This window comes from Chrysemys picta, unplaced genomic scaffold, assembly GCF_011386835.1.
Source record: "Chrysemys picta bellii isolate R12L10 unplaced genomic scaffold, ASM1138683v2 scaf7, whole genome shotgun sequence".
Lineage (NCBI taxonomy): Eukaryota > Metazoa > Chordata > Testudines > Emydidae > Chrysemys > Chrysemys picta.
In genome coordinates, this window is record NW_027052714.1 from 434,863 (window position 1) to 577,875 (window position 143,013).

The 143,013-nt window shown below is 51.3% G+C and overlaps 1 long non-coding RNA gene across 3 annotated transcripts; it reads left to right on the top strand.

Moving 5' to 3' along the window:
• Positions 1 to 28,965: 28,965 nt before the first annotated feature.
• On the top strand, positions 28,966 to 97,878 carry LOC135977656 (uncharacterized). 3 transcript variants are annotated; one of them, XR_010595094.1, is made up of 6 exons: positions 28,966 to 33,324; positions 47,901 to 48,166; positions 70,952 to 71,433; positions 74,080 to 74,100; positions 74,487 to 74,519; positions 97,168 to 97,878. It is a non-coding gene; the product is annotated as an uncharacterized LOC135977656 (long non-coding RNA). The 3 variants fall into 3 exon arrangements; XR_010595096.1 differs by lacking the exons at positions 28,966 to 33,324; positions 47,901 to 48,166 and adding an exon at positions 69,149 to 70,048; XR_010595095.1 differs by lacking the exons at positions 70,952 to 71,433; positions 74,080 to 74,100; positions 74,487 to 74,519; positions 97,168 to 97,878 and adding an exon at positions 56,150 to 56,310 and having other exon boundaries at positions 31,736 to 33,324.
• The last annotated feature ends 45,135 nt before the right edge of the window (positions 97,879 to 143,013 follow it).

Here is a 143,013-nt window from a genome sequence, read left to right on the forward strand (position 1 = left end):
GTGTGTGTGTGTTGCTGGCCAAACTAAAAGCAGAAGAAAATGAAAGAAAACATCAGAGACTGCATCAATTAACAAAACTCAAGACACAGCAGAGAAAAAGAGAAGAAAAAGCCATCCTCCAGATCATTAATAAAGATATTAAACAAAACCGGCCCCAGGACCGACCCTTGGGGCACTACTCCGCTTGAAACCGGCTGTCAACTAGACATGGAGCCATTGATCACTACCCGTTGAGCCCGACGATCCAGCCAGCTTTCTATCCACCTTACAGTCCATTCATCCATCCCATACTTCTTTAACTTGGTGGCAAGAATACTGTGGGAGAGCGTATCAAAAGCTTTGCTAAAGTCAAGGAATAACACATCCACTGCTTTCCCCTCATCCACAGAGCCAGTTATCTCATCATAGAAGGCAATTAGGTTAGTCAGGCACGACTTCCCCTTCGTGAATCCATGCTGACTGTTCCTGATCACTTTCCTCTCCTCTAAGTGTTTCATAATTGATTCCTTGAGGACCTGCTCCATGATTTTTCCAGGGACTGAGGTGAGGCTGACTGGCCTGTAGTTCCCTGGATCCTCCTCCTTCCCTTTTTTAAAGATGGGCACGACATTAGCCTTTTTCCAGTCATCCGGGACCTCCCTCGATCGCCATGAGTTTTCAAAAATAATGGCTAATGGCTGTGCAATCTCATCCGCCAAGTCCTTTAGCACCCTTGGATGCAGCGCATCCAGCCCCATGGAGTTGTGCACGTCCAGTTTTTCTAAATAGTCCCGAACCACTTCTTTCTCCACAGAGGGCTGGTCACCTTCTCCCCATATTGTGCTGCCCAGTGCAGCAGTCTGGGAGCTGACCTTGTTCGTGAAGACAGAGGCAAAAAAAGCATTGAGTACATTAGCTTTTTCCACATCCTCGGTCACTAGGTTGCCTCCCTCATTCAGTAAGGGGCCCACACTTTCCTTGACTTTCTTCTTGTTGCTAACATACCTGAAGAAACCCTTCTTGTTACTCTTAACATCTCTTGCTAGCTGCAACTCCAAGTGTGATTTGGCCTTCCTGATTTCACTCCTGCATGCCTGAGCAATATTTTTATACTCCTCCCTGGTCATTTGTCCAATCTTCCACTTCTTGTAAGCTTCTTTTTTGCGTTTAAGATCAGCAAGGATTTCACTGTCTAGCCAAGCTGGTCGCCTGCCATATTTACTATTCTTTCTACACATCGGGATGGTTTGTTCCTGCAACCGCAATAAGGATTCTTTAAAATACAGCCAGCTCTCCTGGACCCCTTTGCCCTTCATGTTATTCTCCCAGGGGATCCTGCCCATCTGTTCCCTGAGGGAGTCAAAGTCTGCTTTTCTGAAGTCCAGGGTCCGTATTCTGCTGCTCTCCTTTCTTCCTTGTGTCAGGATCCTGAACTCGACCATCTCATGGTCACTGCCTCCCAGATTCCCATCCACTTTTGCTTCCCCTACTAATTCTTCCCTGTTTGTGAGCAGCAGGTCAAGAAAAGCTCTGCCCCTAGTTGGTTCCTCCAGCACTTGCACCAGGAAATTGTGCCCTACACGTTCCAAAAACTTCCTGGATTGTCTGTGCACCGCTGTATTGCTCTCCTAGCAGATATCAGGGTGATTAAAGTCTCCCATGAGAACCAGGGCCTGCGATCTAGCAACTTCTGCTAGTTGCCAGAAGAAAGCCTCGTCCACCTCATCCCCCTGGTCTGGTGGTCTATAGCAGACTCCAACCATGACATCCCCCTTGTTGCTCACACTTCTCAACTTTATCCAGAGACTGTCAGGTTTTTCTGCAGTTTCATACCAGAGCTCTGAGCAGTCATACTCCTCTCTTACATACAACGCAACTCCCCCACCTTTTCTGCCCTGCCTGTCCTTCCTGAACAGTTTATATCCATCCATGACAGTACTCCAGTCATGTGAGTTATCCCACCAAGTCTCTGTTATTCCAATCACATCATAGTTCCCTGACTGTGCCAGGACTTCCAGTTCTCCCAGCTTGTTTCCCAGGCTTCTTGCATTTGTGTATAGGCACTTAAGATAACTCATCGATCGTCCCTCATTCTCAGCATGAGACAGGAGTCCTCCCCCCTTGCGCTCTCCTGCTTGTGCTTCCTCCCAGGATCCCATTTCCCCACTTACCTCAGGGCTTTGGTCTCCTTCCCCCGGTGAACCTAGTTTAAAGCCCTCCTCACTAGGTTAGCCAGCCTGCTGGCGAAGATGCTCTTCTCTCTCTTCGTTAGGTGGAGCCCGTCTCTGCCTAGCACTCCTCCTTCTTGGAACACCATCCCATGGTTGAAGAATCCAAAGCCTTCTCTCCAACACCACCTGTGTAGCCATTCGTTGACTTCCACGATTCGACGGTCTCTACCCCGGCCTTTTCCTTGCACAGGGAGGATGGACGAGAACACCACTTGCGCCTCAAACTCCTTTATCCTTCTTCCCAGAGCCACATAGTCTGCAGTGATCCGCTCAAGGTCATCTCTGATCGCTCACCTTCCACATCACCGTCTTCTTAAGAACTTCCTCAACTGTTGCAGGAACTACTCAGAGAAACCTGCAGATGTAAGCCTCAGTGAGCTCTCCCCAAGCGAACTCCCAGTCAAACTCCCGCTCTTAGCCTCTGCTGTTCGCCGCTCCTTCTCCAAGTCTCTCTTTGAGGACTGAGAGAGTATTAGGGTTCACGTATTTGAGTGCGAGCAGGAGCCTCTTTCGAGTTTTTTCCTTTCCTTTTACTGATTTTACTAGAAAACAGACGTCCCTGTTGAGAAGGTAAGAGCCTCCAAGAGGTTTTGGAACCTGCTCAGTCTGATCCATCTGGTGCCAGCTGAATTCTAGGCATGGAAAACACTAGTTTAATGTGTCAGAATTTTATTCCCTCCCTGGGATTTTGTCCCGTAGAATCACTGGGGACATTAGGGTTTGTCCTTTTCGTTTTACCTTTTCCTCCATCCCTCCTTCCTTTCTCTTCATCTCTTACTTCTTTTGTCCTTTCTCCTGTTCCCCTCCCACCACCTATTAGAGGGGCGGATTATACCCATCAGTAGTATGTCCTGGATCTCCCTTTGTATAGCAGTTTTGTCATGAGGTGACTCCTGGTAGGGTGGGGTTCTAATTGGGTGAGCATTACCTGTGTTAATGGAGTGGTATGCCCGTTCGGTCCGTTTTGGAGTGGCTGAGAAAATTGGTGCAAAGCTTGTGCACAGCTCCTTGATCTGCTGTCGCTGCAGACGTCCAAGGGTCGTGGAGAGGTTCACCTCTTCTACGCCACCATCCTTTTTTTCTTCGTAATAGACACCTTTAGGCCACTTTGCGTTATTTGTTTTCTGGGCTGTAAACTGGCAAACGTTTAATTTTTTGGAATAAAAGGGCTTAAGAGAATTAACATGGTATACCTTGGGCTTTATGTTGGAGGTGGGGGAGGCTATGAGATAATTAACAGCTCCTAGGCGCTCCTGGACCGCGAATGGTCCTTTCCACGACGCTTCCATTTTATGGGCCTGGAGCGCCTTTAAGACCATGACTTGGTTTCCTACTTTGAAGGACCGTTCTCTGGAATGTTTATCATACCAGGCCTTTTGCTCTTTCTGAGCATTTTTTAGGTTTTCTTTAGCAAGGGCTAAAGAGTGTCGGAGGGTGCTTTGTAGGTTGCTTACAAAGTTTAGAATGTTAGTTCCTGGAGAAGGCGTAAGCCCCTCCCATTGCTGTTTCACCAACTGTAATGGCCCCTTAACCTCGCGGCCATACACAAGTTCAAATGGTGAAAACCCTAAAGTGGGATGTGGTACAGCCCTGTAGGCGAAAAGCAACTGCTGCAACACTAGGTCCCAATTATTGGAGTGTTCATTTATGAATTTACATATTATGGCCCCCAAAGTTTTATTAAACCTCTCCACCAGGCCATTGGTTTTATGGTTGTAAGGGGTGGCAACCAAGTGATTCACCCCATGAGCTTCCCACAGGTTTTTCATGGTCCCTGCCAGGAAATTAGTTCCCGAATCTGCAAGGATGTTGGAGGGCCAATCTACCCCGGCAAAAATGTCTGTTAATGCCTGGCACACACTTTTAGCCCTGGTGTTGCTTAAGGGTACTGCTTCCGGCCATCGGGTAACAAAATCCATGAAAGTCAGTACGTACTGCTTTCCTTTGGGTGTCTTTTTGGGAAAAGGACCCAGAATATTCACAGCTACGTGCTGAAATGGGACCTTAATTATGGGTAGTGGCTGGAGAGGGGCTTTAACCTGGTCTTGGGGCTTTTCCACTCGTTGGTACACCTCACAAGACCGGACATAATTAGCAACGTCCTTGCCCATTCCCTCCCAGTGGAAGGACTTCCCCAACCGGTCCTTGGTTCTGTTCACCCCAGAATGGCCACTGGGATGATCGTGGGCTAAGCTCAAGAGCTTTACCCGATACTTAGTGGGAACTACCAACTGTCTTTGAGGATGCCAGTTTTTCTGGTGCCCACCAGAAAGAGTCTCCTTGTATAAAAGTCCTTGTTCTATAACAAACCGGGATCGGTTAGAAGAGCTGAGAGGCGGTGGGGTGCTCCACGCCGCCGCCCAAACTTTCTGAAGGCTGTTATCTGCTTCCTGCTCGGCCTGGAACTGTTTCCTTGATGCTGGAGACATCAGTTCCTCCTTGGATTGTGGACTGGGGCTTGGTCCCTCTGGAAGTGATGCAGGTGCTGGGGCTGTTTCCATTGACTGTGATCCGCTGTCCACTGGTGCACTATGTGGTATCTCAGGCTCTGGCTGAGCCTCTTGGGTAGGGTTATCTGCTGCTTCCGCCAGGTCAGGCTCGCTGGTGCCCTCTGGCGTTGGAGTTGTAGACGGGTTTGCAAGCGCTGGACTCAGTGCTGGCAATGGTCCTGGTGCTGGTTGCGTTGCCAGTTCCGGTTCTGGGACTGGCTTTGGCTGGGTCTCTGGGATTGGATTCACTACGGCTGTTGCAGTCGTTGGCAGGGGATCCGGTTCCACCACCTTTGTCTGGGTCTCTGGTAACACAGCCGGGGCCCTGGTGGACGGCTCAGGAACAGGGATGGGGGTGAAAGCTTGCTTAGCCTTTGCTACTTCCAGTTCATGCTTCCTTTCTTTTTCTCTCTCCTCCATCTCTTTTTTTTTTCAGCTCCATTTCTTTTTCTTTCAACTTCATCTCTCTCTTGTGGGCCTCCTCTTTGGCTTTTTCTTCTCTTTTTCTCTGCTGTGTCTTGAGTTTTGTTAATTGAAGCAGTCTCTGATGTTTTCTTTCATTTTCTTCTGCTTTTAGTTTGGCCAGTTCTATTTTTTTAGCTACTTCTTTGGTAGTCATTTTCCTGTTTTCTTGTGCTGGGTCACCCCCTCTGCAGTTGACTGAAACTGGGAAGCTCTCAGCTCTGGCTGCTGCTGAGTTAAGAGAGACTTTCTAACTAGCTACTCCCGAGGATGTAAAAAGAAAAAAAAACCAATTCAGCTTGTAAATTCCTTTTACCCTGTCGTTTGCTCATTTGAACACTTCTCTTAACAAAGGACCTTGTTAAAAAAACTTAACACCTCTGCCTTCAGGCAAGGAGAGAGAAGATATGCATCTATCTCCAGCTCTGCTTTTCAAGCAGCTAGAAAGAAAAAAAAATCTCACTGGCTTTGGGTTTAAAATGATCCCACCGCTACCACCATGTCAAGGCTGTATCCCCACTTTGAACTTTAGGGTACAAATGTAGGGGCCTGCATGAAAACTTCTAAGCTTAACTACCAGCTTAGCTCTGGTCCGCTGCCACCATCCCAAGGCTAATTTCCTTCCCTGGGTAGCCTTGAGAGACCTTCACCAATTCCCTGGTGAATACAGATCCAAACCCCTTGGATCTTAAAACAAGGAGAAATTAACCATTCCCACTTCTTTCTCCCACCAACTCCTGGTGAATACAGATCCAACCCCCTTGGATCTAAAACAAGGAAAAAATCGATCAGGTTCTTAAAAAGAAGGTTTTTAATTAAAGAAAAAGGTAAAAATCATCTCTGTAAAATCAGTATGGAAATAACCATACAGGGTAATCAAACTTAAGGAGCTCAGAGGACTCCCCTCTAGTTTTAGGTTCAAAGTACAGCAAACAAAGATAAACACTCTAGTAAAAGGTACATTTACATGTTGAGAAAACAAAGGAAAACTAACACGCCTTGCCTGGCTATTTACTTAGAAGTTAGAAATAGGAGAGACTTGTTTAGAAAGATGTGGAGAACCTGGATTGATGTCTGGTCCCCCTCAGTCCCGAGAGCGAACGCACAACCAAAACAAAGAACACAAACAAAAGCCTCCCCCCCCCCCACGGCCAAAGTGATGCACCAGCTCCGCATCATCTGGCACTTGTGCCAGGTGCCTGAGACACTGCAGGGGCTGTTCCTCTGAGGCCTTAGCAACTCCCACTCCCTGCTGCAGGTACTGCTCTGGCTCCCTGTAAATGGCGAGCTAGTGGAAGGGGAAATGGAGCCCCCTGGCACTCACTAAAAGGGAAAGTGGTGGATTCTCCATCTCTTGATGTCATTTAATCAAGACAAGATGCCTTTCTGGAATGTGTGTGCCCAAAAAGTAACTATTGTACTATACAGGAAGCCTATGATATGCAGGGGCTTAGATTAGATGCTCTAAAGGTCTCTTCTGCCCATCAAGTCTACTAATTTTGGAAACACTGAGTGTAGCATTGGGAGCAGCCTCTGATGTTTTACTGTTTGGCCGGCTTGCTTCGTAGAATGAAGACGCATGGAGTGGGGTGATCCCCAGAGAGTAGTTCAAACCTTCATAGTGTCAGGCCAGCAGCAGGACATTAGCACTTCAGGGGATGGTTGGGTGTGACAGTGACATCACAAAGGACTTTTGCAGGAGCTCAGCCTATTGGTCAAAGTTGTTAGGGAGGTGGTGACCTCAGAGAGAGATGCTGACATCAGCCAGGCATGACAGGAGCACAGGGCCAGGGAAACCTCAGAGACACCTGTGGCTTTGCTTCAGCAAGTCTCCTTCTCGAGGTCTCTCTTTGAGGACTGAGAGAGTATTAGGGCTGACGTACGTGAGTGCGAGCAGGAGCCTCTTTCGAGATTTCTCCTTTCTCTTTACTGATTTTACTAGAAAACAGACGTCCCTGTTAAGAAGGTAAGAGCTTCGGAGAGGTTTGTAACCTTTTCAGTCTGATCCACCTGGTGCCAGCTGAATTCTAGGCATGGAAAACACTAGCTCAAGGTGGCAGAATTTTATTCCCTCCCTGGGATTTTGTCCCGTGGAATCACTGGGGACATTAGGTTTTGTCCTTTTCGTTTTACCTTTTCCTCCATCCCTCCTTCCTTTCTCTTCAACTCTTACTTCTTTTGTCCTTTCTCCTGTTCCCCTCCCACCACCAGGAGTGGGGTGTGTGTGTGTTGCTGGGGGTGCGCTTCACCTCCCCTTGTGGAAAGTTGATCCAATACTGTGAGGTTGAAATAGTGCTTGGACTCCACTGACACTAGATGCTCCCATCCTGTGGCTTAACATTACTGTCTGGGATGACTTCGGGCAAGGTCTCAACCTCCCCGCAACGCACTTTTCTGCTTTCAGAATCCCTGCTGCCCCCCCTCCTAGATCCGCCTCCCTGCCCAACCTGGGTGGGGGTGGAGAAGAGGGTTCTGATAACTTGAGCTGTGGTTTGGAGGTGGAACAGCTGTCAAGGGCACTGAGCGGGAGGTAGCAGGAGCTCATCCTACAAGGAGTGGGGTTGGCACTGGAGGTTACTAGAAAGGTCAAGAAGATTCCATTCTGGGGTTGAGGAGGTGAATTGCTCAAAGGTGTTAGGGAGGTGGTGACCTCAGAGAGAGATGCTGACATGAGCCAAGCAGGACAGGGGGGCAGGGCCAGGGAAACCTCAGAGACCCCTGTGATTTTGCTTCAGCAAGTCTCCTTCTCGAGGTCTCTCTTTGAGGACTGACAGAGTATTAGGGTTCACGTATGTGAGTGGGAGCAGGAGCCTCTTTCGAGTTTTCTCCTTTCCTTTTACTGATTTTACTAGAAATCAGTTAGAAGCAACAAAGCACATTTGGTGATTTTTTGATGGTTGGGGTCTCTGGTGATTGGTTCCATATAAGATGGGGAAAAAAATGGAGTCTCCTTCCTTGGAGGTTTTTAAGGCCCGGCTTGACAAAGCCCTGACTGGGATGATTTAGCTGGGAATTGGTCCTGCTCTGAGCAGGGGGTTGGACTAGATGACCTCTTGAGGTCCCTTCCAACTCTGATATTGTATGATTTTATGATTCTATGAAAACAGACTTCCCTGTTGAGAAGGTAAGAGCCTCCAATAGGTTTTGCAACCTCCACAGTCTGATCCATCTGGTGCCAGCTGAATTCTAGGCATGGAAAACACTAGTTCAAGGTGGCAGAATTTTATTCCGTCCCTGGGATTTTATCCCGTAGAATCACTAGGGATATTAGCGTTTGTCCTTTTCATTTTACCTTTTCCTCCATCCCTCCTTCCTTTCTCTTCATCTCTTACTTCTTTTGTCCTTTCTCTTGTTCCCCTCCCACCACCAGGAGTGGTGTGTGTGTGTGTCTGTGTGTGTATTGCTGGGGGTTCTCTTCACCTCTCCCTGTGGGAAGTTCCTCTAAAACTGTGGGGTTGAAATAGTGCTTGGACTCCACTGACACAAGATGCTGCCATCCTGTGGCTTAGCATTAGTGTCTGGGATGACTTGGGGCAAGATCTCAACCTCCCCTCAACCCACTTCACTTCTGGCAGAATCCCTCTTGCCCCCCCGCTAGAGCCGCCTCCATGCCCAACCTGGTTGCGGGTGCAGAAGAGGGTTCTGATAACTTGAGGTTTGGTTTGGAGGTGGAACAGCTGTCAAGAACACTGAGTGGGAGGAAGCAGGAGCTCACCCTAGAAGGAGGGGGGTTGGCACTGGAGGTTACTAGAAAGGACAAGAAGACTCCATTCTGGGGTTCAGGAGGTGAATTTATCCCTCAGTGGTGGGCAGGTGATGGGTGGAAGTAGTGCTGGTTCCAGGTGCCCTTAATTCCCGCTGATTCCTCGGGGCGTTTGAGTCTCTGACAGGTTCTCGTTCCCTTGCAGCAGGAGGACGTCACGGCCAAAGTGATGCACCAGCTCCGCATCATCCGGCACTTGTGCCAGGTGCCTGAGACACTGCAGGGGCTGTGCCTCTGAGGCCATCAGCAACTCCCGCTCCCTGCTGCAGGTACTGCTCTGGCTCACTGTAAATGGGGAGCTAGTGGAAGGGGAAATGGAACCCCCTGGCACTCACTAAAAGGGAAAGTGGTGGATTCTCCATCTCTTGATGTCATTGAATGAAGACTAGATGCCTTTCTGGAATGTGTGTGCCCAAAGAGTAACTATTGTACTATACAGGAAGCCTATGACATGCAGGGGCTTAGATTAGATGCTCTAAAGGTCTCTTGTGGCCATAAAGTCTACTAATTTTGGAAACACTGAGTGTAGCATTGGGAGCAGCCTCTGATGTTTTACTGTCTAGCCCACTTGCTTCCTAGAATGAAGACGCATTGAGTGGGGTGATCCACAGAGAGTAGCCCAAACCTTCATAGTGTCAGGCCAGCAGCAGGACATTAGCACTTAAGGGTTTGATTGGTGGCAGTGATATCACAAAGGTCTTTTGCAGGACCTCAGCATATTGGTCAAAGGTGTTAGGGAGGTGGTAACCTCAGAGAGAGATGCTGCCATCAGCGAGGCAGGACAGGGGCGCATGGCCAGGGAAACCTCCGAGACCCCTGTGGCTTTGCTTCAGCAAGTCTCCTTCTCGAGGTTTCTCTTGAGGACTGAGAGAGTGTTAGGATTCACGTATTTGAGTGAGAGCAGGAGCCTCTTTCGAGTTGTCTCCTTTCCTTTTACTGATTTTACTAGAAAACAGACATCCCTGTTTAGAAAGTAAGAGCCTCCTAGAGGTTTTGGAACCTGCTCAGTCTGATCCATCTGGTGCCAGCTGAATTCTAGGCATGGAAAACACTAGTTCAAGGTGGCAGAATTTTAATCCCTCCCTGTGATTTTGTCTGGTAGAATCACTGGGGACATTAGGGTTTGTCCTTTTCGTTTTACCTTTTCCTCCATCCCTCCTTCCTTTCTCTTTATCTCTTACTTCTTTTGTCCTTTCTCTTGTTCCCCTCCCACCACCAGGAGTGGTATATGTGTGTGTGTGTGTGTGTGTGTGTGTGTGTGTGTGTGTGTGTTGCTGGGGGTGCTCTTCACCTCCCCTTGTTGGGAGTTGATCCAAAACTGTATGGTTGAAATAGTGCTTGGACTCCACTGACACTAGATGCTGCCATCGTGTGGTTTAGCATTAGTGTCTGGGATGACTTGGGGCAAGATCTCAACCTCCCCGCAACCCACTTCACTGCTGCCAGAATCCCACCTGCCCCCCCTGCTAGAGCCGCCTCCCTGCCCAACCTGGGTCGGGGTGGAGAAGAGGGTTCTGATAACTTGAGCTGTGGTTTGGAGGTGGAACAGCTGTCAAGGGCACTGAGGGGGAGGTAGCAGGAGCTCACCCTACAAGGACGGGGGTTGGCACTGGAAATTACTAGAAAGGAGAAGACGACTCCATTCTGGGGTTCAGGAGGTGAATTCCTCCCTCAGTGGTGGGCAGGTGCTGGGTGTAAATACTGCTGGTTCCAGGTGTCCTTAATTGCCCCTGATTCCTCGGGGCATTTGAGTCTCTGACAGGTTCCTCTTCCCTTGCAGGAGGAGGACGTCTCGGCCAAAGGGATGCACCAGCTCCGCATCATCCGGCACTTACGCCATGTGCCTGAGACACTTCAGGGGCTGTTCCTCTGAGGCCTTAGCAACTCCCTCTCCCTGCTGCAGGTACTGCTCTGGCTCACTGTAAATGGGGAGGTAGTGGAAGGGGAAATGGAGCCCCCTGGCACTCACTAAAAGGGAAAGTGGTGGATTCTCCAACTCTTGGTGTCATTGATTGAAGACTAGATGCCTTTCTGGAACGTGTGTGCCCAAAAAGTAACTATTGTACTATACTGGAAGCCTATGATATGGAGGGGGTTAGATGAGATGCTGTAAAGGTCTCTTCTGGCCAGAAAGTCTCCTACTTTTGGAAACACTGAGTGTAGTATTGGGAGCAGCTTCTGATGTTTTACTGTCTAGCTAGCTTGCTTCCTAGAATGAAGACGAATTTTGTGGTGTGATCCACAGAGGGTAGCTCAAACCTTCAAAGTGTCAGGCCAGCAGCAGGACATGAGCACTTTAGGGTTTGGTTGGGTGTGGCAGTGATATCACAAAGGCTTTTTCAAGGACCTCAGCGTACTGGTCAAAGGTGTTAGGGAGGTGGTGACCTCAGAAAGAGATGCTGTCTTCAGCCAGGGAGGACAGGGGCTTACGACCAGGGAAACCTCAGAGACCCTTGTGGCTTTGCTTCAGCAAGTCTCCTTCTCGAAGTTTCTTTTTGAGGACTGAGAGAGTGTTAGGGTTGACGTATGTGAGTGCGAGCAGGAGCCTCTTTCGAGTTTTCTCCTTTCCTTTTACTGATTTTACTTGAAAATTAGAAGGTAAGAGCCTCCAAGAGGTTTTGGAACCTGCTCAGTCTGATCCATCTGGTGCCAGCTGAATTCTCGGCATGGAAAACAGTAGTTTAAGGTGGCAGAATTTTATTCCCTCCCTGGAATTTTGTCCCGTAGAATCACTGGGGACACTAGGGTTTGTCCGTTTCATTTTACCTTTTCCTCCATCCCTCCTTCCTTTCTCTTCATCTCTTACTTCTTTTGTCCTTTCTCTTGTTCCCCTCCCACCACCAGGAGTGGTGTGTGTGTTGCTGGGGGTGCTCTTCACCTCCCCTTGTGGGAAATTGATCCAAAACTGTCGGGTTCAAATAGTGCTTGGACTCCACTGACACTAGATGCTGCCATCCTGTGGCTTAGCATTAGTGTCTGGGATAACTTGGGGCAAGATCTCAACTTCCCCGCAACCCACTTCACTGCTGGCAGAATCCCTCCTGCCCCCCCTGCTAGGGCCGCCTCCCTGCGCAACCTGGGTTGGGGTGGAGAAGAGGGTTCTGATAACTTGAGCTGTGGTTTGGAGGTAGAACAGCTGTCAAGGGTACTGAGGGGGAGGTAGCAGGAGCTCACCCTACAAGGTGGTGGGTTGGCACTGGAGGTTACTAGAAAGGACAAGAAGACTCCATTCTGGGGTTCAGGAGGTGAATTCATCCCTCAGTGGTGGGCAGGTAGTCAGTTTAAATACTGCTGGTTCCAGGTGCCCTTAATTCCCCCTGATTCCTCGGGGCGTTTGAGTCTCTGACAGGTTCTCGTTCCTTTGCAGGAGGAGGACGTCACGGCCAAAGTGATGCACCCGCATCATCCGCCACTTGCGCCAGGTGCCTGAGACACTGCAGGGGCTGCGCCTCTGAGGCCTTCAGCAACTCCCGCTCCCTGCTGCAGGTACTGCTCTGTCTCCCTGTAAATGGCGAGCTAGTGGAAGGGGAAATGGAGCCCCCTGGCACTCACTAAAAGGGAAAGTGGTGGATTCTCCATCTCTTGATGTCATTGAATGAAGACTAGATGCCTTTCTGGAATGTGTGTGCCCAAAAAGTAACTATTGTACTATACAGGAGGCCTATGATATGCAGCGGGTTAGATTAGATGCTCTAAAGGTCTCTTGTGGCCATAAAGTCTACAAATTTTGGAAACACTGAGTGTAGTATTGGGAGCAGCCTGTGATGTTTTACTGTCTAGCCGGCTTGCTTCCTAGAATGAGGACGCATTGAGTGGGGTGATCCACAGAGAGTACCTGTGTCAAGGCTGTATCCCCACTTTGAAGTTTAGGGTACAAATGTAGGGGCCTGCATGAAAACTTCTAAGCTTAACCACCATCCCAAGGCTAATTTCCTCCCCTGGGTAGCCTTGAGAAACCTTTCACCAATTCCCTGGTGAATACAGATCCAAACCCCTTGGATCTTAAAACAAGGAGAAATAAACCATCCCCCCTCCTTCCTCCCACCAACTTCTGGTGAATACAGATCCAACCCCCTTGGATCTAAAAGAAGGAGAAATTAACCATTCCCCTCCTTCCTCCCACCAACTCCTGGTGAATCAAGATTCAAACTCCTTGGATCTTAAAACAAGGAAAAATCAATCAGGTTCTTAAAAATAAGGCTTTTAATTAAAGAAAAAGGTAAAAATCATCTCTGTAAAATCAGTATGGAAATTAACCTTACAGGGTAATCAAACTTAAAGAGCTCAGAGGACTCCCCTCTAGTCTTAGGTTCAAAGTACAGCAAACAAAGATAAACACTCTAGGAAAAGGTACATTTACAAGTTGAGAAAACAAAGGAAAACTAACACGCCTTGTTTGAAATAGGAGAGACTTGTTTAGAAAGATGTGGAGAACCTGGATTGATGTCTGGTCCCTCTCAGTCCCGAGGGCGAACACCCACACAAACAAAGAACACAAACAAAAGCCTTCCCCTCCCCAAGATTTGAAAGTATCTTGTCCCCTTATTGGTCCTTTAGGTCAGATGCCAGCCAGGTTACCTGAGCTTCTTAACCCTTTACAGGGAAAAGGATTTTGGAGTCTCTGGCCAGGAGGATTTTATAGTACTGTGCACAGGACAGCTGTTACCCTTCCCTTTATAGTTATGACAACCTCAAACCTTCAAAGTGTCAGGCCAGCAGCAGGACATTAGCACTTCAGGGTTTGGTTGGGTGTGGCAGTGACATCACAAAGGCCTTTTGCAGGATGTCAGCTTATTGGTCAAATGTGTTAGGGAGGTGGTGACCTCAGAGAGAGATGCTGACATCAGCCTGGCAGGACAGGAGCACAGGGCCAGGGAAACCTCAGAGACCCGGTGGCTTTGCTTCAGCAAGTCTCCTTCTCGAGGTCTTTCTTTGAGGACTGAGAGAGTATTAGGGTTCACGTACGTGAGTGCGTGCAGGAGCCTCTTTCGAGTTTTCTCCTTTCCTTTTACTGATTTTACTAGAAAACAGACGTCCCTGTTTAGAAGGTAAGAGCCTCCAAGAGGTTTTGGCAGCTGCTCAGTCTGATCCACGTGGTGCCAGCTGAATTCTAGGCATGGAAAACAGTAGTTTAAGATGGCAGAATTTTATTCCATCCCTTGGATTTTGTGCCGTAGAATCACTGGGGACATTAGGGTTTGTCCTTTTTGTTTTACCTTTTCCTCCATCCCTCCTTCCTTTCTCTTCATCTCTTACTTCTTTTGTCCTTTCTCCTGTTCCCCTCCCACCACCAGGAGTGGTGTGTGTGTGTGTGTTGCTGGGGGTGCTCATCACCTCCCCTTGTGGGAAGTTCATCGAAAACTGTGGGGTTGAAATAGTGTTCGGACTCCACTGACACTAGATGCTGCCATCCTGTGGCTTGGCATTAGTGTCTGGGATGACTTGGGGCAAGATCTCAACTTCCCCGCAACCCACTTCACTGGGTTGCGGGGCCATCAGCAACTCCCGCTCCCTGCTGCAGGTACTGCTCTGGCTCACTGTAAATGGGGAGCTAGTGGAAGTGGAAATGGAGCCCCCTGGCACTCACTAAATGGGAAAGTGGTGGATTCTCCATCTCTTGATGTCATTGATTGAAGACTAGATGCCTTTCTGGAATGTGTGTGCCCAAAAAGTAACTATTGTACTATACAGGAAGCCCATGATATGCAGGGGGTTAGATGCGATGCTCTAAAGGTCTTTTCTGGCCATAAAGTCTACTAATTTTGGAAACACTGAGTGTAGCATTGAGAGCAGCCTCTGATGTTTTACCGTCTAGCCGGCTTGCTTCCTAGAATGAAGACGCATTGAGTGGGGTGATCTGTAGAGAGTAGCTCAAACCTTCAAAGTGTCTGTTCAGCAGCAGGTGATTAGCACTTCACGGGATGGGTGGGTGTGGCAGTGACATCACAAAGGCCTTTTGCAGGACCTCAGCCTATTGGTCAAAGGTGTTAGGGAGGTGGTGACCTCAGAGAGAGATGCTGACATCAGCCAGGCAGGACAGGCGCGCAGGACCAGGGAAACCTCAGAGACCCCTGTGGCTTTGCTTCAGCAAGTCTCCTTCTCGAGGTCTCTCTTTGAGGCCTAAGAGAATATTAGGGTTCACGTATTTGAGTGCGAGCAGGAGCCTCTTTCGAGTTTTCTCCTTTCCTTTTACTGATTTTACTAGAAAACAGATGTCCCAGTTTACAAGGTAAGAGCCTCCAAGAGGTTTTGGAACCTACTCAGTCTGATCCATCTGGTTGGGGAGGGCGTTGGGGGGACAAGGAGAAGGATAGGTCAGGGATTCTGAGGGGGCAGTTGGGGGGCAGGAAGTGGGTGGGGGTCAGATAGGGGGCAGGGCCAGGCTGTTTGGGGAGGCACAGCCTTCCCTACCCTAAAGCTCATTCAGCAGTTGGAGGCTTGCAGACAGCTATTTAACACAATGAGTCAAGCTGTTTTTTTTCCCTTAGGGCTACCATCCCTTTCACTTCTCAAATGGTGTCCCTAGCCTCTGTTTGTCAGAGGGTGGAGATGGATGGCAGGAGAGAGATCACTTGATCATTACGTGTTAGGTTCACTTCCTCTGTGGCACTTGGCATTGGCCACTGTCGGTAGACAGGATACTGGGCTGGACGGACCTTTGGTCTGACCCAGTACGGCCTTTCTTATGTTCTAATCTAAATGAACCCAAAGTTCTGGAGACAGATATGAGTCAAGGAAGCCAGCAGAGTATCAGAAACCTGGAAGAATCTCTGACTGGATGGGCTCAGGCGTTTGGTCACAAGCTGAGGTGGTTCAAAAGTTTTAGATTTTTTTTAAGCAGAATTTTTTATTGTTTCTTTAAACAATCAAACACAGCAAGCAGCAAATATTTGGCCACACATTTCTGAAACCCCAAACCATGTTCAGGTTTTGGCAGACTAATTTCAGCTTTTCAATTAAAAAAAAACCACAACAAATTTTGAAGGAAAGCAGACATTGTCCGTGATTTTTTCTGCTTTTTAAAAACCCCTAAGTTTTCGATCCAAAAAAAGTTTTGACGGAAAATATTTTCCCAACCTTTTAGTGCCTTTTAGCACTAGCTGATGCTGAGAACCAGTGATACCTTGTAAAGGTGACTTGAAAAGAAGTTTTCTCAAAACTGAGTTTGTGCTGAGATGTGGAAGGTTTTTAAATGTTTATTTTTCCCAGGGCCACCCGGGGGGTGGGGGGAGGCAAATGGGGCAATTTGCCCCATGGCCACAGGGGTCCCCACGAGAATATAGTATTCTATAGTATTGCAACTTTTTTTTATGGAAGGGGCCCCCAAAATTGCTTTGCCCCAGGCCCCCTGAATCCTCTGGGCGGCCCTGAACTTACCTTGGTGTCTTGTGGCTCTGCTCCTCCCTGAAACAAGGAGAAAGTGAGCGATGAGAACTCCCCTGAACATAGACACTCTGAATAGTATGCACTTTCAGTCTATATTAGGAATTAATGAGATTTACAAAATTTGGGCAGGATCGCGGTACAAACAAACAAGCAGAAATGAATAGACAGTAAATAACCTGGGAGCTTCTACTCTAACACTCAAATAAAGTCCTTAAAATATGTTTCAGTCAATCTCTATTCAGAGCCTTCTCAAATTTAAATAGTGGGAGTTGGGTACCGAAGTGTCCCTTGTTCCCATGAAAATCCTTCCCTTCAAAGCATCTCAAACTGACAACTCTGTTAACTTTGTGTCAGGTTTAATATTAGAAAAAACACACACTAGACGAATGTGTTATATAAATATTAAACCAAACCAAACCACTAAATATCTGAAATTTCAACTAAATTTCCAATCCTATCCTTCCCCCAGCTGGTACATTCCTGACCCCTAATATGAACACGTATGGGTATGTTATAAATATTACAAGTCAAGAACATTCTCACAGTATGTAACACACACAGCTGCTTTCGACAGAACCCCCAACCTCAACACCTAACAAGAGGCAAGATAAATAAAAAATCAGATAAACTGTATGGGTTTTATCTTGACCTGCATTCTGATTACCAAGAATCTTCACTCCCCAGGAATGAAGATTATTTAGATAGAATCAATAATACAGAATACGCCATATAAAGCAATTCAGAATCACCATTTACCCTGACTCAATACTTTAAGGAGAAGAACACTCTGATGGCTTGGATACCATCTGCCAAGACATTGTATCTTATCGGATTCAGTGTTGTTGAAAGCTATGACACTGATAGAAATAGAGCAGACATTTGTCTGACACTTCATCGAGAGGCCTTCGGGAGCCACTGAAGGAAGATCAGTCAATAGGCAGACAAATGTAACTGGGGCCGAGCTGTGCACCCAGCAGGCCAAACATGGTTCCCCACACACCTGGAAATGTGAGTTACGGGGAGGCAATGCGGGGTAATCACGATGGACAAGGAAGCTTTCCTCACCAAGTGAATGATGGACATCGTACTGGAAAAGGGGGAGGGAGGGATGCTGATGCTCTGTGTAATTCAAAACTGAGTAGGCTAATGTACATTCATGCCTGGCAATAACTGAGGGAACATTGTTAGGGGGCTTATTCCTTCACCCTCTCACTTCCCTGGTCCTTCTCGCATGAACAGAGAGTAACAATACCCAAAGTCCGAAGGTGCAAACAATTCGATGAACTTCCAGGAAGCATGATTCCAGTTTCCTTCTCAATCCAAGATACGCAACTTCAGCTACGTGAATAGCATAGCTGAAGTCGAAGTATCTTGGATCGAATTACCTGGGGTCCAGACAGCACGGGATCGGTGGCCGTCGCTCCCCCGTCAACTGCACTACCGCCGCTCACTCTGGTGGAGTTCCGGAGTCGACGGTGTGCACGTTCGGGGATCGATATATCGATCCCAGATAAATCGATTGCTACCTGCCGATACGGCGCGTAGTGAAGACGTACCCTAGTGTCCCCCTTCCCAGCTCTGACACCACAGAGCCTTGCCTGTGTCCCTGTTCCTGTTCCCATTCCCTGTTCCCATTCCTGCCCTTAGCAAAACATGATCCCAATTCCCCCACCCACAGTCTCTGTTCCCATTCCCCCCTACTTCCTGATTGACTGCAGACTATATAGTAAAACTTGAGTTCTGCTTAGCTAGGGTTACCATATTTCAGCAAGCAAAACAGAGGACGGGAGGAGCCCCGCCCCTGCCCCTCCCACCCCCCACCCCCCAGAACCCTCAACCCTCCCCCCGTTCCTTGTCCCCTGACTGCCCCCTCCTGGGACCCCTGCCCCTAACTGCCCCCCAGGACTCCACCCCCTATCTAAGCCTCCCTGCCTCTTGTCCCCTGACTGCCCCAACCCTTATCCACACCCCCACCCCCAGACAGACCCCTGGGACTCCCACGCCCCATCCAACCACTCCCCACCCCCTGACAGCCCCCCCCCAGAACTCCCAACCCATCTAAACCCCTCTGCTCCCTGTCCCCTGACTGCTCCGATCCCTCTCCCCACTCCTGCTCCCTGACAGCTCCCCCCCAGAACTCCCAACCCCCCACCCCTCCCGCTCCTTGTCCCCTGACTGCCCCCTCCTGGGACCCCTGCTCCTAACTGCCCTCCAGAACCCCACCTCCTACCTAAGCCTCCCTGTTCCTTATCCCCTAACTGCTCCTTCCTAAGACCCCCCCCCAACTGCCCCCCAGGACCCTACCCCCTACCTGTACCCTGACTGCCCAAAACTTTCTCCACTCCCCCCAAAAAGCCCCCCCCGAACTCCCGACCCCCCCCCCCGTTTCTTGACTGCCCCCTCCAGAACCTCCCTGCCCCTTCTCCTGCCCCCCTGGCCCCCTTACCCTGCTGCTCAGAACAGGGTGTTGGGCTCTGCGCGAGCCGGAGATGTGGCTGCGCTCCCCAGCACAACACACAACACGGTCCCTGGCCCTGCACAGTGCTGCTGGAGCCGGGCGCGGGGCTGCCGGGGAGGAGCTGCCGGCTCAGAATGCAGGGAGGGAGGGAGGAGGAGGAGCTCTTCTACAGCTGCTCCGGAGTCCAGCCCGTGACTTTCCTGCAGCCCTCCCAGCCGCTCGCTCTGCTCTGCCGGGGGGGGAGAGGGGGGGCGGAAATCCCGGACATTTTGAGTGATTTACAAATTCCCCCCGGACGCTATTTTTAGCACAAAAAGGAGGACATGTCCGGGTAAATCCGGACGAATGGTAACCCTAGCCGACCCAGGCTGGAGACGCGCCTCCTCCCCCCACACCCTCCTTACCTGCTTCAGGCTTCCCGTGAATCAAATATTCGTGGGAAGCAGGGGAGGGGGCGGAGTTGGGGCGGGGACTTTGGGGAAGGGGCAGAGTTGGGGCGGGGGGGCATGGGCGGGGCCCCGTGGAGTGTCCTCCTTTTGGAGGCTCAAAATATGGTAACCCTAGGGTCGGCCCGCCCAGCACTGCCAGTCCCCGGCCCGGCCCCCAGCCGAGCACCTCCGGCCCGCCCAGCACTGCCGGCCCCCGGCCGAGCACCCCCGGCCCAGCCTCGCCGACCGCCGTCCCCCGAGCCCCCGGCCCGGCCCGGCCGACCTCCGTCCCCCAAGCCCCCGGCCCGGCCTGGCCGACCTCCGTCCCCCGAGCCGCCGGCCCCCGAGCCCCCGGCCCGGCACCGCTGGCTCCCGAGCCCCCGGCCCGGCACCGCTGACCGCCGGCCGCCGGCCCGCATGTCCCGATTTTCCCGGACATGTCCGGCTTTTGGGAATTTCCCCCCGGACGGGGATTTGGAGCCCAAAAAGCCGGACATGTCCGGGAAAATCCAGACGTATGGTAACCCTACTCTATGCACGGTAAGAGAAGGGACAAAGGAAGCAGCCATTAAACAGAAGACTAGATCCTGGATGAAATTTGGCCAGTAAGACTGTTGAGAGCTTTGCTTTGAATGTAACACAATTTGTTAAGTTAGGCGCCAATTGTGTTTTATCGTCATTTTTCTTCTAACCATTTTGGACGTTTATGCCTCCTTACTTGTATTCACTTAAAATCACTCTCTTTGTAGTTAATAAACTTGTTTAATTGTTATATCTAATCGAGTGTGATTAAATTGAAGTGTCTGGGAAACTCAATTTGGTGTAACAAATTGTGCATATTATTTCTTTTAAAGAAATATGGACTTTTTATGAATTTGTCTTGTGCAGAGAGGGCTTGGCATTACAGGACAGATATTGCTGGGGGAACACCCTGAAATATAACCAAGGTGTGGCTGGCTGGTAGGATTGCCAAATTTCTAATCACACAAAACAGAACACCTCTGCCCTGTCCTCTCTCTTCTTCGAGGCCCCGCCTATGCCCTGCTCCTTCTCCGAGGCCCCGCCTCTGCTTGCTTCATGCCCCTCTCCAATCGTTGCTCACTCTTCTTCACCCTCATTCACTTTCACCGGGCTGGGGCAGAGGATTGGAGGGGGAGGCGAGGACTCTGGCCTGGGGGGTGCAGGCTCTGGGGTGGGGCCAGGGATGAGGGGTGCGGGGTTCCAGCTGCAGTTACTGCAGCTGCGAGGAAGCAGCTGCCAAGACCCTGCAGCCTCTGGGCACATGGGTGGTCCTGCAGCTCTACACATTGGTCACTGTACCCTCTACACATTGGAGCACTTAGGGGCCACAGGGACTTAGTGGCCACTTCTAGGAGCCACGTGGCGGTGGGGCAGGCAAGGAGCCTGCCTTAGTCCCAAGCCCCTGCTGCACCGCCGACTGGACTTTTAACAGTCCACCAGAGCCACCAGGGGCCCTTTTCGACCAGGCGTTCTGGTGGAAAACTGGATGCCTGGCAACCCTACTGGCTGGCTGCTGCACACACACAGACGTAGCTGGGAGGGACTTGCATGCTGGAGGCTGTTTGTGAGCAGTCCTGACTGGTGCGTACAGCAGCAAAGCAGTGAAAAGGGAACCCCAGGTTAGGGGGAAAGGGTGACACAGCTACGCACTAGTCTAGATTGTCCCCTGGGTATGTCACACCTGCCTTCTGCAGGGTTTTGTGACTCACAGTCTAAGGCGTCAGTCTCTCCCCCATTTGTTGTGCAGGAGCTCAGGCGCCTAACTCAGGCTTTGTGAATCCCAGTGATTTTTCTAGGTGCCTAGAAGTGAAGTGTTGTGACGCTCAGCATCACTGTGCCTAACTCCTGTTGTGTATTCAGACCGTCGGGCCAACGTCCCTTTGTGGAGCTGGGCCTAATCTCATTTTGTAATGGCAGCACAATATCATAATCTTGTGCTTAGAGTTTAGACATGGAGCCCTGGGTGAACTTGATTTTCTCTGTGAACTGCTGCATGTGAATCAGATTAAAGCAAAGTGGCAGCACATCACAAGTCAAATCAGCTTTAAGGAAACCCACGAAACCAAAAGAAGGGGTTACTCTCCTGTGCAGTAACTGTAGTTCTTCTAGAGGGTGTGTCCCTAGGGGTGCACCACACTGGGCCTGCGTGTGCCCCTTGTGCCCTGCATCTAGGCCAGTGGCTCTCAAACTTTTGTACTGGTGACCCCTTTCACATAGCAAGCTTCTGAGTGCGACCCCCTCCCCTATAAATTAAAATTTATTTTTTTTAAATTAACCATTATAAATGCTGGAGGCAAACCGGGATTTGGGGTGGAGGTTGACAGCTCACGACCTCCCATGTAATAACCTCGCGACTCCCTGAGGGGTCCTGACCCCAGTTTGAGAACCCCTGGTCTAGGCCATATCAGGCTGCATGGCCAAACAGTCCGCTGAGTTTCTTCTGCACCACCAAGTCTGAGCAGAAACTCTGAAGCAGAGGGGAGGCGGACGGGTAGTGGGGCATCCAGAGGGGGACACATCTCAAAGAACTACAGTTACTACACAGGGGGAGTAACCCCTTTTTCTTCTTCAAGTCCTATCCCTACTACCGCTCAGGGTGATTTCTGAGCAGTATCCCCAGTAGGAGGAAGAAGCTTTGGAATGGAGTCCAGAACAGAAGAGAAAATTGCGTTGCTGACTGCAGCATCAGACCTGGAGACATCGACTAATGCATAGTGTCTAGCGAAAATATCTACTGAAGACCACATATCGGTCCTGCAGCTGTCTGAAATGGGCACATTTTAAAGTAGATCTATAGATGTAGACTGTGATCTGGTTGAATGTGCCAAAATACTGATAGGGAGTGTAATGGCGACAGCTTGGTATCAAGTTGTGATTCAAAAGTCTCTGGATGGAAATGACAAATCCCTTAAATCTATCTGCAATCAAAATGAATAGTCTATTGGATTTGTGAAATGGTTTAGTTCTGTCAAGGTAGAAGGCTTCTGCCCTCCTGACATCTGGAGTGTGGAGAACTGTCTCCTGGTGGGAAGTATGTGGTTTTGGGAAGAAAACTGGCAGCTATATGGTCTGATTCAGGTGAAAATTGGAAGTCACGTTAGGGAGAAAGCTGGGATGCAGTCGGAAGGAGACCTTCTCCTTGTGAAACATTGAAAGGGGGTGTGGGGAGGGGCTGCCATGAATGCACCAATCTCGCTGACTCTGTGAGCTGAGGTATAAGTATGAAAGGGATTTTTGAGCCATTGGTGATCCACTGAATCTCTGTTTGTTTGCAGGAGTGTAGATGCCCAAAGTGCATAATATGGTCCTGGAATCTTTAAGGGGATTTAATGACTTGTCAGTGTTCTCTGCAAACAACTTTCATCTGCCAAATTGAAGAGCCTCAACTGTATTCTGAATTTCCCTGGGGAAGCCAGACAATATCAGCCAGGAAGCCCGGCACAGAACTGCCGCCACAGAGATGCAGTGTCTGTATCATCAAGAGCTGCCTGCAAAGACATTCTTGCCAACAACTGACCCTCAGCAACAATTGCCTGGAATTGTTCTCTTTGATCCGAGTGAAGGCATTCAATAAATGACTCAAATTATGTATAGTTGGTAAAGTATTTGGCCATAAATGCTGGGTAATTTGCATAGAGGAATTGCAGCATAGCTGATGAATAGGCCTTCCAGCCTAGTGGGGTCCAGATGCTTTTGGTCTCTGTCATATGGGGTGGATTTGTAATGGTGTTCACCACATCAACAAAGAGAGGTTGGAAAACAGCAATTCAGAGTCCTTGGAGGGGACATAGTATTATTTGTTAGCCCTCCTACAAGTGGGTGTCACCGTAGCTGGGATTTGCCAGATGGTTCTAGTGGGTTCCCATAGAGCCTCATTAATGGGAAAGGTGACTCCTGATGGCGTCACAGAGTGCAGAATATCCAGCAGCTTGTGTTGGAGTTCTCCAAGTTCTTCCAGTGGTATCTGCAGATTCTGGCACTGGCTTAATGTGGTCCTGGAACTGGCAAAAATCATGAACTAGCAGAAAGGCATCAGGGACTCATCTGGGAAGGAGGTCTGAGATGTGGCTTCTTTGTCTGCCCTGGACTGCTGTTCCTGAAATGTTTCCTCTTGCTGCTGGGGAGGGGAAGTTTGGGTCTCCCTGTCATCCCAATGGGATGGGGCTGGGACCTAGAGAACTGCTGACAATAGGCAGTATAGGGATTCCAATATGTCCCTTGAGGCCATTACTGGGAAGGGGGTAGCATCCGGAGCTGCTCCCACCAGGATCGATGAGGTCCCAAAACATCTCCCCTGCCCCTTTGGGAAAGGGGTGTGTGTGTGTGAGGATGCTTTGGAGAACCTTGCACAAAAAGAGAGGAGGTAGACGGAAGGTCATCTGGAGCAGCTCCCAGAGAATGGGACTGGCGGGACAATGGCACCGGGGAGGCAAAGGGATCTGGAGATGGGGGATTCTCGATACCGAAAGGTGCTCTGTGGCTGCTACCAACAGAGACTGAGGTTCAGCACTCATCACCAATTCCTTTTGTAGTCTGACGTCCTGAGGTACCGAGAGCTTTTGTGGTACCGAGAGGTGTCTGTCCTTTTCTGATGGCAATGGAGTCCTGGGGTGCCACGGGGCTGGTGCAGATGAGGTTGAAGGCTTTCATGGTACCTCAGCAGTTGGTAAGGATATTGAGAGTGGAGTCTGAGATGACAGTACTGCTCCTTCTTGTTTGGTGCTACCAGGGTCTTCCCAGAGCTCTGGTTGGACTTAGAATCGTGGCATTTTCCCATGTCCACCATATTGGAGGAGCCTCTTCCACCTTGAGGAAAACCTCTCAGAGGCTGTAGATCTGGCTGGAGTGAATTCTTTTTGTGGAGGAACCCCTGGGAAGGGCACTAGATTTGCTCTTCTGGGAGACTTCAGAGGAAGGCTCTGAGAATTTCTCCTTCCCAGAAGAATGCTGAGCTGAGGTGGAAGGGCCCTATTTGCCCCTGGTAACTGACGTCCAGGGGTTTCCTGACCTGACTCAGGAGCAGGCTGGAGGGAATTCTCCATCATAAGGTGTCAAAGTTTGACTGCCTGGTTCTTCCCAGCCCTATAGTTCAGGCCTAGGCATACATTGCACTTCTGCAGCATGTATGATTCACCCAGGCATCTTTACAAGAGAGGCAGCATTTGAGCTGAATGAAGCGGACATGCCCCTTACAGGGGAGTCTGTGATGGATCCCGCACTTTCTCTTCTTGTGAGGGTGTTCAGGGCGCCATTTCTCACCCCGATCTGGGGTATTAACTGTCCCACTAGTATCCCAGAAAAGGGAGTGGAGAGGGAGGGACCCCAGCCCGACCTCTACTCCGGGTCCCAGCCCAGGGGCCCTTGGTATAGTGGCAAACCACTTGAACTAGTGATTCCTTCCCCTGGGCTACTTTCCTCTCTGGCCCTTCAGCTTGTGGAGCTTCCTGCCCTCTCTCTGCTTGGGCTAAGTTTCTCCCAACCCCTTGTGTCTGTGGAGTTCCTCTGCTCGGTACAAGCTGGGTTTCCCTTTACCAAGGGTCTTGGGCTTCTGGCCCGCCACTGCACTTTTCCAAACTCTCCTCTGCTTCCCTCCAAACTGCTCTCCTTCAAACTGCTCTCTGCTCCAACAACAAAGCACTCTGCTTCAGTTCCTCCAACTGTCTGATTGAAGCAGGGGGGGTTTTATCAGGTGACTGGCTTCAGGTGCTCTAATTGGTCTAATTGGCTTCAGGTGCACTAATTAAACTGTAGCAGCGTCTCTTCCCTCTACAGGAAATATGGTTCTCAACATCCTGGGGCTTCCATATAGCCCATCTATCACTCTCCTGCTGCCATCTGGCCATGCTGTATCACAATATATATACCTTTATTTTCTATCAAATGGAGAACAAATACCTAACAAACTGACTAATAAAAAGATACAAGCTACTGTGGTAGATCAGAAGCAGATATACTTGGGGGATGGTTTGCACGCGCAACCTGATATTGCCTTGTCAAGGCTGATTCCCCATTCCGGCACTTTGAGTGCAGAGGGTGGGGGCCCGCAAGGATTTTAAAAGTTAATACTGGCCACTCCAGGCTTCTAAACTCCCAAGGTTACAGTTTCTCTCTGACCTTGGCTTGGTAAACACTGCCATCAACCAAATGCAAAACCCTTTTTGGAACCCAAGAAGACACCCTTGGGAATTCCTTCTGGTGAGGTACCCTCAAGCCCTTTCACCTCCGCCCCCTTTGGGGAAGAGCTGAGAAAGAAAACAAAGGAAATTAGCTGTTGCCACCAGTTAATTAAACATGTGCACAAATCTCTTAGGACACCAAAAATCCAATCATGTGCTATACAACAGCGCTTCTGGGATTATCCGTTTCAGTCTAACATCTCTTTCTACCTTCTTCAGACTCACTCTTTTCAGCCGCCTCTATGAATTTCTCTTTTCTAAAGTCTTTGTAGTCTTCTTTGATCTTCACACAAATTCCTTTGCACAGTGTTCTGTATTCTTTGCCCATTTTTCCTTCTAATTTCATGCGCACCGTCCTTGCCATCAGATTCACAATTTCCTCACTGATCCTCTGCTTGCATCCCAACATTTTCAATGCTTTTCCCTTCTTAGCTGCTGAGATTAGCTGTGAGATAAACTATTCAGAGGCCTCATCGATGTCCTTGTTGACCTTTATACTCAAGGTTCATTTCACTCACTTCCTGTACAAATGCCTCTTCGTTGAAGTGCCATTTTTGCTTCAGTTTCTGGCTATCTCTCAACTTCATAGACATTGTCAACACATATTTTGAGCGGAACATATTTTGAGCGGGCTGATCCTGTGAAAATGATTCGTTCTCGTATTGTCGCTACATCATTAAAGATTCTTCTGGTATCCGTCTTTATATAATCAATCTGATTCTGTGCGACTCCATCCAGATGTTTCCTTGTCCACTGCCGACAAGGTTCTTTTTCAAATATTGTGTTCATTATGTGGAGATGGTTTGCCTCTCCGAATGCAACCAGACAATCATTTCTTACACCTTTACTGAATTTTCTCACATACTTTTCTTTTTCAATCTTTTTTCCACTTACTATTGCATTGAAGTCCCCTTGGATAATTGTGTAGGTGGATCTTTTCTGCATTACCTCCTCCAGCTCTTCGTAGATATGGTCCATTTCTTCATCTTCCTCTTGCTGCGTGGGAGCATACACCTGAATAATTTGAATCGTTCTCCTTCATTTTATCTGAAGCGTGAGACCTGCTATTTGGGGTGACACGATGTTGCCGCTAACTATCCTTGGAACTGTTTCTTTCCTGACAATGACTCCTACACCGCCAATCCTTGCTCTATTGTCAAGTGATCTTCCTAGGAATACTTGCTCTCAGCTTTTCCATTGTGCAATGAGGTCTTTTATTCTTGTGTCAGAGGGGTAGCCGTGTTAGTCTGGATCTGTAAAAAGCAACAAAGAGTCCTGTGGCACCTTAAAGACTAACAGATGTAGTGGAGCATAAGCTTTTGTGGGTGAATGCCCACTTCATCAGATGCATGTCTTTTATTCTTGTTTCACATAACCCTATGACCTCGGCTTTTATTGATTTTCTGACTTCAATGTAAATGTCGATATATGAATCGGATGACAGTGTTCTTGTGTTGTGACTTGCAACAAATAGTTAGACTAGCCTCTGTTTTTCGTCCTGTGTTATCCCAGGTCAGGCTGACGCATGAGTCTGAGCTGTTTTCCAGTTTATTCTGCATTGTGTGGCTTGTTTGGCAGGAGAATCTTGCAGCAGTGCATTCGGGGTGCCAACCCTTGTGTCCTGTAGCTGCGGTACCCCCTCCACTTTGGCCAGGTTGCCCTAGCTTAATAGAGGTATGGTCAGACTACCTACTACCTTGGAGGCTAGCTCAACACCATCTCAGCTTGGTAAGACCTGCCACAGCATATGCTCTGCCGTACTTCAAACCCCTTTCACCCTCACACCAATGCTGAAGTAGGGAGGCAGGATTTTGGGGGGGGGGGCCCTCATGCCCTTCCCAAATGGGAGAGTTTAATTCTCAGCACTCTACATTCAGCATTTTCTGCTTTGCTGTCAAGAGGACCCCTGCCCCCAACACAGACAGACAAACTTAACGGTGCCCCCTTCAATCCCTGCCCTCAGTGGTCCCTCAGGGAGATTGCATTACTTTACCCTCCCTCCACCTCTGCCAACCAGCATCAAGTATCTCCCAGCTCAATGGTGCTACTCAGGCACCGCCAGGGTCCATGGGATGTTATGAATGGGAGCACTGATCTGGAGCTCAGTAAGGCACAGAGACAAGGGCAGTTAGGTGGAGGAGCTGTGAGGTGCTGCCATATTCCCAGTTCCTATTGCCATCCTCACAGGGGCAGAATCGCTACTGGTCCCCCAGAATAGCTGTGTCTCATTTATGATGATAAACAGATATCTGCCTACACTATCCGCAAATCCTGAACCAGCAATCACAGTCCTCGGTAAACACCCACATCAGGAATGTGACAGAGCAATGAATATATGAGAGCAGGTGAGGGACTGAGATGTGGCACATTGAACAAACGGGAAATTGATGGAGAATACTTAGAAAATCGTGACAGTGACGCCACCTGCCAGTCCCAACCTTTTCCCAGCTGGTACAATCCTGTCCCAGCTGGGGACACATGTGGGTATGTTATAAATACTGCAGTAAGGAACATCCTCACAGTATGTAAGACACACGCCGCTGCTTTCACCAAACGCCAACCTCCTCCCCTGAGAAGAACCGACGTTCATCCAGAGCCAAAGGAATAAACTTGAAGGATGTTTTGCCCCTACCACAAAAGGAGATTGGATCTGACCTGGGTTTGGTGGTGTTGAAAACTGTTAGACAAGTGGGGAAATGCTTGGCCTAGACTGGGAGAGACTGGCCAGTTGTCTCACAGTTCATGGAAAGGCCTTCAAGGGCCCTAGTGCAGAGAGCCTTTAACAGGCAATAAATGTCATTGGGGCCCAGGGTGCGTATCATTCCTGGATCCCCACACGGGATGACAGACACCTGGAAATGTGAGTTACAGGAGATGGACTGGGAACAGTCACAGTCTAGACAGGGGAGTGCTCTGAAACAGACTGAACGATGGACCACCCCTTCATATGGGAAGAGGGAGGGATTCATTCTCTTCTGAACAGAGTGTAGCTGTGCAAATATTGTCTGGATGCCTTGAGTAACTCCATGGTCAATAGGCTAATGCAGATTCACTCCTGGCCAGAACTCAGAGGCATCCCAAACAAAGAGTGTAGAGACAGGGCCCTAGCCCAGAGAACTGGCTCAACTGCCAGTCCCTCAGAGAACTGACACAAGCTACTGAATCTCTTGGAGGCTAACGCTGAAGGCGCGAAGCTCTGAGATGAGGGCAGCTGTAATCCAGTATCTCCAAAGATGGGCTTTTATTCTTCAGCTTTCACCTCATTATCTAGTCCTCCTGGCCTCATTAGGCTGCTGTAGTGACTCTCCAGACTGAAGGTGTGTGAAGCACTTGGAGCTTCCTGTAATAATCTATGAATACTTAAGGCCCTTCGGTTTTAGTTTTTCAAATTTTTTTTAATTGCCTGGGTTTTACAAAAGCTGTTATTCAGTTTTTACTATTTTCATCCAATTTTTGGACCTCTCCAGTATATGAAAATACAGATTATGTTAAGAACAGCCAATACATTATATTAGATAAATGTGTTTATGTCAATAACAAATTAGCCTAAATGGAAAGGTGATGCTGTCTGTTAAAATAAGGCAATGTAGTGGAAGATCTACACACACACACGCATCCACATATGTAAGCAGGGTCTGAATGAATTCCCGACAGCTAGCTGGGAGTGGGAGAGAGTTCAGGAAAAAACTGTTTACATGAACACACCTAGGCTATGGCTACACTGGCGCTTTACAGCGCTGCAACTTTCTCGCTCAGGGGTGTGAAAAAACACCCCCCTGAGTGCAGCAAGTTACAGCGCTGTAAAATGCCAGTGTAAACAGTGCCCCATCACTGGGAGCCGCGCTCCCAGCGCTGTAAGCTAATCCCCTTGGGGAGGTGGAGTACCTGCAGCGGTGGGAGAGCTCTCTCCCAGTGCTGGCGCCGCGACCACACTCGCACCTCAAAGCGCTGCCGTGGGAGCGCTCCTGCAGCGGCGCCTTGGAGTTTCGAGTGTAGCCATGCCCCTACTCTGCCTAGATATACAGCAGATGGAGCTGTGTTGCTCAAATAAATCAACTTTGGCTGGTGCTGGGTTACAAATCACTCTAGTACTGAATGAAGGAGTAGTGAAATATTGTTTCAATGATGTCATTATTGTAGGAACAACGGGGAGCAGAACTGTGCTTAACCTGTCCCAAATGAGGGGGGTCACCATCAGCTGACCAGCTTGTTAAGCCAGGGCCTGGAATGCCAGAGGCCTATGAAAGTAAGGGGGGACAGATGTACCAATCAGGAAGTGTGGAGTCTTCTTAAGGGTCTCTGGTCTGGTTTAACCTGTTCCTCCCCACTGTTCAAAGAGAGAGCTAAATAGACTTCATTAGGAGCCCCTTCGTTATTTTAAAATCTCAGTTGGAGCTGAAATCAATTGTGGTTGGGCAGTGTCTCTGCCCACCCTGCTAAGAGCTAAAAATCACTGAGAGCTAAAATTGCTTGTGGTGGGACCGTGTTTGTGCCCAGAGCTGAAAATCACTAAGAGACTGACCTGCAGACGTCACAGCATGAGAGGCAGGTGGCAGTAGAAGGTGACTGACAGTCAGCTGGCGAGGTGGCAATTGGCAGAGCCCGGAGGTGAGGCGCAGTGACGAAGAAGAGCGGGGCACCAATCGGCTGTCAATGCAGCTGGCAAAGAGGAGCGGCACGCAAGTGCTCGGGCAACAGAGCGAGTAATGTGCCTCTTTTACCCGCGCCCTCCACCCAGGGTGGGAGGTGAATTCTGCAGATGCACCTCTGGACTCTGGGTCTGCACTGTAAGGCCTGGTCCACATTGGGGGACGGGGGGTCGATCTAAGATACGGAACTTCAGCTACGAGAATAGTGTAGCTGAAGTCGACATATCCTAGATCAACTTAGAATTACTTCGCGTCCTTGCGGCGCGGGATCGATGGCCGCGGCTCCCCCGTCGACTTTGCTTCCGCCTCTCGCCAAGCTGGAGTTCAGCAGTCGACGGGAGAACAATCAGGGATCAATTTATCATGTCTATACTACACACGATAAATCAATCCCCGATACATCGATTGCTACCCGCTGAGCCGGCGGGTAGTGTGGTGTGCAGAAAAGGGACGGACACGTGAAAGGGACTTTTGGGTTGCTGGACTTAAGAACCTGAGGGAGAAGGACACAGCCCAACTTATTTGTAGGTGGGTCTTTTGCTCATGGTTTATGTTATGAACCCTCCATTTTCCCAAATTAATGCTGAGTTACTTCCCTCCTTTCATTAAAAGTTTGTCTGCTACACTCAGACTCTGTTTGTGAGAGGGGCAGTATTTCCTCTAGAGGTGCCCAGGTCACTGGGTGGAGGCTCAAACCAGTTTTGTGTTGTATTGACTGGCAGAAGGGTTCCACTTGCATACTTGTACATACTAGTTGCTTTAAGACTGAGCCGATCACAACACATCTTCTAATCTTCTCTTGCTCTGGCCATCCTTCGCCATGTTTGTCCATAGGTCCTTGTTAAGAAATCATCCCACCGGAGGCCAATCGCATGGCTGTTTCAGTTCTCGCGGATGCCACTCAGATATAGCTGCAGTCCATCTGTTGTCACTGAGTCAGGCCACATGTCCCGCCCACCGCATTTTGTGGAGCTTGCTTTTGACAACATCTCAGACTCCAGACTGCTGCCTAATTATTTCATTGGGGATGCGATTGCGGAGCGAAATGCCCAAAAATGTTCATTCCATTGCCCTCTGTGTGACAGACAGTTGATATTTTTCAGTCTTCATCAGCGACCGTGTTTCGCTGCCATATAGCATCGCTGGAAGCACGGTCAAGTTAAAAAGATTTGCACGAGTTGTTTTGCTGATCTTTCCTTGGAAGATGTCCCTGATGTCGTTGAATGTGCACCATCCAGCTTTTTTTCCTGCGCGACAGTTTGCCTTTCTGATCGTGGCGCATCTTGACTTCCTGGCCCAAATAAACGTATTTGTCAGCCTCTTGGATCTGCTCTTCTCCCTGAGTAATTTGGGTTCTTGGCAGAACATCTGATCTCATATATTTTGTTTTCGACTGGTTCATTTTTAATCCTATTTGACTACTTTTCGCAGTCAGTTCTTTAAGCATTCTCTCAAGCTGGACTGTATTTTCAGCTATCAGCTAAATACAGTTATTAAATACATTAAAGCATTAAACTGTTTTTACTTTCAATACTCTGACTTTTCTTCTGTCCTCCCGGCCCCCATTATTGTCCCAGGAAACTGTGAAGTTATTTTTTTTGCACCAATTTTCACCCACTTTTACATTAAATAAATTCCCAGGACATTTTAAAATAAAAACTGATAATGAGAGGCCTTGTGAATACTGTGTTTTGGCCAGTGTACTGTGATTTTTACTGTGTGATGATATCGATTTAGTGTAAGAAGAAATTACTCATCTTGTGCAGTAACGATGGTTCTTCGAGATGTGTGTCCCTGTGGGTGCTCCACTCTAGGTGTCGGTGCGTCTGTGCGCTGGAGATCAGAGATTTCTCGCAGCAGTACTGGGTAGGGGGAAGGGCAGCCACTGGCACCTCCTATAGCGTGCGCCCCCCTGACTGTCCCCTCAGTTCCTTCTCTACTGGAAGTAGATGAGAGGAGAGTGGGTAGTGGAATACCCACAGGGACACACAACTCAAAGAACCATAGTTATTGCACATGGTGAGTAACTTCTTCTTCTTCATCGAGTGGTGTCCCTGTGGGTGCGCCACTCAAGGTGCTTGTAAAGCAGTACCCCTCCAGGGTGGTAGGGGTTAGGAGTTATGTATAAGTGTGTTATGAGAGCATTGTAAGGCCAACAATAGAGTCTGAGACTAGGCCTTGGGTGATAGCGTAATGCTTTACAAAAGTGAGCTCCGATGTCCAGGTTGCAGCTCTACAAACATCTATTAAGGGGACATTGTTCAAGAGTGCAATCGATGTCACCGTGGCTCGCGTTGAGTGGGATCTGATGCCCACGGTGGGTTCTTTGTGATGCAGGTGGTAGCAAGTTTGAATACAGGTAGAGACCCATTTTAGACAGTCTCTGCGTCGATATTGTAGAGCCCTTGGAGCACTCTGCTGTAGAGACGAATAGTCTTGGTGACTTGCGAAATGGTTTAGTTCTGTCCAAGTAGAAGGCTACAGCCAGTCTGACATCCAGCATGTGCAATGTTGCTTCTCGGGAGTCATTATGTGGCTTGGGCTGGAAGGCAGGTAAGTGTATGGTTTGGGTAATATGAACATTTGTAGCCACTTTGGGCAAGAATTTTGGGTGAGGACATGACATGATTTTGTCTTTGGTAAATACAGTGTACAGTCATTCAGTCATCAATGCTCCTATTTTGCTGACACGTCTGGCAGACGTGATTGCCACTAGTAATACGACCTTCAGTGACACGTGAAGGAGCGAGTAGGTTGTTAGAGGCTCAAAGGGTGGTCTTGTGAAACATTTGAACACAAGATTGAGAGCCCATGGTGGTGCAGGTTGGTGTACTTCTGGGTACATGTTCTGTATACCTGCTAGAAAGCACCGTGTAATCGGGTGAATGAATATTGAAGCCCCTTCTCTCTGTTCATGGAGGGCCGTAATGGCAGCGAGGTGTACTTTAATAGAGCTTATGGCTAACCCCGTTTCCTTCATTTCTAGTAGGTAGCCTAGGATCATCGATAGAAGCGCCTTGGTTGCATCCAGCTGTCATTGGTGACACCAAAGGGAGAATCTTCTTCACTTGTGGCAGTAAGTATTGTTAGTGGTGAGGCAACTTTTTTTTACCTATTTTACTTTCTCCGAACAGTTCAATTCCCCATGTTGGAACCAAAGAGGAGCCACGCTTTGAGATGGAGTTTCGCTGGGTCTGGATGGAGCGTCAGGCCCTTGTTCTGGGACAGGAAGTCCATCTGGAAAGGCAGCAGTTGTGGGGCACAGACTGCTAGACGTGAGAGGTACGGAAACCAAGTCTGTCTGGGCCATGTGGGGACAATGAGAATGATGTATGCGGTGTCGAGTCGTATCTTGCGGATGACCCATGGGATCAGTGGTAACGGCGGGAAGACATACATGAGTGACACATTCCATGGGATGAGGAAGGCATTCCATGCCCTGGAGCAAAATAGTGGACATTTGTGATTTGTTGCTGAGGCGAAAAGGTCGATTACTGGGTGACCCCATTTTCGGAATAGTGTGTTGAGAACCCTGTTGTGGATTTCCCACTCGTGTTCCTGTGAGAAGTGCCTGCTGAGGTTGTCGGCTGTAGTGTTTTGGCACCTTGGTAGGTATGATGCTGTGATGTTTATATTGTTGCGGATGCAGAAGCTCCATAAATTCATGGCTTTTACACATAGCGAGTGAGACCTGGCTCCTCCTTGGCGATTGATATAAAACATGCACTCCACATTGTCGGTGAGAATAGAGATTGAGGGTTCATGTGTGAGTGGAAGGAAGTGTCGGCATCCATTGTGTACCGTCCAGAGTTCCAGGAGATTGAAATGTAGGTGATTTTCCATCGCAGACAACTTGCCTTGTACATTGTGATGACCCAAGTGGGTACCCCAACCCATCAGGTAGGTGTGACAGATTGGATCACAGAAAACTCCCTTAGGACTTGCCAACCAATGTGCCAAGACTTTCCTGCCCTGACAGCTTAGGACTCCAGCACCCTGTCTTGTTGAGCCAGACATGCCAGTCTGCTCCAACACAGACCCAGGGTCTGAATTACTTGCCCCAGAGCTGCAGACTTAACTGAAAGAAACTTACAGAAGTGCTCCTGTCTTTACCACTCAGATGCCAAAGTGCCAATGCGGTCCAAACCCCAAATAAATCCATTTTACCCTGTATAAAATGTATACAGGGTAAACTCATAAATTGTTCGCCTCTATAACACTGATAGAGAGATATGCACAGCTGTTTGCCCCCCAGGTATTAATACATACTCTGAGTTAATTAATAAGTACAAAGTGATTTTATTAAATACAGAAAGTAGGATTTAAGTGGTTCCAAGTAGTAACAGAGAGAACAAAGTCAATTTCCAAGCAAAATAAAATAGAACACGCAAGTCTATGTCTAAGAAATCTGAATACAGATGAAACCTCACCAGTTTCAATAAGCTTCCTTTTACAGACTAGTCTCCTTCTAGTCTGGGTCCAACAATCATTCTCACCCCCTGTAGTTACTGTCCTTTGTTCCAATTTCTTTCAGGTATCCTTGGGAGTAGAGAGGCTCTCTCTTTAGCCAGCTGAAGACAAAATTGAGGGGTCTCCCAAAGGCTTAACTAGACTTTCCCTTGTGGGGGGAGACCCCCTTCCTCTCTCCTATGCAAAATCCAGCTCCAAGATGGAGTTTTGGAGTCACATGGGCAAGTCACATGTGCATTCATGACTGAATTTCTTACCAGACAAGCCACATTCCTGGGAAAGCTTCAATGTGGATTGGCATCTTCGAGTTCGTTGTTGGCTTAAGTGGTTCTTGATTGGGCATTTAATTTGCACATTCCCTTCTCAATAGAAATCAAGCAAGTATACCGCCAATATTCCTAACTTCAAGTACAAAAATGATACATGCATACAAATAGGATTAATAGATTGTGTCGATCATAACCTTTACAGAGATATGTTACATGACATATGTAGCATAAAACATATTCTAGTTATGTCATATATACATTCATAAGCATATTCCATAAAGCCTTATAGGGGGCACTGTCACGGGAGGCATCTGTTGTAATAGTCACTGATGCGGGGGGTGTCTTGTTGAAAGGGAATCCCGGAGCATACATTCCCTGGCTGTGTCCACCATTGTAGGGTGAGGATAATATTTGGTGGTAGTGTCACACATCTGTTGAGATAGTGTTTGCTGGGTGCATAGACCATGTTCAACCAGTGCTGCAGACAGCGTATATGGAGTCTGGCATACTTTACTACGAAAGTTGTAGCTGACATATGTCCCAGAATCTGAAGGCATGTCCTCACTGAAGTTTGTGGTCTGATGATCACCGTGTAAATAAGATTGGTCAATGCAGTGAAACTGTGGTTTGGCAATATTGCCTTGGCTTGTATGGAGTCTAGGTCGGCTACAATAAACTCCAATTGCTGGGTTGGTTCCAGGGTGGATTTCTTTTCGTTCATCTGTAGATCTAGTTGGTGAACCGGGTCTATTGTGGTCTTCAGCATGCCTGCCGTTTCTTCTCGGTTTGCACCTCTGAGAAGACAATCATCCAAATAGGGAAAGATTATGACTCCATTGTGTCATAAATGTGCTGCTACTACCAGAGCGTTTTTGAGACTACGCAGGGAACAGTGGACAGTCCGAAGGGAAAGACCCTGTATTGGTAGTGATTGGGTCCGCCTGTGAACCTCAGGAACCATCTGTGGGCAGGATGTATTGTAATATGGAAGTATGCATCTTGGAGGTTAAGGGCTGCAAACCATCTAGCGCTGGGATTATTGTGGCCAGAGTGATCATTTTTGTACCTGTGGTTGCATACGAACCTGTTGAGTTTTCGGAGATCTAAGATTGGTCTCCATCCCCTCCTTTCTTCTCTGTCAGGAAATATTTGGAATAAGAACCCCTCCCTTGGTATTGATGTGGTGCTGGTTCTACAGCACCCAGCAGTAGGAGGTAGTCTACTTCCTGTTGTAGAAGGTGATCGTGATAGGGGTCCCTGAAGAAGGATGGGATACGAGGGAGGGTAGGGGGAATGGCTGTGAAAGGACTGGTGTAGCCGGATTGTATGATCTCCAAAACCCATTGATCTGTGGTTATCGCAGCTGAGGCATGGTAAAATGGGCATAGGCGGTGACCAAAACTGTGGAATGGGGTATCTGTTGGCACTAGAGATATGGGAGGTGGTGCATACCCTCGACCAAGACCTCAAAATTGTGGCTTAGATGTAAATGGACGGGTGGACGAGGTCTGGTTCTGTGTAGCTCGTCATCTCTGAGCCCGTTGTTTGGGTCTGTTCTGAGTGAAGTATCGTGGTTGTTGACGGTTAAATGAGGTGTCTCGTGACCTGGTTTGGTGTAAAGTGAGGGCGTTTGTCAGGCGGTGGGTGTTTGCCTAGTGTATGCAGCATTGTTCAGAAGGCCTTCATGGTATGGAGACGAGAATAGTTTATCCCTATCGAAGGGGAGGTCCTCCACTTTTAGCTGTAGTTCTTTTGGAATTCCCAAAGTCTGCAACCATGATGTTCTTCTCATAACCACAGCTGTTGTGGTTCTTTAGGCAGCTATGTCCGCTACATCCATTGATCCATTGATATTAACTGACCCTCGTTGATAATGGCGTTGAGTTGAGGACGTTTATGCTTGGGGAGGTCTTCCACGAGCTCTTGTATTTTACCATAGTTAGAGTAGTCGTAATTTGCTAGTAGAGCAGAATAGTTAGCAACTCTAAGCAGAAGAGTGGCTGACGAGTAAACTTTCCGCCCAAAGAGGTTCAATCTCTTGTGTTCTTTATCTGGCAGTGAGGAGCGTAAATGAGGCTGTTTGCTACACTGATTAGCAGCCTCTACTACTAGAAAGCAGGCTTGATGGTGTGAAAACAAAAATTCCATGTCTTTGGCTGGAACGAAGTATTTTCTGTCAGATCTTTTGTTAGTCGGGGATACCGATGCCACTGTTTGCCATATTACCTCCGCAGGCTCTATTATAGCCTCTTCAATGGGGAGGGCAATCTTGGTCAATGATGCTGGTTGTAAGTTTTTTAACAACCTATGTTGTTTCTTCTGCACCTCATGTAAGGAAATTTCTTGGCTATTTGCTACTCTTTTGAAGAGTTCTTGGAACTGTTTCAGGTCATCTGGTGTCGTAGGGATAGACGGCGTCACCGCTTTGTCTGGTGCAGAAGATGAGTAAGGGGCAGGTGGTGAATCATCCGGGTCTGCCTGAGATAGTATTTCTTCTCTTCTATCTCTGTCTCAGGAGGGTAAGAGGTTTCTCTGTGTGGTAATGATGGATGTACTCTGGAACCTCCTGTTGCTGGGGAAGGATAGGGGATCTGGTATGTGGGCCAAGGACCCCATTGTGGCCATTGCATGGGGTAAGGTGGTAATGGGTAAGGCTACTGCTGTGCATACCAGGGCAGTGAATGCTCGGAGGAATGAGGCTTAGGCTTTCCATTCCATGTAGGTCTCATCTCTGATGGGGATGAGCGTTGTCCTGAACATATCCTTCCTCACCACTATGCATGGTGCAGGAGATAAAGGATGGTACCATGCTATGTAGCTCGGGGTGTGTTCGGTGTCGAGCAGTGGCGACTGTGGTGCCGAAGAAACTGCTATGTGAGCAGGACACAGGAGTTGCGCTGGTCCCGCCTTGGGGTTGCAGTCAACTGTTGGAGCACTGACCGGTGCTGGATTCAGCTTGTTAGGCGGTAGCAAGTCTTGTATCGGTGCCGGTGGCAGCAGAATTGATCGCAGTGCCGCTGCCTGTGCCGCGCTCTGCCCCGGGGTGGCTTCCTGTTGTTTGTCCTTCGAGTTTGGAGATGACCATGACATCACTGGTTGGTTTGGTTTCTGGGAACACGTGAGTGGCTGATCAGGTCAATTAGAGCTTTGAACTGTCTATGGCAAACTGAACAAGAAATGCCACTGTGAGTAACTAGATTAACAATGGACATGCTGCTCTTACGAGAGTTACCTTGCTGGCACTTCTGCTCCGCCTCAGCAGTTCTCCTCTGCTCATAGACGGTAGCTCCAGAATGCATGAGACTTCACCAGGTAGAACGAGCATGAGCGAGATCTTCCCAAAACTCTGGGTCAATGTTGAAACACCTCAAGGATAATTTGAGGGAATCTTTGAAACTTTTATTCTGGCCTCCCTGAGAGCACTTTCTCTCCTTTAACTCACCATAAAAGATCTTCTCTGACAATGACTCATCTGACAGTCTGGTGACATGGCCTGCCCATCTCCCCTGTGATTTCATGCTTGGAGTGCCTACCCATCTGAGAACCTCAATATCTGGAACGTTGTCTTACCATCTTATCCTCATCAGTTTCCTCAGACAGCCCATGTGAAAGTAATTCAGGTACACTGTCCAGGTTTTGCATGGATACCTCAGAGTTGGCAACATGATGACTTTGTAGATGTTCAGTTTTGTTTGTTGGCTAATGTCTCTGTGCTCCCAAAGGCTACACTTGCTTTGTCAATTCTGGTGTTGGTTTAATTATCCATGTGAACTTCACACAACAGTGCACTGCCCAGATAGCTGAACTTGTCCACTGCCCGGAGGGCTTGGCCATTCACTGTAATAGCAGGCCCTATATCAGGCTTTCCTGGTGCAGCAGGCTGGACATCACTTTTCTCTTCTTGATGTTGATTGTGAGACCAAAAGTGTCACAGGCTGAAGAGAACTAGTCCACACTTTGCTACACGTCAGACTCAAATCTGGCATTCAGGGAACAGTCATCAGCAAACAGATCATGAACAGCCACTTCCTGTACCTTTGGCTTTGCCTGTAGTTTCCTCAGATTGAAGAGTTTCCCATCAGTCCGGTATCTGATGCCAATCCAGACGTCACAGTCACCAAACGCATCTGTAATATGCCAGAAAACATCATACTGAAGAGCGCTGGTGCCAGCACACAGCCCTGCTTGACTCCCTTGGTGACTGGGAATGGTTCAGATGACTCACCATCTTCCACAGCACGAGCCATCATGAAATTGATGAACCACTGCAATGAATTTCTCTGGGAAACTGAATTTTGCCATGATTTTCCAAAGGCCCTCCCGACTGACTGCATCCAATGCTTTGTCAGGTCAATGAAAGTGTAGCGGGGTGGTTACCTCGCTCCTGCCCTGAAGGGCTTAAAACAGCCCAAGGGGAAGGGTTGTGGCTGGGAGGTGCTAAGCTGGGCTGATTGGGAAGCAGCTGCAGCTGGGCCACACCCCAATCAGGCCTCATCTGGCCCTATATAAAAAGGCTATGAGCCAGAGGCCAAGCAATCTCTCTCTGCCTTCAGAGGGAGAAGGGCCTGGCTGCAGTGAGCTAGAGACAGAGTACCTGAGTGGAGCAGGGCTGGGGACAGGCTGAGGAGCTGGGGATCTCCAGCCTGGAAAGCCCCAGGCTGCGGCCTAGTAGGAGGCCAAGGAGTACTGGGGGTTGCAGAGGGCAGCCCAGGGGTAGGCCCAGGCAGCAGGTCCAAACCTAACCTTGCCTGAGATGAGTGGCCTATACTGCAGTCTGCCCCAGGGAGCGGGGGCTAGTTGGTGACTGGCAGTGGCCTTATTCGGAGGCAAGGTAAGGCTAGTGGGTGGGCGTTCCCCGGGGAGGGGAGACCCTAGTACTGAGGGGTGTACTGCCAGGGGGCAGCACCCCAGATAAAAGGGCACCAGTGTCCGGGAAGGACACGGGGGCCAAAGGACAGGCGGATCACCGGCCTGCAGAGGGTGCTCTGGGCTGGAAATCGAGCTAATTCCCAGAAGAGACCAGCAGGAGGCGCCGCAGGGGTGAGTCCGCCCCTCTACAGAAAGTCATATACAGGTTGGAGTTCTGTTCCTGACATTTCTCCTGAAGTTGAGACGCAGCAGACACCATATCTGTGGTTCCGCACCTTTTTCTGAAGCCACACTGACACGCAGGCAGGAGCCCTTGTTCAAGGCAATTCTGGCAAGAATTTTGCTGGATCTTGATAAGGAGATGCCCTAACAGTTGTTGCAGGTCTGTCTGTTATCTTTCCACTTGTACAAGTGGACAATAGATGCAGCCTTTTGTTCCTGGGGTATAGTTTTAGAGCCCACATTGACTGGAAAAATTCAGTCAGTTTCAGAGCCATGTGCAAGCCTCTGACCTTGTAGACTTCTGCTGGTATCACTTCTGCTCCAGGTTCTTTACCATTTGACAGCAGGTCAATTGCTTTCGCAGTTTCAGTCAGTAAGAGATATGGTGATATCAAACTGGGGCAGTCGATCAATTGCCTCCTCACTTACAGATTGTTGATTGAAAAAAAATCACTGGTCTGTTGGTATAAGGAGGCACCATTATCCCTATTTGGTGTATGGTGTGTAATTCCCCTGCGAATCTAGCGCCAAAACTGATCTTTCAATTTGCAAATCTCAAAATGAATGTTTTAATATTCCCCCCAAAAAGGCTTTTTTTTGTTCTCCACTGAAACAATGATAAAAAACAACATGAAGTCATGAAATGTTTTGGTTGACCCAAATATGCATTTTCATACAAAAAATATTTCAAGGGAAAAATGAAACAATGGCAGAAAAGTGCATTCCAAAACCAGAAAACCAACAAACAAAGAAACATATGACAATTACTAGTGTTTGACTTTGCAAAAATTTGAAAATCGTACAGAGTGAGAGGGCAGGGAACGGACCACTATACTACAACTTCATAACAGCTAACAGACATTAGTAATTTTTTTTCTCTTTTAGAGGAAATTCTTGCTGAAATTTTTAAGTTCCATTTTCCCTCTTCCTTCTTCCATAGTCCCCTGAAACACCTCCCACTAAGGGACGGGGCTTCCCTCGCCCATGACCCTCCCACCCAACAAAGACTCCTACTGTGACTCCCTTTCCTATGCTTCCCTCTCCCAACTCCCCCAGCCCATCACACCTCTCTGCCTCCAAGTTCTATCGTCATCCCCACAGCCAATGACTTCTCCCTGCCTCCCCTGGATCCCACCGGATCACACGGCATATTGAAGACAGGTGTGTTTTAAACCACTGATTGTAAATCTGTCCCTCTCTTTCACAAGCCCAGCACATTGTGTTCAACAGTTGGACTATCGCCATGAACATGGCAGAATGAAAGCTCATAATTTGCCTTTTTTTCTTCCTCTGTGTGATCTGAAATGAAGACAAAGGTAATTTCTGGGACCAAAGGGGTGTGTTCAAGGGAGAAGCAAAGGCTACTGCTGGAGAATCCTTCTGGCTGCAGGGGCTTGGAAAGTTTTCCTGCTTTCATCTTCCTCATGCCCATGTGGTAGGCAAGGAGGTTACATGGGTTGTTTCCCCTGTGGCCAGGGGCACTCTGCTTGAGTCTCACCCCTTGCACCATCTTCTTTTGTTGCTTCTCAAGATCGCCTCTCCCACCAGAACAATGAAGAGCCTGATCAAACATTGTGACAACAAAATCAGCTGCCTCAATTGTGCTCCAACCATGTCATCCCCTCCCTACTCAAATCCCTCCCCTGGCTCCTTCTCTACTTCTGCAAAAATTATAGCTTTTCCTCAACTTCAAGGCTCAACACCCAGGAACTGCATACTTTGTCAGAGGGGCTGCTCTACTGCCCTGGGGTTTGTGGGCTGTTCCACAACCTCAGCCAGAGGGGAATTAATTCAAACTGGAAAGGTGCAGAGATGGGCTCCCAGGATGATCAGAGACATGGAGTGACTGTCTAAGGGCTGGTCTACATTGTGGGGGGGATCGATCCAAGATACGCAACTTCAGCTACGCGAATATCTTGGATCGAAGTATCTTGGATCAAATTACCTGGAGTCCAGACAGCGCGGGATCGACGGCCGCGGCTCCCCCGTCGACTGCGCTATCGCCGCTCGCTCTGGTGGAGTTCCGGAGTCGACGGTGAGCGCGTTTGGGGATCGATATATCGCGTCTTAACGAGACGCGATATATCGATCCCGGATAAATCAATTGCTACCCACCAATACGGCGGGTAGTGAAGACGTACCTTTAGGAGAGGAGACTAAAAGAACTGAGCTTGATTTACCTAGCAAAGGAAGGGCTGAGAGGGGATGTGCTAGCTCTGTGTAAATGTACTGGGGAAGAGAACACCAGAGAGGGAGAGGAGGAACTGGAGTTAATGAACAAATTTGTCAAAAGAATAAATGGAGTATAACTGGCCCTGAATGAAATTCAGGCTGGAAACTGAAGCTTTGTGCCCATCTAGAAAGCTGGCTAGATCGTCGGGCTCAACAGGTAGTGATCAACGGCTCCATGTCGGTCCTGGGGCAGGTTTTGTTCAATATCTTCATTAATGGTCTGGAGGATGGCATGGACTGCACTCTCAGCAAGTTTGCAGATGACACTAAACTGGGAGGAGTGGTAGATAAGCTGGAGGGTAGGGATAGGATACAGAGGGACCTAGACAAATTAGAGGATTGGGCCAAAAGAAACCTGATGAGGTTCAACAAGGACAAGTGCAGAGTCCTGCACTTAGGACGGAAGAATCCCATGCACTGCTACAGACTAGGAACTGAGTGGCTAGGCAGCAGTTCTGCAGAAAAGGACCTAAGGGTTACAGTGGACAAAAAGCTGGATATGAGTCAACAGTGTGCCCTTGTTGCCAAGAAGGCTAACGGCATTTTGGGCTGTATAAGTAGGGGCATTGCCAGCAGATCGAGGAACGTGATCGTTCCCCTCTATTCGACATTGGTGAGGCCTCATCTCGAGTACTGTGTCCAGTTTTGGGCCCCACACTACAAGAAGGATGTGGAAAAATTGGAAAGAGTCCAGCGGAGGGCAACAAAAATGATTAGGGGGCTGGAGCACATGACTTATGAGGAAAGGCTGAGGGAACTGGGATTGCTTAGTCTGCAGAAGAGAAGAATGAGGGGGGATTTGATAGCAGCCTTCAACTACCTGAAGGGGGGTTCCAAAGAGGATGGAGCTCGGCTGTTCTCAGTGGTGGCAGATGACAGAACAAGGAGCAATGGTCTCAAGTTGCAGTTGGGGAGGTTTAGGTTGGATATTAGGAAACACTATTTCACTAGGAGGGTGGTGAAGCACTGGAATGGGTTACCTAGGGAGGTGGTGGAATCTCCTTCATTAGAGGTTTTTAAGGTTAGGCTTGACAAAGCCCTGGCTGGGATGATTTAGTTGGGAATTGGTCCTGCTTTGAGCAAGGGGTTGGACTAGATGACCTTCTGAGGTCCCTTCCAACCCTGATATTCTAGGATTCTATGATCAGAGGAGGGAGATTCTGGAGCAGCGTCCCCGCAGGAGTTGTGGGGTAAGCAACAGAATGAGTTGGAAAATGGAATTTGATAAGTTTCTGAGCATGGTTATCATAGAATCATAGAAGATTAGGGTTGGAAGAAACCTCAGGAGGTCATCTAGTCCAACTCCCTGCTCAAAGCAGGACCAACACTAACTAAATCATCCCAGCCAGGGCTTTGTCAAGGCGGAACTTAAAAACCTCTAAGGAAGCAGATTCCACCACCTCCCTTGGTAATCCATTCCAGTGCTTCACCACCTTCCTAGTGAAACAGTGTTTCCTAATATCCAACCTAAACCTCCTCCACTGCAACTTGAGACCATTGCTCCTTGTTCTGTCATCTACCACCCCTGAAAATAGCCTAGTTCCATCCTCTTTGGAACCCCCCCTTCAGATAGTTGAAGGCTGCTATCAAATCCCCCTCACTCTTCTCTTCTGCAGATTAAACAAGCCCAGGTCCCTTAGCCTCTCCTCGTAAGTCATGTGCCCCAGCTCTCTGATTCTTTTTGTTGCCCTCTCCAGGACTCTTTCCAATTTGTCCACATCCTTCTTGTGGTGTGGGGCTGAAAACTGGACACAGTATTCCAGATGAGGCCTCATCAATGCTGAATAGAGGGGAATGATCGCATCCCTCAATCTGCTGGCAATGCTCCTAGTTATACAGCCCAAAATGCTGTTAGCCTTCTTGGCAACAAGGGCACATTGTGGACTCAATTCCAGTTTCTCGTCCACTGTAACCCCTAGGTCCTTTTCTGCTGAACTGCTGTCTAGCCATTTGGTCCCTAGTCTGTAGCAGTGCTTGGTATTCTTCCGTCCTAAGTGCAGGACTCTGCACTTGTCATTGTTGAACCTCATCAGATTTCTTTTGGTCCAATCCTCCAATATCTCTAGGTCCTTCTGTATCCTATCCCTACCCTCCAGAGTATCTACCTATCCCCCCAGCTTAGTGTCATCCATGAACTTGCTGAGTGTGCAATCCAGACCATCATCCATATCATTAATGAGGATACTAAACAAAACCTGCCCCAGGACCAACCCCTGGGGCACTCCACATTTGCTACCGGCTGCCAAATAGACACTACCTGTTAAGCCCGACAATCCAGCCAGCTTTCTATCCACCTTATTGTCCATATATCCAATCCATACTTTTTTAACTTGCTGGCAAGACTACTGTGGGAGACTGTATCAAAAGCTTTGCTAAAGTCAAGCTATATCACGTCCACTGATTTCCCCATATCCACAGAGCCATTTATCTTATCATAGAAGGCAATCAGGTTGACTTGCCTTTGGTGAATCTATGTTGACTGTTCCTGATAACCTTCCTCTCCTCCAAGTGCTTCAAAATTGATTCCTTCAGGACCTACTCCATGATTTTTCCAGGTAGTGAGGTGAGACTGACCACCTGTAGTTCCCCGGGTTCTCCTTCTTCCCTTTTTTAAAGATGGGCACTATAGTTGCCTTTTTCCAATCATTCTAATCACTGAGGAGGAGGCGGTGCCCCTCTGATCACTGATAGCCCAGTTAATAAGTCACTCAGAAGAACTGCAGGCAGCCCAGCTTTGAATCCCTCCTCTCCCCTTTCCTAGGCAAGTGACCTAACTGCAGGGCTGCTGGCTCTTCTAAGGGGGTGCTTTGCAATCTCTCCTGTCGAAGCTATCCTTGTATAAATAATTAAATAGCCATATGCACAGAGTCTGAGACCCAGATGTGCAGCCCTCCCTGGTGAGCATCCTAGTCCCTGGCCTACAGAGCCATTTGCACTTGCTTTCTGGCCCAATTAGTATTAAATATTAGGGTTTTCGGTATTTTTGTAAGTCTTCTCTAAAATATATTAAGTATTTAAGTATACAAGTGTGATATCCATGCTATAGTTAAGGTTCAGGTTTCAGTTACCTGCTGAACCCTGAAAAACTGTTTTGAGCAGTTTCAGAGACTCTGAGGGGCTCTCAGTTCTCTAATAGTCCATTACTTAAGGAGAGTCTGTTTTCAGTTGACAGTTTTAACTTCTGTATCCAGCTTCACTTTCTGAAGCTGTCTCATCGCATAGCAGTAGATCTTGATATTAAACTGTCCATAAGTTGTTTTCTTTTTTAATTTAATGCATTTAACTGAACTGAAATATCCTCCCTTGTGCTGCTTTCACCTATTCCTGGAATGAGAGCAGAAGAATACTGGAGAGTTATACTAATGTAAATCCATACCAAGTGCTGACTACAGGGCGGAGATCAAAATCCCCTTAAAGAATAATAAACACACAGTGTTGTTAAAAAGGCAGCATTAGTGCTAACAGACTCAGTTCTTCAGGTCTGATAGGCTGGCAGTGAACAGTTTCAAGTTTGAAGACTCTTGGACCTGATTCTCATCTTCTCATATACAGCTCTGATAATGGGAATTAGGTGCCCAGGTTCTTTTGAAAATCTTGCTATGCACCGAGCTGCATGTTTAGGCACCTAAATATATTTGAAAATCTGGCTCTTAGGCACTTTTGAAAACTTTACTCAATGTTGAAGACGTTTTTTTCTAGCAATAAAAACACAAGTATTTGCTTTGGTTGTTATAAGAATGGAAGGATTTATTAATCAGCTATAGTTATATGATTGTTCAAAGGGCAAGCAAACAGGTACTGCAGTGACTCTGAAAAGGATTCAGCTGGTGACAGTGGCCAAATAACTTAACATGATCTCCCACTGTAATGCTGTTTCAAAAAGAGCTAATGTGACCCTGGGGTGTAAAACAGGGGGGTAGTGATTTTTACCTCTGTATCCAGCATTGGAGAGACTGATATTGAAATACTGCATCCAATTCTGGGGTCCACATTTTAAAAAGGATTATGAAAAATTGGAGAGGGCACAGAAAAGAGCTGGAACTATAATTCAAGGGCAGGAGAAAATGACTGAAAAGGACACATTTAAAGAGCTGAATCTGTTGCGCTTATCAAAAAGAAGATTGAGAGGTGATGTGAATACAGTGTGAATACACTGCACAAGAACATTTGTGGGGAGAAAATACTGCGTATTAAAGAGCTCTTTAATCTAGCAGAGAAAGTCCTAACAACGACCAATGACTAGAAGTAAAAGCCAGAACAATTCAGATTAGAAATAGTAGCTCACATTTTTAACAGTGAGGGTGATTAACCATTGGAACAAACTACTAAAGGAAGTGGTGGTTTTTCAATCTCTTGATGTCGTCAAATCAAGCCTAGATTCCTTTCTGAAAGACGCTTTAGTCAAACACAAATTATTGGGTTCCATACAGAGCTAACTTGGTGAAATTTAATGGTATGGGATTGATAGAAGGGAGGTCAGAATAGATGATGTAATGTTCTGTTGGGACCTTAACATCTATGAATAGCTCACAGACTGATATATTTTATCACAAGTATAGAAACCACACAATTCAATTACCACACGATAATTATGAAAACACAGTGCTTTTCCCAGCCATCCAACATTAATGTCCGTGAATTTGCTCCAGTGATCCAATGAGGCCTGCAAAACCATGGAGAATTACCCCATCTTGTTCATGGACAAATGCTTGATGAGATAGGCAAAGAATGGGCAAAGTGATCACAACGCTAGCCTCACCGCAGCTGGAAAACCTGAGCTACTTGGTTTGAATATTACCTAGCCTGATCACCTTATGCAACAGCATATATGGAGGGAAGAGCTTTGCACACCTCCATCAACTTCCCTCACTGTGGATTTCCCCACACCAAACTGGTTCACCACCAAGTGGCAGCAATCTGAAGAGATAAGCTCCACACTGCAATTGCCACGCATGTCTCCATGCTAATTGGTGTTCTAGCACTGCAGGTCAAGACAATGTTTGGCTCACAGCTCCAGGAAGGTGACTTTCTGCATCCTAAAGTTTTAGGACCATTGCTGGTCATGCCAAGACTTAAGAGCTATTTGATCCCATGACTGTGCTCACTGGTTAGGCCCAGAAGTGTCACTCCATCGAGAGAAGCTGCTCTAGGAATATATGACAGAGACAGAAAGGCCAGTGCAAATTCAAAGGATGGTTCTTCTTCTACCAATTTAATTTAAAAATCCAATTGCTATCTAAAATTAACCGACAGCTAAGCACAATATTTTATTATTTTTTTATTATATATATTATATATTTATTATATAATGGGGCCTAACTGGTATATAAGGGCAGTCAGCAGCAAACCAGCTGAGCGGCGAACAGCAGAGGCTAACAGAGGAAGTTTGCCTGGGAGCTGTCCGAGAGGAGGTACGCTAAGTGCTGCATTAGGGGGGCTGTGTTGGTGAGTATCTGAGTGTCTGCTGCTGGGACAGTTGGTCAGTTTGACCGTGTGCTTGATTGCTTGCTTGGTTGTTTGAAAAGTGTGAATTGGGAGTGCTTTGTTCCAGGTGGGCCTTGAGGGGGCCTGACTGGTATATAAGGCCAGTCAGCAGCGAACCAGCTGAGCGGCGAACAGCAGAGGCTAAAAGCGGGAGTTTGCCTGGGCAGAGCCCACTGAGGCTTTCATCTATGGGTTTCTCTGAGTAGTTCCTGCAACAGTTGAGGAAGCTCTTAAGAGGACGGTGATATGGAAGGTGAGCGATCAGCTGTTGTCACCTGCACAGGTTGTGCCATGTTTGTCTTTCTTCCACAGGACAGAAGCGACTTTGTCTGTACGAAGGGCAAGCTGGTCTCCATATTGGAAGAGAAGGTTCGAGGCCTGGAGAAACGAGTATCGACTCTGCGTTGCATAAGGGAAAATGAAGATTTCCTGGACAGACGTCAGGAGATGCTTCTACGGCCACAATGTTCTGAAGATTCAGAACAGGCGCAGCAGGGACAGAAGGATTGTGAAGAGGTTTGGCAGCATGTGACCTCCAGAAGAAGAGGAGCGTCCATGCACCAGCAATGGAGATACAGGTGAGCAATCGTTTCCATATTCTCTCTACAGGTACTAATGCGGAGAGTGGACTAGATGACCCATCTGAGGGAAGGGAGCAGAAGGAGACTCCACCGATTGGAAGGCAAAAGATGCACTGTCCTAGGGATGGGGGTTCCACGACCACCACTCCCAAGAGGAGGAGGAGGGTGGTGGTGGTCGGGGACTCCCTCCTCAGGGGGACTGAGTCATCTATCTGCCGCCCCGACCGGGAAAACCGAGAGGTCTGCTGCTTGCCAGGAGCTAGGATACACGATGTGACGGAGAGACTGCCGAGACTCATCAAACCTTCGGATCGCTACCCCTTCCTGCTTCTCCACGTGGGCACCAATGATACTGCCAAGAATGACCTTGAGCGGATCACTGCAGACTACGTGGCTCTGGGAAGAAGGATAAAGGAGTTTGAGGCGCAAGTGGCGTTCTCGTCCATCCTCCCTGTGCAAGGAAAAGGCCTGGGTAGAGACCGTCGAATCATGGAACTCAACGAATGGCTACGCAGGTGGTGTTGGAGAGAAGGCTTTGGATTCTTTGACCATGGGATGGTGTTCCAAGAACGAGGAGTGCTAGGCAGAGACGGGCTCCACCTAACGACGAGAGGGAAGAGCATCTTCGCCAGCAGGCTGGCTAACCTAGTGAGGAGGGCTTTAAACTAGGTTCACCGGGGGAAGGAGACCAAAGCCCTGAGGTAAGTGGGGAAATGGGATCCTGGGAGGAAGCACGAGTAGGAGAGCGCAAGAGGGGAGGACTCCTGTCTCATGCTGAGAAAGAGGGACGGTCGATGAGTTATCTTAAGTGCCTATACACAAATGCAAGAAGCCTGGGAAACAAGCAGGGAGAACTGGAAGTCCTGGCACAGTCAGGGAACTATGATGCGATTGGAATAACAGAGACTTGGTGGGATAACTCACATGACTGGAGTACTGTCATGGATGGATATAAACTGTTCAGGAAGGACAGGCAGGGCAGAAAAGGTGGGGGAGTTGCGTTGTATGTAAGAGAGGAGTATGACTGCTCAGAGCTCCTGTATGAAACTGCAGAAAAACCTGAGAGTCTCTGGATAAAGTTGAGAAGTGTGAGTAACAAGGGTGATGTCATGGTTGGAGTCTGCTATAGACCACCAGACCAGGGGGATGAGGTGGACGAGGCTTTCTTCTGGCAACTAGCAGAAGTTGCTAGATCGCAGGCCCTGGTTCTCATGGGAGACTTTAATCACCCTGATATCTGCTGGGAGAGCAATACAGCGGTGCACAGACAATCCAGGAAATTTTTGGAAAGTGTAGGGGACAATTTCCTGGTGCAAGTGCTGGAGGAACCAACTAGGGGCAGAGCTTTTCTTGACCTGCTGCTCACAAACAGGGAAGAATTAGTAGGGGAAGCAAAAGTGGATGGGAACCTGGGAGGCAGTGACCATGAGATGGTCGAGTTCAGGATCCTGACACAAGGAAGAAAGGAGATCAGCACAATACGGACCCTGGACTTCAGAAAAGCAGACTTTGACTCCCTCAGGGAACAGATGGGCAGGATCCCCTGGGAGAATAACATGAAGGGCAAAGGGGTCCAGGAGAGCTGGCTGTATTTTAAAGAATCCTTATTGCGGTCGCAGGAACAAACCATCCCGATGTGTAGAAAGAATAGTAAATATGGCAGGCGACCAGCTTGGCTAAACAGTGAAATCCTTGCTGATCTTAAACGCAAAAAAGAAGCTTACAAGAAGTGGAAGATTGGACAAGTGACCAGGGAGGAGTATAAAAATATTGCTCAGGCATGCAGGAGTGAAATCAGGAAGGCCAAATCACTCTTGGAGTTGCAGTTAGCAAGAGATGTTATGAGTAACAAGAAGGGTTTCTACAGGTATGTTAGCAACAAGAAGAAAGTCAAGGAAAGTGTGGGCCCCTTACTGAATGAGGGAGGCAACCTAGTGACCGAGGATGTGGAAAAAGCTAATGTACTCAATGATTTTTTTGCCTCTGTCTTCACGAACTAGGTCAGCTCCCAGACTGCTGCACTGGGCAGCACAATATGGGGAGAAGGTGACCAGCCCTCTGTGGAGAAAGAAGTGGTTCAGGACTATTTAGAAAAACTGGACGTGCACAAGTCCATGGGGCCGGATCCGAGGGTGCTAAAGGAGTAGGCGGGTGAGATTGCAGAGCCATTAGCCATTATTTTTGAAAACTCATGGCGATCGGGGGAGGTCCCGGATGACTGGAAAAAGGCTAATGTCATGCCCATCTTTAAAAAAGGGAAGGAGGAGGATCCGGGGAACTACAGGCCAGTCAGCCTCACCTCCGTCCCTGGAAAAATCATGGAGCAGGTCCTCAAGGAATCAATTATGAAACATTTAGAGGAGAGGAAAGTGATCAGGAACAGTCAGCAGGGATTCACGAAGGGGAAGTCGTGCCTGACTAACCTAATTGCCTTCTATGATGAGATAACTGGCTCTGTGGATGAGGGGAAAGCAGTGGATGTGTTATTCCTTGACTTTAGCAAAGCTTTTGATACGGACTCCCACAATATTCTTGCCGCCAAGTATGGGCTGGATGAATGGACTGTAAGGTGGATAGAAAGCTGGCTAGATCGTCGGGCTCAACGGGAAGTGATCAATGACTCCATGTCTAGCTGGCAGCCGGTTTCAAGCGGAGTGCCCCAAGGGTCGGTCCTGGGGCCGGTTTTGTTTGATATCTTTATTAATGATCTGGAGGATGGTGTGGACTGCACTCTCAGCAAGTTTGCAGATGACACTAAACTAGGAGGCGTGGTAGATACATTAGAGGGTAGGGATCGGATACAGAGGGACCTAGACAAATTAGAGGATTGGGCCAAAAAAAACCTGATGAGGTTCAACAAGGACAAGAGCAGAGTCCTGCACTTAGGACGGAAGAATCCCACGCACTGCTACAGACTAGGGACCAAATGGCTAGGTAGCAGTTCTGCAGAAAAGGACCTAGGGGTCACAGTGGACAAGAACCTGGATATGAGTCAACAGTGTGCTCTTGTTGCCAAGAAGGCTAACGGCATTTTGGGATGTATAAGTAGGGGCATTGCCAGCAGATCGAGGAACGTGATCGTTCCCCTTTATTCGACATTGGTGAGGCCTCATCTGGAATACTGTGTCCAGTTTTGGGCCCCACATTACAAGAAGGATGTGGAAAAATTGGAAAGAGTCCAACGGAGGGCAACAAAAATGATTAGGGATCTGGAGCACATGACTTATGAGGAAAGGCTGAGGGAACTGGGATTGTTTAGTCTGCAGAAGAGAAGAATGAGGAGGGATTTGATAGCAGCCTTCAACTACCTGAAGGGGGGTTCCAAAGAGGATGGAGTTCGGCTGTTCTCAGTGGTGGCAGATGACAGAACAAGGAGCAATGGTCTCAAGTTGCAGTGGGGGAGGTCCAGGTTGGATATTAGGAAACACTATTTCACTAGAAGGGTGGTGAAGCACTGGAATGCGTTACCTAGGGAGGTGGTGGAGTCTCCTTTCTTGGAGGTTTTTAAGGCCCGGCTTGACAAAGCCCTGGCTGGGATGATTTAGCTGGGAATTGGTCCTGCTTTGAGCAGGAGGTAGGACTAGATGACCTCTTGAGGTCCCTTCCAACCCTGATATTCTAGGATTCTATATTCATTTTAATATCATAATTAATATGAGAACTTCTAGTACTAATATTCATATTGTAATTTCTTATTCCAAAAATATTGTTCTAGACTTTCAATGGGACTTAGACACTGAAATCACTTAGATACTTTTGAAAATGTTACTCTTAGTGTCTAAAATTAGGCACCTAAATCTTTACTTAGGTATCAAAGTAAGTGGCTTTATTCTCAGAGGTGCTGAGAACCTACAGTCCCCATTGATTTCAGAAGTAATTATGGGAGCTTGGCATCTCCGAAAATCAGCCCACTCATTTAGCCATCACATCTTGAAAGACGTCCTGACCAGACAAGAGGAAGCAACCAGACAAGATCACTGTGACAAACGTGAGACCTTGCAAGCATGGAAACTTCAAAGACTGTTCTACTGAGATGTGATAGCCACTATGGGCACAGGGGATGTTCACAGACTGCTGTATCAATAATCGGTATATGCAGCTGTGTGTTTCTGGCTCGCTGAGTGAGTTTTCAGCAGAATCTGGACTCACTGCAGGGTGGGGAGGGTAATGAATGCAAGTCCCAATGCCAGTTACTCAGACACCCACCACCTTTGAAGCTTTGGTCCTGGGGAGAAGTAGCACTGATTGGTTTTACCTGGTCCTGGAGGCCTGACGACAAAGGCCCCAAATAGTATAACGATTCAGCCTGATCTGACTTAGGTCAGACTCACTCTGGACCAGTGTATGGACCTACCAGGACTCCCTGTGGATGATGGGTGACACTGGCTAAGGTTAATATCTGTGCTGTCTATTGTTTTAGGATAGGTTTTCTTTGACATACACTTGTACTAAATCAAGATACTGTGTTCTGTGAAAGCTGGCTAGTCACTGGTAACCCTGTCATTATCCCTGGGGGAGAGCAGAACTGCAGGTGCTAACCTAAAGTCAGACCTGCTAGGGTAGTCACAGGGAATTGCCGGGGGACTGCAGCCCTAAAATTGTGGTCTGGAGGGAGAGGGACAGGGGTTATAGAATCATAGAATATCAGGATTGGAAGGACCTCAGGAGGTCATCTAGTCCAACCCCCTGCTCAAAGCAGGACCAACCCCAACTAAATCATCCTGCTCATAGTGGGATGATGGCTGGAGGCCAGGAAGGGGGAACAGGTGCAGTTAACCCCAAAACTGGGACAATCTCCATTGGGTTCAGCTGAATCCTGGGCAATGCCTGGGATGATGAGAACCTGAAGTTCCTAATATCACCCATGCTCTAGCACATCATTTTTCCTTCCCACACAGGAGCACTCCACATTACGCTTCCTCTTTTTCTTGTTTTGCCTTCCGTCTCATGAGAGTCTAGCTTAGGCAGCCAGAAAAACTCCACCTTTGCAACTCTGCTGTACTGAAAGAGACAACCTGAGAGCCATGCTTTCACCCCAGCCAGTAACAGCTAAATCTCAGGTTAATAAGTAGAGCTGCGTGAAACCTTTTGTCTGAACCTCTTTTTCCAGTAAAAAATGCAGATTTAGGCTGACTAAAACATTTTGCGAATTCATGTTAATTTTGCAGAATTATTTTGGTGAAAAACAAACCAACAAACATGCAGAAAAAAGGAAATTGTTTTGTTTTGACATTGTTGAATGGAAACATTTGATTTCTCAATTCAAAATGACTTTTTTTTTAAATTTTCTTCAATTTTATTTAAAATATATAAAAACATTTTAAAAGCTCCAAAACAAAATGAAATGTTACATTTCATGTCAAACACTTCATGTCACTGAAAAAAAATTTTTATAGGCCAAAATTTTGAATTTTTTTTCATTCAGGGTTACCTAAAACATTCCCCCCCGCCAAATTTTTTGGAACTGCCAGCAAAATTAAAAGTCAGTTCTTTGCACTGCTCTACTAATAAAACTCTTGGAATTTGCAGCTGCTAAATGGCAAATAATAGGGACAGAAGCTGGGCCTTCTTATATTTCTTCTCCTGTGTGTGTCTGCTTTGTTTTGTCTTGTCTTTAAAAGAAACAGGACTGGAATTCAACACCCCCAAAGCAACCATCTTACTGTATCTACCTCATGTCCCCAACAAGGTCATTCAATCCTTCTTCAGCACCAGAGCCCAAGGATAGTCCAGCCAGGAACAAACATTTCTAGAGTGTCTAGATGACCATTTACACCCCTGCTATAGCTGGCAAACAAGTCACTTGTCTGATATGGCCAAGATCTCTAGTTTAGACAAAGGTGAGGAGATTTTCCACTAAAGAAAATGCTGTACAGAGAAAGGGAGTATGGGAAGCAGCCACAATGAAAGTCTTATTTAGTTCTTTCAGTTGTAAATGCTTTAAGAGTTTTCCTTTCCCTTCTCCTTCCCCTGTGTTTTTAATAGAAGGTTAAAAGGATTTATGTTCTCTCCCCGCCCTTTAATGGAAAAGGGGCAGTGATCAGTAATAATTCTGACACAAACCCGCTTACCATAAGTAAGTGTTTAGTGCTGCAACTATATACAAGAGCCTTCAATCTCCTCAACCATTGCTGGCCCCAACATACGCCCTCTATCAATGCAACAGGGAAAATGAATCTCACAGCTTTGTTGACAAAGATTTTTTATATGAGCTACATTTTCCTCACCGGGAATCATAGGTAGTGTTTCAAATAATGGCAATTTCAGCATCCTTTTAATATTCTGATCATTAAAACCAGCCACCTGCTTGAGCCAGTGCTAAAACTGTCCAATTTCATGGCATAACGTGATTTTTTTTCTGGAGCAGAGGGAGGGAAATAACCATTAGATACTTTTCAGTTTCTTAGATGAGCCATTTTAAAGGCTTTTAATCTGTAAATTGATGATAATTACTCCCTGACCTCCTTTGTAGGACACTTTGAGTATGTCTACACTGCAATAAATAATTCCCGGCACCAAGTCTGAGAGCCATGGTCAATTGACTAGGGCTCGGACTGTGGAGCTAAATACTGCTGTGTAAACATTTGGGATCAGACTAGACCCCAGGCTCTGAGACCCTCCCTCCTTGTGGGCTTTCACAGCCTGGATTCCAGACCAAGCCAAAATGTCTGCCCTGCAATTTGTAATCCTGGAGATAGAGCCCTGTGAGCTGATTTGTGCCTCCTGCTGCCCTGCCGTGGGTCTTTTGTTGCAGTGTAAATGTTCCCTTTGAGATCTAGTGATGGGAATTGCTATATAAGAACTATTTCCTCTTTTGTGTAGGTGTGACACTCTGTATCTCGGGGGAACACCCTGCAACCCCATGTTCATCCTTGTAATATAATTGCGTGGTATCCAATGCAAAGTTTGTCATGTCGGGTGTCTTCAGAAGGTTTATGATGCACTGAGCATTGTTGTTACAATAATGTTATAGGTAGTAATTTCATCTATATAGTTGTGAGGCTGAAAATGTGTCCTCATGGCTTAAAACAAGCCCAGGCAAAACTCTCCAGGAACAGAGGGGCAGTTCACACCTCATCGAGGCATATATGGGATGAACCCAGCCCAGCCTCACAGGAACAAAGGACACTGGCCTAGGCAGCAACAAAGGATCTGTTGGACTCTCAAGTGAGTCACCCCCTTTCCCTTCCTTTGGTCAGTTTGGGACTACGATGAGGTAATGCTCACCTGACACTGAAGGGGGGGTGGGGGCAAAGCCAAGGGCTGGTCTACACTGGGGGGGGATCGATCCAAGATACGGAACTTCAGCTACGCGAATAGCATAGCTGAAGTCGAAGTATCTTGGATCGAATTACCTGGGGTCCAGACGGCGCGGGATCGACGGCCGCGGCTCCCCCGTCGACTGCGCTACCGCCGCTCGCTCTGGTGGAGTTCCGGAGTCCACGGTGAGCGCGTTCGGGGATCGATATATCGCGTCTTAACGAGATGTGATATGTCGATCCCAGATAAATCGATTGCTACCCACCAATACAGCGGGTAGTGAAGACGTACCCCCAGAGGGAAGAAAGAACATGATAATGAGGTGCTTTTGCATCAGTACCCTGCTACAATTCCTTACAGAAATAGAACTGTTAAATAACAAGTCGAAGTTATTGATAAATATATTCAAGACCACCAAGATCATGAAATTCTTAACATTTGACAGATTTCCCCCCTTAACTATAATGATCTTGTCAGGATTTTTACCTTGAAATTAATTATATTTATTCTCACTTTTGCCTTCAACATAGAGGTTTTTTTTTTGCCTGTGTACTATGAAGACATAGCAAAATAGATTTAAAAAATAGAATTATGACTAGAAATAGATATAACAACAGTGAACATATTAAAGTCAGTAAACATCAACAGCCTTCGAGTTGAATTCAATACATTACCTTGACGCTGAATGATTGCAGATCAGTGTTTCTCCCTTTCTTTCAGTCCATGGATCACTTCACCAGAGAATCCCTCATGGACCAGCGTCTCTCTAAAGCTACTGGTCCCAAGTGCTTGGGTCATCAACTGTTTTATTCTTGGATTCTGGAGAATCACTAGTGTATTGGAATATAAAAATGAAACTAAGTTATGACTTACATAACTAAGGTCTGACTCTTTGCCTAATTGTACTGCCACTAGTTCTCACATTTTTTTCATAGTGTTTACAGCAATGAAGCCCATTTCTGCTGGGTTCATTCAGTGTCTGAAGTAGCATGTTACCATCAATGTGCAGCAATTCCTGCTTACTAATTAATCATTGAATAATTGAATAACCAATACTTCAGTGATTAATAGGGGTCATGAGCTATACTGGTGAATGAATAGTATCTTTGCTATAAAACGTCAGTGTTCGGCATTCAGATTTTGTTTTATATCTTTCATGCAAACATTTGTAAATAAAAATACAATTTTATATATTTTAAATAAATGGGATGGAGGACTCACCACATTCACAAATTAAAGAGGGAAGCAAATATTCTTTTTTTCATACAAAAAGCCATTTTTGGGGATAAACAGTATCAATTCCTGATTTTCTGTTCCTCCTTTGCACTTTGGTGCACCCAGTGAGCATTGTGCTATGGCTGATGTTTATGTTTAAGAATCGTTGGCAGACTGGTCATTTGAAATGAAAAGGTGCCTGGGCTCAAGCAATTTTTTTAATTTCATAACTGATGCGGCCAGCCTAGAGGTGCTGGGGCTCAATCCTGGCAAGCCCTGGCACAAATGAAGCCCTGGGAGAGACCCCACTGCACCTGGGTCCCACAGCCCACTGGCAACATGAGCTGGAGGCTCCTTCATGGAGCCCTGAGGTGTTCACAGACAGCAGTGGCCTGCCTCTCACACATCCCTGCCCCTTCTGCAGCTGGGGTTCAGCACCTCGACCATCCCCTTCAGATCTGGCTTCTCTTCTCCCCTCCCCTGGTTATTTATGGTCACCCTGCCCAAAGCCTCAGGAAGCCCAGGGACCTCTTCATAAGCTTGGCCTGGCATTGGCCCAGCTCAGCCTATGCAGCTCTCTCCTTTTCCTCATTCCCTCACAAGTCCAGGCAGAGCTCCCCAGGCAGCATCCAGTCACTCCCCAGACATCTCCTCAGAGCAGCAGGCATAATTCATGGTTCTCTGCCTGATGACCCCACTGGCACTCTCTGGCTTAGCCCTGTCCTTCTTGTGTTCTCCCCAGTAATTAGTTGATCTCTGTTCCTTTTTTCTCACCCTTCCCTTCCTCTGGGGAGGGGGGGAGTGGGCACTGCTGTCTGGCAGGCTCAGGCCAAGGGAGGGGAAGAATGAAGGCCCCAGGAAGAGACCTAGCCTGGGAGGGATTTTTCAATCTGTGCTGCATCATTTTTCCTTCAGAGTCCAGCTCCTGCCCCTCAGCAAGTGAGCCAGGGCAGCCATGGGCAAGGGGAGCCCTGGCAGTGCGGCTCCAATGGACTGATGCTGCTATGGAGCTAGGATGGGCATCAGGGAGCAGAGTCAGTGTAGAACATACGAACGTAAGAACGGCCGTACTGGGTCAGACCAAGGGTCCATCCAGCCCAGCATCCTGCCTGCTGATAGTGGCCAATGCCAGGTGCCCCAGAGGGAGTGAACCTAATAGGCAATGATCAAGTGATCAAGCCCAGGGGCTCTGCACAGATGGCTAGGATCAGTGCAGGTGCCTGAGGCTGTCACTGGTTTGTGGATAGGTCCTGCAGCCTTTTCACAAAGGGCCAACCCTGCCCACTCCCCCCATGCGATGATGTGGGGAAAGGTCTAGGAGGGGCCCAAACAGACCTGCTCTGCGCCACAAAGTGAACAACAGAGCGAGCTAACACAATGTCACCGGCTCCTGCGATTTTATTGTGAGTCTCGTGATACTTGGTGTTTGACAGAGAACCCCAGCTCCTGGAGTCAGGTGACTAGGTGAGAGACTCAGTTTTTATTTAAACAAAAAAAGTCAGTTTTTAAGCCCTCCTGGTTGCAGACAGAAGCTTGAAAGTGAGTGCGGCCAGAAGTCTTGGGAGAAAATGTGTTTTGTTTCGGTTTTTTTAAATAAATTTCATGGTGTTTTGGGGGCCAGGTTCATGACTTTCTAACATTTGGGGTCAGCAATCCTGGTAACATGATGCCAACCATAACTGATCCTGGTCCAAATAGCCAGTCCACCATATCATCTATTTACCAGCTGGCTTGCCTGGTTTCTCCTGCCAGGGGGCAAATGCAAGGGGTCTCCTCAGGGGATGGATGTGGCTGGGAACATCAGGGGCTGGATAGGGGACGGAGTGGAGGAGTAGGAGTTCAAAAATCCCCAAGCAGACCAGAAGGCATGTTTTATTTTTTATCTTTTGGGGGCCAGGCTCATGATTTTCTGTGCTCCTATGCTTGTGGTTGGCTATACTGGTATTTCAAATCCCTCTTCTACAACCAGAATGCTGCTGAGTATCTTCCTATGGGGGTAGACAGGGTGGTAGGAGGATTTGGGGCTGTCAGCCGGACAGAGGGGAGGGGAGTGGAGGGGAGGAGACTGCAAAGCAGAGGGAAATTGTCCTTTTGAGAAATTGCTGATTTCTGCCTGTCTGTCTTGTTAGTGATTGCAAGGGGCGCAGTATGGCAGTGAGGCCGTTTCATTACAATAGCTAGAATGACTAGACCAACTCACCACAGGCTGCTTGCCCCACACAGCATCCCGCATGGGCACGTACAATTTATGGCTTCAACTTTGTTTTTAATTGTATAAAATGGCAGCAAAATTTCAGACTGTCCTAGTGGAGCAGACCTAGGTGCCCTCATTTTAGTGTCTCCCCCACAGCCTCCCAGAGCCTCCCAGCAGGGTCAGCTGTAAGCTAGGTTTGAAGAGATTCCCAGGTCACCTCAGGGCCATTAACTGCCTGATCTGACTCCCAAAAGAAGCCAGTCCCAACGCCTCGGCATTTACTGTCCTAGGGACTCTGTGCCCATGGCAAGGAGTGAAACGGCACAGGAGGCAGGTGTGAGAGCACCAGGCTCTGCTGCAAGGGCTGCTCTGTGCTGCAGACTCAGCCTTGTGAGAGGAGCTGGTCTCAGTGTGATGGAGGGGTAGGGTTACCATACGTCCGGATTTTCCCGGACACGTCCGGCTTTTTGGGCTCCAAATTCCCGTCTGGGGGGAAATCCCCAAAAGCCGGACATGTCTGGGAAAATCGGGACATGCGGGCCGGCGGTCAGCGGTGCCGGGCCGGGGGCTCGGGGGCTCGGGAGCCAGCGGTGCCGGGCCGGGGACTCGGGGGCTCGGGGGACGGAGGTCGGCCGGGCCGGGCCGGGGGCTCGGGGGCCGGCGGTGCCGGGCCGGGGGCTCGGGGGCCGGCGGTCGGCGAGGCTGGGCCGCGGGTGCTCGGCCGGGGACTGGCAGTGCTGGGCGGGCCGACCCGGTCTAGGGTTACCATATTTTGAGCCTCCAAAAGGAGGACACTCCACGGGGCCCCGCCCATGCTCCCCCGCCCCAACTCCGCCCCTTCTCCAAAGTCCCCGCCCCAACTCCGCCCCCTCCCCTGCTTCCCACGAATATTTGATTCACGGAAAGCCTGAAGCAGGTAAGGAGGGTGTGGGGGGAGGAGGCGCGTCTCCAGCCTGGGTCGGCTAGGGTTACCATTCGTCCGGATTTACCCGGACATGTCCTCCTTTTTGTGCTAAAAATAGCGTCCGGGGGGAATTTGTAAATCACTCAAAATGTCCGGGATTTCCCCCCCCCCCCCGGCAGAGCAGAGCGAGCGGCTGGGAGGGCTGCAGGAAAGTCACGGGCTGGACTCCGGAGCAGCTGTAGAGGAGCTCCTCCTCCTCCCTCCCTCCCTGCATTCTGAGCCGGCAGCTCCTCCCCGGCAGCCCTGCGCCCGGTTCCAGCAGCACTGTGCAGGGCCAGGGACCGTGTTGTGTGTTGTGCTGGGGAGCGCAGCCACATGTCTGGCTCGCGCAGAGCCCAACACCCTGTTCTGAGCAGCAGGGTAAGGGGGCCAGGGGGGCAGGAGAAGGGGCAGGGAGGTTCTGGAGGGGGCAGTCAAGAAACGGGGGGGGGGTCAGGAGTTCGGGGGGGGCTTTTTGGGGGGAGTGGAGAAAGTTTTGGGCAGTCAGGGTACAGGTAGGGGGTAGGGTCCTGGGGGGCAGTTGGGGGGGTCTTAGGAAGGAGCAGTTAGGGGATAAGGAACAGGGAGGCTTAGGTAGGAGGTGGGGTTCTGGAGGGCAGTTAGGAGCAGGGGTCCCAGGAGGGGGCAGTCAGGGGACAAGGAGCGGGAGGGGTGGGGGGTTGGGAGTTCTGGGGGGGAGCTGTCAGGGAGCAGGAGTGGGGAGAGGGATCGGAGCAGTCAGGGGACAGGGAGCAGAGGGGTTTAGATGGGTTGGGAGTTCTGGGGGGGCTGTCAGGGGGTGGGGAGTGGTTGGATGGGGCGTGGGAGTCCCAGGGGTCTGTCTGGGGGTGGGGGTGTGGATAAGGGTTGGGGCAGTCAGGGGACAAGAGGCAGGGAGGCTTAGATAGGGGGTGGAGTCCTGGGGTGCAGTTAGGGGCAGAGGTCCCAGGAGGGGGCAGTCAGGGGACAAGGAACGGGGGGAGGGTTGAGGGTTCTGGGGGGGTGGGAAGTGGGAGGGGCAGGGGCGGGGCTCCTCCCGTCCTCTTTTTTGCTTGCTGAAATATGGTAACCCTATGGAGGGGGAATGGGGAGAGCTGGGGAAGGGGATCTGGTAGCTGGGCCAGGGGAAGGGGAGTGAGACCCCTGCCCCAGGACTGTGTGAGCAATAGGCCCTGGCTGGGTGAAGGAAACCCACTCACAGGAAGGAGCCATGCAGCTTTTTGCCCCTCTCCATGTTAGCTCCACCCCAGCCTCTTGCCTACCCCTTCTATCTTTGCACCTTCCTCCATGCCTGGAACACCCACCCTGACCTACTGCCCCAGGCCTGCAGACTTCTCCTCCTCCTCCTTGCTTACACCCATTAGTGAGCCCCTAAACCCAGCCCAGCCTGGAAGCTCCCAGGACAGGGACCATACGACATGCCCAGGGCACTGAGGGGGCTACAGAAATAACATGGGAGTAACCCCAGTAATTCTTCAGACAGAGCAAAGGGGTAAATAAACCAAGACCCAGAGAGTGTGGGGGTGGGGGAGAGACAGAAGGGCTGAAAGCGGAGCTGGGGGAAATAATGTACTGCATGTGTTGTATCCAGTGAGCTCAGCTTCTGTTCCAGTTTCTCAGCTGCCCACAAACTGACCACAATTTTTTCAGATTTATTTGTTATTCAAAAATATTTGCTAAATACGTTTGTCAAATACATTGATCTGCATGGGTTAGTTCTGATTGGACACACAGGTCACATGGGATTGTTTCTGAGTCCTGAATGGATGAATTTAATTCTTATAAACAGGATTTTGGTGCAAATATTTGTGATTCAGGCTTTGGTGGGTTTCCTTGCATTGTGAGAGTTATGCATATGCTTGTTAGATTAGGGCCTTAATTTTCAAACATTGCTTCCCATGAATATTTTATAACATTCAGCAGAAATCCCTGGTTTGCATGGCCATTCCTACCAGGAAGCGCCTTCGACTGATTATACCTGGGGCGAATAGAGAAGGGGCAGGATCACAGCTGAAGGGAGTTCATGGGAGCCAGGCACCTCACTCACACAGGCACTCTTGAAAATACCACTCGGCTTCTGTCTGAATCTTTAAGTGCCTAAATAGCTTTACAAACCTGGGACAGAGACTAAGGGCAGAGTTTGGAAGGTCTGTGGGCACCTAAAGATGCAGTTGGGTGTCTAGTGGGATTTTCAACAGCATCGAGGTGCCTAACTCCCATTGGAAGCTCAGTGCCCAGACACCTTTGAAAATCCCACTAGATACCTATCTGCATCTTTAGACATCAAAACACCTTTGAAACTTTGGGCCCAAGTGACTTGCCTAAGGCCACCCAGGGCGTCTGTAGCAGGGCAAGGAATTGTGCAGCCTGACACTGGAACTTCTTTCAGAGCTGCACCTGAAGCATCTCAGAGCCCCTGAGCTCTGTCAGCACAGGCAGTGGAGTGTTTAATTATCATTTCCTATCAGTGTTTTCTGGAGCACATGGGCTCAGCCTTGCTATTACCCCAACTCAGGGCCTCTCTGTCAGATAAGAGTTCAATGATGTGCAATAAAAAAGGAGACTCTGACCCCCAGAGGCTCCCACTGGACATCGCTCCCCTCTGCAGCTCAATCAACTGATGCTTATTGTTACCCTTTGTCCCTGATGCTCGTCACTTGCCCCTTTCTGCTGCTGTTATCCAAGGTCATCATCTCAGCTGGATTGTAAATGATGGGGGAGGGGAGAATGCCCTGAGTAATGATCGGGAACAGTTGGACAGTAACTAGGGTGTCTTGATAGCTTTTCCCCTTAATTTTTAAATAGGATTTTTCTCTCCCATTCTCACCTCTTTCCTTGGAAACAATAATATGGCCACATAAAAGAACAGCTGATAAAATCACATTGTTAGTTTCTCTTTGCTCCTTCCTCTTCAGGAACTTGGGGTTTGCCACATTCAAAGTGAAAGCTGCACCTGAGTCTTATCTGAGCCTGGATTGGGCTGGGCTGTGAACGTCAGACTCTGGACCACCGTGTCCCTGCAGAATCACTCGGGTCAGCGCAAGGGCTGTTGTTACTTTCTGACATTTTCATTTTCAGGGACAGGGTGGCGGAAACCCAGAGGAGATTTCACAGAGGAGACAGAACTTTGTGAGCTCAGCTCAGTGCCCCCCTGTAACAATAGCCCAGGGGTTGCTAGGACCCTAACAATGCACATAGCAATACACAGGTGATGAGCTGTGCGCTAGGGTCAGTTCCAAGGCCCAGAGAGTCTCAGATACGTCAGAGCCCACTGATAAGAAATGTCATAAGAACATAAAACTGGCCACTTTGGGTCAGACCGGTGGTCCATCTAGCCCAGTATCCTGTCTTCCAACAGTGGCCAATGCCAGGTGTCCCAGAGCGAATGAACAGAACAGGTAATCATCAAGTGATCCATCCCCTGTTGCCCATTCCCAGCCTCTGGCAAACAGAGGCTAGGGACACTTCAAGAGCATGGTTTTGTATCCCTGCCCACCCTGGCTAATAGCCATTGATGGATCTATCCTCCATTAACTTATCTAGTTCTTTTCTGAACCCTGTTATAGTCTTGGCCTTTACAATATCCTCTGGCAAGGAGTTCCACAGGTTGATTGTGCATTGTGTGAAGAAATACTTCCTTATATTAGTTTTAAAGCTGCTGCCTATTAATTTCATTTGGTGACCACTAGTTCCAAATGTGGGATTGGAAGGGCCCTGGAGATGTCAACAAGTCCCAGGGCCGCCCAGAGGATTCAGGGAGCCTTGGGCAAAGCGGGGGAGCTGCAGCACTTGTACTCACCCGGCGGCGGTCCGGGTCTTCAGTGGCATTTCGGCGGCGGGGGGCCCTTCAGTCGCTCCGCGTCTTCGGCAGCACTGAAGGACCCCCCACCGCCGAAATGCCACCAAAGACCTGGACCACCACCGGGCCAGGGCTCGCGGGGCCCTTGCAGGGCCTGGGGCAAATTGCCCCACTTCTCCCCCACCCCGGGTGGCCCTGCCAAGTCCAGCCCCCTGCACTGAGGCAAGGTCCAATAAACTGACAGGGGTTCACCCTTGTCTCTGGGTGCAGTGGGGGAGGGGCATCCTCAGACAAGGCTTTGTGCAGACCTCATTTTGCTGCTCACAGGAGGCAATGCTGGGTAAGCCGAGGGCAGCAGAGAACAGCAGGAGGGAAGGGAGAGGGACTCAGCAGGGAGCCCAGCAGGGACATGGGGTGCTGGGCACACAGGTACTATTGCTGAGATGTAACGTGTTTGTCTATAATGCAGCTGCCACATTCAATAGGAGCAAGGCAGAGTATAGCACAGGGGAAGAGGGGTATGTGTGTGTGTGGTGGGGGGGGAGGGGGCAGCCAGAGTTGGTGTGCCAGGCTGGGCTGTCACCATGTGCATTTTCGGTGAGACCTTGCTAGAAAGGGATTAGGCAGAGGCAGCAGGCCCAGTAGTTAGAGCAGGAGATCTCTGGGAAGGATCCACTGCTGCAGGGAATCTGTGGGGGCGTGGGGGTGGCTGAAGGCAGAAGCCAGCAGAGCCATGTGCCAGGAATCTGCCCAGGCAATAACTCCAGGCCTGCCTGGCTCTGGGGCATGTCTACACTGGCTGTACTGCCGAGTTTGGCCAGCCAGGCTGGGGGGAAGCAGCCAGGCCTACGGCCCTTCTCTGGGTGGGGAGGAGAGGGGGCAGTGGCTGCAGGCAGGAGAGGGGGTGGCTGAAGAATCCACATGTGACACAAAGGTATTATATCTCTCCCCTCCCCGAAATCCCACTGCCTCCTGCTTCTCATTCAGGTGTTGGCCCTCACTCATTTGCTGGCCCCAAATGCAGTGTGTGTGTGTGGTGTGTGTATGTCATGTGAGGAGGGCAAGGGTTGTACTGGTACCGCGGGGCTGTATGGGACCCCAATGTCTCTGGGCCCCCTAGAGCACACACTGGTCAGTAACCCTGGCCCAGATCAGCAGCCTCTTGTATCGCCTCTTGTGTCACCCTCTTGTAATGTCAGAGGCGGCAGCTCCCCTCCCGTGAGAACGGCTTCGGGATGCTGGGGGAGGGGAAGGGGAGCTCTTCCTGTGGCAGCCCTGATCAACTGTTCAGCCCCAGGATGTGGGAAGAGCAGCGTGGTGGAGGGATGGAGCTTCCTGTATTATCAAGGGACAGGTTCCAGACTGTCCAGAATCACATCACCGTGAGAACATCGTGTGCTAGTTGCTGACACGGCCTGGCTGTGGATTGGAGCTGCGCAGGGAGCCCCATGTACCTGTATGCAAGGGAGCGCCTGTGGGGGGCAGCTGCTGCAATGGGTAGGCTGGGAGGCTGTGGGCTGAGGAGATGGTTCAGCCTCGTCTATGCAGCAAGATGAGCAGCAGCCCCTCCTGCCAAGTGGAGATGCAGCGGATAGTAGCAGAGAATGCTTTCCCCAGGAGAGATGACACCAGCTCCCTGACGGGAACAAATTGTACCAACAAAAGGGCCACAGGGCGGCTTTTTCTGGCATACCTATGTGGGCTGGGGGTGAGGCGGGTTCAAACTCCTAAGCAAGCTAGCTTTGCCAACACAACATTTATCTGTAGACCAAGCCACAATCTCTCGGGGCCTCCATAACACTGACACTGTCCATTGTAAGGGACTCGGTACAGTGGTGAGGCCCTTTCAGAACAAGAACGACTAGGCCAGCTCAACGCAGGCTGCCCCCCCACACACACACTCACAGAGTCCCACATGGGCACTTGCAATTTTTGTCCTCAATTTTTTTTTAAATCGTATAAAATTCAGAGAATTGCAGCAGGATTTCAGAATGTCCTGGGGCCTAGGGCCCCTCATTTTAGCACCTCCCACACAATCTCCAAGAGCATCCCAGTGGCATCAGCTCCAAGTCAGGGGGATTCCCAGATTCCCTCAGGGCCACTCCCAAAGGAAGCCAGTCCCGGGGGCCCAGTGAGTGCGACGTGGCCAGTGAGTGTTAGGGAACGTCCTGCCATTTACCGCCCTAGGGACTCTTTGCTCATGAGGAGGAGTGAAACAGCCACAGGGAGCAGGACTGAGACCACCAAAGCGTTGCTGTACCCATCATGGAATCATAGAATATCAGGGTTGGAAGAGACCTCAGGAAGTCATCTAGTCCAACCCCCTGCTCAAAATAGGACCAACACCAAATAAATCATCCCAGCCAAGGCTTTGTCAAGCTGGGCCTTAAAAGGATGGTGTCATGAATATAAAGGGAAGGGTGACCACCTTTCTGTATACAGTGCTATGGGGTCCCTCCTGGCCAGAGGCACAAAATCCTCTTACCTGTAAAGGGTTAAGAAGCTCAAGCTGGCACCTGACCAAAAGGATCAATAAAGGGACAAGATACTTTCAAATCTGGGTGGGGGGGAAGGCTTTGTCTGTCTGTTCTGTGTGCTTGCTGGAGTCAGATCAAGGAAGCAAGCAATCCAACTCCTATAGAGTTAGTAAGTATTTAGCAAGGAAATGTGTTAGTTTACTTTTATTTTGGCTTGTGTTTTCCTTTGTGTAAGAGGAGGTTTATGCCTGGTTTTGCATCTGAAGAAGTGAGGTTCTTACCCACGAAAGCTTATGCTCCCAATACTTCTGTTAGTCTCAAAGGTGCCACAGGACCCTCTGTTGCTTTTTACAGATTCAGACTAACACGGCTACCCCTCTGATACTATGCCTGGTTTTGTAACTTTAAGGTTTTGCTTAGAGGGGAGATCCTCTGTGTTCTTGAGTCTTTTGTTATTCTGTAAAGTACTTACCATCCTGATTTTACAGAGGTAATTCTTTTACCTTTTCTTTAATTAAAATCCTTCTTTTAAGAACCTGATTGATTTTTCATTGTTTTAAGATCCTAGGGTTTGGGTCTGTGTTCACCTGTACCAATTGGTGAGGATATATTCTCAAGCCTGCCCAGGAAAAGGGGTGTAGGGGCTTGGGGAGATATTTGGGGAAGGTAGGTCTCCAAGTGGCCCTCCCTAAATCTTTGTTTAAATCACTTGGTGGTGGCAGCGTTACCTAATCCAAGGTACAAGGAAGGATTTGTGCCTTGGGGAGTTTTTAACCTAAGCTGGTAGAAATAAGCTTAGGGGGTCTTCATGCGGGTCCCCATGTCTGTCCCCTAGAGTTCAGCGTGGGGAGGGAACCCTGACAGATGGAGATTCCACCATCTCCCTAGATAACCCAGTCCAGTGCTTCACCACCCTCCTAGTGAAATAGTGTTTCCTAATATCCAACCCAGACCTCCCCCACTGCAACTTGAGACCATTGCTTCTTGTTCTGTCATCTGCCACCATTGAGAACAGCCTAGCTCCATTCTCTATGGAACCCCCCTTCAGATAGTTGAAGGCTGCTATCAAATCCCCCCTCACTCTTCTCTTCTGCAGACTAAACAAGCCCAGTTCCCTCAGCCTCTCCTCATAAGTCATGTGCACTAGCACCCTAATCATTTTCATTGCCCTCCGCTGGACTGTCTCCAATTTGTCCACATCTCTTCTGTAGTGGAGGGACCAAAACTGGACACAATACTCCAGGTGCGGCGTCACCAGTGTCGAATAGATGGTCTGCTCTGTGCTGCAGACTCAGCCGTGTGAGGGGAGTTGGTCCCAGCACAATAGAGAGGGGATGGGGAATGGGGAGAGCTGGGGAAGGGAATCTGGTAGCTGGGCCAGGGGAAGGGGATAGAGGAAAGAACCCAGGAAGCTTTTTGCCCCTCACCCTATGTGTTAGTCCATGCCAGCCTCTTGCCTGCCCCTGCCCAATGTCCTTCTATCTTTGCATCTTCCTCCATGCCTGGAACACCCACCCTGACCTACTGCCCTGGGCCTGCAGATGTCTCCTCCTCCTCCCTGCTTACACCCATTAGTGAGCCCCTAAACCCAGCCCAGCCTGGAAGCTCCCAGGGCAGGAACCATAGAACATGCCCAGGGCACTGAGGGGGCTACAGAAATAACATGGGAGTAACCCTAGTAATTCCTCAGGCAGAGCTAAGGGGTAAATACAAGTCAGGAGACCAAGACCCAGAGAGTGTATGTGTGTGTGGGGGGGGGCAGGGGGGATTGTGGGGGAGGGACAGAAGGGCTGAAAAGCAGAGCTGGGGGAATAATGTGCAGCATGTGATGTGTCCAGTGAGCTCAACCTCCATTCTGGTTTGTCAGCTGCCCAAGAACTGATCATAAATAGTTGCTAAATACGTTTGTCAAATACATTGATCTATGTTGTTACTTTCTGACAATTTCATTTTCAGGGGCAGGATAGCAAAACCCAGAGGAGATGTCACAGAGGAGACAGAACTCTGTGAGCTCAGCTCAGTGGCCCCCATAACAATAACCCAGGGGTCTCTAGGACCCTAACAACACACACTGCAATACACAGGGTGATGAGATGTGCCCTAGGGACAAACCCAGCAGCCAATGGGAATCTCACCATTGATTGCAATTGGTCAGGCTCCAAGTCCCAGAGCGTCTCAAACAGAGCAGAGCTCATGGATAGAAATGTCAGGCTGGATAGGCCCTGGAGAAGTCACCAAGTCCAGCCCCCTGCGCTAAAGCAGGGTCCAGTAAACCTGACTGGCAGGGCTTCACCCTGGTCTCTGGGTGGGGCAGAGGCATACTCAGACCATGCTTCATGCAGACCTCGTTTTGCTTCTAACCCGAGGCGATGCTGGGCAAGCCAAGGGCAGCAGAGAACAGTGGAAGGGAAGGGAGAGGGGCTGAGTGGGGAGCCCAGCAGGGACACGTGGTGCTGGGCACACAGGCGATATTGCTAAGCTGTAACGTGTGTCTATAACGCAACTGCCACATTCAATAGGAGCGAGGCCGAGCAGTGTGTGGGGGAAGGGGTGGCAGCCAGAGTGGGTGTGCCAGGCTGGGCTGTCACCATGTGTGTTGTCTGTGTAACTTTGCTAGAAAGGATTAGGCAGAGGCAGCAGGCCCAGTGGTAACAGCAGGAGATCTCTGGCCCTATTTACAGCTGAGCTAATGGCTCCCTGCCCTTTACTGGTCCCCCCGATATGCTGAGCTGGATGGGCCTGTCTCCAGTAATTCCCTCTAATACCTTCCCTCTGCCCAACCCCGCTCCCTTGTCCACATCTGTACTGGTGGCCCCTCTCTGGGAAGTTCAGGAGGGGTGGGTGGTGCTGTATTACTCTGAGGTGGGTTAGTGATGAAGGAGCGATGAAGGCCACAGTATAGTCAGCACATTTGTTTATTCCCCTGTTCGCTGTTAATGGTTATCAGTATCAGTGATGGTGTGTTAGTGCCTAGGAACCCCAGTCACAGATGTGTAACAAGAGACTCCCTGGCCCAGAGAGCTCACAATCTACACAACAGACACAACAGGAGTGAGGCCTGGTCTACACTATGAGTTTAGGTCGAATTTAGTAGCGTTAAATTGAATTAAGCCTGGACACGTTCACACGGCTAAGTCCCTTTTTTCGACTTAAAGGGCCCTTTAAACCGATTTCTTTACTCCACCTCCAACGAGGGGATTAGCAATAAAATCGGCCTTAGCAGGTCGGAATTGGGGTAGTGTGAACGGAATTCGACGTTATTGGCCTCCAGGAGCTATCCCACAGTGCTTCATTGTGACTGCTCTGGACAGCACTCTCAACTCAGATGCACTGACCAGGTAGATAGGAAAAGCCCCGCGAATGTTTGAATTTCATTTCCTGTTTGCCCAGTGTGGAGAGCACAGGTGACCACGCAGAGCTCATCAGCACAGGTAACCATGGATGGAGTCCTAGGATCGCAAAAGAGCTCCATCATGGACCAAACGGGAGGTACGGGATCTGCTCGCCATATGGGGAGATGAATCAGTGCTAGCTGAACTCCGTAGCAGTAAACGAAATGGCAAAATATTAGAAAAGGTCTCCAAGGCCATGAAGGACAGAGGCCATAACAGGGATGCACAGCAGTGCCGCGTGAAAATTAAGGAGCTAAGACAAGCCTACCACAAAGCCAGAGAGGCAAACAGAAGGTCCGGGGCAGAGCCGCAAACATGCCGCTTCTACGCAGAGCTGCATGCCATGCTAGGGGGTGCAGCCACCACTACCCCAACCATGTGCTTTGACTCCTTCAATGGAGAAACACACAGGTAAGCAGGTTCGGGCTATGAGGAAGATGAGGATGAAGATAATGTAGATAGCTCACAGCAGCAAGGAAGCGGAGAAACCGGTTTCCCCAACAGCCAGGATATGTTTATCACCCTGGACCTGGAACCAGTAACCCCCGAACTCACCCAAGGCGTGGTCCCAGACCCTGAGGGCACACAGGGGACCTCTGGTGAGTGTACCTTTGTAAATATTACACATGGTTTAAAAGCAAGCGTGTTTAATGATTAATGATTAATTTGCCCTGGCAATCGCGGCCAGTACAGCTACTGGAAAAGTCTGTTAACGTGTATGAGGATGGAGCGGAAATCCTCCAGGGACATCTCCAGAAAGCTCTCCTTCATGTACTCCCAAAGCCTTTGCAAAAGGTTTTTTGGGGAGGGCTGCCTTATCCCGTCCGCCATGGTAGGACACTTTACCACGCCAGGCCAGTAGCACATAGTCTGGAATCATTGCATAACAAAGCATGGCAGCATATGTTCTCGGTGTTTGCTGGCATGCAGACAACATCCATTCCTTATCGCTCTTTGTTATCCACAGGAGAGTGATATCATTCACGGTCACCTGGTTGAAATGGGGCGATTTTATTAAGGGGACATTCAGAGGTGCCCGTTCCTGCTCTGCTGAACAGAAATGTTCCCCACTGTTAGCCACGCCGTGGGGGGGAGGGGTGAAGTGATCATCCCAGAGATCTGGGGGGGGGGTGTTAGTTGGGTTTGTGCTGCATGTTAACCCGGAAACCGCAGCCCCTTTTAAATGGCCAACCCAACGGGTGCTTGGTATGGGAAAGGAGGGTGCCACTGTTTGAAACCATTCCCACATGTTAAGAAGGTTAAAAAAGCCAAAAGACTGTGGCTTACCATGGCTGCCTGCAAGCCGAAATCTGTTGCCTGGCACTGCGTGAGTGATCTCTCACACCAAACCGGCAGGCCCTCAATATAAGAGGAAAAATGTGACCTTGTAACGAAAGTACATGTGCTGTGTAATGTGAACAGCAAAATTTAACGTGAAAGAGTGTACCCATTGTTCTCTAAAATGTGTCTTTTTTAACCATCTCTCCCTTCTCCTCCACCAGCTGCAAATGTTTCTCCTTCACAGAGGCTAGTGAAGATTAGAAGGAGAAAACGGCAGACTCGGGCTGATATGTTCTCGGAGCTCCAGATGTCCTCCCACGCTGACAGAGCACAGCAGAACGCATGGAGGCAGTCAATGTCAGAGTGCAGAAAAGCACAATATGAACGAGAGGAGAGGTGGCGGGCTGAATCGCGGGATGAACAGAGCAAGTGGCGGGCTGAAGATGATAGGTGGCGTCAGCTTGCAGACAGAAGGCAAGAGTCAATGCTCTGTCTACTGGAGCATCAAACTGATGTGCTCCAGCGTATGGTTGAGCTGCAGGAAAGGCAGCAGGAGCAGAGACCGCCGCTACAGCCCCTGTGTAAGCAACAGCCCACCTCCCCAAGTTCCATAGCCTCCTCAACCAGACGCCCAAGAACACGGTGGGGGGGGCCTCCGGCCACCCAGTCACTCCACCCCAGATGATTGCCCGAGCATCAGAAGGTTGGCCTTCAATAAGAGTTAAAGTTTTAAACTGTAGTGTGTCCTTTTCCTTCCCTACTCCCCCACCCATCCCGGGCTACCTTGGCAATTATCCCCCTAGTTGTGTGATGAATTCATAAAGAATGCATGAATGTGAAGTAACCATGACTTTATTGCCTCTGCATGTGCTGCTCGAGGGTGGGAGGGGAGGGTGGGGTGGTTGGTTTACAGGGAAGTAGAGTGAACCGGGTGGGGTGGGGGCGGACGGTTCATCAAGGAGAAACAAACAGAAGTTTCACTCCGTAGCCTGGCCAGTCACAAAACTCATTTTCAAAGTTTCTCTGATGCGCACCGCGCCCTGCTGTGCTCTTCTAACCATCCTGGTGTCTGGCTGCACGTAATCAGCAGCCAGGCGATTTGCCTCAATCTCTCACTCCGACATAAATGTCTCCCCCTTACACTCACAGATATTGTGGAGTGCACAGCAAGCAGCAATAACAATGGGGATATTCTTTTCGCTGAGGTCTGAGCGAGTCAGTAAGCTGCGCCAGCGCGCTTTTAAACATCCAAATGCACATTCTGGAAAAGACCTTTCCAACACTCAGCTGGACAGCATAGCAGAGTTCATCAAACAACTGGGGTTAAAATCAGGAAAAAGGGGAAGGGAAGGGAATGTCTGTGGGGAACATGGCAAGGAGCTCACATGGTTCTGTAAGGAGATTGCCAAAGCTCTTTGTGAAGATTGCAAAGGATCCCCGACTCACCGCTCTCACGCTGTGATTCCCATGGCAAAGGCTGCTCATGGGTCCAAGGTAGGGGTGTTTTGCTAGCTAATTAAATCACTTCAAGGCCCTGTGTCACCCCCTCTCTGGACTGACGCCAGTCTGCTGTGGGTGGGCCTAACCCCAGGATCCCATGTGCTTCTGGGCCTCTCAGACACACTCCCAGCTGCAGACCCCATGTCTGCCACCCTGCTTTGTGGAGTGCTCCTGCACAGCCCAGCTGCCTTAACCCCACGAACCAGTGCTGCTGCCCTGCCAAGCTCCAAGTCACATACACACGCTCCACACACTGTGCAGATTTCCAGCTTGCTGTGCGCACGCTGAGTTCTCAACTGACCCTTTCAGGGACAATGTGTCAGCCGAGTCGAGAACACTGGCCTAGGAAAGGGATTTCTGAACCATGGGCCTTTGTACCAAAAAAAAAAAAAAAAAAAAGCCGCAATCGCGATCTGCGGCGGCAATTCGGCGGGAGGTCCTTCACTCCCAGGCGGAGTGACGGACCCTCCACCGAATTGCTGCCGAATACCTGGAACTGCCGCCCCTGTCCGGAACGGCCGCCCCAAGCACCTGCTTGAGAAGCTGGTGCCTGGAGCCGGCCCTGATTCAGATGTACCAATAGTCAAAAAGGCTATTAGCTGTAATCTGTGCAATTTAAATGAACAAGTCTACAATCCATGATCCCATGGTCCTACACCACTCCGAGCCTAAGACGGGTTGACATATTTTAAGGACAATGAAGCCATCAAAGCCAGATGGAAGGAGCATTTTGAGTCACTCCTGAATCGTGAGTCAACCGTCTCTAATGCCACCATCGAATCTATACCTCAGTGACATGAAAGAGAATCTCTTGCTGATCCTCCTGCCCTTGAAGAAGTAACATGATCCATCATGCAAATGAAGAACAGCAAGGCAGCAGGGCCAGATGCTGATGACATCCTCGTGCACACTAAGACTGACCTTCAGTTCACACTGGATTTTTTTGCACAAGCTCATCGAAGCCTAGGACTCTGACTCAATATTCGGAAGACTAAAGTGCTCCATCAGCCCGCCTCAGGCCTTTTACATAACCCATAAGACAAATATGACTCCTACACTCCTTTAGGGATGCAAACCCAACTGTCTGGAGAGGTACCACCGACAATGCTTCTGGAAGATCCTTCGCATCAAATGGGAAGATTGCTACGCTAACGCCAGCATCCTCACTGAAGCCAATGTCACCAGCACTAAGCAATGATTCTCATGAACCAGCTTCATTGGGCTGAACATTGTGTGCGGATGCCATACTCTCGCCTCCCAAAACAAGCCATCTACTCTCAGATCACCCATGGTCAGAGATCCCGTGGTGGTCAGAGGAAACGCTACAAATAGACACTGAAAATGTATCTCAAGAAAACTGATGTGGACATCACAAGCTGGGGGTAGCAAGCCACCAACTGACCTCAGTGGTCAGCCTCCATCAGGTAGTGGCCCGCTTCGAGGAGAAGCGCCTTTCCCTCAAAGCTGAAGGAAGGAAAAAGAACTTTCTCACAATGGGGAGCTGACCCGCTAGGAAATGTCTGTACCTACTGCGGGCAGATCTGTGGTTCCAGGATTGGACTCCTGAGATATCTCAGGACCCATAAGTAAATCTGTGGTAGAGATCATCCGCGAACCAAGGAACTGCCGATGATGATGATTTCAGCTGAAAAATGTTGCCCAACTCTAGTGATAAAAAACATCACAAGAGAGCATGCCCAAAACAGGAAACAAACAAACAAAAACTGCCTGTGTTTGACTTTGCAAACATAACAAAATGGATGAAGGTAGCAGGGGTGGGGAGAGAACCACTGTACTAAAATTTTTAACAGCTATTACACATTATTAATTCCTCTTTTTTGTCTTTTAGAAGAAATTCTTGCTGAACTTGGTAAGTTCAATTTTTCCTATTCCTTGTTTCTGGAGTCCCCTGAAACCTCTCCCACTAAGGGATGAGGCTTTCCTGACCTGTGCATCCCCCCAAAAAAACAACAGTCCTACATCTCCTTCCTTTCCTCATCTTTCCCCTCCCAATTCTGCCAGATCATCACACCTCTCTGCCCCCAAGTTCTATCCTCATCCCACATAGCCGACTCCTCCCTGCCTTCACTTGACCCCACTTGATCACACGGTGCATTTGAGACAGGTGTGTTTTAAACCACTAACTGTAAATCTGTCCCTCTCTTTCACAAGCACAACACATTGTGTTCAACCGTTGGAATATCACCATAACCATGGCAGAACGAAAGCTCATAATTTGCCTTTTTCTCCTTCTAGCAACCTTGCGATCTGAAATGAAGAAAGACAAAGGTAATTTCTGGGACCAGTGGGGTGTATTCAAAAGACTAGCAAAGGGGAAATAAACACAGCTTCTGCTCTTCCTTTAAGATGAAAGAAGAAGGGCTGAAACACTGTTTTTTAGAATGTGATTGTTCAATATATTAGCAATTCAGGTCCTGCCTAGGACCATGGAGGGCAGAGGGAGGCAGGGAACGGAGCAGAGCAAAGAGGAAACCAGCAAACTGAAAAGGCCAGAGGCTGTCTGGGCAGCAGGCTATTGCTGCTTTGCCGGCTACTGCTGGAGGAATCCTTCTGGCTGCAGGGGCTTGGAACACCTCTAAGTTTTCCTGCTGTCATTTCCCCCATCGCCATGTGGCTGGGCAAGGAGGTTACATGGGGCTGGTTCCCCTGTGGTCAGGGGGACTCTGGTTGGGTCTCAGCCCTGGCACCAGGTGCTTTTGTTGCTTCTCAAGCTCTTCTCTCCCACCAGAGAAATGAAGAGCCTGATCGAACATTGTGCCAGCAAAATCAGCTGCCTCAATTGTTCTCCAACCATGTCGTCCGCTCCCTACTCAAATCCCTCCCCTGGCTCCTCTTCTACTTCTGCAGCAAATTGTAGCTTCTCCTCAATGCCAAGGATCAGCACCCAGGAGCTGGATATTTTGTAAGAGGGGCTGCTCTCCTGTCCTGGCATCTGTGGGGTGTCCCACAACCTCAGCCAGAGGTGGATGAATTTCAGGTTCAGAGATGGGCTCCCAGGATGATCAGGGTCATGGAGGGCCTGCCGTAAGAGAGGAGACTAAAAAAACTGAGCTTGTTTTGGGTAGCAAAGGGAAGGCTGAGAGGGGATGTGATTGCTCTTTGCGAATGCATCAGGGGAGTAAACAACGTGGAGAGAGATGAACTGTTGAAGCTAACAATCAAATCGATCAAGAAGAAATGGGGATTATCTGGCCTTGAATTCAATTCAGGCTGGGAACTAAAGGTTTCTACCCATCAGAGGAGTGAGGTTCTGGAGCAGACTGCCAGGAAGTGTTGTGAGAGAAAACAACAGGTATTTAAAGGTATTTTCAGGTATTTAAAAGGGTGTCATAAGGAGGAGGGAGAAAACTTGTTCACCTTAGACTCTAAGGATAGAACAAGAAGCAATGGGTTTAAACTGCAGCAAGGGAGGTCTAGGTTGGACACGAGGAAAAAGTTCCTAACGGTCAGGGTGGTTAAACACTGGAATAAATTGCCGAGGGAGGTTGTGGAATCTCCATCTCTGGAGATATTTAAGAGTAGGTTAGATAAATGTCTATCAGGGATGGTCTAGACAGTATTTGGTCCTGCCATGCGGGCAGGGGACTGGACTCGATGACCTCTCGAGGTCCCTTCCAGTCCTAGAATCTATGAATCTATGAAACAGAACTAATGTTAAAATGGAACTTGCTAAGTTTTTTAATAGGATTTTATGAAGGGGCTGTGATGGGGATCCCAGGATGTCACCTGGACTGGGGGACTGCTGAGCCCTCTGTCCCACCACTGGGTGGTTGTTGGCAAGCTACAGACCTCTGGCAGGTTCTGCATTTACACGGATATCCACAGGAAGGGACACACCTAGCTGAGTTACATGAATGCTTCTCCCAGCCACTCATGAATCGTCAGCAGAGAGGCTCCAGCCAATCCTCACAGCTCCCCAGCCTAGGACCCCAGAGCTGAAGTGTCTTGCGCTGGTCAGAAGCCTGAGCAATGTAAGTTCATTACCCAGTCTGCCCCTCCCTCAATGTGGAGAGGACACACACTAACCTTTGTATCCTGAGCTGAGATTTTCCAAGCACTTCAACTATTTTATGTAAAATATAAAACAGATTTAATAACTACAGAAAGATAGATTTTAAGTTATTATAAGTAGCAGACATAGAGATCAAAGTTGGTTACCTAAGAAAGAAAAGTAAATTTGCAATCTGAGTTCTATAAACTAAACAGGATTTGAATCAAGCAGTGTCTCACCCTGACAGATGGTACAAACAGGTCACAGATCTTCAATACAGTGGCTGGGTCTCTCCTCCAGCACCGGACCACCCTCCACAGTTCAAAGTCTTTGTCCGCTAGATGTTTCTTCCAGGTGTTGAGTTGTGGCAGGAGTGAAGCCAATCACGATGTCACATCCCTTCTTTTATAGTTTCTTCCAGTTTGCTGCAAAGATCTATGCTTGCAAGGTGGGGGTCTGCCTCCATTGGTCAAGTAATCTCCATTGTCTACGTGACCTCTCTGAGAAATCTTCTGGGATGGCTGCTGGGAAAGTGAATTCCCTTTAATGGCCCATCAGCACATCTGGCTACTCCATTGTTGCACCTGAAAGGCTGGTTGTGGATGTTTCCAACCTCACAACATATTTCAGTAACACACACCTAGCAAAACTTCATAACTTCACATACAATCATAGCACATACAATCCAACAGGATATTAATGTTAAACAGATCAAGAATTTTAAAATGATACTTTACAATGGATACTTTGTAGGAAACATATCATAATTATATGATGGGGTGAATATAGGGATTTCAGGGGGCTGCTTTGAGGTACAAAGTGCCACAGGAGCTGTCTGTGAGAGCAGGGGACTGGAGTAAGTGCAGGCTTCACTAGGGAAAAGGTCCAGGTGTATATCAAGGTAGGCTGCATGGATGTAGCTAACAGTGAAGTCTGATAATGGAGCAGCAACTCTGCTGTAGTTAGGATTGAGACTCGCAGTTTAAAAGATAACTTTTCTCACTGAGCTAAAACTGATTGAAAACTGCTCTGCCTGATGGGAATGGTATGTTGTGGACATGGTGGGACACAGCTTAAAAGGGGCAGAACTAAGGATGCTTTGAACAGGTGGCATGTAACTTAACTTTGTATTTCCTGGATTTCAGAGGTGTTAGCGCAGTGTACAGTCCAGCCCAAGGTGTGCACCATCATCTCTGACACAGCTGTCATTTCAAATAGCAGCAAAGCAGGGTACAATGGATTTACTGAGTACATGTTGTCGTTTTCAGTCAGACAGTGGAAGAGATAAAATTTTCCATCGAATGGAGGAAATCTGTTTCCCTGCTGTATATTCAAAGCAACGTGCTGTAATTTCAGACAAGAAAGTTTACTTCACACCTTTTGAAATTCAGGAGAATAGCAATGGTTGAGCATCAGAGAGCACAGTTATTTTATAACAGTGCAAAGAGCTGAGGTATTCAGATGTAACAAAGGTCAAAAAGTCTATCAGCTACAACCTCTCCAACTTAACGCCTCTGCTCCCTGGTCTGTGCAGGCAGACTGGTTGGTGAATGACAGGGTCAGAGAAAGAGCTGTTGAAATAATTGATTTTTTGTTTGTCTGGTAGTTATAAAAACTTCAAAACTATTTCATTGTGATTTGGGGCTTTTGAAAACATTGTTTAAATTAAAAGCTAAGTCAGTTTGGAAATGAAGGGCTAGATTTAAAGAGGTGGTCAGTGATAGCAGGGGACTGGCTCAATGATTCAGGTGGTTCCTTCCAGTCCTATGTTGTTAGGTTTCACAAGGTGCCTTAGGCCAGATCTACACCACAAACATCTCGGTATAACTACGTCACTCAGGGATGTGAAAAATTATACCGACCTAACCCTGGTGTAGACAGCGCTTTGTTGACGAGAGAGCTTCTTCATCTCTGCAGTGCTGTACATGTAGACAAGCCATGACGCGTCATTCTAAAAACTAAGGAGCACCTCCTTAGTTTTTCGAATGATGCGTCATGGCTTGTCTACATGTACAGCACTGCAGAGATGATGTCCCTCTGATCACCGATAGCCCAGTTATTAAGTCACTCAGACGAACTGCGGCGGCCCAGCTTTGAATCCCTGCTCTCCCCTTTCCTAGGCGAGTGCCCTAACTGCAGGGCTGCTGGCTATTCTAAGTGGGTCTCTCTCAATCTCTCTGTCGAAGCTGTTCTAGGTGGTATAAATCATTAAATAGTCTTAGGCACAGAGACTGAAACCCAGGAGCTCACCCCTCCCCAGTGACCATCCTAATCCCTACCCTACAGAGCCTACACTTGCTTTCTGGGCCAATGAGTATTAAATATTAAGGTACATAAGTATTTTCATAAATATTCTCTAAGGTATATTAAGTATTAAACATATAAAGGTGACAGCCCTGCCAGAGTTAAGGTTTAGATCAGGCCTGTGTTTGAAGCTGGTCTTTCCTAACTGCTCTAAAATCAGCGTGGTTCCTTGGATTGCCCTGACATATGATGTGGCTCCTGGGAACACAGGTTTCTATTACTGATCCATATTTGACCATTTGACTTTGCAAAAATACAAAAAAGGACAGGGGAGAAAAAATACCTCTATTATGAAACATCTTAACAACTATCATCATTTTCATACATTATTTATTTTTCTTTATTTGTCTTTTAGAGGAAATTCTTGCTAAATCTGGTAAGTTCCATTTTCCCTCTTCCTTCTACCTGGAGTACAGAGAAACACCTCCCACTAAGGGATGGGAGTTGTATGATCTTTTGAAAATTGTTTTTAATGTGGAACCTTAACATTTTATTTCTACACATTTAAGAATCTGATTAAAAAACTAGAAATAAATAAGTTAAAAGGTCTTGTTAGAAATGTTTGCTGACACCTCTTCTTGCTGACACCTCCACAAGCTGTTTTGTTTTCAAATATAGCAATATTTGAAATGTATTCATTGTTATGTTTTTTAAATGTGTGAGAGATTGAAGAGATGAATGAAAAGCATAGTTCCACTTTTTCTACAATGAACTGGAAAAAGTATAGCTATATATATAGCACCACTTAAGAGCTTAAAATAAGAGTCTAGCTAAGGCTTGGTCTACACATGAAAATTCTATCAGTGTAGCTACATTGGTCAGGGGTATGAAAGTCTTCCAGGCCAGTGGAAGAGTGCTTCCATCACCTTAGCTAACATCATTCCCCCTTGTGCTCCGGGGGGAAAGGGGGCTGCACACTCCGGCAGATCAAAGCAAGTTCGATATAACGCGGTTTCACCTATAACGCGGTAAGATTTTTTTCGCTCCCGAGGACAGCATTATATCGAGGTAGAGGTGTATCTGACTGATTTGCAGAATATTGGCTAAATCAGCTAGGGAGAGAAACCTTTCTCTAGACATTGCCCTTCCAGAGATCTGCTTTGTTGGTGGAAGAAACTGTTGTTCTGAGATTATTTATTATTATACCCAGGGATTTCAAAGGAGTTTGAATCCTCCTTTTATCTCTGGCACTAAGTTCACTTTGAAGCTCAGAAGCAAACTCTGAGTGCACCTCAGACTGCTGTAGGAAACAAACAGGATGGTGGGAAAAAGGTCTGGGATAAGTTTAAAGAATTATCATTAGTGCAGCCCTGTGGGTTTGGGTGAAATATAACACACCCAGAGCCTTCTGCACTCAGGCCCAGATCCACAAAGGAACTTGGGCACTATGCCTAACTTTCAGCTAGCCCCTCCCCTCCCCCCCCGTGGCATCTACAAAGCCTCAGTCAGGCACCTAGGCCCCTGATACCATGTGTGGGGAGACGTGAGGCCTATGAATGTGATTCACACAAACTAGGCAATGAGAGATGCTCAGAAGTGGAGTGTGACCCTTGCTGGAGAAACACAGCCCAGCCCTGGACAGTGCTGCAGCGGCGTGGCTCCAGCAGGGCCTGAGCTCCCGCCGCTCGGCCGCAACTCGCAATCCCGCCCCTTACCTAGGGTTACCATTCGTCCGGATTTACCCGGACATGTCCTCCTTTTGTGTGCTAAAAATAGCGTCCGGGGGGAATTTGTGAAGCACTCACAATGTCCGGGATTTCCCCCTCCCCCGGCAGAGCAGAGCGAGCGGCTGGGAGGGCTGCAGGGAAGTCCCGGGCTGGACTCAGGAGCAGCTGTAGAGGAGCCGGATCCGCCCTGCATTCTGAGCCGGCAGCTCCCTTGCAGCCCAGTCCGGCAGCACTGTGCAGGGCCAGGGACCGGGTTTTGTTGTGCAGGGCCAGGGACCGGGTTTTGTTGTGCTGGGGAGCTCAGCCACGTGTCCGGCTCGGCTGCACAGAGCCCAACACCCTGTTCTGAGCAGCAGGGTAAGGAGGTCAGGGGGCAGGAAGGTTCTGGAGGGGGCAGTCAAGAAACGGGGGGGAGGCTTTTTGGGGGGAGTGGAGAAAGTTTTGGGCAGTCAGGGTACAGGTAGGGGGTAGGGTCCTGGGGGGCAGTTGGGGGGGGTCTTAGGAAGGAGCAGTTAGGGGATAAGGAACAGGGAGGCTTAGGTAGGGGGTGGGGTTCTGGAGGGCAGTTAGGAGCAGGGGTCCCAGGAGGGGGCAGTCAGGGGACAAGGAGCGGGAGGGGTGGGGGTTTGGGAGTTCTGGGGGGGGCTGTCAGGTGGCAGGGGTGGGGAGATGGATCGGAGCAGTCAGGGGACAGGGAGCAGAGGGGTTTAGATGGGTTGGGAGTTCTGGGGGGGCTGTCAGGGGGTGGGGAGTGGTTGGATGGGGCGTGGGAGTCCCAGGGGTCTGTCTGGGGGTGGGGGTGTGGATAAGGGTTGGGGCAGTCAGGGGACAAGAGGCAGGGAGGCTTAGATAGGGGGTGGAGTCCTGGGGGGCAGTTAGGGGCAGGGGTCCCAGGAGGGGGCAGTCAGGGGACAAGGAACGGGGGGAGGGTTGGGGGTTCTGGGGGGGTGGGAAGTGGGAGGGGCAGAGGCGGGGCTAGGGCGGGGCTCCTCCCGTCCTCTTTTTTTCTTGCTGAAATATGGTAACCCTACCTTACCTCGCGGCTCTGAGCGGGAGGAGCTCAGGCCCCGCCCGAGCCATGCCGCTGCAGCGCTGTCCAGGGCTGCTCCTGGATGCGGCGCGCCGTGGCGCTGGGGGATGGGGGAAGGCAGAGGCGGGGGGGAGCCTATGACGTTCTCGTGGGGGCCCCTGCGGGGCCTGGGGCAAATTGCCCCACTTGCCCCCCCAGGCAGCCCTGGCTATAGGAAAGAGAAGACGTGAGGGAGGAAGAGGACACAGGAAGTGAGGGGCAAAGTCTCACATCCCAGGTGGTGGTGGGTTTTAGCCAGACCCAATGGAGGTAGTGATGTCATCTGGGTCCCACATTCTGGCCTGGTCTGGTCAGGTGCCTTTCAGGCTCAGGATGACAAAGATCCAACGGTGTCATGGGGGATCCCGGGGTTCCAGGGGACAGTGGGGGTGGCAGCCATGATGATGCAGCTCACTCCATTCAGTCACCCCTCCCCCCATCAGCAGTGAGTCTCAGACTCTCCTGCCACAGGCTTTTCTTTCAAGAACCCCACAGGGAAGGGAGAGGTGGAATAGCTCTGTTCACTCATTATATTGTCCACCAATTACACCCAGTTTCTGACACACCAATTTTGGTCTCCTTAGTACCAGTCCCACACGTCGCTTGTTCACCAGGCATGAGCTTAACTCAATCCTTGAGTTATAGCAGGAGGTCTCTTTGTCTGGGCTATTTCAGTCTGTTTCACTCCCCTTTCAACCCCTTTCCTCTCAACTAGGGTGACCAGATGTCCCGATTTTATAGGGACAGTCCTGATTTTTGGGACATTTTCTTATATAGGCTCCTATTACCCCCCACCCCTGGTCCCGTTTTTCACATTTGCTCTCTGGTCACCCTACTTTCAACATTTATTACCATGGGTTACTGTGACTTTTGATGAGCTCTCACTCATGTCTGCCAGCGGCGCTCACAGTCAGGGTCAGCCTGTAGGGACAGTTATCACAACGGGGGTTGAAGGGAGGGGGGGTTTCTGCCTTCACCCCTTGGTGAGGAGACGAATATGGGGAATGAAGGGACGGCAAGGGGGACCCACCTGTCACTGAAAGGGGGGTTCATGACAAGTACAGTTATAATAGTTTTCAGTCTTATAACACATTTACGATCTTTTCAACTTAAAATTACCTATCCCCTCCCCATTCTCTGCCCCCTATTTCAGCTCCTACTGTCCTCTACTGCAGTCCTTCCCCTTCCCCCCACTCCCTACCCCCCCTTCAGCTGCTGTCCCCCTTCCTGTCCCGAGGTTTTTTAACCCATTCCCTTGAATTCCCCACAGTGCATGTGACTCTGGATCCAGACACAGCTCATCCTGAACTCATCCTGTCTGAGGATCGGCGGGGTGTGAGATGGGGAGACACACGGCAGGACCTGCCCAACAATCCTGAGCGATTTGATCGTTGGCACTGTGTGCTGGGCTCTCCAGGGTTCACCACGGGGAGTTGGTACTGGGAGGTGGAGGTGGGGGATGAGGAATTCTGGGCCATCGGGGTGGCCAGGGAGTCTGTGTGGAGGAAAGGCTGGATCGGCATTTCCCCTGAGGAGGGGATCTGGGCCATGAATTGGTGGGGATGGGTGTCTAAGGTTCAACCTGCCCCTCAGAGCACCCTGCCCCAGAGCAGCTGGCACCGGCAGGTTCGGGTCTGTCTGGACTATGAACAGGGGCAGGTGGCATTTTTCAGTGCTGATAATGAGGCCCCGATCTTCACTTTCACTGAGGCCTCCTTCGCTGGGGAGAGAATCCGTCCTTTCTTTCAGATGAACTCCCAGCTCAGACTGGGTCCCTGAGATGGAGGGACGGGGGTGACATTCACCCAGGGCCGTCCTTAGGCATACTCAGCATACACAGCTGTGTAGGGCACCGGAAAATTCGGGGCACCTCCTGGGTCTTAGTGTCCACCCCCCCACCTTCCTATCCCTGTTCTGACCCTTCCTGCAGGCTCCCACAGCTGGCTGCTGCAGCCTGGTGTCTCTTACTCCGGAAGGGAGCTAGTAACTTAAAAGTGAAAAAGCCTCCAGCCTGCCAATCCTATTAGCACAACATTGAAACTGTTAAAGAGCCATTCGAGTGGTAATGAAGCCATTTAACAGGCATTTGCCAACCCCTAGGTATATACTGTCAGGGTACGTCTATACTTACTTCCTGGTCCGGATGTAAGCGATCGATCTTCTGGGATCGATCCCGGAAGTGCTTGCCGTCGACGCCGGTACTCCAGCTCGGCGAGAGGAGTACGTGGCATCGACAGGGGAGCCTGCCTGCCGCGTCTGGACCCGCGGTAAGTTCGGACTAAGGTACTTCGAATTCAGCTACGTTATTAGCGTACCTTAGTCCGAAGTGGGGGGGTTAGTGTGGACCAGGTCTCAGTTTCTGAATTTACTGACAAAAACAGTTGTGCATTACTGTAATATTTACTCAGAATATGTTAGTCTACGGGACCTTATTTTTAAAGCAAATTTTAAACTATTTCATTAGAAGATTGCTGAAGATTATGAAATCACATCTCTAAAAAATCCTTGCATAGAGTTTTAGATCCACGATCTGAGTATTCACCTTTAGCCTCACATGCTTGGCTCTTCAGACATATAGTTTTTAAAATAAATCCTTCAAAAGACCACTCTTATCTAAAATACATATTTTAATTTTAGTTACTATAGTACAAAAAACTTGCTTCCAAAGTCTCCCTGTCCTTTCTGTCCATCCCTTTCTCCCTTCACCCCCCTGTTGAAGAGAGGCTAGCCCTTAAAGGGACAACGCTTTCCTTCCAGATAGCTGGACAAACAAGTTTCCCTTTCTTTACCTCTGAACTATTTGATGAACTAGTTTTAAGAGAACCCTCCAGCACAATCAGTACCTTAGTAAGATTTAAAATCCTTTGTTATGCCTAAAATCTTTGGAAACATAAAGTTGGTGAAATTTCATAAACATGTCTGGTTATGGAGATAACACAAAATAAATTAGTGTTCCCTTTTTCTAAAAGCAATGAACATTGTTATGAACATACTAAACCTCTGTGACTGATTAATTTAAAATAATGTCTTTGTTTCAGTCAATTAAAAATGTAGTAATCTAGAACGATTACTTTATGATCTGTTGAACCGTAATATCCTGTTGGATTGTCTCTGCTATCATTGTGTGTGAAGTTATGAGGTATTGCCTTTTGTGTTACTGAAATATGTCATGGGGTTGGGAGATGCCCAAAGCCAGCCTTTCAGTAGGGACAAAGGAGCAGCCATCAGTGGCCAGACAGGAGTTAAGGGCTCATCAACACTCAATCCACTATCCCAGAGACTTTTTGGAGAAGGCACGTATGCCATGGGGATACGCTAACCCACGTCACAGCAAGAATCTTTCGAGCAGCCGGAAAAAAGTATAAAAGAGGAAGAGTGACATCATTACTTGGCCTCTCTCCCCGCTCAGCTCAACACCTGGAAGATTGTCTGAAAGACAAAGGCTTTGTCAACACCACTTCTGTTGGTAAAATTTCTGTCGGTCAGGGGTGCGAAAAAAGAAAGCCCTGACAGACAACTGTCACAGACAGAAGTGCTGATATGGACAGCGCTATGTTGGCAGTAGAGGCTCTCCTGCAGAAATAGCTAACGCCGCTCATTGGGGGCGGTTTAATCATGCCAGCAGGAGAACTCTCTCCTATCGGCAAAGCGTGGCTACATGGGAGACCTTACAGCGGCACATCTGTAGCGGTACAGCTGTGCCGCTGTAAGGTCCGTAGTGTAGCCGAAGACTTTGAAGGAGGGAGTTTGGTCCCAAGCTGGAAAGGGGTTCAGTCTGTGTATTGGAGAACTGGAAGCTGCTTGTACCAGCTCTTAGGGTGAGACACTGCTTGATTCAAATCTTGCTTAGCCTCTTTAAGTTAGAATTAAGACCTCTGCATCTGCTACTTATAATCACTTAAATCAACTGTTCTGTAGTTAATAAACCTGTTTGATATGTTACCTCAAACAGTGTGTTTTGTTTGAAGTGCTTGGGGAATTGCAGCTCAGACTACAAAGGCTGATGTGTGTCCATTCCACACTGAGGGTGTGGTGAACTAGGTAATGAGCTTACACTGGCTAGGCTGCTGACAAGTGCACAATGGTACAATCCTGGGGTGCAAGGCTGGGGAGCTGGGGGGAATTGACTGGAGCCTCCCTACTATGGCTCATGAGTGGCTGGGAGAGTATTCATGTAATGCAGTTGGGTGTTGTTGTAGGAGCAGCAGTGATCTGTATGCTATGTATAACCTGTATGCTCAAAAGGTCTGTTACACTTTCCCCCACCCCTCCCTCCTGGAATGCTTGTGGGATGAATGGATTGGTTGAACAGCTGGAAGATCAGGAGAGCTCCCAGGTAGACTCATAGACTTTAAGGTCAGAAGGGACCAGTATGATCATCTAGTCTGACCTCCCGCATGATGCAGGCCACAAAAGCTGACCCACCCCCTTTCCCTTGACTCAGCTGTTGAAGTCCCCGAATCCTGTGATTTAAGGACTTCAAGTCGCAGAGAATCCTCCAGCTAGCGACCCCCGCCCCATGCTGTGGAGGAAGGCGAAAAACCTCCAGGGCCTCTGCCAATCTACCCTGGAGGAAAATTCCTTCCCGACCCCAAATATGGCAATCAGTAGAACCCCAAGCATGCAGGCAAGATTCTCTAGCCAGACCCTCATTGACCATTGATACTATTTACCAGTGATGGCACGCTGTTGATTAATTGACTAAAATCATGTTATCCCATCAAACCATCCCCTCCATAAACTTATCAAGCTTAATCTTAAAGCCAAAGAGGTCTTTCTCCCCCACTGTTTCCCTCGGAAGGCTGTTCCAAAATTTCACCCCTCTGATGGTTAGAAACCTTTGTCTAATTTCAAGCCTAAACTTCCCCACCACCAGTTTATATCCATTCCTTCTCGTGTCCACATTAGTACTGAGCTGAAATAATTCCTCTCCCTCCCTGGAATTTATCCCTCTGATATATTTAAAGAGAGCAATCATATCCCCCCTCAGCCTTCTTTTGGTTAGGGTAAACAAACCGAGCTCCTCGAGTCTCCTTTCATACGACAGGTTTCCATTCCTCTGATCATCCTAGTGGCCCTTCTCTGTACCCATTCCAGTTTGAGTTCCCTTTTAAACATGGGAGACAAGAACTTGCACACAGTACTCCAAATGAGGTCTCACCAGTGCCTTGTATAACGGAAGCAGCACCTCCTTATCCCTACCAGATATACCTCGCCTAATGCATCTCAAGACTGCATTAGCTTTTTTCACGGCCACGTCACATTGCCGACTCATAGTCATCCTGCGGTCAACCAGGACTCCGAGGTCTTTCTCCTCCTCCGTTACTTCCAACCGATGCGTCCCCAGCTTATAACTAAAATTCTTGTTAGTCATCCCTAAATGCATCACCTTACACTTTTCACTATTAAATTTCATCCTATTTCTATTACTCCAATTTACAAGGTCATCCAAGTCTCCCTGCAGAATATCCCAATCCTTCTCCGAATTGGCAATACCTCCCAACTTTGTGTCATCCGCAAACTTTATCAGCCCACTCCTACATTTGGTTCCGAGGTCAGTAATAAATAGATTAAATAAAATGGGACCCAAAACCGAACCTTGAGGAACTCCACTGGTGACCTCCCTCCAACCTGACAGTTCACCTTTCAGTATGACCCACTGCAGTCTCCCCTTTAACCAGTTCCTTATCCACCTCTGGATTTTCATATCGATCTCCATCTTTTCCAATTTAACCAATAATTCCTCGTGCGGTACCGTATCAAACGCTTTACTGAAATCGAGGTATATTAGGTCCACTGCATTTTCCTTATCTAAAAAGTCTGTTACTTTCTCAAAGAAGGAGATCAGGCTGGTTTGGCACGATCTGCCTTTCGTAAAACCATGTTGTAATTTGTCGCAATTGCCATTGACCTCAAGGTCCTTAACTACTTTCTCCTTCAAAATTTTTTCCAGGACCTTACATACTACAGATGTTAAACTAACAGGCCTGTAGTTACCCAGGTCACTTTTTTTCCCTTTCTTGAAAATAGGAACCACATTAGCTATTCTCCAGTCCAACGGTACCACCCCCGAGTTTGGTCTAAATCTCTTTCCTACTAACCGTTTTCCCTTTCTCGGGATACAGGCCTCCGACAGCTCCTGCAACTTCAACTTAAAATAATCCCAGGCGCCATCCGCCTTTAGATCCATAAATATGTTAGCCCAATCCACTTCCCTTACCAGTCCCCTTAATTTATTAAAATTAGCCTTTTTGAAATTGTAAACCCTAGTCTCTGATATAATTCTGTTAATCTTTCCATTTAGTTTAAATCGAATTAGCTCATGATCACTCAAGCCAAGGTTGTCCCCTACAACCATTTCCTCAACGAGGTCCTCACTACTCACCAAAACCAAATCTAAAATGGCCTCCCCCCTCGTCGGTTCAGCTACTACTTGATGAAGGAATTCATCAGCTAGCACGTCTAGCAACATCTGAGCCCTATTATTGTTGCTAGCATTTGTCCCCCAATCTATATCCGGGAAGTTAAAGTCTCCCATGATTACACAGTTCCTATTAGTATTTACTTCCCTAAAAACATTAAATAGTTCTCTGTCCATATCCAGGGTAGTCCCGGCGGTCTATAGCACACCCCAAGCACTATCCCGGGGAGGCTCTAGTAGTTCTTTTACCCAGTGTGAGTATTGCCCAGACAGACTCCATCTTATCCATTCCATCAGTTATTATTTCTTTACAGTTTACCTCATACAATGCTACCCCCCCACACCTTTACCTTTGTTCCTATCGTTCCTAAACAGCACATACCCTTCCATATCTGTACTCCAGTCACGACTACTGTTCCACCAGGTTTCGGTTATTCCTACGATATCCGGTTTCATTTCTCGGACCAGGAGCTCCAATTCCTCCATTTTGTTACCTAGGCTTCTCACATTGGTGTATAAACATCTTAATGTATGCCGTTTAGCCTGTCTCCCATCAGTTATGCAATTTGGTACGGACCCCTTGCTGTTCATCCCCCCTCTCCTTCTTATAGCCGGGGGGAAGGGTTTGGACATATCTGTTCTTATCTCATCACCCTCCTTTTCAATGTTGGAATCTGGCGTGGAGATTAACTGGACATCTCCCAACCGTCTCCCCCAGATTCCTAGTTTAAAGCTCTTTTGATGAGATGAGCCAGCGTCCCTCCCAGAAGTCTATTTCCTTCCCTACTCAGGTGAAGTCCATCCCGTGAGAACAGTTGTCTGTCCCCGAAAGCCTCCCAGTGACCATACATCCCAAAGCCCTCCTTATAGCACTACTCCCTTAGCCAGCTATTTATCCTCACAATCCTGTCAGCCCTTTGCTGCCCTTCTCTAGGAACAGGCAGAATCCCACTGAAGATGATCTGAGCCTCGATTTCCTTGAGCGTCTTCCCCAGTCTGGCATAATCTCCCTTGATTCTCTCTAACGAGAACCTAGCTGTGTCATTTGTTCCTACGTGAAGGATTATCAAGGGGTTCTTACCTGCTCCTTTTAGGATCCTTTTCAACCGCAGGTCCACATCCCGTATCTTAGCACCCGGTAGACAGCACACCCTTCTGTTCTCTGGGTCCGCCCTGGTCACAGGCCTGTCTAACCTCCTCAGTAAGGAGTCCCCAATCACGTAAACCTGCCTTTGCCTGGCGACAGTGCGATCTACTAATCTATCCTCTGTTCCCTCTAGTCGTAACCCGTGTCCGTTCCTATTTTCCTTTATACTCCCCCTTGTGCCATCCTGTATCCTCCCGGGGCCCAGATTTGGTGCTGTCTCCATCAACTCCTCCCCTCTCTCTATTGGGCTAGCTGCTCTTCTCTTCTTCCTCACCCTCCCACCTTCAGTTACCACCTGCTGCCCCCCCTCCTCGCTATCCAAACACCCAAACCTGTTCCTGAGTTCTATTTCCCCTTCACTAGCCCTCCTTTTCCTTGGCCTGCTTCTCATGGTCACATGCTTCCACTGCCCTTGTTCTCCCTCAGATATTCCCCCCTCACAGACCTTAGCCCCTGCTTCCACCTGAACCCCTGAGCATTCCCCTTCAGCCCCTCCTTGCCTTTCCTCCATCAGCTGCTCGAACCCCCTTCTAAACTCTACCCGGGTATCTACCTGCATCTCCAACCCTCGGATCTTTTCTTCCAGCAGCTCTATTAGACGGCACTTCATACAGACATACCTCTGTTTAGGCTTCCCCCTTCTAGTACCATGTACATACCGCAGCTTCCACATGCAATCATCTGCATTGTGTCCCCTGCTGCTTGGCTCATGGCCGCTGTAGTCTCTGCCCAGTGCACCTGGGGAAACAGAGCACACGGGACACCGCGCCCTCCTGCCTCCCCTTCCACCTCCCCCTGCAAACTCCCACTCAAACTCCCCAGTTAGCAGCCCTGTTCACTGCCTCCTGTGCCGCTGCCTGGCTGGGCGGCCGCTTTTATAGGCCCCCTAATCAGCCAAGCTCCGCCCCCTACTCAGGGCTCGGCTGCCCTCCCAGCACAGTGCCCCTACAGGCCTCTACATACACAAGCACTACAAAGACAGACACAAGTACAGATACCTTCTCCTCCAATGAGACTCCCACTCAAACTCCCCTGTTAGCAGCCTCCTGTGCCGCTGCTCACAGCTGTGCCGCTGCCTGGCTGGGCGGCCGCTTTTATAGGCCCCCTAATCAGTCGAGCCTCCGCCCCCAAGCTCCACAAGGTGTCTGGGACTCTAATTAGGCAGCGTTCACACACCCAATGCATGGACACTGCATGGACACTGGCTGAGGTGGAGTGTGACCAACCAGATGCAGCCAAGTCATCTCTAGTCACAGGCCATGAGGAGCAGGTCCTTAAAAGGGGAAGGGGCCATGTGCTCAGCAGTGCACTCACAAGCTTGTACCTCCCGTGAAGGCCCTTCGCCCGGACCGCCTGGCCAGTGGTTCACCGCATTGCATTCCATCATGCCTCGGGAAGACTTACCTTCATCGCACAATCCATCGCTATGCTGTGGGACACTTACGTTGAAGGATCCTGACATCTCCAGTGCCATGCCTGTCCTGGGAGCATGAGTATGCAAGTGTGAATGTGACACCACCCTCTATTTTGAGCTTAGCTATCAATATAATAAACGTACTGCTTTCTGCCAAACTCTGGTGGGTCATTAGTCCTCCCTAAGCTCACTAGCTGACCCAATTTCGGGTAACAGGTGTGTCCCTGCCTGTGGATGGCTGTGTGAGTGCAGGGCCTGTCCGAGGCTTGTAGCTTGACATTAGCACCGCAGTGTGAGGGACGGCCCAGGCAGGTGGGGTTGGAGGGCTCAGCAGTCCCACAGTCCACGTTACACCTCAGGGACCCCGTTACAACCTCCCACCATGGGTGTGGGGGGAGGCATTGAGCAATGCTTCAGCTGCTGCCTCTGCAATTGGCTCACAGTTGCTAGCATTCACTCGCTGCTGTCACCCACCACTGCTGTTGTTCACTCTGCTGCTCCACCCATTTTTGTCATGGCCCGCTGCTGCCACCACTTTCTCCGCTGCCACATTCGGAGGTTCTGTCACTTACCCAGCTCTCAGGGATTTCAGCCAGTAGTGGGGAACCTCCCTGCTGGTGCAGGCTGGACAGTCCCTTTCACTGTAACATGGCCCCACACCAGGTCTAAGGCTCAGCACCTACAGCTGGTTAGCAGTGATTGCAGGGGTAGTGACCACGGAACAAAACAAGGGCTCACCACTGAGACTAACCAGCTCTGTCTTTAAACAAGGGAGAGACCACTCTTAGCCAGAGCCCACACCACCAGAAAAGAATTCCCGCCTCCACCCTTGTCTCTCTTTCACTGGGATTTGGCAACTCTACCCCCTGCTTAGCAAGTGAGAATCCCTGCGTGACCCACTCAGTCAGGGGCCTGCAAATCACAGTTCTGATGCCCTTTGCTCACACACTCAGGATAACAACATTTCATTGCCCTTCCACTCAAATACTAGAGTGATTTGTAACCCAAAACCAGCCAAAACTGATCATTTTGGCAGAGCAGCTCCCTCTGCTGCATGCCTAGGCAGTGTAGGTGTGTCTGTGCAAATACAATCTGCTCCTGAAGTCTTTTCCCCCAGGAGCAGTCAATGGGCAGATGATGGCGGGCCAAATCCGGACCACCAGATGTTTTTGAACAGACCCAAAATCTTATAATTATCATTGTTGTTATAATGTCTTTATTATTTTCTCCGGAGTCTGGACCTTGACTATACCTTGACCAAGAAATTTGGCCCTTGACAAAAAATAATTGACTACTCCTGTTCCAGCTCATCACTAGAAATCAGAGAAGAGCTCATTCATTCAGACTCTGCTTACATCACCATTCTCACTTTTGCTATCACACTTGCTGGTGTGCAGTCTGGGTCTAACTGAAGCTGTGTTGATCAGTCAGTGTCTCTTATAACTAGCTAGGGTGACCAGATCACCAAAGACAAATATCGGGATGCGGGGGGGGGGGTGACGTGGGGGGGGCATGGCGGGGGGCGGGGCCAAAAAAAAAAAAAAAACCCTTCCTCCGCAAGTGCTGGAGGGAGGCCCGGGAGACTCAGGGGAAGCGCGGGGCCAGGGTAAGAGTCCGGCCTGGTCCCGAGCAGGCAGGACTCAGTCGGGTGGTAGGGAGAGGAGGGGGGCGGCCCGCGGGGCCAGGCGGTGGCTGTTCTCCCCCCCCGGGCAGCGGGACTCGGGAGCAGCCGCTGCTGCAGCTCCCACTGCCGCGGGGGAGGAAGCAGCCATGGCACTTGGCGGCTGCGGCTCTGGCGCCCCCGAACCCCCCGAGCCGGGGCCTGCTGCGGGGACCCAGCAGCGCGCACGCTGGGCCCAGCCCCTGGCCAGTCGCGTCTGGGCTGCTGCCCAGCTGGTGCTATCCCGCGGCGGCCCCGGAGCGGGGGCAGCAGGCCCCAGCCCCCCCGTCCCGCTCGGGTCCCGCAGGGGAACGAACAGGGCTGGGCTGCCGATGCCTCCGCGGGATAGCACCAGCTGGGCAGCAGCCCAGACGCGACTGGCCAGGGGCTGGGCCCAGCGTGCGCGCTGCTGGGTCCCCGCAGCAGGCCCCGGCTCGGGGGGTTCGGGGGCGCCAGAGCCGCAGCCGCGGAGCGCCATGGCCGCTTCCTCCCCCCGCGGCAGTGGGAGCTGCAGCAGCAGCTGCTCCCGAGTCCCGCTGCCCGGGGGGGGGAGAACAACAGCCGCCGCCTGGCCCCACGGGCCGCCCCCCTCCTCTCCCTACCACCCGACTGAGTCCTGCCTGCTCGGGGCCAGGCCGGACTCTTACTCACCCTGGTCCCGCGCTTCCCCTGCGTCTCCCGGGCCTCCCTCCAGCGCTTGCGTAGGGGGGAGGAATGGTGAGCCTGGGGAAGAGGCGGGGATTCGGGGAGGGAGCCAATCGGGGGAGGAGGGGGCGGAGTTGGGGCGGGGGGGGGGGGGGGCGCGAGCACTTCCGGGCTCCAGGCTCCGGGGCATTTCCTTGTTTGTCCGGTTGTCCCGACCGCATGTCGGTCGGGACGCGGGACAAACAAGGAAATATCGGGACGGTCCCGATAAAATCGGGACGTCTGGTCACCCTATAACTAGCCCATCTCCTATTAGTTCATCTTTAAATGTTCCATATTTCCAACGTTCAGCCAGACTATGAACTGCAGTAATGAAAATCTCAGCTGTTTCCTCTGGTTCCTGGCACCTGCTATTCAAACTGGCCTTTTCCTAGATAACATTCTATGTGCCCAGGAAATGGGCCTTAAACACCTCTTTCCCTTTGGCGTAGTCTTTCCTCTCCTCAGAGTGAGGAGTCTGGCACACAGGATGTCATCAGCAGCATCACCCATGGCAAATGGCCAGGCATTTACCTGGTATTCTTGGGCTTCCTCTATTAAACCAGCAGTCGTCTGGAATTGCTCAAATCTCTGCTTCCAGCAAGACCAGCTGCCTGATTTGCCACAATCACATTTCTGTCGCAGAGCCGTTTGCACTAGGGACTGCAGTGCTGTGCTGAGACACGACTCTGCCTCCTCCTGCTGCAGCTCCCACAGCTCTCCACCCTGAGTCGCCACTGTCCCCACTCACTCACCACTCTGGCCATTTTCTTCCTTTACTCCTGCTTTGGAGAGCAGATTTCACTCACTTCTGACACACTGGGGCAGGACTGTCAGCCTCAGAGATCAAAAATCATGAGTCAGATCCTAAAAAACCATCAGATTGGCCCCACAAACCATGAGAGTTAAAAAACATCAACAAACAATGTTTCCAATCTGTCTGTTGACTTTTTCACTCCCCTCTGCTCCTCTGGCGATGTGTGTGTGATAATCCAGGCTGAAAAGCCAACCTTTACTACACACATGCCTCTCCTTGGAGGCTCAAAAGGAGACTCGCTGGATGCTGGAAGGACACAAACATATGGAAGGAGAATCAGAATGGAGAAGCTTCAAAGTCTTTCTTTTATCTGACCAAGTCCTAAGTGGCAAGAGACTGCGCCAAGGACCCCAAAACTGGGGGTGTGATTGGACTCTGCTCATGCTCCATGAGCTTGAAACACCCCTGGGAATACAGAGCCAGGGCCGGCTCTAGGCACCAGCATTCCAAGCATGTGCTTGGGGCGGCACTTTTCAAGGGGCGGCATTCCGGGGGTTTTTGTGTAGATTTTTTTTTTTTTTTTTTTTTTGCTTCGGCGGTGGCTCTCCGGTTGTTTTGTTTTTTTTTTTTGCTTGGGGCAGCAAAAAACCTGGAGCCGGCCCTGACAGCAGCCTTAGCGGGTAGCCAGGAAGGAGCACTCACTAGGATCTGTGATACCAGTTCCAGTTATGATGGTAATATAGGTGAGTGATTTGTATCATGACACTATTCATAGTCTGCAAACAGCCGAGTGTAATCCCAGAAATCTCAGTGTGGAGCCTGGTCTGGTCACATGAAGACACTGCCCCTGGCACCAGTAAAATGACATTGACTAGAAAGGGGTGGAGGATGACTGGAAAAAATAGAAAAACAATCATAGAATCAGAGACGATTAGGGTTAGAAGAGACCTCAGGAGGTCATCTAGTCCAACCCCCTGCTCAAAGCAGGACCAACACCAACTAAATCGACTAAATAGTCCTTAACCTGTTCTTTCACCACTGAGGGCTGCTCACCTCCTCCTCATACTGTTTTGCCCAGGATAGCTGTCTGGGAGCTGACCTTGTCTGCTAAGACCAAGTCAAAAAAAACATTGAGTTCTTCAGCTTTTTCCACATCATCTGTCACTAGGTTGCCTCCACCATTCATTAAGGGTCCCACACTTTCCCTGACCTTTTTCATGTTGCTAATATACCTGTAGAAATCCTTCTTGTTACCCTTCACATCTCATGATAGCTGCAACTCCAGTTGTGTTTTGGCCTTTCTGATTACATCCCTGCATGCTCGAGCAATATTTTTTATACTCCTGCCTGTCTAGGTTGGATATTAGGAAACACTATTTCACTAGGAAGTTGGTGAAGCACTGGAATGGGTTACCTAGGGACGTGGTGGAATCTCCATCCTTAGAAGTTTTTAAGGCCCGGCTTGACAAAGCCCTGGCTCCGATGATTTAGTTGGTGTTGGTCCTGCTTTGAGCAGGGGGTTGGACTAGATGACCTACTGAGGTCTCTTCCAACCCCAATCTTCTATGATTCTATGAACAGGAGACACAGTCTGTTTTTAATTGTGATGGGAATTCAGATGTCTAGATGACTAGACTGAGAAATGAGGAATTGTGTCCCACACAGAAAGATCCCAGGTCACAAAGCTGGGGTCAGCAGTCTGGATCTTTCTGGAAGGACCTGACACAACTCACATCCTTCTGATGAAAACACCCCCTGTTGTCCCAGGTTCACAGTCCCCACCCAACCTGCCTCCAGAAACCCTCTCTGGCTCCTCATCTCTCTCCCTTCCCTGCTACTGGAAACTGTACCAGGGCAATGTACACCACACACAGCTTCCCCTCTGCTGTCTGTCCAAGACCCCAGACACGGGCAACTCCAGACACCTGTTGTCCCTTCCAATCCCATCCTGAACACAGCCTACAATGACAGTTCTCTCTGTTCTCAGCTCCACACCCCAGTCTCTGCAATGTGGGCCTGTGCCATGCACTGAGCAGGCCTGTTCCCAGCGCCTGGCACACACTCAAGCCGTCATACCTAGTGCTGCCTGGCAGCAGCTTCATAGGTCCAGAGATTTGAAGGCCAGAGGGGAACATTAGAACATTGACTTTGACCCCCTGTATAGCACAGGTCAGAGAATTTCTCCCAGTTACCCCTATATTGACCCAATGACTTATGTTTGGCGAAAGCACCTTCCAGCAGGGCTTCCAGGTTGGATCTGGAGGAATCAGAATCTGGGTAATCAAATGCTTCCATTGGCCGGTTGTTCTAGTGGTTAATCACCCCCCACTGTCATAATGTTGGGCCTTATTTCCATAGGTGCCAACTGCATGGGTGCTCCAGAGCTGGAGAACTCAGTGAAAAAAATTAGCGGGTGCTTAACACCCACCAGCAATAGAGCTGCAGCCCCAGCCAGGGATAAGTAGCCCCACCCCCACCGATCAGCTGGTAGATGGCTGCATTAATCACCTATTAGCTGTTCAACTTTTGTAGCCCCCCTGGGCTTGCTGCAGCAAAGGCTGACCCAGGCCTGAGTCAGACTTCGGTGGAGGGTGGGGCTCCTCCTCCAGCAGCCTCAGGGAGCTGCTCCACTGCTCCAGCTAGGGTTAGAGGTGGGTAAGGGGGGAGCACCAGGCTCCCTCTGCTCTGCAAAAACCCAGTCTGATCAGCAGTGGTGAGACCCTGCTCCCCTGGGTCGCCCCGCCTGCTACCTAGATCTCCTGGGCAAGCTCCAGCTCCCAGCCAGTGCCAACTGCAGGCACCACTAGGTGAGTCCTGTTTCAGGCAGAGGGAGCCTGGCGGGGGTGGTGATGCTGCAGTGTTGGGGGGGGATGGGGAGTTCCACCATGGGTGCAGTTTGGGGGTGGGGGGCATGCAGACGCACTGCCACTGCCTTTCCCCAATTCTGTGCATGCCAAGCTGCTCTGCTCAGAGCTGGTAGCTAAAGTGGCAGATCATTCCCCTCCCACAGGTGCCCTCCAATCATGCCCCCTCACTAACACCACTTCCTCAGGAAACAAGGGAAATTAACTGCCTGAAAACTTGGTTAATGCAGGTCTTGTTTACACTATAGCGTCTTTGCCAGTATAGCTATGCCAGTCAGCCTTACCCCTGCTGAGTACCCTCTTCAACTCAAGAAGTGTGTTTCAGATTCCTGCTGGCACTGCCAGTCTGACGTGCCTTCTCTGGCTTGTCAGATTGGGTTTATATCTGTTATTGAACCACAGCCACTCATTAGGCTCTTCCCAGGCTGGTGAACCGCTGGGGTTCATTAACTGATTTCCTTAGGGTTGCTCCTGATTTACACGGCTACAAGTGAGAAGAGAATCAGGCATAGGCACTGACTCCATTGGTGCTCCAGGGCTCAAGCACCCATGGAAAAAAATAGCAGGGGTGGTCAACACCCACCAGTCACAGCTGGGCTGCCATTCAGCTGTTTGGCAGCTGGCATGGGGCCTCGGAGGAGAGGGCAGAGCAGAGGCAGGAAGAGGCAGAGTGAGGGCGGGGCCTCAAGGGAGGAGGTGGAGTGGGGGGGGCCTTGGGGTGCAGTGAGGATGGAGCACCCACCAGGAAAAATAAAAGTCAGCATATATGCTTATTTCTCATTTGAATTAGTCTGGCTCTAACTTCCAGCCATTGGTTTTTGTTCTGGTGGTCTCTGCTGGGCTAAAGAGCCTTTTAGTACCCGGGAGTCTCTCCCTGGGATGGTATTTATGCTCTGTAATCAAGTCACTTCTGATCTTCTTTTTGTGATATTCAATAGATTCAGCTCTGTAAATCTCTCCCCATCAGACATTTTCTCCAGCCCCTTGGATCGTATTTGTGGCTCTTTCCTGCACCTTTCCAATTTCCAATGGCCTGTGTCAAACACCGACGCTGCAGCAGTCCCGGGAGGAGGAGCCATGGGCCGATCACCTGTGCCCCCTGCCGCAGCATCCGGGCTCCTGGCCCATCTCAGGCCCCGGGCAGCGCACCAGGAAGGAGGAGGAAGCCCCGCCTGCTAATGCAGCAGCCCCAGGCCCAGGCCCAGCCCCAGCCCGGCGGGTTCCAGTCCTGCGGGGACTGAACACCATGGCCAGGAAGGTGACCGGCATCATGGGCATCCTGCTGCTGTGCCTGCCGGTGGGGCCTGCGGGAGCCGCCAGGCTTCAAGGTGAGCGGGGGCCACCCAACGTGTGGAGAACACAGGGGCAGCCAGAGCCCCAGGGCCAGGCAGAGCCGGGAGCCAGGGGCAGCCAGAGCCCCAAGGCCACGCCAGGCGCCTGCAGCTCCAGAGATGCCCAGTGCAGAGGAGCTGTCCCGTCCCCCTGGCAGCAGCCAAGTGAACTCAAAGACTCAGTTCCCTGGCAGACAGCGAGCCCCCGCGTAACGCTGAGCTCAGGGCTCGTGGGGCGGTCCCTGCAAGCTCCCTTCCTTGCAAATTTTTTTTATTTTCTCATTAAAAAAATACATGGCTAGAAAACCGTAGCGGGTTTAGATACAGTTCCCCACTCTAGGAGCAGCTCTAAGGGCTTGATTTTTCCAGAGTTGAGTGCCCACTGTCGTATTGAAGTCAGTGGGAACTGTGGACTTTGCCAGCACTTGGGCAGAGCCAGCCCTGTCTGAAAGAAAAATGGGCTGGTTTTCTTCTTGCAGAAAATTTTGATATTTTTTCCTGCAAAAATTCAAAACCTGATAATTTTCAGCTGAAACCCCTCCCAAAATTTGATCCACGCCCAAAATCATCTGTTTTTGGGCCAAAATCTTTTGAGTTTGCAGTATTTGAGTTTTTCCACAGAAAGCAGATCCTTTTTGTGAAAAATGTTTATTAGTTGAAAACCTGTTTCCATCAAAAAACAGTTTTTTGGGATAACTTTTGACCCTCCCCCCGACTGATTTCACTGATATGTTGCCTTTTTTTAAGATTTGTTAGTTCCATACAGCTGTTAAGAGAGGCAAGGGAGCACATTGCCAGCCATGTATTTTAGAACTAGTAATTTCCTAGTAATTATTACCCCCTTGACAACATTGTGCTTTTGTTTACCAATCCAACCTCCCATCAAACATGTGCAAACACATAATGGGCCAGATTCTCAGCGGGTGTAAATCATGCTAATGCCATGGAAATGAAGAGATGTTGATTTACGCCTGGATCATATTCACTGTACTTTATGTAGTTTTGAATGGCTTATGTCTCCTGCAGTTGATTCCTCACTGGGCCTTTGTTCTTTAACAAACTGCATTAATAATGATCAATATTTTATTTTGTAGCTAGGGCTTTGGGGAACTTTTCCCGAGGTTTCCCCACTGTTAGTGGCTTTCGAATTTCTGAGTACTGCTGTGGTTTTGGTGTTGCTGGGGGAATATGAATTTGCTTTTCAGACCTGCACCTACTTTCCTTGTGCACCTCCCAAAGCCAAAGGGAATTAGAGTGCCCAGGGAATGCAGGATCTGGTCTAGAGATAGCTCCAGCCCAGCCTCACAGGAACAATGGAAACTGGCTTAGGCAGGCAGCAACAAAATAATCTGTTATTAGACCCTCAAGGGAGTCACCCTGTTCCTTTAGGCAGGTTGGGACTGCGATGAGGTAATGCTCACCTGACTCTGAAGGGGACGGGGAGCAAAGTCAGAAGGAAAGAAAGGCCATGCTCTCTCTCTTCCACCTACATCTACAGACACCACTACCATCAAGCAACTGAAATGTTGATCAAAGGGGAGAGCCTGACTGAAAAGTAATCAGCCAGCCTGTGGTGAGAAGCATTTTTAAGGACATTGAAAGTGTTAAGATCAGCGTTTTGCTTTTATTTCATTTGACCAAATCTGACTTGTTATGCTTTGACTTATAATCACTTATAGTTAATAAATCTGTTTGTTTATTCTACGTGAAGCAGTGTGTTTGGTTTGAAGTGTGTCGGAGGCTCCCCTTGTGATAGCAAGCCTGGTGCATATCAATTTCTTTGTTAAATTGACGAACTTATATAACCTTGCAGCATCCAGTGGGCATAACTGGACACTGCAAGATGGAGGTTTCTAGGGTTGCGTCTGGGACCGGAGATATTGGCTGGTGTCATTCGCTTGCGAGTAGCTGGGAGCAGCTTACATGCGAGAGGCTGTGGGTGAAAAGCCCAGGAGTGGGGTTTTCACAGCAGAGCAGGGTAAGGCTGGCTCCCAGAGTCAAGGATTGGAGTGGCCTAGTATATCACTGGTCCAGATAACACCAGAAGGGAACATCACAGCGACACTAACATTCCAGTCATACACATCATCCCACTGGGTTTCCCCATTTCCCCTCCCCAGGGAGAATTTCCAACTTCTCTTCCTTATTGCCCAGATTCCAGTGCCAAGAGCAGTGTTGCTTCCCTTCATGAGTGATATCTTGCAGGGCACATGCTCCGCAGCACAGCATTCCCCTGAGTCCACACTTGTGTTACTGCAGAATGGGTTATCTGTAAGCCAGGGAGAGACTCCATCTCATGTCTCCCTTTCTTCCCTCCATTGGAAAGTACCGGGAAAGAAAGAGAACCATGCTGCCCAGGAACCCTCACACCTTCCCTATCGGCTCTGCAGCATCAGAACAGCAGAGCCTGGATTGGAGCAAGGGAAAGGCCTGTTTTCCACAGAATCTTTCCCTCAGGCCCAGAGCATTTAGAGCAGAAATCCCTGTGGGAGTTAATGTTGCTCTAAAAAGAGCTGCCAAGGAGTGTGCAGCTTCTTGACAACACCACACAAAGTGATCTGTTTGTAGAGATGCATAAAGCCCTGCACTGATTTCTCTGAGCGGATTCCCCCAAGCAGTTGCGGGGGGCAGGACCTTATTCCTTACCTCTGGTGACAGGGCTGTGTGAGAGCTTGTAGAGCCAGAGGCAGCTTTCTAGAGGGTTAATTCAGAAATTCCCTATGGAACCTAGGGGCTGTGGCCTACGGCAGGAAGGAGCCAGGGGGTTGTTGGAGTGACTCTAGGAGGAATGCTATGGGATGGTTCTCTGATCACCTCTTCACTCTGCTTCTTCCCACACCCACTTTTGGGGTAAGTCCCTCACCCTCCTCCTTAGTGCGTGTGGGCTGGAAACCAGATATGGCAGTAGAGAGGTTACCCACTCAGCCAATGCACAGGGGGATCCATTGCAGCTCACGTCCTCCTGCTTGTCACAGCCCAGAGGAATGCATGACACTGAGCCTGGACTCTGTGACTGCATTAGTCAGCAACAGGTGAGTGTGGCAGAGGACACACAACATGTCTACAAATAGCTTTTTCTGGACTGCTGAGCTGGGGGGTGGGGGGGAGAGGGGAGAGGCCAGATTCCATCTGGCTCCTTAGGACTCTGAGGAAACTCTGGGATCTGGAGAGAGGTCTCTGGAGTCTCGGGATGTGCAGGTTTGGAGACATGTGGCTCCTACCTAGTCTAATATAACCTGCGGTGCTCCCCCACAAGAGCCATGTTAACAGGCAACACTGCAAGTGACCCCCATGCCTCTCTATTTCCTTGGCCACATGTATCGTGTTCTTTTTCTGGTGGCTAGTCCAGAAAAAGAGGACAAGAGCTCACTACTGCTACCACCTCAGGGATTTGTTGGGTTGAGATCGGCTGGTAGAAGCACGCAATAGCGACAGGATCTGGGAATTCAAGCCCCTAGAGTTACCTCTTCCCTTTATAGTCCTGCCCTTTCATCACACACGGCTATTTCAAAGTTTAGTGTGATAGTAGAGACCCGTTTTCAACCCTTCACCACACAAGACAAAGCCCGCATCATTAACTCTTTATTTCTACTCTCCTGGCTTTTCCTCCCTGCTGCTGCCAGCTACCTTCGAGTTCTCCCTCTTCTCTCCCCGGCTCTGCTCACTTGATTGCAGCAGCTCAGCGGATGGTCCAGCTTTGCTCTTTCATTTCCATTCTTCTTCACTTCTTTGGGTGGCTGCATTTGCCATTGAGCAACCTGTGGAAATACCTGAGTCTTCTGTCTAGGCACGCAGGCCCAGCAGCTAAAGCCAAAGCCCCACTGAGAGCAGTGGGAAATTAGCTTGGAGTGTCAGGAGTGGAGGCTTGGCCCATGGACACCCCAGGCACTGCAGCTGCTGCCATCTACACAGTGAATCCTTCAACCCATCGCCAAACAGCTCTTCCACATTCTGCAAACTGGCCTCACTGGCTGACTAGTTAGGAGAACAGAAACCCTTTGTTAGAGCAGGAGAGTCTCTTCAATGCAGCGCTCTTTCCATGGCTCCCAGAGGGTCACAGTGAAACACCTGCAAGTCTCTAGGAGTCTCTCAAGGAGTTCCCTGCTCAGTCACTTGGCATCCACTAGCAATGGTCTCTGACAGCAGTATTGCAAAGGGGAGCTCAGCAGATGGTCCCTTCTATGGCTTCCTGAGTGGGAGGGGGGTTGGTCTTGTCATTTAAGGCCTAGCTGTCCGAGTCAGGGCTCCTGGGTTCTCTGGCTTTGGAAGTGGGTGGTATCTAGTGATTGGAGCTGGACTGGTATCAGTACCATGCTTCGTTCCTGCCTCTGGCATGACCTTGTGTGTGACCTTGCAGCCAATTGCTTTCCATCCCAGTGCGCCAGCTTAGAGAGACAATACGGACCCCCCTCAGAGGGGCTGGCAGGGGTCACTACCGTAATGACTCAAACTGGGGTGAGTTGTGCTCTTAGCAGTGAAGCACCCAGATTCAGTCCCCATGGATGCCCAAGGTGTCTATATGTGGCCATGGTTGACTCACCTAGCATTACAGGCTGTTTAGCCCGGTCCTGGCCATGCGTGGTGCATCTGCTCCTGGCCCTCTCTGGCACACAGCACCATCACACACAAGAACATGGCCCACCAAGGACAATCTATCAGCTCCAGGGCCGGCTCTGGCTTTTTTGCAACCCCAAGCAAAAAACAAAAAAACCTGCGGGGGTGTGTGGGCGGAGTAGCGAAGCAAAAAAAAAAAAAAAACCCACACCTGCGGACCGGCCAAGCGCGCACGCCCCCCCACACACCCCTGCAGGGTGGCCAGAGCGGCAAAGCACACACACACACACAAAAACCACCTGTGGGGTGGCCGGAGCAGCAAAGCAGAAAAAAAAAAACCCAAAACGGCAGGGCAGCCGGAGCCAGGGTGCAGGAGGATTCCCTGTGCTGCAGACATGCAGCAGAGTGCACGCTTGGTCTAGCGGGGAGGGGAAGGAGAGGGAGTGGGGGGGAGAGACAGAAGTGGGGCGGCCAGGGCTTCAGCGGGGCACTCACCACGCGGCCCTTCCTGCCGCGCCACCTGCCGGGAGGGCTCTGCGCCACTCCAGTCGGCTGGGAGGGAAGGACGCGGGCTGCCCTGCCGAGTTTGCTGCAGGGCACTCCCCTCCTCCACGCCGCCGCCCCCTACAGGGCGGCTGGAGCGGCAAACCAAAACGAAAAAGAAAAAAAAAAAAGGCGGACGGAATGCCGCCCCTTAGAATCTGCTGCCCCAAGCACGAGCTTGCTCGGCTGGTGCCTGGAGCTGGCCCTGATCAGCTCCCATCTGGTGTTCAGCTCCAAGATGGATGGGGAGCCCTAGTCAGACCACAGAAAGACTGGATGGTGTGCTTTGGTGAAAACTGCTGGAGCTTCAGGCTCTGCTCCCACCTCTAACAATAAGGGCTTCAAAATTGGTCCCTGATCCCAGGTAAACACAGTAGCTGAGCTGAGGCCAGGGTGGGTGGAATTACTGCTGGGACTGATCCTAAGAGAAGAGCACATTTCTCCTCTGCTCTAGGGAGATTCCCATAGGAAAAGCCGCTGGGCTGGGGGTGGGGGAAATACAAGCACTACCCCTCTCACCCTTGAATAGCCGGCAACTAGGACTTTGGGAGGCAAGGTACTGGTGTATCTTGCTGGAGAGCAGAAAAGGGCATTGGAGAAATTGTACAAAAGTCAATGTCACAGCTGGGTCAAGGGCAGCCAGACCTACTGGTCAGAGCCAGAGTCCACACTCACATGACAGGAGTCGAGAGTCAGCTCGGTCAGGATACTGGAAGATCAGAAGCAAAAGAAACTTGTGATCACAATGTGGTGTTTAGATGCTGCTTGTAATTATTAGAACTGGGAGCACTGGCTGTTGGGGGGTCTGAAAGGACAGGAAACAGGAAGGAGGGGGCGGAGTTGAGGAGGCTGGGAGAGTTACAGAGGGTGCAGCTTCAGCTTGGAGAAGAGACTTGCACTGTAAATAAAGTTCTGTTGAAGTTGTTAATACTTTGCCTGGTGGATACAACATTTTGGCGATGAGGATGGATCTTCTGCCTCTGAACCCACCTGCACCCTTTCTGCAAAGCCCAGGTGAGCCTCCAATTGCTTTTACTGCCTGGATCCGTATGTTTGAGACTTATCTGCTTACAATCAGTGCTACAGAGATTTCTGAAGTAAGAAAGCGTGCTCTGCTAATCCACTGCCTTGGAGCAGAAGGGCAGTGTATATTTTACACTTTTCCCCTTGCAGATGATAAATATGAGACTGCACTCACTGCATTAAAGAACTTTTTTGTGCCAAAAGTGAATGTAGTAGCTAATCGCTATAGATTTCGCCAGCGTGAGCAGAAACCAGGGGAGACTATAATGCAGTATATGGCTTCCCTGAGGAGTCTGATTGTAACTTGTGACTTTGGGAATATGGCAGATGAGATGATTAGAGACCAGCTCATTGAGAAAACAACAGTGCTTCATGTAAGAGAACGCTTACTTCTAGAACCACAACTTACACTAGAAAAAGCAATAACCATTGCTACTCAGATTGAGTCAGCTACAGCTGAAGCCAAAATAATGAGTCAGGGTACAAGAGGCCCAGTCCAGGCTGTGACTCCTTTGCAGAAAAGTTCACTATCACTGCAGACAAACAATTGCAAAAGGAAAACTAATGAAAAGCCACTGAATCAGCGAATGCAAAATACAGTAAAAGCATGCTTTCGCTGTGGATCCCCATAACATCTTGCAAGCTACACAGGATGTCCAGCAAAAGTAGCTCGGTGCAATCATTGCAAAAAGATTGGGCATTTTGCTAAAGTATGTTGCAGTAGCCAGTTCAATCAACAGGTGCATGCAGTTACAATGCCAGATGTTACTGTGCTGAGTGTAGACAAAATCACTACTGCACATATTCCAGAACAGATCAAGTGCACTGTAAATGTTTCTGCCATACCTTCAGGCAAATCACACTCTATTCAGCTAATGTTGGACACTGGCTCAGCAGTATCTATACTACCTGATTCCATCTATTTGCATTACTTTAAAGATGTGCCTCTTACTGAACCCAAACTTCACTTGGTATGCTATTTGAAAAACCATATTCCAGTACATGGCTGCCTGCCAGCAATAGTTACTTTTGGTGATTGCAGTGTAACTGCAGAGTTCTACATTGTCCACAAAGGCACTGCTATCCTTGGCAGAGATTTATTAGCTGCTTTAAATCTCAGGGTAGTTAATGGACGAATTGATCTTCCTCAGCAAAGCACTCTTGCGGTACACACACCAGTTTCAGCTGGGACCCAACTCCAGGTTGAGGAGAAACTCAGCTGTGCTTATGGGTTTCTGCATAAAGTTAAAATGCGGAATAATGTGTTGCCTGTACGACAGAAATTACGGCGCTTACCATTTTCAGTCAGGGAAGCTGTTTCAGAGGAACGTAGAAAACTTGTTCAAAAGGACATTATTGAAGAGATTAACTCCTCGGAATGGGTTTCACCTATAGTAATGATGCAGAAGAAGGGTGGAGACATTCGCCTTTGTGTGGACTTAAGGGAGCCAAATAAAGCTATTGTGATTGACAGTCATCCTCTTCCTCACATAGAGGAAGTATTTGCAGAACTCCGCGGAGCAAAGATGTTTTCTACTCTTGATTTGCAGAGTAGAACATACCACCAGGTTATGTTGTATGAAGGTAGCAGAGACCTCACAGCAATTATTACACATGAGGGACTATTTCGTTTTAAACGTGTTCCATACGGTCTCGCATGAGCCCCAAGTGCCTTTCAAAAAATGATGTCATTGATTCTGAAGAATCAACATGGAGTTCAGTGCTATTTGGATGATATTATTGTGTTTGGAAATACTACTGAGGAGCATGACAATAAACTGCAGTCTGTACTAAACTGCATCAGCAAAGCAGGCCTCAAGCTCAATAGGTCCAAATGCAAATTTAGACAAACTGAACTCTCCTTTCTGGGGCATACAATTTCACAGGCTGGACCTGATGCCCCAAACAGGGGTGATGTGAGAAAGACAATTGAACAAAACCAAGCAAAGTCTAAGGCTTTCACAGACAAACGGCGGGGTGCTAAGGAACCAAAGTTTGAGTGTGGTTCCTTCGTTAGAATACGAAAACCTGGAATCTTACGCAAAGGGAACCATAAATTCACAGCTCCTCTTAAAATCATAAAGAAGAAGGGACCTTACACCTATCGACTTTCTGATGGGCAGGTATGGAATGCTTCTTATCTTGCACCTGCCCATGCACCAAGAGGAGATTATGCCAATACCCAGTCTGCATTGGATGACTTCACTGTAGAACCAACACAACAAGACATTGCACTGGAACCGGGGCTTGAGAGACGGCCTGTCAGACCCAGACGACCACCTGCCTGGACTAAAGACTATGTTATGTAGTATCTACAGTGTTTTCAGTGTAATATTCCTGCCAACAGTATAGTGTCTTGTTTCATATTTGTTCCTCTGGTTAGAACAACAATGTTTATTTTAATTTGGAAAGTTTCTTAAGAGAGGAGGGAATGTGGTGTTTAGATGCTGCTTGTAATTATTAGAACTGGGAGCACTGGCTGTTGGGAGTCTGAAAGGACAGGAATCAGGAAGGAGGGGGGAGGAGTTGAGGAGGCTGGGAGAGTTACAGAGTGTGCAGCTACAGCTTGGAGAAGAGACTTGCACTGTAAATAAAGTTCTGTTGAAGTTGTTAATACTTTGCCTGGTGGATAATACACACAACCACAAATCAGATGCCAGGAAATCAAGCCAGGGGAGCGGCAGCAGAAAGGGGCAGCGCACGGTCCAGAACAGGGAGCAGTCCTGGTGTTCAGTCAGCTTCCTGTTCCTGCTGCTGCCTTAAGCAGGGCCAGGGGCCAATTAGCTTCTCTGGGACTCCTCCAATAGGACCTCAGGAGTGGAGCCTTAAACTGGGGCTGAACTTCATGGGTCCTCGCTAAGCAATTTTCAGCAGGCTGCCAGGTGGAGTGCTGGAGTGTGGCTGCTCCTGTGAGCTGTTATCACTCAAGAAAGAGATCTTGGAGTCATTGTGGATAGTTCTCTGAAAACATCCACTCAGTGTGCAGTGGCAGTCAACAAATTTGAACAAAATGTTGGGAATCATTAAGAAAGGGATAGATAAGACAGAAAATATCATATTGCCTCTCTATAAATTCATGGTACTCCCACTGTGTGCAGATGTGGTCTCCCCGTCTTTGAAAGATATAATGGAATTGGGTTCAGAAAAGGGCAACAAAAATTATTAGGGGTATGGAACAGCGGCCAAATGAGGAAAGATTAAGAAGACAGGGACTTTTCAGCTTAGAAAAGAGACGACTAAGGGGGGATATGATAGAGGTCTATAAAATGATGACTGGTGTGGAGAAAGTAAATAAGGAAGTGTTATTTACTCCTTCTCATCATTCAAGAACTGGGGGTCACCAAATGAAATTAATAAGCAGCAGGTTTAAAACTAAAAAAAGGAAGTATTTGTTTGTTTACACAACGCACAGTCAACCTGTGGAACTCCTTGCCAGAGGATGTTGTGAAGACCAAGACTATAACAGGGTTCAACAAAGAATTAGGTAAGTTCATAGAGGATAGGTCCATCAATGGCTAGAGCGAGGACAGGTCTCTGTTGGACAAAGGACAACGCCCTGCTCCTTACAATCCTCTGTGTCCATGGGAGAGAAGAGATGAATCCCTCCTTGAGAATCTCAGCAGCTTCCTAGGAAGGAGCCAGTGCTCTTCTCTGAGGACCTTCTCCTGGACCTCACAGGGGTCTGATGCTCTCACTCTGCAAGCCTGCCTGGAGCCTTGGAGTTAGTGCTCAACAGAACCAGGCAGAGACCTGTTGTCAAGCACCAGCGCCTTCCCTCTGTCCCTGAAGGAGGAAGGGCCCCAACACTGCTCTGCACTGACTGCCCTGACCACGGTGGCCCAATGGCTCTCAGGCAGCAGGACACAATAGAAACATGGATCATCCAGTCGCTCATTTCCGGGCCTCCCCATGGCTAAGGTAAAAGTCCTGCTGCCCCTGCCCATTCTGCTCATCTCCAAGATGTGCTGGAGTTTGTCTGTGCTGGGGGTTGCTGTCAGCAAGCTCTTCAGCATGTCATCCATGTCTCTGGGCAGGCCTTCTTCAGAGCCTGTCAGCGGAGGGAGACCATGGGTCAGGGTTATGGAACCTGGAGCTACACCGGCCAGGATGATAGCTGGCTCTGCAGTCCTTGCCCAGAGCAGCTCTCTGCAGAGGGCCTGGTGCACAGCATGATAGGGAACAGCCAAGCTGCTAGGGATGGGAGCTGGGCTTCCTGGCAGAGTCCAGGAACCAAAGCACACCATCTGCAAGGAAGGGATTCCCCACAGAGGGGCAACATAATCTCCCACACAGAGATTATAAAGAAACCCTTCGGTGCAGGGCAGCGGGGCCTAGTGGCCAGAGTCTATAAAGCCGCCCTTCGGTGCGGGGCAGTGGGGCCTAACGGCCAGAGTCTATAATGGTGGGGCACCCACCAAGGGTTGTGGTGGCCCCGGAAGCGGGGCCTGGGCCCCCAACTCCACCAGACACCAACCCAGGGCCCTAACAGTAGCATAGCGACTTGCCACTGACTCAGCCTACCGAAACATGCTGAGGTTTCCTGGGTGGGAGGTACCACTCCGTCACCCTCCCTGAGTCACTTCCTACCAGAGTCTGTATTGGGATCTCCCATGAGATGCTGGGTTCTCTGTGGTCAGTGGGTCTGGTCACCTCCGGTGGCTCCTCCAGTCGCCGGGGTGCAGGTGGGCCCAGGGAGGCTCTGAATCCTGGCGCAGTCAGGGGCTGTGGCTGGCCCTTCGCAGGAGCTTCCCAGACAGGTCATTCCCCTGCAGCCTCCAGCCCAGAATAAGCTGGGCTTCCTCCCTTTCTACTGCTAGAGCACTTGGAGCACACCCAGTCTCGCCGGGGAGGCGGGACTTCCGCTGTCAATAATAGGGGCTTAACCCTGTCTGGGCTAGTGCGGGGTAAGCAGACCCTGTCACAGGGTCTGAAAACCCACCATGGACTGCTCCATCCTTGTGTTTGTCCCTACTTCAGTCTGCTTCATCTCTGGGCCAACCATTTCGTCCTTCACCCCTTGCAGCACTCAACAGGGTGTGTTGGTGGAGGGTCTGCAAGGTTCACGGCCATCCCTGCCACCTCCACCTTGCCTGCCGCATGTGGGTTTGTGTCAGAGGACACCTCCTTTCTTTCTACCTTCTTGGGGCTTTGGCCCCTCATTTTGCCACTCAGCAATTTCCTAAGCGGGCCCTGTCTTTTGATATGGCCTGTTTCTCTGCACCCAAAACAAAGAACTCTTGTCCCCATCTTGGTATTAGGCCATGCTTGTACACTTTCTCATGCCCTTCTCCCTGGGCTAACCTTCTCGGCACAGCCCAGGCGCGCTCTCCTTCTCTGCTCTTTTTGTCCATTGGCATAGCAGACCCTGGGTTGATTTCCCTTTGCAGGATCTCTCACAGGTATTGCTGCTGCTGTGCATGCACTTCCTTCTGCTTTTTCTAGGAGCTGCTGGAGAACCCCCTAGAACTGCTTTGGCTGCTTAACCAGTCCCTGGAACTGAAGTGGGAAATCCAGTGACCAGCTTGGTCCTTCGATACACCCACTTCGGTGGACAGACCCTTCCTTCAACAACCAAGACTTCCATCAGCCCTCAGGGATCACAGGGGGAATTCAATCCTCCTGACTATGCCAATCATAAACAAATCTACTCATTGTTACATGCTCCCGGGCCGGGGCGGCTCTAGGCACCAGCAAAGCAAGCAGGTGCTTGGGGCAGCCCATTTGCAGGGGCGGCAGGGAGCCAGCCTGGGAGCTGAGAACCAGCAGGGGGCCCTGGGAGCTGTAGTTCCTTGGTTAGCTCCCTGCCTATAGAGCCAGCCCAGGAGCAGGGAAAGAACTACATTTCCCAGCATTCCCTTGGCCACTACCAACAGGAAAGAGGGAGAGGGAGTGAGGAAGCTGAGACCTCATACTGCAGCCTGCTATGAATGGAGAGCTGCACTGGGAGTAGGGATACCATATTTTAACATTCAAAAAATAGGACACTCCACGGGGAGGGAAGGTAGCCCCACCCTGCCACCATCCACTCCCTCCAACTGCCCCCCCAGAAACCCCAACCCATCCGACCCTTGCCCCAACTGCCCCCCAGGACCTCACCCCCTATCTAAACCCCACTGGTCCTTGTCCCCTGATTGCCCCCTCCCGGGACCCTACCCCCTATCTAAGCCTCCCTTCTCCTTGTCCCCAACTGCCCCCTCCTGAGACCCCCCCAACTTCCCCTCTAGGACCCCACCCCCTACCTGTCCCCTGACAAACCCCTGGGACTCCCATGCCTATCCAACTGCTGCCTGTCCCCCTGACTGCCCCTCCAAACCCCTGACCCATCTAACCCCCCCTTCTCCCTGCCCCTGACTGCCCCCCCAAACCTCCAACCCATCCAACCCCCCCGCTCCCTGTCCCTTGACTGCCCCCCCCAGAGCCCCCTACCCCTTCTCCAACCCCCCAGCCCCCTTACCGTGCCACTCAGACCAGTATGTCTGGCTTAGCGCAGCGCCAGACACGCTGCTGCATACATGCTGCCGTGCTCCCCTGTGGAGCTACAGCCCTCCTGTCCCCAGCACCTGCCTTCCAGATTTGAATACCTCAAAATTCAGGAGTGCTCAAGCTCAGTTTGGGCAGCTGTTACTTCATTTCTCCCAAATCAAATATACTGATCCACTGTAACTTGCTGTAGAGAAAGTAGGATAAAATTGAGCAAGAAATGCTTCCCAGTGGTTATTAGGACTGGAATTGCTATTTTCAACAGCCATTGCCTTTTGTTTGTTTGTTTGTTTGTTTAAAAGGAAGACAGTGATATTGCATTGGCAAATTCCCCATAGAATCAAAGAGTGGAACAAAAGAATAATAAAGGCACCTCAACTTTTCCTCATTTATGTAGGACAGTCTTATAATATGCATCCAGATATCCTCCAATCACACAAGCTGAAAATTGTTCCACTTTACTGCAGTTCTGTAACCATATGGGAACCAATCCTGTCTGTGTTCTGTGCACATCCAAAATTCCTGCTGAATGACCTGCCCTGGGAGCGAGTTACCAATGACCCAGGGCTGTGGCGGAAGGAAGATGCAGGTGCGGGGGGAGAGCCCAGGGCTGGGGCGGCAGGAGGTGTGGGGGGGGCAATGGTGGAGGGGTAGGGGGGAGCCCAGAGCTGGGGTGGCAGGGTGTGTGGGGGGGGAGAGCCCAGGGCTGGGGCGGCACGGGGGTGCGGCGAGGAGCACAGGGCTGGGGGGGGGGGCAGCTCCTGTGCTCCATCTCTTCCTGTATCTGCTTAGCCCCTTCTCCCAGCCCCCATCGCTGCTAGGCTGAGTTCCCCCTCTCCTGCACTACACTGCCGCTCTGTGGAGTCCCTTCCGCTCACCCTGTGCCTCCTCTCCTCCACTCCCTCCCCTGCTTTCCCATGGGTCAGTCCTGGGGCTGGTTTTAGTCAACATCTTCATTAATGATCTGGATGATGGCATGGATTGCACCCTCAGCAAGTTCGCAGATGACACTAAGCTTGGGGGAGAGGTAGATACCCTGGAGGGTAGGGATAGGGTCCAGAGTGACCTACACAAACTGGATTGGGCCAAAAAAAATCTGATGAGGTTGTGCAGAGTCCTGCATTTTGGACGGAAGAATCCCATGCCCCGCTACAGGCTGGGGACTGACTGGCTAAGCAGCAGCTCTGCAGAAAGGGACCTGAGGATTACAATGCACAAGCAGCTGGATTTGAGTCAGCAGTGTGCCCTTGTTGCCAAGAAGGCTAACGGCATATTGGGCTGCATTAGTAGGAGCATTGCCAGCAGATCGAGGGAGGTGATCATTCCCCTCTATTCGGCACTGGTGAGGCCACGCCTGGAGTATTGTGTCCAGTTTGGGGCCCCTCACTACAGAAAGGATGTGGACAAATTGGAGAGAGTCCAGCGGAGGGGAAGGAAAATGATTAGGGGGCTGGGGCATATGACATATGAGGATTGGCTGAGGGAACTGGGCTTATTTAGTCTACAGAAGAGAAGAGTGAGGGGGGATTTGATAGCTGCTTTCAACTACCTGAAAGGGGGGGTTCCAAAGAGGATGGAGCTCGGCTGTTCTCAGTGGTGGCAGATGACAGAACAAGGAGCAATGGTCTCAAGTTGCAGTGGGGGAGGTCTAGGTTGGATATTAGGAAACACAATTTCCTAATAGGAGGGTGGTGAAGCACTGGACTGGGTTCTCTAGGGAGGTGGTGGAATCTCCATGCTTAGAGATTTTTAAGGTCAGGCTTCACAAAGCCCTGGCTGGGATGATTTAGTTGGGGATTGGTCCTGCCATGAGCAGGGGGTTAGACTAGATACCTCCTGAGGTCCCTTCCAACCCGGATATTCTATGATTCTATCAGTCCTTTGTCCATCCCCTCAGTAGGCACCGACTTCCCCTCTGGCCAGTGGGTGCTCAACTCCCGCTCTGCCCCAGGCCCTGCCCCCACTCCACCCCTTCCCCAAAGCTCCGCCCCACCTTTTCCCGCCCCTGCTCTGCCCCGGCCGCACCCCCAAATCAACCTCTTCCTCTAACCCCCGGCCCCCTCTCTTCTTGCCCCTGCTCCACCCCCGTCCCGCTTCTATCCCACCCCTTTCCCCAACCCCCACCCCGCCTCTTCCCCATCTCCTCCCCCAAGTATGCCATGTCCCCGCTCCTCCCCTACCCTCCCGGAGCATCCTGAATTCCATGAAAGAGCTGTTTTGCAGTGGGCAGGAAGTGCTGGGAGGGAGCGGGAGGACTTGCTCAGTGGGGCCGCTGGCGGGCGAGATGCACTGCGGGCAGGGCAGAGCTTCGCTGCCAGTGGGTGCTAAACACCCACTAATTTTTCCTTCTGGGTGCTCTAGGCTCCCAGATTCTTTTCCTGCTCATTAGATCGCACATGACAGGTTGGTGTCTCCTTTTCCTAGGGCAGGAGTGACCAACCTGTGCCTCCGGAGCCACATGCGGTTCTTCAGAGGTTACTTTGTGGCTCCGTGCATAGGCGCTGACTCCGAGGCTGGAGCTACAACTGCTAACTTTCCAATATGCTGCGGGGTGCTCACTGCTCAACCCCCTGCTCTGCCCCAGGTCCTGCCACCACCCCACCCCTTCCCCCAAGGCCCCAGCCCCTTCCCCCGAGCCTGCCATGCCCTCGCTCCTCCCCCCTCCTCACCAGAGCCTCCTGTGCACTGCAAAACAGCTGATTGTGGCGGGTGATTGGCGGGGCTGGCGGTGGGCGGAAGGTGCTGGGGGCTGGAGGGGGTTAGTGGATGGGGGGCTGCTGACATATTCCTGTGGCTCTTTGGCAATGTTCATTGGTAAATTCTGGCTCCTTCTCAGGCTCAGGTTGGCCACCCCTGTCCTAGGGACTGGTGGGGGCCAGCGTTGCAACAGTCAGTTCTCAACATCCCGTTTTGATTTGAATGTGGGCATCTTTCAGTTCCCCTTCTGCGTTAGCCTTCCACGTTCTCTGGAGGCAGATTTCCATTATTTGATCTTTCAGCAGACGAGTATGGGTGAATTTCCATGGATAGAACCTAAAGGGAAGATAACAAAACTCATGTAGAATTTAGATTGATATCTCCATAAATAGTATTTTCCTTGGAGTTGCCTCAATACACTCCTTGCCTTCAAGTTGTGAATCTAAACCTTTTGTCTCATGTAATGATTGGCTAATGTATGTGTATTGAGACAATATCTATCTCAGAATTTACATGACTGAAACACACATAAATGAGATCAAATAATGCAAAAGAAAGAAATCTTAAGCTATTGAAAGTGATACGGCTCCACTCCCATCCCCTGGCTGTCATCTTGGCAGTTCTCTCAGAAATAATCTCATGGAGATAGACTTCAAAACTCTCTACAAATTCTACTATGCCCCCATTGGGCTATATACAATAGATGTGTAAATTCCCCCCTGCAATTCCTTTCCAGGAACGGGGTTTAAATAAACTGTAGCCTACATTTGTCATGGGTCTCGGTGTGATTTCTTTGTTATTGTGTTGGTGGCCCAACTTCTGACTGGATGTTATAAATAGTATGGGAAGTTCTACATTTAAAGTTTACTGGTTATTTTCCCCACGCTACTAAAATCAGTCAACATATTTGCAGCTGCTAATCCATCCTTCCAGACCCTCAAACCTTCTGGATGACAATCTTTTGTTCCTTTTCCTGGGTTCTCTGGGAACAGAGGTTTATTGGTTTTCAGCTTGGCCCTATCTGTTCCCAGAGTCCCAACATTCTGTGCACAAAGGAGTGGGGTTAATAATGAAGCAGTTTTGCAACTAGACTCAGGCAATGACCAAAGAAAATAGAAACTGACCTTTGTTGTTTCAATGTCTGCCCAATGGCAGAGGAGGTGTGAGATCCATGGGGTGAGAGTCAGGCTAGGAAATGTAGCCAGCGACTGTGCTAGGATGGGAGGAATTACAGATCTGGTGGATGGAGGTTTCCTGTTAGAGAACAAAAGGGGAGAACCTGTGATGTGCTCTGTCCAAGGAAGGTTATGAGAAAGAGGGAACAGGGATCCTGGTGCCTCTCCCCAAGGAAACCTCAGACAAAGCATCTCCTCTTGGAGAGGAGCAGCAACCTTCACACTAGCAGTTACAGCCAACTTTAGCTTCATAAATTCATAGTTTCAACGGCTCTAAGGCCAGCCCTGATCATCTAGTCTGACCCCCTGCATAACTCAGGCCCTAGAACGTCCCCAGAAGAATTCCTGTTTCACCATGGTCCCATGTGTCTTCACCTTCAGCTGGGGTAGAGTTCAGGGGTAGAGTGTTTGACTGCAGATCGAGTGGTCCTTGGTTCACATCCTAGTGCCCCCTTTGAAGTCTTTGTTAATAAGCAGCAGGTTTCACACAAACAAAAGGAAGTATTTTTTCAAACGACGCACAGTTAACCAGTGGAACTCTTTGCTGGAGGACGTTGTGAAGGCCAAGACTATAACAGCTTTCAAAAATGACCTCGATAAATTTATGCAGGAGAGGTCTATTAATGGCTATTAGCCTGGATGGATAGGGATGGTGTCCCTAACCTCTGTTTGCGAGGAGCCGGAAATGAGCAACAGGAATGGATCACTTGACGATTCCCTGTTCATTCATAGAATCATAGAATATCAGGGTTGGAAGGGACCTCAGGAGGTCATCTAGTCCAACCCCCTGCTCAAAGCAGGACCAATTCCCAACTAAATCATTCATTCCCTCTGGGGCACTGGCTACTGTCGGAAGACAGGATACTGGACTAGATGGACCTTTGGTTTGACCCAGTCTGGGCGGTCTTGTGTTGCTTATGTTCTTGGTTGTATGAACCAGTGCTGGCTATTAGAGGCGCAGATGGATTCAAAAGACCAGTCTCTTGGATCTGTGAATCCTGGGCAAACTAATTCCCTTCCTTTAGAGAATGACAGAAAAACCCATTTCCTCCTCCTTTCTACTCCAGGCTTCGTTCCTTTTTCCAAAGACTCGCCTCTAGGTTGCAGAGAGAGATCTACGTGCACAAAGTGTTCGTCCAACCTGCAGCAATTGAGGCATGCTCTGTCCTCAGCCAGCAAGAACAGGCCTTGCCAGAGAAGCCCCAGAGAAGCAAATTCTCATGGACCATCCTATCAGGCATGAAAAGACTCTGTGTCTGTAGCCAATCTGACACCTCGATGGCAGATAGCGATGAGGAGAGAACAGTTTCCTCACCAAGAAGGTGGACGCACTTGTCCCTGAAGAAGAAAGCAGCTGAGACCCAGGTGGAGTCAGAGGAGGTGAAGCTGCAGGAGAGTACAGAAAAAGTCAAACTGGGAATTTGGCTTTGCACTTTTCTCTCTGTCTCTCCCAAGCTCTGATCCTGTTGCCCATCCCCACAGACCTGAGTGCCTCCCCCGTGAATTAGATTGGCCTAGGGAGATCTCTGGCAGAATTCATTTCTACGTCCCCTGGGTAGGAGGCTCTTGGCATCATTTACTCCCCCTGATTAATGAAGCTCCACCGCCCTCCTGGGAGGTAGGAATTCTACCCATTGGACACCTGGGGAAACTGAAGCCCAGAGAGCTCCGTGACTTGCCCCAGCCTGCACAGTGGGGCAGGGTTACCATCGAACCCAGGAGAACACCCTGGCCAGGGCTCCTAGAACCAACGCTGCCTATTGGGGAGTCTGACTGTGTTGCCCTTCAGTTGTTGCTGCTGGGAATTCTCAGCCAGGCTGTGACGAGGCGATTCTGGCGGGACCCAATGGAGAGTGCCAGTTCAGGACAAATCGCTTCAAGCAGGGCACTTACAGCCCAGGGCTGGGGTCTTCCCACCTCTAAGGCAAACCAAACCAGCCAGACAGAGAGGACTTTGGTTTTTCTCCACTGGCTAACCACAAGTCACACCAGCAATTCCCTTAGACACTCCAGTTTCCCAGTATCACTACCAGTGCCACTCGTTATGGGGATGAATGGTTATGAAAACCAATACCCCTGTCATAACTATAAAGGGAAGGGTAACAGCTGTCCTGTGTACAGTACTATAAAATCCCTCCTGGCCAGAGACTCCAAAATCCTTTTCCCTGTAAAGGGTTAAGAAGCTCAGGTAACCTGGCTGGCATCTGACCTAAAGGACCAATAAGGGGACAAGATACTTTCAAATCTTGGGGGGGGGGGAAGGTTGTTGTTTGTGTTCTTTGTTTGGGAGTGTGTTCGTTCTCGGGACTGAGAGGGACCAGACATCAATCCAGGTTCTCCACATCTTTCTAAACAAGTCTCTCCTATTTCAAACTTGTAAGTAAATAGCCAGGCAAGGCGTGTTAGTTTTCCTTTGTTTTCTCAACTTGTAAATGTACCTTTTACTAGAGTGGTTATCTTTGTTTGCTGTACTTTGAACCTAAAACTAGAGGGGAGTCCTCTGAGCTCTTTAAGTTTGATTACCCTGTAAGGTTAATTTCCATACTGATTTTACAGAGATAATTTTTACCTTTTTCTTTAATTAAAAACCTTCTTTTTAAGAACCTGATTGATTTTTCCTTGTTTTAAGATCCAAGGGGTTTGGATCTTGATTCACCAGGAGTTGGTGGGAGGAAGGAGGGGAATGGTTAATTTCTCCTTGTTTTAGATCCAAGGGGATTGGATCTGTGTTCACCAGGAGTTGGTGGGAGGAAGGAGGGGGGATGGTTAATTTCTCCTTGTTTTAAAATCCAAGGGGTTTGGATCTGTATTCACCAGGGAATTGGTGAAGGTTTTTCAAGGCTTCTCAGAAAGGGAAAAATTGAAATGGTGGCAGCGGAACTAGAGCTAAGCTGGTAGTTAAGCTTAGAAGTTTTCATGCAGGCCCCTACATTTGTACCCTAAAGTTCAAAGTGGGGATCCAGCCTTGACATGGTGGTAGAGTGGTGGGATCATTTTAAACCCAAAAGCCAGTGAGATTTTTTTTTCCTTCTAGCTGCTTGGAAAGCCGAGCTGGAGGTAGATAGATGCATATCTTATCTCTCCTTGCCTGAAGGCAGAGGTGTTAAGTTTTTTTAACAGGTCCTTTGTTAAGAGAAGTGTTCAAATGGGCAAACAAAGGGAAAGGGAATTTAGAAGCTGAATTGTTTTTTTTTTCTTTTTACATCCTCGGGAGTAGCTAGTTAGAAAGTCTCTGTTAACTCAGCAGCAGCCAGAGCTGAGAGCTTCCCAGTTTCAGTCAACTGCAGAGGGGGTGACCCAGCACAAAAAAACAGGAAAATGACTACAAAAGAAGAAAAAGCCAAAGAGGAGGCCCACAAGAGAGCTATGGAGCTGAAAGAAAAAGAGATAGAGCTGAGAGACAGAGAAGAGAAAGCCAAAGAGGGGGCCCACAAGAGAGAGATGGAGATGAAAGAAAAAGAGATGGAGGAGAGAGAAAAAGAAAGGAAACATGAACTGGAACCTAGCCAAGGCTAAGCAAGCTTTCACCCCCATCCCTGTTCCTAAGCCGTCCACCAGGGCCCCGTCTGGGTTACCAGAGACCCAGACAAAGGTGGTGGAACAGGATCCCCTGCCAACGACTGCAACAGCCGTAGTGGATCCAATCCCAGAGACCCAGCCAAAGCCAGTCCCAGAACCGGAACTGGCAACGCAACCAGCACCAGGACCATTGCCAGCACTGAGTCCAGCGCTTGCAAACCCGTCTACAACTCCAACGCCAGAGGGCACCAGCGAGCCTGACCTGGCGGAAGCAGCAGATAACCCTACCCAAGAGGCTCAGCCAGAGCCTGAGATACCACATAGTGCACCAGCGGACCACAGTCAATGGAAACAGCCCCAGCACCTGCATCACTTCCAGAGGGACCAAGCCCCAGTCCACAGTCCAAGGAGGAACTGATGTCTCCAGCATCAAGGGAACAGTTCCAGGCCGAGCAGGAAGCAGATGACAGCCTTCAGAAAGCTTGGGTGGCGGCACGGAGCACCCCAACGCCTCTCAGCTCTTCGAACCAATCCCGGTTTGTTGTAGAACAAGGACTTTTATACAAGGAGACTCTTTCTGGTGGGCACCAGGAAGATTGGCATCCTCAAAGACAGTTGGTAGTTCCCACTAAGTATCGGGTAAAGCTCTTGAGCTTAGCCCATGATCATCCCAGTGGTCATTCTGGGGTGAACAGAACCAAAGACCGGTTGGGGAAGTCCTTCCACTGGGAGGGAATGGGCAAGGACGTTGCTAAATATGTCCGGTCTTGTGAGGTGTGCCAACGAGTGGGAAAGCCCCAAGACCAGGTTAAAGCCCCTCTCCAGCCACTACGCATAATTGAGGTCCCATTTCAGCACGTAGCTGTGGATATTCTGGGTCCTTTCCCAAAGAAGACACCCAGAGGAAAGCAGTACGTACTGACTTTCATGGATTTTGCTACCCGATGGCCGGAAGCAGTACCCTTAAGCAACACCAGGGCTAAAAGTGTGTGCCAGGCATTAACAGACATTTTTGCCAGGGTAGGTTGGCCCTCCGACATCCTTACAGATTCGGGAACTAATTTCCTGGCAGGGACCATGGAAAACCTGTGGGAAGCTCATGGGGTGAATCACTTGGTTGCCACCCCTTACCACCATGAAACCAATGGCCTGGTGGAGAGGTTTAATGGAACTTTGGGGGCCATGATACGTAAATTCGTAAATGAACACTCCAATGATTGGGACCTAGTGTTGCAGCAGTTGCTTTTTGCCTACAGGGCTGTACCACATCCCAGTTTAGGGTTTTCACCATTTGAACTTGTGTATGGCCGCAAGGTTAAGGGGCCATTACAGTTGGTAAAGCAGCAATGGGAGGGGTTTACGCCTTCTCCAGGAACTAACATTCTAGACTTTGTAAGCAACCTACAAAGCACCCTCCGACACTCTTTAGCCCTTGCTAAAGAAAACCTAAAGAATGCTCAGGAAGAGCAAAAGGCCTGGTATGATAAACATTCCAGAGAACGGTCCTTCAAAGTAGGAGACCAAGTCATGGTCTTAAAGGCGCTCCAGGCCCATAAAATGGAAGCATCGTGGGAAGGACCATTCACGGTCCAGGAGCGCCTAGAAGCTGTTAACAATCTCATAGCCTCCCCCACCTCCAACATAAAGCCTAAGGTATACCATGTTAATTCCCTTAAGCCCTTTTATTCCAGAGAATTAAACGTTTGCCAGTTTACAGCCCAGGAAACAGATGACGTGGAATGGCCTGAAGGTGTCTACTACGAAGAAAAAAAGGATGGTGGCGTAGAAGAGGTGAACCTCTCCACGACCCTTGGACGTCTGCAGCGACAGCAGATCAAGGAGCTGTGCACAAGCTTTGCACCAATTTTCTCAGCCACTCCAGGCTGGACAGAACGGGCATACCACTCCATTGACACAGGTAATGCTCACCCTATTAGAACCCCACCCTACCGGGAGTCACCTCATGCCAAAACTGCTATACAAAGGAGATCCAGGACATGCTACAGATGGGTATAAGTTGCCCCACTAAGAGTGCATGGGCATCTCCAGTGGTTCTAGTTCCCAAACCAGATGGGGAAATACGCTTTTGCGTGGACTACCGTAAGCTAAATGCTGTAACTCGTCCTGACAACTATCCAATGCCACGCACAGATGAGCTATTGAAGAAATTGGGACATGCCCAATTCATCTCTACTTTAAACTTAACCAAGGGGTACTGGCAAGTACCACTAGATGAACCCGCTAAGGAAAGGTCAGCCTTCGTCACCCAGGCAGGGGTGTATGAATTCAATGTACTCCCTTTCGGGTTGCGAAATGCACCCGCCACCTTCCAAAAACTTGTAGATGGTCTCCTAGCGGGATTGGGAGAATCTGCAGTTGCCTACCTCAGTAATGTGGCCATTTTTTCTGATTCATGGGCAGAGCACATGGAGCACCTGAAAAAAGTTTTCGAGCGCATCCAGCAGGCAGAACTAACTGTTAAGGCTAAAAAGTGTCAAATAGGCCAAAACAGAGTAACTTACCTGGGGCACCAGGTGGGTCAAGAAACTATAAATCCCCTACAGGCCAAAGTGGATGCTATCCAAAAGTGGCCGGTTCCAAAGTCTAAAAAACAGGTCCAATCCTTCTTAGGCTTGGCTGGATATTATAGGCAATTTGTACCCCACTACAGCCAAATCGCCGCCCCGCTGACAGACCTAACCAAAAAGAAACAGCCAAATGCAGTTCAGTGGACTGATGAGTGTCAAAAGGCCTTTAACCAGCTTAAGGCAACACTCATGTCTGACCCTGTACTAAGGGCCCCAAACTTTAACAAACTGTTCCTAGTAACCACAAATGCGTCCGAGCGAGGCGTGGGAGCAGTTTTAATGCAGGAAGGACCGGATCAAAAATTCCATCCTGTCGTGTTTCTCAGTAAGAAACTGTCTGAGAGGGAAAGCCATTGGTCAATCAGCAAAAAGAAATGCTATGCCATTGTGTACGCGCTGGAAAAGCTACGCCCATATGTTTGGGAACGGCGTTTCCAACTACAAACAGACCATGCTGCGCTACAGTGGCTTCATACCGCCAAGGGAAATAACAAAAAACTTCTTCGGTGAAGTTTAGCTCTCCAAAATTTTAATTTTAAAATACAACACATTTCAGGAGCTTCTAACAAAGTGGCTAATGCACTCTCCCGGAAAAGTTTCCCAGAGTTAACTGATTAACAATTGTTCTTAAAATAAAACATATTGTTAGTTTTTATATAATCAGTAGTATGTCTAAAGGTACATGTGTCTTATTAACTCTGTTTTCTCCTAAAACTCCAGAAAAAAATCACAGCCAGTGTGAAACCAAACGTCCAACACTATCTGTGATTTGGGGGGCGTGTCATAACTATAAAGGGAAGGGTAACAGCTGTCCTGTGTACAGTACTATAAAATCCCTCCTGGCCAAAGACTCCAAAATCCTTTTCCCTGTAAAGGGTTAAGAAGCTCAGGTAACCTGGCTGGCATCTGACCTAAAGGACCAATAAGGGGACAAGATACTTTCAAATCTTGGGGGGGGGGGGGGGGGGGGGGGAAGGTTGTTGTTGTTTGTGTTCTTTGTTTGGGAGTGTGTTCGTTCTCGGGACTGAGAGGGACCAGACATCAATCCAGGTTCTCCACATCTTTCTAAACAAGTCTCTCCTATTTCAAACTTGTAAGTAAATAGCCAGGCAAGGCGTGTTAGTTTTCCTTTGTTTTCTCAACTTGTAAATGTACCTTTTACTAAAGTGTTTATCTTTGTTTGCTGTACTTTGAACCTAAGACTAGAGGGGAATCCTCTAAGCTCTTTAAGTTTAATTACCCTGTAAGGTTAATTTCCATACTAATTTTACAAAGATAATTTTTACCTTTTTCTTTAATTAAAAACCTTCTTTTTAAGAACCTGATTGATTTTTCCTTGTTTTAAGATCCAAGGGGTTTGGATCTTAATTCACCAGGAGTTGGTGGGAGGAAGGAGGGGAATGGTTAATTTCTCCTTGTTTTAGATCCAAGGGGATTGGATCTGTGTTCACCAGGAGTTGGTGGGAGGAAGGAGGGGAATGGTTAATTTCTCCTTGTTTTAAATCCAAGGGGATTGGATCTGTGTTCACCAGGAGTTGGTGGGAGGAAGGAGGGGGGATGGTTAATTTCTCCTTGTTTTAAAATCCAAGGGGTTTGGATCTGTATTCACCAGGGAATTGGTGAAGGTTTTTCAAGGCTTCTCAGAAAGGGAAAAATTAAAATGGTGGCAGCGGAACCAGAGCTAAGCTGGTAGTTAAGCTTAAAAGTTTTCATGCAGGCCCCTACATTTGTACCCTAAAGTTCAAAGTGGGGATCCAGCCTTGACAACCCCAATAAAAGAAAAAAGTTCTCCCAATCCCAAAGGACCAAGCCCCAGACCCAGCTCAATGTCCAAATCAGAGCTTACCCACAAATCACGCTGTTGCCAATCCTTTAGAATCTAAAATCTAAAGGTTTATTCATAAAAGGAAAAAGATATAGATGAGAGCTAGAATTGGTTAAATGGAATCAATTACACACACAGTAATGGGAAAGTTCTTGGTTCAGGCTTGTAGCAATGATGGAATAAACTGCAGGTTCAAATCAAGTCTCTGGAACATCCCCAGCTGGGATGGGTCATCAGTCCTTTGTGTAGAGCTTCCATTTGTAGCAAAGTCCCTCCACGGGTAAGAAGCAGGATTGAAGACAAGATGGAGATGAGGCATCTGCCTTTTATAGTCTCTTCCAGGTGCAAGGACACCTCTTTGTCCTTACTGTGGAAAATTACAGCAAAATGGAGTTTGGAGTCACATGGGCAAGTCCCTGCATACTTTGCTGAGTCACAAGGTGTATCTGCCTTCTCTCAATGGGTCAGTTGTATAGCTGATGGTCCTTAATGGGCCATCAAGCAGGCTAGGCAGAGCTGACACCAACTTGTCTGGGGTGTCTCCCAGAAGCATAGCATAAGTTTGAAATACAGACAATATAAAGCCAATATTCATAACTTCAACTACAAAAATGAAACACACATATAGACAGCATAATCATAACCAACAAACCATAACCTCTCCATAGACCCCTTACACGACAACCTTTATACAATATTTGCTGCAGATATAGAACAGTGGTTGCAACAGTGATCTATACAGTTACAGATTATGTCAAGAACGTCACACCCCAAATGCAAAGTTGATGCAGGAAGGGATGACAAACATCCCTAACTGCATCCCAAGAGCTCCCCATCCTGGGTTCTGTCTCACTACAGCTAGTCTTGGGTTAGAAGCCATACCAGTGTATAACAGAAATGGTTTATCAAAGTCATGTTCAATAACATGATTGAATCTCTTTACAAACTCAAGGTAAAACTTGGTTAGAACAATAGTGGATTGAATCTGCTCTTGCAGCATGGTTCCTGTATGTCTCATGTGATCTTGCCAAGAGCTAAAGAACATAGCTACTTTATTCATAAAAGCTCTGGCAAATGTTTGGAACCCAATTAACATCAAGCCAATGTAGATATTAATGTTGTTCGTAGTATAGGAATCTTGGCATTTAGCCATGAAAGCAATATGGTAGTGTGCCTTAGTTTCCCTTTTCATACAGCACATCAGATCTGGAATGTCTTTTCCCCTGTGAAAAGTTCCAATGCTGTTTACAGGCATTAACTGTGAAACATTAGGATAACAAGGTCTTTGAACATAAAGTATGTTCTTATGTATTACTCTTAACGTGTTCAAGGGATTTTCCAAAAGATTAGGCACATTGTACATTTTTCAGTTCTTGCTAATAGCAAGACATTAGTTACAAAAATTACCATTAGCAATAACAACAAATCCATTGCAAGTGTCCATTTACAATCATTTTTGTCATGCCACACCTTTGGCCCAAAACCATTGGGTTTTTGGCATTTTAGGGTTAACCTGTGGCTTTCCTTTGCAAAATCAAGTACTCTTTTTCCTCCTTGTCCTGAAGGATCAAACCCTGATTTTTCTTGCTTAACAGAATTCACTGGCTGATTGGGTGGGCTCTCTGTGCTAATAGCTATTAGCAAGTCTTTTTTCTCCCTGCCAGCCAGGTAATTTGCATCAACACAGACACTAGCTTTTAGATTCTCAGCTGCTACCAATTTCAAGGCTGGACACTCATTCTTCCCTTTAGCAGGATTGGGTTGTTCTTCCCCCTCCCCCCCCCCCCCCCCCGCCCACACACACACCTTTTGCCTAGAAGGTTGAAAACGGAAACTTCCTGCTTACAGGAATTCCTTTGCTGGCTAGGTGTGTTCACAAGTGCGGACCCTGACGCACAGACTGCTCACTCAGGGCTTGGCTACACTTGCGAGTTACAGCGCAATAAAGGAGCCTGGGTGCACTAGCTCACTCCCCGTCCACACTGGCATGGCACGTAGAGCGCTCTGACTCTGTGGCTACAGCGCGCCTAGTTCTCCACCTCGGTGAGAGGAATAACGTTTGCTGCGCCTTGGCTACAACGCCCGGGCATCAGTGTGAACGAGGTGTTGCGTTACTGCGCTCTGATCGGCCTCTGGAGCGTCCCATAATCCCCTTAAGTCAAGTGGCCACTCTTGTCACTGTTTTGAATTCCTGTAGGAATGCGGAAATGCCCTTTCAAAGCCCCATTTCTGACAGCCGGCATGCAAGCCGTTACTGTGCAATGCTGTGTGAGAGAGAGACGCAGGGGAGAGGGGGGGTCTGCTGCTGTCTGAACTTACAAGACAGCATGCTGACGTGCTCAGCCCCCCAAAACCCCATTCTCTCTCCCCCCACATACACACAACACACTCCCTGTCACACTCCACCCCACCCCTCCCATTTGAAAAGCACGTTGCAGTCACTTGAATGCTGGGATAGCTGCCCATAATGCACCACTCCCAATGCTGCTGCAAGTGCCGCAAATGTGGCCACGCCAGTGCGCTGTCAGCTGTCAGTGTGCTCTGCCATACTACCCCCCGCCCATTCCCCCCTCCCCCTTATGCCTGGCAACTCCCATGCCCAGTGCCCCTCTGGCCCACAGAGCCCTATAACCAGCACCCCCCACTGCCTAGTGCCCCTCTCACAGCCCCCCCACAACTGCCCAGCACTCCATATTCCTGAGGGAATTCAGCACCAAAACATTAAAAATTCTGTGCACTATTTTAAAATTCTGCAAATGTTATTTGTCAATAAATAAACGTGGAAGCTGCAGCCTGGCAGGGGGAGCCCAGGCCACTGGCTGCCTGGAGGTGGGAGATCACCCTGCAGCCTCCCACCTCCCTTCCCAGGACAGGGACTCGACAGTGAGGCTGCACCCGACCCTGACACATTGTAAGGGATGGGCCTGCCCCAGAAACACCTTTGGGCACTGCCCCTCTGTGCCAGGTGCACCAGGTGTGGGAGGCAGGCTCAGCCCGTCAGGATCCAAGTGTGGAGGGGCTCAGTGTGGGGGGATCCAGGTGGGGCTAACAGGGTTCTGGGTGGAGCAGTCGGGGTGCAGGTGGCTCAGTGGGGGATCTGGATACACAGGGGCTCGTTGGGGGTTGATGGGGCAGTGGGACTCTGTAGAGGGGTCCAGGTGAAGGTGCTTGGGGCTCAGCAGGGGGTGTCTAGTGTGGGGAGCTCAGTGGGAGGGCGGGTGCAGGGGAGGTGGGGCTCATTGGGGTGGGGGTCCAAGTGAAGCTAGCTGGGGCTCTGTGGGTGGGTGGTACAGATGCAGGGCAGGTGGGGCTAGTCAGGGGGAGGGTTCGATGGGGCTGCTTAATGGGCGAGCCTCAGCTGCTGCCAAGGGGATGCTGCATGCTGGGCTCCCGGTTCTCCCCTGTCCCCGCATCCCTCATCCCCTTCTCTTCCCCATCCCATACCCCTTCCCCACTGCCCATCTCCTCCCCATCCCACCCCCTTCCTTCCCTACTGCTTATTTCCCCCAGTCTCCCCACCCCGCCCCAGCACATGCACTCCCTGCTGTACAGAGAACAGGATGGCCCCTCCCAGCACACAGACGGGGAACACCACCGGCACTAGGACCCAAAAGGCTGCGTCCAGCTGCAAAGTCAGCAGAACTGAACAGCCCCCTCTTTCCGCCGGGCAGTTCTGTGGGGACTCCCCAGACACAGCTCCTACAGCCAATCCATCAGCACTGAACAAATACTGCAAGACTAATATCTCACAGGCCCGATTGCAGCAGAGAGCCTTTAAGCCTCACTGCGGGGAGCTTCCCCCCAGGGCCAGCTTTAGCAAGAGCGGGGCCCAATTCCTGGGGGCATGGCTTGCCGCAAGCCCCACCCCCAGGAATCGGGCCCCGCTCCGGCCGGAGCTCCAGCCGGGGTCGTGGGGCTTGGGTCTGGCCCGGAGCCGTTCAGCCAGGGCCGGGCTGGAGCCGAACTGGGGGGCCGGGCCCGAGCCGGGCCAGACCCGGAGCCGAGCCGCGGGGGCCGGGCCCGGAGCCGAGGGGGCCGGGCCGGGCCCGCGGGGGCCGGGCCAGACCCGGAGCCGCTCAGCCGGGGCCGGGCTCGAGCCGGACCCGGAGCCGAGCCGCGGGGGCTGGGCCCGAGCCGCTCAGCCAGGGCCGGGCTGGAGTTGAGCAGAGCCAGGCCGGGCCGGGCCGGAGCCGAGCTGAGCTGCGGGGGCCGGGACGGAGCCGAGCTGGGGGGTCGGACACGGGCCGGGCCCGAACCGGGCCGCGGGGCCTGGGCCGGAGCCGAGCCGAGCAGGCCGGACCGGCGCCCCAGGGTCGGAGCTGCTGGTGCCGGAGGTGCTCGGCCGGGGCTGGACTGGATACAGAGGGACCTAGACAAGTTAGAGGATTAGGCCAAAAGAAATCTGATGAGGTTCAACAAGGACAAGTGCAGAGTCCTGCACTTAGGACAGAAGAATCCCATGCAACGCTACAGACTAGGGACCGAATGGCTAGGCAGCAGTTCTGCAGAAAAGGACCTAGGGGTTACAGTGGACGAGAAGCTGGATATGAGTCAGCAGTGTGCTCTTGTTGCCAAGAAGGCTAACGGCATTTTGGGCTGTATAAGTAGGGGCATTGCCAGCAGATAGAGGGACATGATCATTCCCCTCTATTCGACATTGGTGAGGCCTCATCTGGAGTACTGTGTCCAGTTTTGGGCCCCACACTACAAGAAGGATGTGGAAAAATTGGAAAGAATCCAGTGGAGAGCAACAAAAATGAATAGGGGGCTGGAGCACATGACTTATGAGGAGAGGCTGAGGGAACTGGGATTGTTTAGTCTGCAGAAGAGAAGAATGAGGGGGGATTTGATAGCTGCTTTCAACTACCTGAAAGGGGGTTGCAAAGAGGATGGATCTAGACTGTTCTCAGTGGTAGCAGATGACAGAACAAGGAGCAATGGTCTCAAGTTGCAGTGGGGAAGGTTTAGGTTGGATATTAGGAAAAACTTTTTCATTAGGAGGGTGGTGAAGCACTGGAATGGGTTACCTAGGGAGATGGTGCAATCTCCTTCCTTAGAGGTTTTTAAGGTCAGGGTTGACAAAGCCCTGGCTGGGATGATTTAGTTGGGGATTGGTCCTGATTTAGGCAGGGAGTTGAACTAGATACCTCCTGAGGGCTCTTCCAACCCTGATAGGCAGATAGACCCAGATTAGTCCATAGGAGACGGGGGGGGGAGGGGAGGCGCAGAGGAAGAGGATGCAGGCAACTGAACATGACAGGTGCTCATGAAAGGAGAGAGAGAGTGTTGGAGTGTCAGTTGGCCAACACAGAGAAGAGAGAGAGAGAGAAACCTAGGAGGAAGGAACAAAACTCAGAACAAGGAGTCACCCTCATGAACCCAACTACTGCTAGGGAGCAAACACCACTGCTGGCCAGAGAGATGAACAGCCCCCGCAAATGGCAACATCAACTCCCTTGAATCCACAGCTAGTCAGGAAACCCTTTTTCTTGTTTTTTTGTTCTTTTTTTAAACAAACCCACACCCAGCTAACGGGAAGTCCCTGCCTGGAGCCAGGGGGGCTGTGACCAGAGCCCTCACCAAACCAGACACTGATCTCACAGACAGTGACAGCTGCTCCGCTCCCAGCTGGACAGGTCTTGCCTGGCATCAACAACGCTTGCGCTCTCGCTCGCTTTCCATCTCACCACCGAGACGGACTCTGTCCCCCACCCCCACCACCCACTTCTTTTCCCTTGGTGCCAAACACAACACAAAAGTTATCATCACAATCTGCCGTGATGGCCAGGCTCTCCTTCTCGCATCTCCCACACCCCAGGGCTCTACCCTGAACCCCCTTCCCATGATGTTGTCAGAGCTACAATTAGAAAGCACCCCACTGCACCTGCACCCAACATAATCACTCGGCACAGGAGACTCTTGTCCCTTCCACTAGTCTTAACCCCACAGAGCCCCAGGCCCAGCTAGGATGCACCTTATTTTTCTTTAGTACTGGGGCTCTCGTCCTCTCCTTCCTATCCCTCTTGGACTCCATCTGTGAGAGAGGACTGGGAAGTTTACAGACACAGAGACCCTCCCCCAGCTCTCTCTGCGCCCTGGGCTCACACCTGGTTGTCTCCCCAGTCCTTGGCACTGTCCAGCATGTCTCCCTCCACAGAAGTCACCTGATGTCATCTTAGACTCCATCTTCATATTGCTCTTCTCCTTCCCAGAACTCCTGCTCTGCTCCTCAGACCTGTCTGTCCTCAGCTCTGCAGGCAGAGGGGAAGGGGCATCATGGGAACACACATGCCCCATTCCAGACACCACATGGCATCCACAGGGCTACTAAACCATGTCACCTTGTGCCAAAAACCACACCCCACCCCAAAGGAGCAAAACGCCTTTGTGAGCCCAGCACACACATACACACCAAGCCCAGCCAAATTGGGAGCTTGCCCCCCCTTCCCGGGCCTCATGGATGGAGAAGTTTGGTGGGCAGTGGGGGCCCCGAGGGACTGGCTCAGCGTGTGAATGAAGGACTGGGATATATGTGGGGGCGGGACAGTGGGGTTGGGGTGTCCAGGAGGACCCAAGGTAAGGGCCTAGGGGGATTAGGAGTATAGGAGAGTAGGGTTACCAAGTGCACTGTGGGACTGGGGGATTTAGAGAGCCCAGAGAGGACGGGTGGGGCAGGTTGGAGGGCCCCACGGGGGCTGAAAAGGGGAATCCGTCAGGTTGGGGGGTAGCAGAGAGTGGAGATAAGGGACTCACACACTGGGGATGGAGAAGGCAATGGGGTGACAGGGACGTGGGGCCCAGCACTGGAGAAATGGGCTGGAGTCGATTGGGGGGGGGTGGGAGGAGGACGCTGGGGGAGGCAGCACATCGGCAGGGCAAAGGGAAAGGCCAAGGAGAGAGGACAAGGTGGGGGAGGGGAGCACTGGGGGATGACGGGGGGCTGAGGGTGAACTAGGGGGAGTTTGGGGAGCAGGACTGAGGGGTCCCCATGGGCGCAGGGCAGGGCTGGGGGTGGAGGGGGGGCTGGGGAGGCCCAGGGACGGGGCAGGTTGGGGAGCTGAAGAGAATGTCAGGGCCCTACAGAACAGGGAGCGGGTGGGGGAGGGGATGGGGGCGCTGAGGGGTCCCCAGGGGCACAGGGCGGGCCTGAGCGCAGTGGGTGGTTGGGAGCTGGGGGGGACGGGGCAGGTTGGGGGCTGAGGGGGATGTCACGGCTCTAGGGAGCAGGGAGCGGGTGGGGGAGGGGACAAGGGGGTGGATGGGGCGCATGGGGTGGATGGGGGTGGTGGGGCAGGGGGGACGGGGCAGGTTGGAGGGCTGAGGAGGATGTCAGGGCTCTAGGGAGCAGGTGGGTGAGGGGATGGGGGCTCAGGGGGACGTTGCGGCTCCAGGGAACAGGTGGGGAGGGAATGCAGGGGTTGAGGGGTCCCCATGGGCGCAGGGGGCGGATGGGGGGCTGGGGGCAGAGGCGGACGGGGCAGGTTGGGGGGTTAGGGGGATGTCACAGCTCTAGTGAGCGGGTGGGGGGGCAGGGGGTGGATGGGGCACAGGGCGGGGCTGGGGGCATGGGGTGGATGGGGGGGCGGGGGCAGAGGGGGTGGGGTAAATTGGGGGGCTGAGGGAGATGTCTGGGCACTAGGGAGCAGGGAGCGGGTGGGGGGGAGCTGAGGGGGATGTCGGGGCACTAGGGAGCGGGTGGGGGAGGGGATGGGGCTGAGGGGGATGTCGGGGCACTAGGGAGCGGGTGGGGGAGGGGATGGGGCTGAGGGGGATGTCGGGGCACTAAGGAGCGGGTGGGGGAGGGGAGTGGGAGCTGAGGGAGATGTCGGGGCACTAGGGAGCGGGTGTGGGGGGGGGGCTGAGGGGGATGTCGGGGCACTAGGGAGCGGGTGGGGGAGGGGATGGGGGCTGAGGGGGATGTCGGGGCACTAGGGAGCGGGGGGGGAGGGGGGGGAGCTGAGGGGGATGTCGGGCCTCTAGGTAGCGGGTGAGGAGGAGATGGGAGCTGAGGGGGATGTTGGGGCACTAGGGAGCGGGTGGGGGAGGGGTGGGGGCTGAGGGGGATGTCGGGGCACTAGGGAGCGGGTGGGGGAGGGGATGGGGGCTGAGGGGGATGTCGGGGCACTAGGTAGCGGGTGGGGGAGGGGGGGAGCTGAGGGGGATGTCGGGGCACTAGGGAGCGGGTGGGGGAGGGGGGGAGCTGAGGGGGATGTCGGGGCACTAGGGAGCGGGTGGGGGAGGGGGGGAGCTGAGGGGGATGTCGGGGCACTAGGGAGCGGGTCGGGGAGGGGGGGAGCTGAGGGGGATGTCGGGGCACTAGGTAGCGGGTGGGGGAGGGGATGGGGCTGAGGGGGATGTCGGGGCACTAGGGAGCGGGTGGGGGAGGGGATGGGGGCTGAGGGAGATGTCGGGGCACTAGGGAGCGGGTGGGGGAGGGGATGGGAGCTGAGGGGGATGTCGGGGCACTAGGGAGCGGGTGGGGGAGGGTGTTGCGGATTGTGGGGGAGTTAGGGCCCTGCACCCCTCTTCCCGAGATTCACTGCGACTCTCAGCCAACCAGTAAAGCAGAAGGTTTATTTAAGGACAGGAACACAGTCTCAAGCAGAGCGTGTAGGTACGACCAGACCCCCTCAATTAGGTCCCTCTGGGAGGTTCAGGGAGCTTAGACCCCAGCTTGGGGTTCCCTGAGTTGTACCACCCAGCCCCAACCGAAACTAAACTCCCAACTCCTCCCGCTGCTCCTCTCCTTTGTTCAGTCTCCCGGGCAGAAGGTGTTAATTCTCCCCACCCCCGTTCCTGGCTCAGGTTACAGCTCAGGTAGCTTCCTTCAAGGGAAGTCCCACATCCCCACTGCAACCCCCCTGCAACATTCCCAGGTCAAATCTGCCCTGCTCCCTGCTCCGTCACATCTCTCCCCCCTTCGAGACTGAACTGAGCGGGGTCACTCTGACCAGTGACCTGGGGAAGTTCAGGGCTCCCTCTCCGGGACAATGCGTCCGCTATCAGGTTGTCACGTCCCTTCACATGGACCACGTCCATGTCATAATCCTGCAGGAGCAGGCTCCATCTCAGGAGCTTGGCGTTGGCTCCTTTCATCTGGTGCAGCCAGGTCAGGGGAGAGTGGTCGGTGTGCACGGTGAAGTGACGCCCAAAGAGATATGGCTCTAGTTTCTTGAGGGCCCACACCATGGCCAGGCATTCCTTCTCGATGGCCGCGTAGTTCTGCTCCCGGGGTAGTAACTTCTTGCTCAGGTACACGATGGGGTGTCTCTCCCCCTTTTCATCCTCCTGCATTAACACCGCCCCCAGTCCTGTGTCTGAGGCGTCGGTGAACACCATAAAGGGCTTGTCAAAGTCTGGGTTTGCCAGAACTGGGCCACTGACCAGAGCCTCCTTCAGCGCCCGGAGAGCCTCCTGGCACTCCTCGGTCCAGACCACTTTGTCTGGCTTCCCCTTCTTGCACAGCTCAGTGATGGGGGCGGCTATGGCGCTAAAGTGGGGCACGAACCTCCGATAGTATCCTGCCATCCCAATAAAGGCTTGGACCTGCTTTTTGGTTTGAGGAGCGGGCCAGTCTCTGATCACCTCCACTTTGGCTGGTTCCGGCTTTAGGCAGCCGCTTCCCACCCGGTGGCCTAGGTAGGATACCTCAGCCATCCCCACCTTGCACTTCTCCGGTTTTACGGTCAGCCCAGCCTTCTGGAGTCGGTCCAGCACTTGTCTAACCTGGGATATGTGGTCCTCCCAGGTCTGGCTAAAGACACAGATGTCATCGATATACGCCACGGCAAAACTCTCCATCCCCCTCAGTAGCTGATCCACCAGGCGCTGGAAGGTGGCCGGCGCTCCCTTGAGGCCGAAGGGCAGGGTCAGGAATTCATAGAGCCCCAGAGGGGTGACAAAGGCCGATTTCAGCCTGGCATCTGCATCCAGCGGCACTTGCCAATAGCCCTTTGTAAGATCCATGGTGGTAAGGTACCGAGCACCTCCCAGCTTGTCTAGGAGCTCGTCCGGCCTGGGCATGGGGTAGGCATCGGCTACAGTGATGGCATTGAGCTTCCGATAGTCCACACAGAACCGGATCGACCCGTCCTTTTTGGGGACCAGCACCACCGGCGAGGCCCAAGGGCTGGAAGACGGCTGGATCACCCCCAAAGCCAGCATGTCATTGACCTCTCTTTCCAGGTCCTGAGCAGTTTTCCCTGTGGCTCGGAAGGGGGAGCATTTTATAGGCGGGTGCGATCCTGTCTGCACCCGGTGGACAGTCAGATTAGTGCGTCCAGGCTGGTTGGAAAACAGCTGCTGGTACAGATGCAGCACCCCTCCGATCTCAGCTCGCTGGGCAGGGGTTAGCCGATCAGAGAGGGGAATTGCTTCCAGGGGGAAGCCAACTCTTGTCCCAGGGAATAGATCTACTAAAGGGTCATCTCCCTGCCCCTCCCACTGTCCACACACGGCCAATACCATATTCCCCCTGTCATAATATGGCTTCATCATATTCACATGGTACACCCGGTGGTGGTGTGCCCGGTTCGACAGCTCCACCACATAGTTTACCTCGTTTAGTTGCTTGACAACCTTGAAGGGCCCTTCCCAGGCGGCCTGGAGTTTGTTTTTCCTCACGGGGATGAGGACCATCACCTGATCCCCAGTGGCGAAGGCGCGGGCCCGTGCTGTGCGGTCATACCAGACCTTCTGCTTCCTCTGGGCTCTGGCCAGATTCTCCCTGGCCAGGCCCATGAGCTCGGCAAGTCGTTCCCGGAAGGTCAGGACATACTCCACCACCGACTGTCCGTCAGGAGTGGCCTTCCCCTCCCATTCGTCTCTCATCAGGTCCAGGGGCCCCCTTACCCGCCTTCCATATAGCAGTTCGAAAGGCGAAAACCCGGTAGACTCCTGGGGTACCTCCCTGTACGCAAACAGCAGGTGAGGTAAGTACTTGTCCCAGTCCTGCGGGTGCTGATTCATAAATGTTTTCAGCATCATTTTTAGCGTCCCATTGAACCTCTCCACCAGCCCGTTGGATTGGGGGTGATATGCTGAGGCCCAGTTGTGCCGGACCCCACATCTCTCCCACAAGCACCGGAGTAGGGCCGACATGAAGTTGGACCCTTGGTCCGTCAAGACTTCCTTGGGGAACCCCACTCGGCTGAAAATGGTCAGCAGCGCATCCGCCACAGTGTCTGCTTCAATGGACGATAAGGGCACTGCCTCGGGGTAGCGGGTGGCGAAATCTACCACCACCAGGATGTATTTCTTCCCAGACCGGGTCGTCTTGCTGAGAGGTCCCACTATGTCCATGGCCACCTTCTGGAAAGGCTCCTCTATGATGGGCAAAGGTCTCAATGCTGCCTTCCCCTTGTCCCGGGCCTTCCCCACCCTCTGGCAGGGGTCACAGGATCGGCAGTACTGCCGGACGTTGGTGAAGACCCCGGGCCAGTAAAAGTTCTGTAGCAGCCTCTGCCTGGTGCGCCGGATCCCCTGGTGCCCTGCGAGAGGGATGTCATGGGCCAGGTACAGTAGCTTGTGGCGAAACTTCTGGGGAACCACCAGCTGCCTCCTGATCCCCCACGACTCCACTTCCCCCGGGGGAGCCCACTCTCGGTACAGGAACCCCTTCTCCCACAGGAACCTCTCCTTGCATCCTCTCCTCATGGTCTGTCCCACACTGAGGTCAGCCAGGCCCCTTAGCTTCCGCAGGGAGGGGTCCTTCTGCAACTCGGCCTGGAACTCGGCGGCTGAGGAAGGGATGGGGACCTGCTCCCTCTCGTCGGCTGGGTCGGAAGCCCCAGCCACCCCGCGGCCTGTCCTTGGGTGTTCCCTCCCCACCCGGGAAGGGTTCGGTGCCTCCGGTGGGACATCCTTCCCAAGGTCAGGGCGTAGTGCCCCTCGCCGGCTCTGGCTACGGGTCACGACTAAGGCGGTCTGGGGGCTGCTTGGCCAGTCCTCTAGGTCCCCCCCCATCAACACCTCAGTGGGCAAATGGTGGTGCACTCCCACGTCCTTGGGGCCCTCCTTGGCCCCCCATTTCAGGTGTACCCTCGCTACGGGAACCTTAAATGGGGTCCCGCCCACCCCGGTCAGGGTCAGGAAGGTGTTGGGCACCACCCGATCTGGGGCCACCACCTCGGGCCGGGCCAGTGTCACCTCTGCGCCCGTGTCCCAGTATCCATAAACTTTCTTCCCATCCACCTCCAGGGGAACAAGGCACTCGCTCCGCAGGGACAGCCCCGCGCCAACCCTGTAAACGGAGAACTTTGAATCCGGAGCATCTGGCCCTCCAGAGAAGCTGGCCGGGGGCCCTTCTCTCTCTTGAGCAGTTGATAAGCTGCCAGCCCCTCTTGCGTGGGAAGCCTGCCCCTCGTCCGTCTGGGCCTCTACCAAGTTAACCCGGTGCGGGTTCGGTCTGCTCAGTCTGTCCTTGAGCTTGGGGCACTGGGCCCGAACGTGGCCTCTTCGGCCGCAGTAATAGCAGCTCAGGTCCCGTGGATCCCCTCGAGCCGGTCGGTCGTCCCTGATGCTGGGCCTTCCCCGTGGGAGGGGATTCCCCATATTCCCCCTTTGGGAGGTCCCAGGGTGACTCTCTCTCTGCATCGCGGCGGGCCTGTTCCTTTGGGGCTCCTCCCTGCCACCCCCTGACCGGCTCTTTACAAACTCATCAGCCAGCTGCCCGGCGTGTCGCGGGTTCTCTGGCTTTCTGTCCACCAACCACAGCCTCAGGTCGGATGGGCACCGCCCATACAGTTGCTCCAGTACCAGCAGTTTAATCAGGTCCTCCTTCGTCTGGGCCCCACCAGCCCACTTGCTGGCGTATCTTTCCATGCGGACGGCTAGTTGCAAATAGGAGATCTCAGGGGTTTTATCTTGACTCCGGAACCTTTCCCGGTACATCTCAGGAGTCAGCCCAAACTCACGTAGCAGGGCCTTTTTGAATAGTTCGTAGTCCCCTTTCTCTGCCTCTCCCAGTTGGCGGTACAATGCCACGGATTTGGGGTCCAGTAAGGGGGTAAGGACCCGGAGTCTGTCCGCGGGATCCACCCGGTGCAGCTCGCAGGCCGTCTCAAAGGCCTCCAGGAAGTCATCCATGTCCTCCCCCTCCTTGTATGGGGCCATGATGCACTTATCAAAGCTCCGTGCAGTCCTGGGTCCCCCCTCACTCACCGCAGCCGGGGGTTCGCTGCCCTTCAATCTCGCCAGTTCCAGTTCATGCTGACGCTGTCTCTCATTCTCCTGTCTCTGTCTCTCTTTCTCCTCCCGTTCACGCTGATGCTGTCTCTCTTTCTCCTCCCGTTCATGCTGTCTCTGTCGTTCACGATCCTCCAGCTCTCTCAGTTTTAGCTCTTTCTCCCATTCCAGCCAATTCCGCTCCCCGGATGCCGAACGTCGCCGGGAGGATCCTCTGCTGGCCGGCGAGCTTCGCCGGGGGGACCCCCTGCTGGCCGGGGGGGTCACGGCGCCTTCGGTATTTGCTGGGCTCCTCCCCACCCTTCCCCTAGGCATAGGAAGGAGGGGTCTCGGGAAGCCCTCAGCAGCCGGCTGACCACTCCCAGCTGGGACAGACACTGGTGCCTGCGCTGCATTTGCCAGGCTGCTTCCCTGAGACACAGGGATCAGTTCATTCGCGCGATCTTCCGCCTCCAGCTGGGCAATGAGCTGTTCTTTGGTGAGCCTCCCAATGCGCAGCTGCCTCTGCTTGCACAGCTCCACCAGGTCGCTCTTAAGCCGCTTGGCATACATCTTCCTGCTGGCCACTCACCGGCCTGTGTGCTCACAGCTCCCCACAGTTCCCAGGGGGACCCCTAGTGTGCCAGCCCTTCTCGAGGTCACCACCTCTCTGCCAGGGTCGAGCTGCAGACTCCTCCGCCCCTGGGACCACTCGCTGCGATCCCCCCGGGGGACCCTGTTACTGCAAAAGTCCTTCTCGCTGGTCACACACTCCCAGGGGTAATAACCGTCTCTCTCTCACTCTTCAGCACGCCTGGTCCCCGTCAATCCCCCTTCGTTTTACTGCTCCCCAGTCACTTACTGCAGGAAGCGCCGTCCACGGGGTGCAGTAGATCCCGCCGCTGCCACCAGTTGTTGCGGATTGTGGGGGAGTTAGGGCCCTGCACCCCTCTTCCCGAGATTCACTGCGACTCTCAGCCAACCAGTAAAGCAGAAGGTTTATTTAAGGACAGGAACACAGTCTCAAGCAGAGCGTGTAGGTACGACCAGACCCCCTCAATTAGGTCCCTCTGGGAGGTTCAGGGAGCTTAGACCCCAGCTTGGGGTTCCCTGAGTTGTACCACCCAGCCCCAACCGAAACTAAACTCCCAACTCCTCCCGCTGCTCCTCTCCTTTGTTCAGTCTCCCGGGCAGAAGGTGTTAATTCTCCCCACCCCCGTTCCTGGCTCAGGTTACAGCTCAGGTAGCTTCCTTCAAGGGAAGTCCCACATCCCCACTGCAACCCCCCTGCAACATTCCCAGGTCAAATCTGCCCTGCTCCCTGCTCCGTCACAGAGGGGGGGAGCTGAGGGAGATGTCGGGGCACTAGGTAGCGGGTGGGGAGGGGATGGGGGCTGAGGGGGATGTCGTGGCACTAGGGAGCGGGTGGGGGGGATGGGGGCTGAGGGGGATGTCGGGGCACTAGGGAGCGGGTGGGGGAGGGGATGGGGGCTGAGGGGGATGTCGGGGCACTAGGGAGCGGGTGGGGGAGGGGATGGGGGCTGAGGGGGATGTCGGGGCACCAGGGAGCGGGTGGGGGAGGGGGGGCTGAGGGGGATGTCGGGGCACTAGGGAGCGGGTGGGGGAGGGGATGGGGGCTGAGGGGGATGTCGGGGCACTAGGGAGCGGGTGAGGGAGGGGGGGCTGAGGGGGATGTCGGGGCACTAGGGAGCGGGTGGGGAGGGGATGGGGGCTGAGGGGGATGTCGGGGCACTAGGGAGCGGGTGAGGGAGGGGGGGCTGAGGGGGATGTCGGGGCACTAGGGAGCGGGTGGGGGTGGGGATGGGGGCTGAGGGGGATGTCGGGGCACTAGGGAGCGGGTGGGGGAGGGGGAGCTGAGGGGGATGTCGGGGCACTAGGGAGCGGGTGGGGGGGGCTGAGGGGGATGTCGGGGCACTAGGGAGCGGGTGGGGGGGGCTGAGGGGGATGTCGGGGCACTAGGGAGCGGGAGGGGGAGGGGGGAGCTGACGGGGGATGTCGGGGCACTAGGGAGCGGGTAGGGGAGGGGGGGAGATGAGGGAGATGTCGGGGCACTAGGGAGCGGGTGGGGGAGGGGATGGGAGCTGAGGGGGATGTCGGGGCACTAGGGAGCGGGTGGGGGAGGGGGGGAGCTGAGGGAGATGTCGGGGCACTAGGTAGCGGGTGGGGAGGGGATGGGGGCTGAGGGGGATGTCGTGGCACTAGGGAGCGGGTGGGGGGGATGGGGGCTGAGGGGGATGTCGGGGCACTAGGGAGCGGGTGGGGGAGGGGATGGGGGCTGAGGGGGATGTCGGGGCACTAGGGAGCGGGTGGGGGAGGGGATGGGGGCTGAGGGGGATGTCGGGGCACTAGGAAGCGGGTGGGGGAGGGGATGGGGGCTGAGGGGGATGTCGGGGCACTAGGGAGCGGGTGAGGGAGGGGGGGCTGAGGGGGATGTCGGGGCACTAGGGAGCGGGTGGGGAGGGGATGGGGGCTGAGGGGGATGTCGGGGCACTAGGGAGCGGGTGAGGGAGGGGGGGCTGAGGGGGATGTCGGGGCACTAGGGAGCGGGTGGGGGAGGGGGAGCTGAGGGGGATGTCGGGGCACTAGGGAGCGGGTGGGGGGGGCTGAGGGGGATGTCGGGGCACTAGGGAGCGGGTGGGGGAGGGGGGAGCTGACGGGGGATGTCGGGGCACTAGGGAGCGGGTAGGGGAGGGAGGGAGCTGAGGGAGATGTCGGGGCACTAGGGAGCGGGTGGGGGAGGGGGGAGAGCAGAGGGAGATGTCGGGGCACTAGGGAGCGGGTGGGGGAGGGGATGGGGGCTGAGGGGGATGTCGGGGCACTAGGGAGCGGGAGGGGGAGGGGATGGGGGCTGAGGGGGATGTCGGGGCACTAGGGAGCGGGTGGGGGAGGGGGGGAGCTGAGGGGGATGTCGGGGCACTAGGGAGCGGGTGGGGGAGGGGGGGAGCTGAGGGGGATGTTGGGGCACTAGGGAGCGGGTGGGGGGGGCTGAGGGGGATGTCAGGGCACTAGGGAGCGGGTGGGGGAGGAAAGGGGGGAGCTGAGGGAGATGTCGGGGCACTAGGGAGCGGGTGGGGGAGGTGGGAGAGCTGAGGGAGATGTCGGGGCACTAGGGAGCGGGTGGGAGAGGGGATGGGGGCTGAGGGGGATGTCGGGGCACTAGGGAGCGGGTGGGGGAGGGGATGGGGGCTGAGGGGGATGTCGGGGCACTAGGGAGCGGGTGGGGGAGGAGATGGGAGCTGAGGGGGATGTCGGGGCACTAGGGAGCGGGTGGGGGAGGGGAGGGGGGGCTGAGGGGGATGTCGGGGCACTAGGGAGCGGGTGGCAGAGGGGATGGGGGCTGAGGGGGATGTCAGGGCACTAGGGAGCGGGTGGGGGAGGGGGGGAGCTGAGGGGGATGTCGGGGAACTAGGTAGCGGGTGGGGGAGGGGATGGGGGCTGAGGGGGATGTCGGGGCACTAGGGAGCGGGTGGGGGAGGGGATGGGGGCTGAGGGGGATGTCAGGGCACCAGGGAGCGGGTGGGGGAGGGGGGGCTGAGGGGGATGTCGGGGCACTCGGGAGCGGGTGGGGGGGGCTGAGTGGGATGTCGGGGCACTAGGGAGCGGGTGGGGGAGGGGGGAGCTGAGGGGGATGTCGGGGTACTAGGGAGCGGGTAGGGGAGGGGGGGAGCTGAGGGAGATGTCGGGGCACTAGGGAGCGGGTGGGGGAGGGGGGAGAGCTGAGGGAGATGTCGGGGCACTAGGGAGCGGGTGGGGGAGGGGCTGGGGGCTGAGGGGGATGTCGTGGCACTAGGGAGCGGGTGGGGGAGGGGGGAGCTGAGGGGGATGTCGGGGCGCTAGGGAGCGGGTGGGGGAGGGGATGGGGGCTGAGGGGGATGTCGGGGCACTCGGGAGCGGGTGGGGGGGGCTGAGGGGGATGTCGGCGCACTAGGGAGCGGGTGGGGGAGGGGAGGGGATGGGGGCTGAGGGGGATGTCGGGGCACTAGGGAGCGGGTGGGGGAGGGGGGAGCTGAGGGGGATGTCAGGGCACTAGGGAGCGGGTGGGGGAGGGGATGGGAGCTGAGGGGGATGTCGGGGCATTAGGGAGCGGGTGGGGGAGGGGATGGGGGCTGAGGGGGATGTCGGGGCACGAGGGAGCGGGTGGGGGAGGGGATGGGGGCTGAGGGGGATGTCGGGGCACTAGGGAGCGGGTGGGGGAAGGGATGGGGGCTGAGGGGGATGTCGGGGCACTAGGGAGCGGGTGGGGGAGGGGGGAGAGCTGAGGGAGATGTCGGGGCACTAGGGAGCGGGTGGGGGAGGGGATGGGGGCTGAGGGGGATGTCGGGGCACTAGGGAGCGGGTGGGGGAGGGGGGGAGCTGAGGGGGATGTCGGGGCACTTGGGATCGGGTGGGGGAGGGGGGGAGCTGAGGGGGATGTCGGGGCACTAGGTAGCGGGTGGGGGAGGAGATGGGAGCTGAGGGGGATGTCGGTGCACTAGGTAGCGGGTGGGGGAGGGGATGGGGGCTGAGGGGGATGTCGGGGCACTAGGTAGCGGGTGGGGGGCTGAGGGGGATGTCGGGGCACTAGGGAGCGGGTGGGGGAGGGGATGGGAGCTGAGGGGGATGTCGTGGCACTAGGTAGCGGGTGGGGAGGGGATGGGGGCTGAGGGAGATGGGGCACTAGGGAGCGGGTGGGGGAGGGGGGAGCTGAGGGGGATGTCGGGGCACTAGGGAGCGGGTGGGGGAGGGGATGGGAGCTGAGGGGGATATCGGGGCACTAGGGAGCGGGTGGGGGAGGGGAGGGGGAGCTGAGGGGGATGTCGGGGCACTAGGGAGCGGGTGGGGGAGGGGGGGAGCTGAGGGGGATGTCGGGGCACTAGGGAGCGGGTGGGGAGGGGATGGCGGCTGAGGGGGATGTCGGGGCACTAGGGAGCGGGTGAGGGAGGGGATGGGGGCTGAGGGGGATGTCGGGGCACTAGGGAGCGGGTGGGGGTGGGGATGGGGGCTGAGGGGGATGTCGGGGCACTAGGGAGCGGGTGGGGGAAGGGGGGCTGAGGAGGATGTCGGGGCACTAGGGAGCGGGTGGGGGAGGGGATGGGGGCTGAGGGGGATGTCGGGGCACTAGGGAGCGGGTGGGGGAGGGGAGGGGGAGCTGAGGGGGATGTCGGGGCACTAGGGAGCGGGTGGGGGGGGCTGAGGGGGATGTCGGGGCACTAGGGAGCGGGTGGGGGAGGGGGGAGCTGACGGGGGATGTCGGGGCACTGGGGAGCGGGTAGGGGAGGGGGGAGCTGAGGGAGATGTCGGGGCACTAGGGAGCGGGTGGGGGAGGGTGGAGAGCTGAGGGAGATGTCGGGGCACTAGGGAGCGGGTCGGGGAGGGGATGGGGCTGAGGGGGATGTCGGGGCACTAGGGAGCGGGTGAGGGAGGGGTGGGGGCTGAGGGGGATGTCGGGGCACTAGGGAGCGGGTGGGGGAGGGGATGGGGGCTGAGGGGGATGTCGGGGCACTAGGGAGCGGGTGGGGGAGGGCGGAGCTGACTGGGGATGTCGTGGCACTAGGGAGCGGGTAGGGGAGGGGGGGGAGCTGAGGGAGATGTCGGGGCACTAGGGAGCGGGTGGGGGAGGTGGGAGAGCTGAGGGAGATGTCGAAGCACTAGGGAGCGGGTGGGGGAGGGGATGGGGGCTGAGGGGGATGTCGGGGCACTGGGGAGCGGGTGGGGGAGGGGGAGGAGCTGAGGGAGATGTCGGGGCACTAGGGAGCGGGTGGGGGAGGGGGGGAGCTGAGGGGGATGTCGGGCCACTAGGTAGCGGGTGAGGAGGAGATGGGGGCTGAGGGGGATGTCGTGGCACTAGGGAGCGGGTGGGGGGGATGGGGGCTGAGGGGGATGTCGGGGCACTAGGGAGCGGGTGGGGGAGGGGATGGGGGCTGAGGGGGATGTCGGGGCACTAGGGAGCGGGTGGGGGAGGGGATGGGGGCTGAGGGGGATGTCGGGGCACCAGGGAGCGGGTGGGGGAGGGGGGGCTGAGGGGGATGTCGGGGCACTAGGGAGCGGGTGGGGGAGGGGATGGGGGCTGAGGGGGATGTCGGGGCACTAGGGAGCGGGTGAGGGAGGGGGGGCTGAGGGGGATGTCGGGGCACTAGAGAGCGGGTGGGGAGGGGATGGGGGCTGAGGGGGATGTCGGGGCACTAGGGAGCGGGTGAGGTAGGGGGGGCTGAGGGGGATGTCGGGGCACTAGGGAGCGGGTGGGGGTGGGGATGGGGGCTGAGGGGGATGTCGGGGCACTAGGGAGCGGGTGGGGGAGGGGGAGCTGAGGGGGATGTCGGGGCACTAGGGAGCGGGTGGGGGGGCTGAGGGGGATGTCGGGGCACTAGGGAGCGGGTGGGGGAGGGGGGAGCTGACGGGGGATGTCGGGGCACTAGGGAGCGGGTAGGGGAGGGGGGAGATGAGGGAGATGTCGGGGCACTAGGGAGCGGGTGGGGGAGGGGATGGGAGCTGAGGGGGATGTCGGGGCACTAGGGAGCGGGTGGGGGAGGGGGGGAGCTGAGGGAGATTTCGGGGCACTAGGTAGCGGGTCGGGAGGGGATGGGGGCTGAGGGGGATGTCGGGGCACTAGGGAGCGGGTGGGGGGGATGGGGGCTGAGGGGGATGTCGGGGCACTAGGTAGCGGGTGGGGGGCTGAGGGGGATGTCGGGGCACTAGGGAGCGGGTGGGGGAGGGGATGGGAGCTGAGGGGGATGTCGTGGCACTAGGTAGCGGGTGGGGAGGGGATGGGGGCTGAGGGAGATGGGGCACTAGGGAGCGGGTGGGGGAGGGGGGAGCTGAGGGGGATGTCGGGGCACTAGGGAGCGGGTGAGGGAGGGGATGGGGGCTGAGGGGGATGTCGGGGCACTAGGGAGCGGGTGGGGGTGGGGATGGGGGCTGAGGGGGATGTCGGGGCACTAGGGAGCGGGTGGGGGAAGGGGGGCTGAGGAGGATGTCGGGGCACTAGGGAGCGGGTGGGGGAGGGGATGGGGGCTGAGGGGGATGTCGGGGCACTAGGGAGCGGGTGGGGGAGGGGAGGGGGAGCTGAGGGGGATGTCGGGGCACTAGGGAGCGGGTGGGGGGGGCTGAGGGGGATGTCGGGGCACTAGGGAGCGGGTGGGGGAGGGGGGAGCTGACGGGGGATGTCGGGGCACTGGGGAGCGGGTAGGGGAGGGGGGAGCTGAGGGAGATGTCGGGGCACTAGGGAGCGGGTGGGGGAGGGTGGAGAGCTGAGGGAGATGTCGGGGCACTAGGGAGCGGGTCGGGGAGGGGATGGGGCTGAGGGGGATGTCGGGGCACTAGGGAGCGGGTGAGGGAGGGGTGGGGGCTGAGGGGGATGTCGGGGCACTAGGGAGCGGGTGGGGGAGGGGATGGGGGCGGAGGGGGATGTCGGGGCACTAGGGAGCGGGTGGGGGAGGGCGGAGCTGACTGGGGATGTCGTGGCACTAGGGAGCGGGTAGGGGAGGGGGGGGAGCTGAGGGAGATGTCGGGGCACTAGGGAGCGGGTGGGGGAGGTGGGAGAGCTGAGGGAGATGTCGAAGCACTAGGGAGCGGGTGGGGGAGGGGATGGGGGCTGAGGGGGATGTCGGGGCACTAGGGAGCGGGTGGGGGAGGGGGGGAGCTGAGGGGGATGTCGGGGCACTGGGGAGCGGGTGGGGGAGGGGGAGGAGCTGAGGGAGATGTCGGGGCACTAGGGAGCGGGTGGGGGAGGGGGGGAGCTGAGGGGGATGTCGGGCCACTAGGTAGCGGGTGAGGAGGAGATGGGAGCTGAGGGGGATGTTGGGGCACTAGGGAGCGGGTGGGGGAGGGGTGGGGGCTGAGGGGGATGTCGGGGCACTAGGGAGCGGGTGGGGGAGGGGATGGGGGC